Source organism: Mustela lutreola, chromosome 9 (assembly GCF_030435805.1).
Source record: "Mustela lutreola isolate mMusLut2 chromosome 9, mMusLut2.pri, whole genome shotgun sequence".
Classification (NCBI taxonomy): domain Eukaryota; kingdom Metazoa; phylum Chordata; class Mammalia; order Carnivora; family Mustelidae; genus Mustela; species Mustela lutreola.
This window is the reverse complement of record NC_081298.1, coordinates 88116676-88260854: the sequence shown is the minus strand read 5'-3', so window position 1 is coordinate 88260854 and position 144179 is coordinate 88116676. Positions and strand designations below refer to the sequence as shown.

The window sequence follows — 144179 nt, the reverse complement described above, 5'->3', positions numbered from 1 at the left end:
TATAAAGAACTTGCATAGCTCAACACATGAAAAACAAATAATCCAATTAAAAAATGGACAGAAGACATGAATAAACATTTCTCCAGAGAAGACATCCAGATGGCTAACAGAAACGTGAAAAGACGCTCAACATCACTCAACATCAAGGAAATGCAAAGCAAGACCACAGTGAGATATCACCTCATATCTGTCAGAATGACTGAAATCAACACACGTAACAGCAAGTTTTGATGAGGATGTGAAGAAAAGAACACTTGTGCACTACTGGTGGGAATAAAACTGGTGCAGTCATTATGGAAAACAGTATGGCAATTCCTCAAAAAATTAAAAATAGAATTATTATATAATCCAGTAATTCCACTACTGGGTATTTACCCAAAGAATATGAAAACACTAATTAGAAAAGATATATGCACTCCTATGTCTATTGCAGCATTACTTATAAAAGCCAGATTATCAAAGGAACACAAGTGTCCATCAGTAGTTGAATGGGTAAAAGAGGTGTGGTATATATATAGAATGGATTACTCAGCCATAAAAAAGAAAGAAATCTTGCCATTTACAATAACATGGGTGGATCTAGAAAATCTAATATTAAGTGAAATAAGTCAAAGAAAGTGAAATACCATATAATTTCACTCACATGTGGAATTTAAGAAACAAAACAAATGAACAAAGATAAAAAGAGGGGTGCTTGGCTGGCTTAGTCAGTAGAGCATGTGACTGTTGACCTTGGGGTCATGAGTTCAAGCCACACATTGCGAACGGAGCCACGAACGGAGCCTATTTAAAAATAAATAAAATCAGATAAAATTAGACTTACTAAAAAGAAAAAAAAAAGAAGAGACACACCCAAAAAACAGACTCTTAACTTCAGAGAACAAACTGATGGCTACCAGAGGGGAGGTGGGTAGGAGGATGGGGGAAATAGGTAAAGGGAATTAAGAGTACCCTTATTGTGATGAGCACTGAGTAATGCACAGGATTGCTGAATCACTATATTGTACACCCATGCAAATTACACTGGAATTAAAATTTAAAAAAATAATTAAAAAGAAAATCTGATATAGTATAATCTTATTACAAACCATTTATAAGCATGTTATAAACTGACAGCTAGGGATAAGGATAGAATTACTTGAACCACACTATTATTAAACCCACAAAATAAAAAGATATTTCATATGAAAAAATAGAACTGTAGAATTTAAAAATGTCTCACAAATACCAAAAAAGTAAGAACTGTCGTATAGTTAAGGTTGATATATTAGTTGACAGAGTTGAGTTTCTCAGCATCCGTCCCCCACACCTTATAATGCTATTGACACATGTCCGGTCTTTTGATATTTCATCTGTTCAAGATATCGCAAATCACAGTTAGCAGTGCTGTGATCATCTGCAAAGTCTTTTATTCCATTTCAGTGCAATTTCCCTTGACATTTGAGTTCTGCTATCATAGGCTTCAATTTCAACTTTAACATAGTCATTCAACCAAGATCCATCCACCCCTTGCAAATAATGAATGTACCAGCTGTAAGACTCAAAGGGATTATGAATGGATTGCCACCCCCAGCTCACAGAGAGGGCTCTGAGGGGTTTAATTCAATCAGGTTAATTCTACCTCCCTTGTAGCAGTTATTGGTTTAGGTAATCTAAAGAGAAGCCAGTTACATGAGATTAGCTGAACACTGGAATTGGATCTGGTTTGGCCCAATGAGGGAAAAATTTTTGATTGTAGATATAAAAATTCCATTGCTTTTTAATTTTTAAAAAGATTTTATTTATTTATTTGACAGAGATCACAAGTAGGCAGAGAGGCAGGCAGAGAGAGAGGGGGAAGCAGGCTCTCTGCTGAGCAGAGAACCTGATATGGGGCTCGATCCCGGGACCCTGGGATCATGACCTGAACAGAAGGCAGAGGTTTTAACCCACTGTGCCACCCAGGTTCCCCCTCTATTGCTTTTTTAATCTGCATTGTGTTAGGTCTTAACTTTCATTGAATTTACGGTATAGTTTAGAGATGAGATATAAATATGAAAATGTAAGTAATTTCCCCTAATATCCCCCTCTGAAGGCTTCTTGCTCTCCTCTGATCAAGCTGCCTGCCGTATTTCCATGTAAATTTAAATGGGGTCATGGAGGAAGCCTCCAATATCTATAGGACATTGTCATTTTTCCTCAGTTCCAATACTAATATATATGAGCAATACATTGATGTTTCCATCTTCAGAAGTTTATACAGCACTGTGTATGTGTGTATCCATAGAGACACATCTTTGTTAGTCATTTTAGTATTGTGGATCTAAGAAAGTTCATAATTTATTTTCATTAACAAAGCTAGAGATTTTTACTCTGTAGATAGAACTTTTGGAAATAATGAAGAATATGTGCAAAGATTTAGCTGCTAAAGATGCTCTTTCAAGTGCTTTCAGAAACATTTTATAAAAGGGGTGTGTGGGTGGCTCAGTTGGTTACGGGTTTGACTCTTGGTTTCGGCTCAGGTCATGATCTCAGGGTCATGGGATCAAGCCTCTCGCAGGTTCCAGGAGTGTGGGCTCTGCTCCAGATTCTCTCTCTCTCCCTCCTCCCCTTCTGCCCCTTCTCTTGCTTGCTCTCTCTCTCTCTCTTTCTCTCTCACACACACACACACATAGACAAAAATAAATAAATATATAAAATCTTTAGAAACATTTTGTGAATGTCTTATAACAAGATGCCATAAGCATCTTTGGTATTTAATCTTTGTATTCATAATTATTTCATTAGGATGTAAATTGCCAGAATCAGAATTACTTCACAGATTCATCTTTCAGGTCTTTGCTCCGGACAACACACACCTTAGTTTTATAACTCATTTTCCTGCCTATGGTTTCTCTCTCCCTCCATTCTGTATTTTGTTGGTGAATTCATCTTCCTAAAACACAGTGCTCAGCATTTACTTTCCGGCTCAAAGCCCTTCCTTTCCCCTTGCTGGGGCCCAGTTCCTCACTCTTGATATCTGAGGACTTTTACAACCTGACTCTGCCCCCCGATTTCCAGTCTTTTCTGCCACAACTCCCCTGTATGAGTCCTTCATTTAACTAAATTCATCTACTCCCTGGGCGCCTAGGTGGCTCAGTCGGTTAAGTGTCTGCCTTTGGCTCAGGTCATGATCTCAGGGTCCTGGGATTGAGCCCTGCATTGGGCTCTCTGCTCAGTGGGGAGCCTGCTTCTCCCATTCCCCCTGTTTGTGCTCACCCGCTCTATCTCTCTTAAATAAATAAATAAAATAATTTTAAAAAATAAATTCATCTACTCTCCATCTCCCACTATTCTTTATAATTCCCTGTCTTTACGCTTTTGTTCATGCTGTTCTACTGCCATAACAAAGACGAACATTGAATAATAAAGGAAATGTTAGAATGAGGAATGAGTATTTCCGTTTGCCACAGCCTTCTGTAAACTTTTTCTCCACCTGTTTTTCTCCACATCACTCAAACTGCTGAATTGTCCTGCCTTCAGTGCTAAAAGTATCCACATGTACATGCTGCTCCTCTTTCCCTTCCCATTCACCACCCCCTCACCTTCTCCAAACCCCGGGGGCTATTCCACGTGCGGCATGGGTTCTAGTCCCTTTTCTCTCTCCCATCAGTGGCCAGGCTCAACCTCCTCCTCAGAGCTGCCCTCTCTTGTTGACTGCTGTGCCTACTAGATTCATTGCTCCTGTGTTCTCCATCTGTGGCCTCCTGGGTTCTACTCTTTGTTGGCCACTTCTGATCTTCTCTATGTCTGCTGTCTACCCTTTTATCCTTTTCTGCTCTCCTTTCCTCCTTTTATTATGATTCCTATCTCTTAGTTCCCAAAAGAAGAGACAAACCTTCATAGTGCTGAGAGCATGACTTTCTGTCATTTTCAATAACTGTCTTCTCTAATCCCATCAAGCAGAACATGCTTTTCCAACCTTCTAGACTCTTTCCAACATGCTTTCCTTCTTCTCCAACGCTCCCTTACCGATCTTCACAGCCATCGCCGATGCTCAGATGCTCTGGCCTCAAATAACAAGAGAAATAAACCTCAGGGGAAAAGTCCTCATCCAGGGGAATAGGGAAGACAAAATAGAAAAACTACAAAAGTTTTAAAGAGAGAAAAAAGTGTTATTTGCCTCATAAGTTTTCTTCAGCCTCAGTTTTGGTTTCTAGAGCACAATATAAAAGAAAGGCTGCATAAATTCTCAAGTGTTATTAGACCCAGAGGGAATGATCTAAATAAGCTTAAAATAAAAAGACTTCCACGAAGCACAGCCAAATTGTTAACAACTCTGGAATTGTGACAATTGCTAATGATAAAGGGTGAGTTTAGAAAGAAAAAGCCATAATTTGGTTAGAGAATTTAGATCTAATCTTTGGGGGCAAATACATAACTCTCAGACAGCACAAATAGGTTTTTAAAAATTTGGGGGCACCTGGCTGGCTCAGTCATTTAAGCATCCAACTCTTGATTCTGGCTGAGGTCGTGATCTCAATGTCGTGAGATCAAGCCCTATGGGCTCTGCACTCAACAAGGGGTCTGTGGGAGAGTCTCTCTTTCCATGTCTCTCCTCCCTCCCCTGCCTCTCAAAAATAAATAAATAAAAATAAATCTTAAAAAAAAATTCCTTAACTTCATTTGGATGGGGTTCTTATTCCCATTAAGAAACCAATCTAAAGATAAAACAAGTGAGAAAAATTAGACTTTTTTTCTACAAAAATAGATTTTAGAAGGTAGAGTCAAATGATAGAGACCTATTATATTCCTGTTACTTGGAATCATTTTTCATATTATATCAATGAGTAATAATTTAAACTTATAAATGTAGAATAAAATAATTCTTTTCAGAGGTTTCTGCGTCCTCTGTTCACAGAACACTTCATTTGAAGTGAAATAGACTTTGAAATCAATGTAGTATAAGACAAAGAAATAACAACGTGATTTGGTGAGTGAAAGATAAAGGGAAGAGAGAAGATGATCAAGTGGAAAAATATCATAGTCAATATTTTTTTCATAATCAATATTTTAAAAATCCTCATTGTTCAAACATCTTACAGGATCAAATAACAATTTTTCAAATCCTCTTATAGTCTTTTAAGTCAGGTTATCTGAAAGCATTATTTTCTTTATTATTTTGAATTATCATTTCATCAACATCTTTTTGGAAATTTGTAACTCATTTCCTTTTTAAAAATAGCTTTATTGCATAGTATACAATTCATCCATTTAAGGTGTACAATTCAGGGGTACCTGGGTGGCTCAGTTGGTTAAGCATCAGGCTCCTGATTTTGGCTCAGGTCATGATCTGAGTCATGGGATCGGGCCCTGCATCGGGCTCCACACTCAGCAGGGAGTCTACCTGAGACTCTCTCTTTCCCTCTCCTTCTGACCCTACCCCTGCTTATGCATTTTCCAAAATAATAAATAAGTCTTAAAAATAAAGTGTACAATTTAATGGCTTTTAGTATATTCACAGAGTTGTGTAACCATCATCACAGATTTAGAATATTTTATTACTCTCTAAAGAAACCCTGCACCCCTTAGCTGTCATCCCCAATTTCCCCATTTACCCCCAGACCCAGGAAACCTCTAATATACATTATATCTCAATGGATTTACCTCTCTGGGGCATTTTATATAAGTGGAATCATATATTATATGACCCTTTGTGACTGGCTTCCTTTTCTTAGCATAATATTCTCAAGGTTCATTCATGTTATAGTATGCATCAGTCCTTCATTTCTTTTATTGCTGAATAATATTCTATTGTAGGGATAAACCACATTTTATTTACCTATTCTTCAGTTGATGGACATTTGGGTCATCCTAACTTTTTTCCTATCAGGAACAATGTTTCTATGAACATTCATCTACAAGTTATGCAAACCTGTGTTTTTATTTATCATTTCTCTCAGGCAAATATTTAGGAGTAGAATTGCTAGATCACATAGTAACTCTACATCTAACCCACTGAGGAACTGCCAGACTGTTTTTCAAAGTAGTTGTATCCTTTTACATCTCCACCAGCAACTTATGAGGGCTCCAATTTCCCCACTTCCTTTTCAACAGTTATTATATCTGTCATTTTGATTACAGGCATCCTAGTGAGTGTGAGGTGGTCTCTCGCTGTGTTTTCCATTTGCATTTACCTGTTAACTAATGATGTTGAACATCTTTTCGTGTGTTGATTGGCCATTTGTGTATTTTCTTTGGAGAACTGTCTATTCGGGTCTTTTGCTCATTCTTAATTGGGCTGTCTTTTGGTTATTAAGTTGTAATCATTCTTAATGTGTACTATTGGGTCTGAGTTCAAAGTTAACAAATCAACAATATATATTAAATCAGGTGTCTTTAAATAGAAACACATATAAAAACAAGGGTATGCATTGATCAGTTGGTGAAATGTAACCAGAAATTTGTAGGAACCTAACCTTGTACCCTCCCTAGGAGAAATGGTTCAGTATATGTTAATTCAGTGTTCATGGTGACTTTGTAGAATATAGTAAGAATTGACTATATTTTATTTTTTGATGCTATTGCAGATGGAATTGTTTCTTAATTTCATTTTTGGTTTGCTCATTGTTAAAGTACAGAAATATAACTGATTTTGTATATTCATTTTGTATCATGCAACCTTGCTGAACTTGTTTATTGCTTCTAAAAGTTTTTTAGTGGATTCACTAGGATTTTCTTTTCTTTTTTTTTTTTTAAGATTTATTTGTTTATTTTTGACAGAGAGATTGAGAGAGAGAGAGAGCAAGTGCACATGGTAGGGAGAGGAGAAAAACCCAAGAAGACTCTGGGGGCCCACTGTGGGACTAAATCTCATGACTCTAAGATGAGACCTGAGCTGAAACCAAGAGTTGGATCCTTGGGGTGCCTGGGTGGCTCAGTGGGTTAAACCTCTGCCTTCGGCTCAGGTCATGATCTCAGGGTCCTGGGATCAAGTCCCCATTGAGCTCTCTGCTCGGCAGAGAGCCTGCTTCACCACCACCCCACCCCTGCCTCTCTCTGCCTGCCTCTCTGCCTACTTGTGATCACTGTCAAATAAATAAATAATAAGATATTTTTTTTAAAAAGAGTTGGATCCTTAGCCAACTGCATCACCCCTAAATATTCCTAAATATTTTCTAGTTTCCTTTGTGATTTCTTCTTTGACCAATTGGTTATTTAGAAATGTGCTGCTTAATTTTTGCATATTTGTGTGTTTCCCAAATGTTTTTCTATTGTTGATTTCTAATTTCATTCCCCCATGGTCAGAAAATGTACTTCATATTATTTTTGTTAAAGATGTATTTATTTTAGGGATAAAGAGAGAGAGCACAGTGGGAGAGTCAGAGGGAGAGAGAGAGAGAATCTCAAGCAGACTCCACACTGAGTATGGAGTCCAATGCAGGGCTTGAACCCAGGACCCTGAACCAAAACCAAGGCACTTAACCGACTGCAAGACCCAGGTGACCTTGTGTTATTTTTATCCTTTTAAATGCATTGAGATTTGTTTTATGGCCTAGCATATTGTCTATACTAGAGACTTTTCTATGTGAACTTGAGAAGAATTATATTCTGCTGTTTTGGGATGGAGTGTTCATAGACAACTCTTAGATCTACTTGGCTTATTAAAAACAAAATCTCTATTTCCTTGTTGATCTTCTGCCTCATTGCTCTTTCCATTATTGAAAATGAGGTTTTGAAGTGTCTAACCATTATTGTTGAATTAACTATTTCTTCTTTCACTTTTGTCAGTTTTGCTTCATGCTTTCTGAGTTCTATTAGGTGTAAATGTTTATAATTATATTTTTCCTGATGGATTGATGCTTTCATTATTATAAATGTTCCTACTTACCTCACTTTTTATAACTTTTTTGTTTTAAAGTCTATTCTGGTATTAGTATAACCACTTCAGCTTCTTATTCTTATCTTTGAATCTAAAAGTTGGATAGCATTAGATCCAATTGGAGAGTTATTGATACATTTAAAATTTAAATTTTTTTTAAAAGATTTTATTTATTTATTTGACAGAGATCACAAGTAGGCAGGGAGGCAGGTAGAGAGAGAGAGAGGAGGAAGCAGGTTTTCCACAGAGCAGAGAGCCCAATGCGGGGCTCGATCCCAGGACCCTGGGATGATGACTTGAGCCAAAGGTGGAGGCTTTAGTCCACTGAGGCACCCAGGCGCCTCTAAAATTTAAACTATTGAAACAGTTAAATATACACCTACTATCTTGCTTTTTGTTTCTATATGTCTCGTGTCTTTTCATTCCCCTACTATTTCTGTATTGCTTTCTTTTGCATTAAGTGGATATTTTCTAGTGTAATATTTAAATTCCTTTAATTATTTATTTAATATATTTTTGAGTTATCTTCTAAATGATAGCCCTAGGACTTACTATATATATCTTATAAAAATTGACTTCAGACTTAAATCAACTCAATTTCAGTGAGATATAGAAACATTACTCTAGTATATATCTCTATCTTCTCTTCCTCCTTTCTGTACTATTATTGTCATATGTATTATGTCTATGATGATACAAACTCAAAATTCATTATTATAGCTATTTATATAATTTTATGTCTACTAAGAAAGCTAAAAGAAGGAAGAAAGCAAGTATATACTTATGGAGATTGTTATATTAACCTTCTTGTTAACCATTTCCAATCTCTTTATTTATTCCTGTGGATCAGAATTACCATGTGGTGTACTTTCCTTACTCCATAAAGTTTTCCTCCCAACATCTTTATGCTACTAATTGCCAAATATAATACATTTCACATATTACAGGATGAACCATACAATTATATACATTGCTTTATACAATTGCTTTAAAATAATTTGAGAAGGGGATAATATGTATTTATTGTTTTTTATATTATGTAATTGGATAATTACCTTCACCAGTGTAATTTTTTATGTTGATTTTGATTACTGGCTGAAGTCACTTGCTTTTAGACTAATGAACTTCTTTTAATATTTTTTTGCAAGGCAGGTCTGCTGACAATGAATTTGCTCAGTTTTTGTTTAACTGGGAATGTTTTTATTTTGCCTTCATTTTCAAGATGTGGTTTTTCCAGATATAAAATGCTTGGTTGACACATACAACACTTTGAATATGTCATTCCAATAACTTGTGGCCTCCATTGTTTCAAATAAGAAGCCAGCTATTTATCTAATTTGGCTTTCTTTGTTCATGACTAATTGATTTTCTTTTGCTTTCAAATTTTCTCTTTGTCCTTGCACTTCAGCATTTTTATTTTGATATACCTATACATGGATCTCTTTGTGTTTATCCTCCTTGGAGTTTATTAAGTTTCCTGGATGTATAGATTAATTTATGTATTATTTTTCATCAAACTTGGGTTGTTTTCAGCCACTATTTCTTTGAATATATTTTCTGGTTCTTTCTCTCCTCTTTTTTGGCTACTCTCATTACACATATGTCGGTGTGTTTACTGGTATCACATTTTTTACAGCTTTGTTAATTTTTCTTCATCATTTCTTTTCTTTATTCTTCAGATTATATAATCTCAATTGATATACCTTCAAATTTTTTGGCTCTTTCTTATGCCAGTTGAGAAAAAGTCAGTTCTTTTGGAAAGAGCTTTGAACTCTCTCCTCTAATAGGCACTGTCTCTGAGCCACTCCTCTGGAACTGACAGTAGAAGTGACCTGTAAGTGTTTTACAAACCAGATGCTAGATAGTGATGGTAGCCTCTGGCATTCTTGTCTTGCCTCTCCTTGTGTGGAACCTCTACCCTCCTAGTGAGCTGTGACAAGGCGGTCGGGACCCCAGTATTCTCCTTTGCAGTGCCTGGGGAGAGCCTCCATCATATGAATAAAAGCTGCATAGAGGAGAGGAGTCTGAATTTCTTGGCTATGCTCATCGGGAATATAGCTTCTGCAAGTCAGAGATGGAGAACACAAGACATGTTAGTGGCATCATCTCATGAGATGCCTTATCCCTTGACTGGAAACTCAAGAAAAAGAAAACCCTGCTTTCTTGGTCAGATCTGCCTGAAGTGGCACTCTGCCAAAGCTGAGTTGGAGAAGGGGGCGAGAAGGAGCTGTGGCTCAAGCATTACAGACTTTTCTGTTTGTACTGAAATTTAGTAGAGTTCCTTGAATAAATATTTCTTCATTTTCTGTATGACCTTAGGACAATTTTCAGAGACTTCAAATGGGTATTTTTTATAATTTTCTTCATTTCTTTATTTTGCTGGGGGACAGATTCATGTAGTACTTCAAGCTGCTATTCTGGAAGTAGAATCCCTTGAATTTTAGTTTTCATAAGGAATCTTAGAATATTTAAAGTAACATGTTATTTGGGGAAAGCCTTATTTTTAAATGAACAACTCTGTTCCATATTCATTTCTTCTGCAATTTCTTTTAATATTTCTTATAAGGCAGGTCTGCTAACAATGAATTTGCTCTTATTGGTGAGATTAACAAGTATTATCACGAAAACAGTATGTTCCTTTTAAAGCCATAGTTCTGGGGCCTCTGAGTGGCTCAGTCATTTAAGCGTTGGCTTTCCGCTTCGGGTCATGATCCTGGGGTCCTGGGATGGAGTCCCACATCGGGCTCCCTACTCAGGGGGGAGCCTACTTCTCCCTCTCTCACTCCCCTTGCTTGTGCTCTGTCTCTGTCCCTGTGTCAAATTAAAAAAATAAATAAAAGCCATAGCTCTCTGTGTTTATATTTATAAATTCCATAGGCAAACACATATTTCTCCTTTAGTAGGTGATTTCAACAGATACCTAAACATTAGGGTAGGGCTGCCACAGCTTGGGCAGCAGGTGGAGTGGAGACGTGGAAATGGCCAGCAGCCCAGCTTTGCAAAGGCTCCTGGTGGCCACAGACATACATCGCACACCTGCCTCACCACCATGGTAGCCAAGAGGAAGGTTAGCTCCGCCCAACGGGCAGCAAAGGAGGAACACAAGGCAAGGTCAGAGAAGTTGTCAGCCAAATATGCTCCTGTAAAGGTGGAAACGAAACCAAACAAGGCAACAGGAAAGGATAAATCTTCAGACAAAAAAGTGCTAACCAGAGGGGAGTGAAGGGAAACCAGGCTGAAGTAGCTAACCAGAAAACAAAATAAGACTCACCTGCAGAAATCAGAGAAAATGAAAATGAGGAGAGTCTAGCTTCTGATGAAGCAGGAGAGAAAGAAACCAAGTCTGATTAATACCATATACCAGTTCTTATCAGAGTCACTGTCCACTTGTTTGTACAATCCAGAGAAATATTTTTATCAACTATTTTGTAAATGCAAATATTTAGTAGCTCTAGAAAATTTTTGAAGAGAGAATCCCACCTCATTCCATTTTTCAAGTGTAATTTTTTTTAAGAGGTAAAATCATTTGTTGGTTATTTATTTTTTGGTATAATCAGAAAACAGTGGGATATTGAATATGGGATCTTGATATCCTCAATTGTGTGATCTTGTGTGTCAGTTTAACGTTCCTGGGGTGGTGTAGTTCTTTTTATATCCTGTAATACCAACAGTTTGGAGTCGGTCATGCATTTAATATGTCTTGAATATTTTAAGTTCTATTCCCCATGTTGTTTTGGTAGAATTATTTCCTAAAGAAAACCACTCCTTGATCTTGGTTCCTCCTATCAGAATTTTGTATACTCTATAACATCTTGGTCATGGTAGTCCAGTTTTCCTAATATCTTTTTTAATGTTCTATGCAAGACTGAAAATCTGAGTATGCAGTGTATATGATATTAAATTTTGAATTAATGGGATTTAACAGTGTAATAGTATATCAGCATTTGAAGATACATGTACTTGATATACTGTTAAGAAATATTTGCCTTGAAATTTAAAAAAAAGATTTTATTTATTCATTTGAGAGAGAGAGAGACAGTAATAGCAACAGAGCACAAGCGGGGAGGAGAAGGAGAAGTAGGTTCCTCACTGAGCAGGGAGCTGGATGCAGGGCTCGATCCCAGGACCCTGGGATCATGACCTGAGCTGAAGGCAGATGCTTAACTGCCTGAGCCACCCATGCACCCCTTGCCTCCAAATTTTAAGCTGGAAGATCACTGGACTAACTTTTAGAGAAGAATCACAACTCCATGATTTTTTTTATTTTTATTTTTATTTTTTTTTAGATTTTTAGTATGTACATTAAGAATTGTATACAAATTGGGGCGCCTGGGTGGCTCAGTCAGTTAGATGTCCAACTCCTCATCTTGACCTCAGGGTTGTGAGTTCAAGCCCTGCATGGAGCGTATTTTTAAAGAAAAGGAATTGTGTACAAACTGAACACCTCAGAACAAGCAATAAAAACTCAATCATGAAAGAAAAAAATAAACATAAAGGCAGCAATGATTCTAAAACACAATGAAACTCTAAGTTAAGGCTTTGTATTTTTATTTTTATTTTTATTTTTTATTTTTTATTTTTTTTAAAGATTTTATTTATTTTATTTGACAGAGAGAGAGATCACAAGTAGGCAGAGAGGCAGGCAGAGACAGAGGGGGAAGCAGGCTCCCTGCTGAGCAGAGGGCCCGATGCGGGGCTCGATCCCAGGACACTGAGATCATGACCTGAGCCGAAGGCAGCGGCTTTAATCCACTGAGCCACCCAGGCGCCCCGGCTTTGTATTTTTAAAACCCATATTCATATGTAATTATGCCCAAATCAAATTTCCATCTTCTAGGTTGAGTTCATCTCCACAGGATCTATGTCATTTATCCTGAGCCAACAATTCCTTTGTATTAGATTGTATGAGATAGGAATTAGTAGCAATGATGATCATTTCACTTTAATGAATTATTAGTTCCTTTCTTAGGTTTTGGTCTCTGTTTAGATGATTTAGCCTTTAGTAGCTTAAGCATATGCAAAAGAAGAGATAGAGCATTTTTTTTTTGCAAAACATGGCAAACCTACATACAAACTGTATTAATTCTTATCTTCTTGAAAGCTGGCCAACAATTGATAATTCAGGACATCCTAAATACAGAAAACACAACATAGTTGACCACTCCTCAGCCTCCTTTTAAAATGTAGAACATGTCAAGGTAGGGATGGCAGGATCTGTTGATGGACAGATGACATACAGACTGTGAGAAGACACAAGGATGAATTGATGGCTTTGGGCTGAAGCAACAGGAGGGAGGGAATTGCCATTAAATGAAGCAGGCAGTTCTGCAAGGAGAGCAAGCTTTGTGGTATAGGGGTTTATCATGGATATTTTAGTAAATAAAATGTTTAGGCTAGTGTCCGAATCACAGCTTCACACTTTTACCTAATTTGAACCTTCTCTCAGCTCTGGCTTGCTTTAGGCTGGAAAGGCAACAGTGGGTTCTCCTGCTCTCTCCTGGCCTTCAGCCAGCTCTTCCTTCAGGTTAGGAAGGGACAGAAAGATCTCACTGACAGGCACCTCACAAACATGACCACTGGGGAAGGCAGATCCCGGCCTCTCATGGGGCCCTTCCTTGAGTCCATCAGAGATTCTTGTGCTGGGCTCTTTGATGACAACTCCCTGGACACTGGTAATGCCCCTTCTCTGACTGCCTTTCTAGACTCCTCCTTTTCGTCTTTCAGGCCACCTCTTTGTTGGAAACTGCTGCCCTCTATCCAGGAGGGATCTTAGACCTGCATTTGGTCCATAAGAACCACCTAGGCCTTGCCTGCCCTCAGAGGGAGCGTCCTCCACATTTTATGCAGCTGTCTCTACTCTGCTACCACTTGCTGCTTTAGCCTGGAGAATTTTTTCCAGAACTAGGTTTGGCACTTGCCTCTGTGTCACAGAAACTCCAAGAGAAACAAGTCAAACTCTCCAAGGGGGTTCTCTTGAAATCCCCTCTAACAGTTGGCTAACACGAGAGTATGTACCTACTAGAATACAAAACAAAACCCCAAACAATACCAAGTGTTAGCAAAAAAATGTGGAACAACTGGCATTATTGTATACTGGCGGCAGGAATGCTTCTTTGGAAAACCTTTGACAGCATCTATCTAAAGTGACCTGGCAATTCTAAAACTAGTTAGATATCTACTGTATGCATACATACATACATACATACATATGTATGATCAACAGAAGACATCGTAAGAGTAATAATGGTCATAAACTGGAAACAACCCAAATGCGCATCAGCAAGAGAATTAATAAGTAATGGTGGTATATTTTCTAAATGGATTTTTCAAAAAAAGGGAATGAGCTACTGCTATCTGTAATATGGGTAAATTTCACAGATATTTATTAAGTCAAAGAAACAAAGTATAAGAACACATACTGTTTGATTCCATTTACATGATGTCAAAGAACAGACAAAACTAATCTAGTTGTTCAAAGTCAGGATAGTATAATAAGTAGTGACTGGGGTGGGCAAGAGAGAAATTTCTGGGTTACCTGAATATTCTGTATTTAATATGAGTGATGGTTAGATTTGTAATGCGATGGGTTTACACATTTCTAAAATTTAATCTAGCTATTTACAATTTGTGTATTTTATAAAATTTATGTTACGCTTCACTAAGAAAGAAAGTAAAAACAAAATTTATGGAGAAATTCATGTTCTTCCAACTACTCATGCATCGCATTTTATTATTTGATAACATGAGCCTGGAATTATCTAGAAGGGGTTTTTTAGCTGTGAGGACATTCTGAGCCCTAGAAGAGACATTTTGAAAAGTGAAAATGTTATGTCCAAGTGAGAATAGCCCTCTTGCTTTGCTGCCTGTGGCTGCTGGTTTCAATAAACTTCTCGGAGTTCCACTCAGCCCACATTTACGAGCATTTACCAGCAGGGGTCAGACCTGAGCAAAACCCACACAAGAGCCCTCTGTGAGCTAGAACTTTCTTCCCAGTTCAGGTAACATATCCTGGCTTTTTAGTTTTCTGAATTCGTATCTCTAGCTACACTTGACTCTCACCACCACTCGCTCTCATGATCACAACATGGACCAGAAACTTTACCACTGTCTTCTTCACTCATTCAAGGACCCTGTTCTCTCCTTCCACTAATGCCATCAAACCCCTCAGCACCAGCGACCTGACACTCCCTCTCCATCCTGCAGTCCCCTTCTCTCTTCACTGACCCCTTACCCAACTTTGACATCGTGGCTCATCAGTGCAATTACTGTGGCAAACACCTTCAACTCTTTGACCATGCCAGACCCCCACTCTTAACCCATTAATGATTTCTCATTGCACTTAGGTCAAAATACAAAACCACTACAGCACCCACAAGGCTCCTGCCTTGCCCTGTGCTGATGGGGGCCTCTTGCACCATGACTCAGACACCACAGGTCTCACCCCATGAGTTCAGTTTTTCCCTGCCCCAGTGTAAAAGTCATTTCTCCCAAGTCCTTTCTTTTGGTCTCTTTCCTAATGGTGAGGTGTTCATTTCCTTCAAGACACAATTTAAAATTATACCCATATTTGTGTACTTGAGTGCTTAACATTTGTCCTTCATTTGAGACTGTGCACTCAGCAAAGGCTGTAGCCATATCTGGTTTGCTCATCTTCTACACAAGTAGTGCCAAGCACTTGTTGGGTGCATAGTAGATCTTCAAAAAGGATTTGTTGAATGACAATATCAATCTGGATCTTGACCCCACAAATGTGGGACCCTCTATTGCTTTAAAAAACAGCACTTTGTATACTATATGTCCTTTCAGAGCACTTTCACATCCATTATCATAATAATTTCATAATTAGCTAGATAAGCATTGGAAGGCCCATTTGACAGATGAAGACAGTGAGCCACAAAGAGAGTTGACTAAAATGTCAGAGTAAGGACTAAAGCCAAAAATCTCTAACTTACCCATCTGTGAATCTTAAGTATATGTAAATGTTCTGTCTCTTGATCAAACTTGCAGTGGGGAGGAGATCTTAATAATTAAATGCTTAGGCTCTAGGGATAGACTGCTAGGGTTCCTAACCAGATCTAACACTAAACTTGCTGTGTGACTTTGGGCAAGTTACTTAACTTCTCTGAGCTCCAGTTTCTCCATCTCTAAAGTAGAAATAACAATATATATCTGGGGAGGTTATAGTGAAGCTTTGAAGATTTTATATATATATATAGTGATACACACATGACACACACACACACACAGTGCTGAGCATGGTCCATGAGAAGCACTCAAAGTTGGTCACTATTTGTGGAAGTCTTTTGAGAGAATGATTATATTTCCTCCTCTCTGGTAACTCTAACACAGAGCCTTTCACAGCGACATTCAACACAAATGCTTAACACAACTTTCTGGCAACATTGGGATTTTTGTTTTCTTGAACTAGTTCTTATCTGGGAATACTGTTGCCTTTGAAGAATGAAAAAAAAGTGTAATATGTACCCTGGGTGTGACCACTCCCATGCGTATATGCTTTAAGACCTGATAATTAGGAGCAGACTTCTAGACGCCTGTTTTCTCCTAGTTCACTCATTTTAGAGTCCATTTCGCTCTTTGGAAGAGTGTAATTAATATAACGTGTATTCTCAAACTCCCTTTATTCTGGGACAGCTATATATATTATAGCCATGGTAGTTCCTATGAATTGACCTAATAAGCTATTGAATTAATGCAGTAATCTCTACCCCCATAGGATAGGATAGAAAATTATAGAGTAGCATGCAAAGGAGGAAGGTTAGTTCTCTTTATGATGGAATTCTAAAGAAGTTTATTAGAATGGAAAAATCACATGCCCTTTGAAAAACTGCTTTATGCAGGATAAAGTGATAATTTAAAATAAGCCTACAAAAGAGAAGTAAAGGTCATGACATTTTATCTAATTTGGTTGGTCCTTTTAAAAATATGTCATGCTGTAATTTTTTTGTCTCCTGCAGCTATGAATATAAACATATAGGAATAATGGCCCCTCGTGAAACTTGTGAAACATAGGAGTACAAATTTAAATGAAGGTTTCCTTGGAAAGCTAGCACAAATGACTAATGGATTGCAGTCTATTAGAACAGACAAAAATGCTTTAACTATGTATGGTGATGCCTCTTCCCTTTTTGTGATCATTTATTAACATTTTTACAAAGCTACTGAATTTTGAATCTGTGAGTAAGAACTTATTAAACACACAGCAAAAGCCTTTTTACCTATTCCGTTTCTTTTACAGAATTCAGTAAGCCATTAAATGCATGGAACAGAGTAGTATCCATCTTAATGTTCAGTGATCCTTTCAGTTTTTGTAAAAATATTACAAATTAATCAGTTAAATAGATTCTCTTTTACCTCCTGTACATTTTTAGAAATGATGAATTGGTTCTCTAGCATTCTTTAAAAATGGCCAATGAGATTTTTTTAATGAATAATTCGAATTTACTATTTATCCATATTTAATGTGTTTTAATTCATTACAGCTATTATTCTTACTGATGCTCAAATTGTTCCATGCTGGGTCAGTAGGAATGTCTTCAAGTTTGCTTCTAAGTCATTTTGACAGGATCCTATTAATTTCTGATAACTTCTTTGCTTTCTGGTAGGATAACATGGTCCAAGTCTCAATGTATACATATTCTACTTCAGACGTGGAGTTAGCCCTTTCCGTAAGAAGTATGGTTCCTTTTCGTAGGAAACTGTATTTAGAAACTACAATCTAATTGCTCAAGGTGTTTATTAGTGAGTTAGTCATTATTTGTAGGCTTCTCCAGAAAGCTACTTTGAACAAAAATTCTGATTGATTCATTTGTTGTATGTAATATCTCATTCTATCACCTCACTTCATATATTTTTAAAGATCTTATTTACTTATTTTTATGTGAAAGAGAGAGAGCACAAGCAGTCAGAGTGGGAGAGGGAGAAGCAGGCTCCTCAGTGAGCAGAGAGCCCGATGCTGGACTCAATCTGGAGATGCTGGGGTTATAACCTGAGCCAAAATCAGATGCTTAACTGACTGAGCCATCCAGGCGCCTGTATCACCTCACTTTAAAATGTCTTTTTTTCCCCCGGGTTTCTTTGTGACTCTTCTTATGGTCTTAAACACTCATTTTTCTACCTTTTTTTTTTTTTTTAAGAAAGTATCCTTTGCCTGCTCTGAATAAATTTTTTTAAAAATATCTTATTTATTTGACTGATAGGAAGAGGGAGTACAAGCAGGTGAAGCAGGAGGGAGAGGGAGAAACAGGCTCCTGCTGAGCAGGGAGCCCAACATGGGGCTGGATCCCAGGACTCTGGGATCATGACTTGAGCCCAAGGCAGACGCTCAACTGACTGAGCCACTCAGGTGCCCCTAAAATGTTTTGATTGTGGGAAATCAATAGATTTTTGAGCATATGTGATTTCTTCAAGGAGTTTGTATGGTGTAATTCTAAAGGAGCAGGCATTGGTATCAGATTACCTGATTTAAATTCATAATGTGGGAAATTAATCTGATGCAATGGTGGTTTCCAAGCCTCCTATTAGGCAAGCTATCGTAGACTAAGTCATGGCACAGAAAAGCTTACAGATCAAAAAGAAGTTACAGTGTGTTGAATCATCTTAAAACACAAAGCTAGAAGCAAAGGGGCAAGGACAGACTGAGATATTTATGAATGGGACCAGGCCACATGGAGGACCACACTACCTGAATCCCATGTTTTACAATGTCCAGATGGATGATCTTTCTCTCTTTCTCTCTGCCACTTCCGTCTTCCCTGCTGATGATGTGATTACAAAGACCAAAGTCAAGATTGAACGAGGTGCTTAGCAAGAAGGTTACTGAAGCAGACTCACTCTTACTTTTTCGGGAGCAGCTTGGTCAAGTACTTCAGGCCAAAAGCTGTAGCTTGCCAATTAGCCTGCTTAGCGGCTATGAATTTTATCTGTATCTCTTGGATGGAGCACATGTGGAGACAGAGTGGGACCATAAGGAGTGTTACTAATGGATACTTGATTTTGAAGATAATATTAAGATATGAGAAAGATATTGTGGTTATGTTTAGAAAATTTTTTTTTAAAGATTTATTTATTTTAGAGAGAGAAAGAGAAAGTGAGGGGAAGGGCAGAGGGAGAGGGAGAGAATCTCAGGCAGACTCCCCACTGAGCATGGAGCCAAGGCAGGGCTCAATTTCATGACCCTGAAATCATGACCTGAGCCAAAATCAAGAGTCAGGCGCCCAACCTACTGAGCCACAAAGGCAGATAAAGAGATACAGGTTTGAAACAAAGCAGAAGAACTTGATAATATTATTTTAGCTCATTGGGTTGGTAGATCCATTGCCTTATATTTCTGTTTCTTGGTTCTAAACCCACACAGAACAATTCAGAAGGTGGTGTACAGAGGGTGCTCTTCAGAACTAGGCTCCTTGGGATTTTTCTAGTAGTCTATGGACTGAGGGATGCTGGGGGAAGATAGAGAGTGAGAAGTAGGTGTACAGGGTTGTGGGAGAAACAACACATTCACCACTACAGTGATTTGATGGTTTTATGGGAAAATATGCTTTAAAAAGTAGGAGTCGAGCCAACTTAAACTTGATTTCTAATTTCATGACAAGTTTATGGTACTCAGGATAAGCTTATTAAAGCTGTAACTATGATTATCAATAAGTTGTATCTACTTTACAATGCATTGTTTCTAATAAGCATTGATTCTTTTGAAAATTCAAATGTAGTTGGGGTACTTGGGTGACTCAATCGGTTAAGTGTCTACCTTTAGCTCAGGTCATGATCCCAGGGTCCTGGGCTCAAGCCCTACATGGGGCTCCCAGCTCAGTGGGAAGTCTGCTTCTCCCTCTCCCTCTGCTTCTGCCTGCACCCCCCAACTTGTATGTGCTCTCTCTCTCAAATAAATGAATAAACATCTTAAAAAAAAAAAAAGAAAGAAAGAAAGATGTAGGGGTACCTGGGTGGCTCAGTAGATTAAGCATCTGCCTTTGGCTCAGGTCATGATCTCAGAGTCCTGAGATCAAGCCCCACACCATGCCCCCTGTTCAGTGGGGAGTCTGCTTCTCCCTCTCTCCCTTGATCCTGCTCTCTCTCTATCTCTCTCTCGTTCTCTCTCAAATAAAATAAATAAAATCTTTTTTTTTAAAGGAACATCAAAATATATAAAGCAAATATTAATGAAACTAAAAAAGAGAAATCTACAATAATACAGTAATGGTAGGGGGATTAAACACACTATTTGTATCAATGAATAGATTAATAAAGAAAGATCAATCTTAAATAAAACCAAATGGATTTAATAGACATTTTTGGAACATTCCAACCAAAAGCAGCAGCTTATTTTTCTCAACTCAAAATGGATTATTATCCAGGATTGGTCATATATCTGGTGACAAAACAAGTCTCAATGAATTGAAGATGACTGAAATTATATCAAGCTTTTTCTCCAAACACAATGGTATGAAACTAGAAATCAAGTACAAGAAAACTGGAAAAACTGCAAAAATGTGGAGCTTAAACAACAGTGGCAACTGAACAGCCAATGGATCACTGAAGAAATCAAAGAACAAATAAAAAAATTTGAGAGAGACAAATAAAAACAGGAAAATGATCTACCAAGAATCTATGGGATACAGCTAAAGCAGTTCTTAGAGGAAAGTTCATAGCAACACAGACCTACCATAAGAAAAAAGGAAGATCTCAAACAATTTAACTTTACACCTACATGAACTAGAAAAAGAAAAATAAAGCCCAAGCTTAAGTAGAAGGAAGGAAATAAAGAGCAAAAAATAAATGAAATGGATACTAAAAAAAATGATCAATGAAATAGAAGCTGGTTCTTAGAAAAGATGAACAAAATTGACAAACCTTTAGCTAGACCAAGAAAAAAAGAGGAATCAAAGTCAGAAATAATAGAGGAAAAGTTACAACTAATACCACAGAAATACAAAGAATTTATTATAATTATATGCCAACAAACTGGACAACCAAGAAGAGATGGATAAATTCCTAGAAACACACAGAATTCCAAGACTAAATCATGACAAAATAGAAAATCTGAATAGGTTGATTACTAGTAAGGAGAGTGACTTAATAAAAACTTCCCCCAAACCAAAAGTCTAGGACTAGACAACTTCACTGGTGACTTCTACCAAACCTTTAAAGATTTAATACATGTTGTTATCAAAACCTTGCCAAGAAGGGACGCCTGGGTGCCTCAGTGGGTTAAAACCTCTGCCTTGGCTCAGGTCATGATCCCAGAGTCCTGGGATTGAGCCCTGCATCGGGCTCTCTGCTTAGCAGGGAGCTTGCTTCCTCCTCACCCTCTGCCTGCCTCTCTGCTTCCTTGTGATTTCTGTCTGTCAAAATAAATAAATAAATCTTTAAAAAAAAGAAAAAGAAAAAGAAAAACCTTGCCAAGTCTGCTGAAACCAACGCAGTCTGATCTGGAAATATGGCCTTGATATGTGTTGTCAGTGTTTCCGTCAGTACTCAAAAAAACCAGATTTCATTAAGTTGGATTAAATGAACTTCTTAACTGCAGATATCCAAAATACCTACCTTACTGCCAACTCCTTGTACATAAAATAAAAATACTCCAATTTTTATTGGAGTGAGTGCTTTAATGTGGGGGCAAAAAAAAAAAAAAAACCATAGGCAAATTGTAGACATTTGGGAAAAATGTACAAAGAATGTACATTCCATCACTTGCAGAAATTATTTCCTGCTATCATCTTTGTAGACCCAAAATACACACACAAACAGGGACCATACTGTACATATTTGCCTTCTGAAATAAACATTTCATTTTCTGAAACACATTAAGCACATTTTTTTCCATGTCATTAAATAACTTTCAAAAGAGTGAAAAAAAAAAAGCGGTCAGAGCTGAGATCTGATCTAACTTACAGATTATCCACATGTTGTCTTGTCTCTTTGAGTCACTTTTCTCGTCTTTATTTTCAGGGTTATCAGAAAAATCAGAGTGCTATCAAAAAGGGAAGGTCTTGGGCACCTGGGTGGCTCAGTGGGTTAAAGCTCTGCTTTCGGCTCAGGTCATGATCCCAGGGTCCTGGGATCAAGGCTCGCATGGGGCTCTCTGCTCAGCAGGGAACCTGCTTCCCCCTCTCTGCCTGCCTCTCTGCCTACTTGTGATCTCTGTCTGTCAAATAAATAAAATCTTAAAAAAAAAAAAAAGGAAGGTCTTTATTGCTACTTGCAGCAATGTGACCGTAATAAATGCATGTGTTCTAGATAGTCTAGTGACAACATTGAGCTCTGTCATCAGCCTCCGAAAGCTGACGCTTTTGAAAAATACAGTAAGATGAAGCGTTGCTGTGGCATATGGCTTTTACCCCACTTAGATAAATCATTAACTCAGGCACTCCGTGGTACAGGATATTTGACTAACCTTATAAACCACGCCAGGGAGCAAAATTAGAGTCTGTGGCAGCCTTCCCCTCTGAAGCAACAAGGGAAGCAAAATAATTTAGTGAAGAGTTCCAAGCACCACGTGCCCCAGTCCAGCTGTTGGTTCTCTCCCTAAACATGTCTTCCCTCTGATCTGTGAGGGGAAAAAAAACATCGTTAGGAAAGGATTTTAAATGAATAAAGAAAAGCCCAACTCGAAGATCCCTTTTCCCTCTTCAGTTAACTAGGGGGAAACTTTCAGGAGGAGCTTGAGCGGACTGTTGATTGATCTACTACACAATGTCAAAAAACGATCTAAGGAAAGTTGAAATGTTTTATCTTTCTCCAAAATGAGCTTTCCCTTTTCGTGGCCGGGCAGCGGTTTCTGGGTCAATGTGTGCCTTCTGGGGCAGCCGCAATGAGTAAGACGGATGGTTTGGTGATGTGAGCTTCCTCAGCCAGAAGGGGGCGAGCAGGACCAGATGCCGAGGATTTCCATGAAGTCAGGTGTCTGGTATTCACATCCACCGGAGGCGGCCAGATTCACCTACCTGAAATGAGCCCGGGTGAAACTGCCTCAAAAACTTAGAGCAGCTCTCCACAGCTCAACAAATTAAGTACAGACTCTGTGTTCTTCAAGGCTGGCTCCGGAGAAGTTCTTCAGTTTAAAGCAGCTGGTGTGTTTTGGTCCCTGTTGAGGAAGTGCAAAGGCAGACCCTGGAGATTGCAAAAGTCTGAGTAGTGAGGGCAGCGACAGTTTTGTTAAGCAACCACGCTTCCTCCGACCAGCTTTGCTGTGAAAAGTCTATGGCTCTTGAGGGAGGACCCCGTGAGAAGAAAGCAGAGAGAGCCAACACTGGTAAGGAAAGATAAAAGACCCAAAATGGCTTTCTCTGGATTCAAACTTGGGCAATCCTTTTCAGCTAGCCTCAACACTCATCCCTGGATCTTGTTATTACCTGGAAAGAAAACTAGAATACTTTCAGGACTTCCCCATTTCTCAGCTACCACCAGATGCAAGTCATGGATTAAAAATCCTCATCTGGTGCTCGCTTCGGCAGCACATATACTAAAGATCCTCATCTGATTTCACTTCACCAAATGGGGGAATATTTTTCTACTTCCTGTTAACAAAATATCAAATGCTAGGCTAGCTGCTGACTAACGATTCTTAGTGATATCTACATTTCTTTTTCATCAGCTATATAGGAAATGTTTGAAGACAAAAGTGGCTTCAATTTAACTTTCTGACCTGCGTAGGAAACTCCTAGCCCAATCCAGGGTATTTGCCCATGTCTCATGCAGTGTCTGGAATATAGTGCTTTCCAAATAAATCTAAATATGAAAAATAAAGTGGGGCACCTGGATGGTTCAGTGGGTTAAGCGTCTGCCTTTGGTTAAGGTCATTATCCCAGGATCCTGGGATCGAGTCTCAAACTGGGCTCCCTAGTCAGTGGGGTGTCTGCTTCTCCCTCTGCTATTACCCGCTGCTTATGATCTCCCTCCCTCTCTCTTCCCCCCTCTCAAATAAATAAATAACATCTTCAAAAAAAAGTCGTAAAACATTAGAAGAAAATATGAGAGAATATTTGTATGACCTTGAGGGCGTGGTCATCTTAAGGAAAATGAGAAACCCAGAAAATTTAAAGGACAAACATGGCCATGTTGGACTATATAAAAATTATTATTTTTTTTTTTGCAAGGCAAAAATGCCATAATCAGAGTAAAAAGAAAATATGAGGGAAAATGTTTGCAATAAAAATGATGGAAAATGGCAGATGTCTTACTAAACTAAGGCTTCGACAAATTAATAAATAAGAGATAATAAAAAATGGGCCAGGGTTATGAAAAGACAATTCATAAAAGAGGAAGTAAGAGAAGGTGCTCAGTCTTACTGGGAGTCAGGGAAATGTAGGAACAAAAATATATGAATGAAAAGGTGTAAAAATACCCAGTCTTTGAGGGGTTGCCTCAGGGTCCATGGACCTAGGGGAGGGTAATAAGCCTGGGATTGGAAGTCAAAAGGGCTTTCAACTTTAACTACAATGCTTTATTTCTTCTATTAAAATATATTAAGATTTAAGGGGAATGTAATAAAAAGGTAACTTATCAAAATTGAGTTTTATCTTTTGGTTAACATCCATGTGCATTTCTGTTGGATATGCGACTAGGAGTAGAATTACAAGGTCATAGATATCTGTAGGTCTAAAAACATTCTAAATCTGGGTATTGGTCATAGGGGTGTGCTCAGTTTGTGAAAATTCACTGAGATATATGATAGGTGCATTTCAGTAAAAAATTAAATAATAATAAAATTAAAAAGTATAGGGCAACACTACTTCACAGCCACCAGTATGACTAAACTAAAACAGCAGAAAATACCAAGTGTTGGTAAGGATATACAGCAAGTGAGTTACTCAGGTATTACTAGTGGAAATATACTTCTATACAGTCCCTTTGGAAAACTGAAATTATTTATGAAAAATGAAAATATATGTGCTCCATGATCTGATGATTCCACTCATAGGTAGACACACCCAGCAGAAATTTGTCTATATGGTTACCAAAAGACATGCATACGATTTATGAGAAGCCATTTTTTTCAATATGTTTTTTTGAACTTTATTTGAAAGATCTTGGCATATATATATTTAAGGTGTGCAACTTGGTGTTTTGATATATTATGATACCATTCTTAAACCATCAGACTGAGAGGAAAAGAAATTATGGCACATCTGAGATAGGAACTTTATGCAAATTTATATATATGGAGTCGGTGGGATATCCCTAAGAAGTTAAATGAAGAAAATAAAAAAATATCCCTAAGAAGTTAAATATAAAGTGTCCTCATTTTTTCAAGGATAAAAATCGAAGACAAACCCCTTTTATGTGCATGTAGGTATATAAGATCAAGAAGGAAAGACTCCAAGTAAGTTAATCAAACTTTTAATATCGGAGGGTAAGGTTAAATGGGGAATGAGGAGAGAGGCAATTAGCTTTTTCTTTAGTTAGCTCTGTATTGTTTGACTTGCTAAAACTAGAATTATTGATGAGATAATTATTTTTTAGGTAATGCATATACAATAAAATTCACCACTTTAAAGTATGTAATTCAGTAATTTTAAGTATGTTCACCAAGTTGCACAAGAATTGCCACTAAGAACATTTTCACAACTCTCCTCTCTACCCGCCCCCAAAACACATACTCATCAGTAACCACTTCCTGTTCTTCCTGCCTCCTAGCCTCTGGCAACCACTAGTCTACTTTATGCCTCTCTAGATTGTGTATCATGCACATTTCATATAAATAGAATCATGTAATATGTATGTGACTTTTTTTGTCTGGCTTCTTTCCCTTGGCATGTTTCTGAGCTTTAAACATGTTATAGAAAGTGTCAATGGTTCATTCCTTTTTGTGGCTTAATAATATTTCATTGAATGGATATAGGACGTTTTATTTATCCATTCAACACCTGCTGAATTCAACACCTGATACGACTTGGATACTCCAGAGTGACCTTATTTTAAGGTCATCTGAATAGCAACTTAATTCCCCTTTGCTTTCTAAAGCTAATATAGTCACAGGTTCTGGGGATTAGGATATGGACAAATTTTCTCTGGGTGGAGAGCATTATGCCGTATACCAAGTTCCATAACACAAACTTTGGATCTGGAGAACCCTCTTATACAGTTGGTGGGGATGCAAACTGGTACAACCACTCTGGAAAAGAGCATGGAGTTTCCTCAAAAAGTAAAAAACAGGGGCGCCTGGGTGGCTCAGTGGGTTAAAGCCTCTGCCTTCGGCTCAGGTCATGATCCCAGGGTCCTGGGATTGAGCCCCACATCGGACTCTCTGCTCTGCAGAGAGCCTGCTTCCTCCTCTCTCTCTCTCTCTCTCTCTCTGCCTGCCTCTCTGCCTACTTGTGATCTCTGTCTGTCAAATAAATAAATAAAATCTTTAAAAAAAAAAAAAGTAAAAAATAGAGCTACCCTATGACCTACCAATTGCATTACTGGGTATTCATCCAAAGGGTACAACCATAGTGATTTGAACAGGCACCTGCACCCCAGTGTTCATAGCAGCAATGTCCCTAATAGCCAAACTGTGGAAGGAGCCAAGATGTCCTTCAGCAGATGAATGGATAAAGAAGTAGTGTGTGTGTGTGTACACATACACAATAGAATATTACTCAGCCATCAAAAGAATGAAATCTCACCATTTGCAATGACATGGATGGAACTAGAAGGTATTGACTAAGCAAAATAAGTCAGTCAGAGAAAGACAATTATCATATGATTTTACTCATATGTGGAATTTAAGAAACAGAACAGATGAACTTAGGGGAAGGGAGGGAAAAATAAAATAAGATGAAATCAGAAAGGGAGACAAGCCATAGAGACTCTTAACTATAGAAAACAAACAGGGTTGCTGGAGGGGAGGCAGGTGGGGGCATGAGGTAACTGGGTGATGGACATTAAGGAGGGCACTTGTTGTGATGAGCACTGAGTGTTCAATGGAATTGATGAGTCACTAAATTCTACTCCTGAAACCAATACTGCACTATGCGTTACCTGACTTGAATTTAAATAAAAACTCAGAAGGAAAAAAAAAAAAAGAATTAAAAAACCCCAAAACCTTGGATCTGAATGCAAATATTTTTAAATAGTTTGCATTGATGTTGGTTAAATGAGATTTAAGATCATATAGCAAGTAAGTGACAGGACTAGGCAGAGGACACAGGTGTTTAAATTCCCTGTGTGGTGATCCACTTACCTCATTTTGCATTCAGGAAGTACCTACTGAAGGGCACCCAGGTGGCTCAGTCGGTTAAGTATCTGACTTGATTTTGGCTCAGGTCAACCTCAGTGTCCTGGGATCTAACTCAGGGTTGGGCTCCACACTCAGCAGGGAGTCTGCTTGAGGATTTCTCTCCTTCTTCCTCTGCCCTTCCCCCTGCTTGCTCTCTCTCTCTCAAATAAATAAATCTTAAAATAAAGAAGCATTTGGACATTGAGCATTTGGATGATGTGGCTTATAACATTATGTATGCTCTTTTAATAATGGCATTTCAGAATTAACCAGCTTATTGGGCTTGGCGTTCAAGATCTCCAAAATTTCAAACTTTTAAATAATTTTCAAAGAAAATGTGAAGACAGCTGATGACTTATAAGGAACTGACAGTGCAAAGCTTACTAATCACGTGAAGTCAAAAGTCAGTCAATGACCCAGACTGTGAGGCCAAGGCAGGAAGTGCTGGTTGGAGTATGGGCTGGTAGGAAAGGAGCAAGGGAGGTGGAGCACAGTCAGTGTCAGATCGCCACTCCTCCCTGCAGGCACTCACACCAAATGGGGGGGGGGGGGGCTTGTATCATTTCTTAATGGATGTTTCTAGATTCTAGATTAAATGTCAAAACAGAAGGAAATGTACCCATGCAATAGCAACCAGAGAAGCTCAGTCCGTTGCTGAAACAAGGGAAAAACCAACAACAGGCAGAAGAGCGTGTATTTCAGAGTTAGTGCTTTCGTGTATTCAGCCCTTGAACCAGCATAGACTCCAGACATTGTGCTAGGGGTCAGGAACGTGGCTCTGAAGGAGGTGTGGCATCCCTTACTGCAAGCTACCTCCCAGCCAGGTCCTGCCCTGCTTGAGTGCTACCACGCAGGGAAAGGGTGGGGCTGAGAAGTCCGTCCTGCTCCCTCCCCCTCCAGCCACAGCCCCACTCACTGTCTGCCACTGCCCTGCCCCCCGGGGCCCTACCGTACCCTGTCCTCTTCAGTTCTCAGTGTCTCCCCTTCCCCCACCTTCCTCCCACAGAGCTTGGCTTCTCCCCTCCTGACGTCTCCCCTCCCCCAGCTACCAAGATAATCCTCAAACTGTAATAAGCCCAAACAGCCCACTTCCTGGGTTGGATTTTTCTTTTTTTTTTTTTTTTTTTTTTTTTTTTTTTTAAAGATTTTATTTATTTATTTGACAGAGAGAGATCACAAGTAGGCAGAGAGGCAGGCAGAGAGAGGAGGAAGCAGGCTCCCTGCTGAGCAGAGAGCCCGATGCGGGACTCGATCCCAGGACCCTGAGATCATGACCTGAGCCGAAGGCAGCGGCCCAACCCACTGAGCCACCCAGGCGCCCTGGATTTTTCAAGGAATGCTATCAGGGAGAGGCAGGAGTGGTATGCAGGCCTGGAAGAAGGCCGGAGAAGGGGTGTACAGGGCACAGTGGAAAGGAGGAGCAAGAACTCTCCAGTCTCTGTCATCTTCATAGGACAGGGTAGTGAAGTGCTTAGAATCCTGTCGTCTGAAGGTCGGGGTTGCCTGGGTTCAAGCGCAGTTTTTCCTCTTGCCACCAGAACTGCCTTAGACACTGTCCCTTAACCTCTTTGACCCCATTTCCCCCACCTGTAACACTGGAAGAATAGTGATTTGAAAGGTTTTATTTCATAAGGTTGTATTCGTCACATGGCTAGAGCACACAGAGCAGCATCTCCAACATGACAGATGGTCTCTGTGTTAGCTAAAAGCATGATGTGGGGAACCCTGTGTCACCACACCAGAGCGGGCCTGCCCGGTTCTCTCAGTTCTCCTCTGCAGCTCTAGTCCTGGTGGCCTGCGGGTAGCCCTTAGGCAAAACTCAACATTTAAAATGTCACGAGATGAACCGCGAGTCCTAGGGACAGCAGCCTAAATTCATTTTCAGTGGAAAGAGGTTTGTGTCAAAGGGATAAATCTGCAAAGGTTTCCACAGCCCACTTGTAAATGACCTCCAAGGTCCTTGTGCAGAGTGATTTCTTTCCTCTTCCCTCAATAGCCTGCTTCTAGACGTCCCCCCCGGGGGCCTCCCTCTGCCTAACAAAGCCCATTTCAGTGCCTTTCCAACAAGAAACATCCCTTGGCAACTCTCCTAGAATGTGCAAACAGCTCATTTTAAAATAGAATCCTTTTTTCTTCGGTCCTTCCACATTTAGTATACAGCGTACTAAGTGGAAAACTGTCATCACAGTCCTTCCCATTTTCTGCGGTTCTCTCTGTTCACTCTACTCTTTTGGGTCTCTTTCCTTCCCCTTTTATTGTCTTGGTTCTCTGTTTCCTCGAATTCCTCTTTAGGGCTCTGGACTGAGCTGCTGATGGTATTGTTCTGAACCAGATAGCCGACAAGTCTAGGAAATAGTTTCTTTTGTGAACTTGGTGCTGGACTGGGAAGGGAGAGTGGAGAATTTCTTAGGTGAAGACCCAAAGGTGGAGAAAGAAGCAACCAGGTCCAAGGCAGGGACATCCCCAAGCAGACCCGTTTGTTTCCGGAGCTGTCTCTCTCCAGCTTCCCTGGAGTGGCCAGACTTTCTCTCTGACTCAATAAAATGCATGATGTTGAACCCAGGTATACCCTGTTCTCCAGCCAGTGTCTTTTATCTCTGGGTTCCAGACTGTAGATGACATCAACTATTTTTATTTATTATAAAGTGTCTTTTTAATCTTGAATCCACATCTGATTAATTTTGTGGCTTGTTATTTCCTGAGACATGAAGGGAGAGGTTCCAGTGTTCAGGAAACATAAGAATAGACAAGATTAGTTTGATGGCTTAGCAACCTCTCTCTAAAAATGAAAGTTTTCAGAGTTCTGCCCAAAGACCAGGTACAGGGAGGGAGTTTGCTCTTAGCCTACAGATACCCTATTTATCTCAGCTGCTGTTCGAGTCTGTACAATATTTCAAGAGAAAGAAAATATTGTAGTATTTGGCCACAGTTTATTTTGTGTAGCTGGATGTGAATAGCATTTTTTAAAAGGGGGGGGGGCACCAGGGTGGTTCAGTGGGTTAAAGCCTCTGACTTTGGCTCAGGTCATCATCCCGGGGTCCTGGGATCGAGCCCCACATTGGGCTCTCTGCTCAGCAGGGAGCCTGCTTCCTCCTCTCTCTCTGCCTGCCTCTCTGCCTACTTGTGATCTCTGTCTGTCAAATAAATAAATAAAATATTTTTTAAAAAATTTTAAAAAGGGTTTAACTGTGGATTAGAACAAAAAAATCAAATTGTTATTCAACTTTTTTTTTCTAAATTAGTTTCTGAATTCGATTGATTGGTTTGTTTTAGTTTTGAAAATGGATTGATTTATTATTATTATCATCATCATCATCATCATCATTATTTACCAATTCAGATAGCAATGCTGAGAACTGTCTTCTCCATCACATAGAGAAGAAAAAATAGTTTTTCTTTTCCTATTCTGAATTCGTGGGTAAGACTTCTATAATAAAAGACAGATTAATGTAATGAGAGAAAAACAAACAGAACTTGATTAACATCTATACCTCATTTATACCTGGGAGACACCCAGGGATGTGGCTTAGAGGTGGCTTAGAATTCAGGATTACCCATCATCTTAATAAGGAAAGGGGAGAAAGAATGTAGGTCTCTTAAGAGAGAGTAAACAATTTTTAGGAAAGATGAGTGGGTCCTCAAAAGAACAGATGGGAGGGATGAGAGCATGTGACGTTTGTCTAGGGGTGCTGTGGACTTCTAGTTTCTTCACCTGTGATAAAATTAAATCCTCCCAGGTTGATGAAAATCCCAGGGAGAGGATTTTTGACAACTGAGTTCCTTTTGGAGGATCTGTGTTTGGGCAGTTGAGGTGAGTTTGGAGAAAGCCTCTCCCTGCATTATTATTATTGTTTTTTAATCAGTTTTTCAAGCACCTTCAGCTCAAAATAATCAAGATATTAAAGTAGCATCTTCTAGAGTGGCATATTCTTCTACCTTTCCATCCTTTGTGGAGTCAATGACCCAGGGTTTATTAGGTTACTTAAAAACAATCTGATTCCATGGGGCGCCTGGGTGGCTCAGTGGGTTAAAGCCTCTACTTTCGGCTCAGGTCATGATCCCAGGGTCCTAGGATCGAGCCCTGCATCGGGCTCTCTGCTCAATGGGGAGCCTGCTTCCTCCTATCTCTCTGCCTGCCTCTCTGCCTACTTGTGATCTCAGTCTGTCAAATAAATAAAACCTTTAAAAAAAAAAAAAAACAATCTGATTCCATACAAATTTCTGGATTATTTGCTCCAGCTCTTTGAAGAATACTGGTGGAATTTTTATCGGAATGGCATTAAAAGCATAGATTGCTCTAGGCAGTATAGACATTTTAACAATGTTTATTCTTCTGATCCAAGAGCATGGAATGGTCTTCCATCTTTTTGTGTCTTCTTCAATTTCCTTCATGAGTGTTCTGTAGTTCCTCAAGTACAGATCCTTTACCTCTTTGGTTAGGTTTATTCCCAGGTATCTTATGGTTCTTGGTGCTATAGTAAATGGAATCAATTCTCTAATTTCCCTTTCTGTATTTTCATTGTTAATGTATAAGAAAGCCACTGATTTCTGCACATTGACTTTGTATCCTGCCACGTTACTGAATTGCTGTATGAGTTCTAGTAGTTTGGGGGTGGAGTCTTTTGGGTTTTCCATATAAAGAATCATGTCTTCTGCGAAGAGAGAGAGTTTGACTTCTTCATTGCCAATTTGGATACCTTTTATTTCTCTTCGTTGTCTGATTGCTGTTGCTAGGACTTCTAATACTATGTTGAACAAGAGTGGTGAAAGTGGGCATCCTTGTCTTGTTCCTGATCTCAACGGGAAGGCTGCAAGCTTTTTCCCATTGAGGATGATATTTGCTGTGGGTCTTTCATAGGTAGATTTGATGAAGTTCAGGAATGTTCCCTCTATCCCTATACTTTGAAGCTTTTAATCAGGAACGGATGCTGGATTTTGTCAAATGCTTTTTCTGCATCAATTGAGAGGACCATGTGGTTCTTCTCTCTTCTCATATTAATTTGTTCTATCACATTGGTTGATTTGCGAATGTTGAACCATCCTTATAACCCAGGTATGAATCCCACCTGGTTATGGTGGATAATCTTTTTAATGTGCTGTTGGATCCTGTTTGCTAGGATCTTGTTGAGAATCTTAGCATCCATATTCATCAGTGATATTGGTCTGAAATTCTCCTTTTTGGTAGGGTCTTTGCCTGGTTTGGGGATCAGGGTAATGCTGGCTTCATAGAAAGAGTCTGGAAGTTTTCCTTCTGCTTCAATTTTTTGAAACAGCTTCAGGAGAATAGGCATTATTTCTTCTTTGAAAGTTTGGTAGAATTCCCCAGGGAATCCATCAGGTCCTGGGCTCTTGTTTTTTGGGAGGTTTTGGATCACTGCTTCAATCTCGTTACTAGATATCAGTCTATTCAGGTTGTCAATTTCTTCCTGGTTCGATTTTGGGAGTTTATAGTTTTCCAGGAATGCATCAAAGAGCTGGAGCAAATAATCCAGAAATTTGTATGGAATCAGAAGAGACCCCGAATTGCTAAGGAAATATTGAAAAACAAAAATAAAACTGGGGGCATCACGTTACCTGATTTCAAGCTTTATTACAAAGCTGTAGTCACCAAGACAGCATGGTACTGGCATAAAAACAGACACATAGACCAGTGGAACAGAGTAGAGAGCCCAGATATGGACCCTCAACTCTATGGTCAATTAATCTTCGACAAAACAGGAAAAAATATACAGTGGAAAAAAGACAGTCTCTTCAATAAATGGTGCTGGGAAAACTGGACAGCTATATGTAGAAGAATGAAATTTGACCATTCTCTTACACTGTACACAAAGATAAACTCAAAATAGATAAAAGACCTCAACGTGAGACAGGAATCCATCAGAATCCTAGAGGAGAACATAGGCAGTAATCTCTTCGATATCAGCCACAGCAACTTCTTTCAAGATATGTCTCCAAAGGCAAAGGAAACAAAAGCAAAAATAAACTTTTGGGACTTCACCAAAATCTAAAGCTTCTGCACAGCAAAGGAAACAGTCAACAAAACAAAGAGGCAACCCATGGAATGGGAGAAGATATTTGCAAATGACAGTACAGACAAAAGGTTGATATCCAGGATCTATAATGAACTCCTCAAACTCAACACACACAAAACAGGCAATCATATAACAAAATGGGCAGAAGATATGAACAGACACTTCTCCAATGAAGACATACAAATGGCTATCAGACACATGAAAAAATGTTCATCATCACTAGCCCTCAGGGAGATTCAAATTAAAACCACATTGAGATATCACCTTACACCAGTTAGAATGGCCAAAATTAACAAGACAGGAAACAACATGTGTTGGAGGGGATGTGGAGAAAGGGGAACCCTCTTACACTGTTGGTGGGAATGCAGGTTGGTGCAGCCTCTTTGGAGAACAGTGTGGAAATTCCTCAAGAAATTAAAAATAGAACTTCCCTATGACCCTGCAATCGCACCCCTGGGTATTTACCCCAAAGATACAGATGTAGTGAAAAGAAGGGCCATCTGTACCCCAATGTTTATAGCAGCAATGGCCATGGTCGCCAAACTGTGGAAAGAACCAAGATGCCCTTCAACGGATGAATGGATAAGGAAAATGTGGTCCATATACACTATGGAGTATTATGCCTCCATCAGAAAGGATGAATGCCCAACTTTTGTAGCAACATGGACAGGACTGGAAGAGATTATGCTGAGTGAAATAAGTCAAGCAGAGAGAGTCAATTATCATATGGTTTCACTTATTTGTGGAGCATAACAAATAGCATGGAGGACATGGGGAGTTAGAGAGGAGAAGGGAGTTGGGGGAAATTGGAAGGGGAGGTGAATCGTGAGAGACTATGGACTCTGAAAAACAATCTGAGGGGTTTGAAGTGGCGGGGGGGTGGGACGTTGGGGTACCAGGTGGTGGGTATTATAGAGGGCATGGATTGCATGGAGCACTGGGTGTGGTGAAAAAATAATGAATACTGTTATGCTGAAAATAAATAAATTTAATTTAAAAAAAAACAATCTGGAAGAGTTATTGGATTCCTTTCACAATTACTTCCAACTTAAGTAGAACAAGGAAAAAATAAATTGTCAGTTCCGTAAGTGTGAAGGAGAAACTCCAAAGTTAGAAGGACAAATCCCTTGAACGGCTTTTGTATCTGCCTCTTTACATTCTGGTAAAGGTAAGCAATCGGAAGAGAATGTCCATTCTGTCTCCTTCAGTGGTTGCTCCTTCAAGGTTCTTCCTCTTCTCCCAGAACCCTTACCCTTGGTATGCCCCAGGGCCCCTTCCTTGGCTCCATCACTATCTCCATTCATTCCCCTGTTATCTCATTCAGTCTCACGACTCTATATTCCTGTCAGGAATGCGGGAGTATTCTGGGGTGAAGCAACAAGATGCCTCCAACTTTCAAATGGCTTGTTTAAGCAAACAAAAAAAGAACTTTTTAGAGAAATAGAGAGTTAACATGGCAAAATGCTGATAATGATTGAAGGGAGGTAAAGGTATACATACTAAATGTATGTATATTCTAAATATATGTATATTTCTACACATGTACATGTACATGTAAAAGAATAGAAATACGTAAATTATCCTCTATGTCCTAACTCCCAAATTATGTCTCCTGCCCAGACTGCTCTACTGAACTCCAGACTCACATACCCAATTGCCCCCTGGTTTCCCCATTTGTTTGTCAAAGTAATATACCCAAACTGAACTCCCGATCTGCCCTCCTTCCCAAAAGCCTGCTCCATCTGCAGCTTCCACACCTCAGTTGATGACAACTCCATTTTTCGTAGTTGTTCAAGGTAAAAAACTTAGGAGATACATTGATTTTTGTCTTTCTCTCTCAGCCCCCATCCCATCCTTCAGGAAATCCTGTTAGCTCTGCCTGCAGAGCTGCCCAGATCGTGATCACTTTCCCCACTAGCACTCTCCCCCCTGGTCTAAACCACTCCCAGCCCTTCCTTGGACCATTGCAGTAGTCTCCCAATTGATCTCCGCTTCTGCCTTATCCTCCTCAGTCTCTTCTCAACAAAGAAGCCATAGAGACTCTTTTGAAAGGAATTCACATTGTGTTCCTTCTCTCCTCCAGAGCAGCATCTCACCCAGAGTAGATAAGGAGAGAGTGGAAGCTGAAATCCTTCTACAACCTTGGGCCCTAGTGGTCTCCTTCCACTTCCCTCCTAGCCCACCATTTTCTGTTCCCTCTGTCCTCCTTGCTGTTTCTGGAACAAGTCAAGATGCTCCTGTCCTAGCTGTTACCTCTTCCTGGAAGTCTCCTCCCCCCAATTTTTGCACCTTTTCCAAGTCTTTGCTTATTGTTTACTTCTTAACAAAGCCTACTTTTACAAATACAACCTGCTCCTCCACTCAGGCTAGATCCATCTAACCTTGCTCTTATTTCCCTGTAGCTCTCCCCACTGTCTACTACATGACCTAATTTACTTACAAATATATTTCTCATCTGTCCCTCCCACCTGAACATCGGCTCAGTGAGGATAGGGGCATTTTGCTTGTTGTCAAATGCCCTGTGCCTGGAACACTGTCTGGTCCAATTTAGGGCCTGGCATGCACTGAAAATTTGCAGAATGAAAGAATTGAATGAATAGTCACACTTTGATTTTATTGCTTGAGCAAAGAACCTGGGATGTGAGCTTTATTGGGCCATAAATTAAACTTAAATCAAAACTCTTGTACATCAGAATCCTGAGCTACACTCTCACTCTAGCTTGGTCTTTATTTTCGTACTATGGTGGCACAAAGCCATCTGTGAATGGGCTCTTGTATGAATGATTTAATTGATCTTTTTATTCCGTATGTTGCAATTCTTGGAACGCCTGTCAATTCGGCTGTTTCATTGATTTCACTCAGTACTTCCTTAAAGTGAAAGGATACTACTTAATATGTGAAACTCAGTGTGAATTAAAGTCTGAGTGAGAACAATCCCCTGTTGAACTAGCAGAATTCCAACAAGGGTTCCATGGGATCTGAAGATGCCCCTTTGATATCCATTCTCCCTAAAACTCACCCACACACACTCTACATTCAGTAACAAGCTGTGTTCCTCCTAAACATTACTAGTCCCTTGGGCCAGCATAAAAAATTTCTTTTTGGTAACATAATGGATTTCTCCCAACCTTTCTTGGCTGATTCTTAGATAGCAGAAGCACAGTTATCATTACAGTCGCAGGAAGAGCTATTTATAGAATGCAACACCCTTCTTTTCTACAGTAATTCTGCTACTATAAATACTATATTCTAGAAGGTTGCCCCAATTTTTTCCTAGCTTGACCATATTCATAGACATGTTAAATGTCTTTCTTGGTTTCTCAAACTAAATCTTTTAGTTTTAAATAAAGGAAAACTCAGTGGTTAGGGAGTAGAATAAGTTTATCCTATCCTTTGTACTCTATCTCTTCCCTTTCTGTTAGAATATAAAATTTAGTGAATCAGAGGAAAATAGAACTAAAATAAACCACTGGAGGTGTCTGGATTACTCAGTTTTGAAGGGAGGTAGAAGGTATATGTACTAAATATATGCACATTTCTATACATGTAAAATGTATGTATAGTCTGCCTGGGGCTCTTAGTCATGACCTTGGGGTCCTGGGATGGAGTACCACATTCAGCTCCTTGCTCAGTGGGAGGTCTGCTTCTCCCTCTCCCTCTGCTCCTCCCACTACTTGTGCACTCGCTCTCTCTCTTTCAAATAAATAAATTAAATCTTTTTAAAAAACAAAGTAAAGCACTAAATGAAAACTAATTGTATAGAAGTAAGTTGAACAGGACTTTGGAAAAAGGTCTGGTCCCTGAAAGAGGAAGGTAAAGCTAATGTGTCAACTGTGTTTTGGACACCTCTCTCATCTTCTGCCTGGGCACTTGCTAATAATGTACTGCTAGGGACAAGGCATACAGCAGGCAATTCATAACTACTCTTTTGGGCAGCCAAATATTATGTCTTCTGATGTAATACAAGGAAGTACCAATATCACCTATGACAGTCTGGCCAAAAACGTTTAGTTGGAACATGTTAAGCTTTTGGATTCAATTTACAGTTCTTAGGAAGTATGAGGGATAGAGGATCAAGCTAATATACATAAGCAAGCAATCAGATGAGCCAGAAAGCGGAACAACTGGACGAGACTCTTCACCAAATTGGTGTCATGCCTCAGCAGCTTGGGCTAGATTAAAAGAGATTTGAAGGACAGAATAACCAGATGCAATGGAAATGGACTGAATTTTCTTTTCTATTTTTAATATTTTATTTATTTATTTGAGAGAGAGAAAGAGCAAGAGCATACAGGGGGTGAGGGGCAGAGGGAAAAGTGTGAGCCAGACGTAGGGCTCAATCCTGGGACTCTGGGATGTGACCTGAGCCAAAGGCAGACACCCAACTGACTGAGCCACCCAGGCACCCCAGAAATGGGCTGAATTTTCTTGAAGAAACCAACTGATAAAGACAGTGTGGGATCTGGGAGTTAACGGAGATAAAATTTACTAAAATGGACAGATAGAGAATGCTGACCAGGAAAAAAAAAAAAAAACAGGTTACAAAACAGTATGTACAATATAATCTAATTATAGTTAATAATTACAGAGCTCAGGATTCAGAATACGCACTAATGTGATGAGCTCTGGTTTTTCTTTTTGCTTATCTGCATTTCAGTTTTTTTTTTTTTTTTTACTGCATATATATTATATCTATAACAATAAGGGGTCATTTTAAAAATGTTGGAAAGTACTTTTTACTCCAATAGGCTAGACTTGGCTCTATTTCATCTTGCTATGATTTCTTATAGTTTATTCACTATATGAAAAAAATACTACCATTCAAAAAGACAGTGGTCAAGTGGTTTAATTGAGAGAGGAATTCAAGGCCATATAATACATTCCTAAGCTAGTTATTCATGGATACTAATGAATGTTGCACAAAATGATGTTAGTAGTGTGCCAATGCTTATACACAACAATTCTGTTTGTACTTCATTCTATATTCCTACGGCTTTACACATTGTTATAGATTTTGTATTCAATAAGCACTTGTTGTTGAGTATATGTAGGAAAAGTTAAATGAGAAGATTTGATCTTTTGTTTCCATAAGCACTACAGTTTGGAGACAAAGTTATATGTTTCTGTCTTCATTTTCTTTTTTTTAAAGATTTTATTTATTTGTTTGTCAGAGAGAGAGTACAGGCAGAGGGAAAGGCAGGCTCCCTGCTGAGCAAGGAGCTCAATGTGGGACTCCATCCCAGGACGCTGGGATCATGACCAAGCTGAAGGCAGCCACTTAACCGACTGAGCCACCCAGGCGTCCCTGCTCTCATTTTCATTTTATTCTGGGTACAAGAGAATGACCTAGTTACTGTTTACCGATATTAAAGTAATTATATGCTGGCATGGTGCTCCTGTTTTCTACTTCTAATAGTTCTACAGAGCAGAAATGACAGTGGCCTTGGAGCTAGCAAACTTGAATTCCAGTCCCAGGTCAGCAACTAAGTAGGTTTGTTTTTCACATATTTAAGGTGAAAAAGCAAGGGTAGAAGAAATCAAGGGTTCCTTGGAGCTCTAAAATTCCATAATCTTAAAACATTGCTTTCTTATATTTTTTCCAGAATGAGATTCTTCATGTCAAAACAAAGAGGCAAAAACAAACCCTCATATATTTTGTGAGGCTTTAGCCAGTAGCCATTTGTATGAATGGCATCCCATAATTTGCATATGATGATTTCATAAAGGTATTAAAACAAGAAATTATTGTTATTTTTTATATTTTCAGAACAAGTAAAACTAATAGGTTGCCTCTAGTTCTAATGATGATCCAGTATATTCCAATATATATTCCAATATATCCAAAGGATAACAGATGCTCTATTATCCATCACAAGGAAATATAATATAAGTTTGTAATTCAGGTTAGGTAATGTTTGCAAATCTAAGATACCTTTTATTTCCATGGGCTGTGGGGTCAGACTAACTTGGGTTAAATGATAGTTTTGACATTTACTGTTTACTTTTTTTTTTAAGATTTATTTATTTATTTGAGAAAGAGAGTGTTTGTGCATATGTGTGCAGGGGAGGGGGAAAGAGAATCCTTAAGCAGACTCCTCTCTGAGCACAGAGTCCAATGTGGGGCTCGATCCCAGGACCCTGAGATCACAACCTGAGTCAAAATTAAGAGTCAGAAGCTTAGCCAACTGAGACACCCAGGTGTGCCCCTCCAAACCTTCTACTGAGTTCCTCATTTTCACTTTTTTATTTTTAATTTATAGGACCATTCTCTGAATATTTTTCCCCCAGTATCATCCTGTTCTTGTTTCATGGTTATTGATTGCCTTCTTCCAGCATTATTCATATTTCCTAAAAGTTGGGGTTTTTTTCTTCTGTTTGTGTGTCCTGCTCCACATTTTGACATTAGAAGCTTCTTTCTGATCTCTGTTAATCCTCAGGTGTCTGCTTTTCTTCTATTGGGTTGTCTTTGTTGTTGAGTGGTCATTGTATTTTAAAACATTCTAGACACTGTACCCTTATCAGATAAATGATTTCCAAATATTTTCTCCCATTCTGTAGATTGCCTTTCCACTTTCTTGGTAGTGTTCTTCAATCCACAAAAGTTTTAAATTTCGACACAGTCCAATTTGCCTTTTTTTTTTTTTTTTTTTTTTGTAGCTTTGGGTTTTGGTGTTATAGCTAAGAAATCATTGCTCAATCCAAGATCATGTGGGTTTTCCTGTTTTCTATTTTCTCCTAAGAGTTTTATACTTTCATCAGTTATATTTAGGTATTGATCAATTTTGAGTTAATTTTTTTATATGGTGTGAGGTGAGGTCTAATTGATTTTTTTTACATGTGCATATCCAGTTGTCTCAGCACCATTTTTGAAGGGATTATCCTTTCTCCCATTAAATAGTTTGAAAATCAACTGACCATCACAGTATAGATTTATTTCTGGACTCAGGTCTCTTCCATTGATCTATATGTCTATCTGTATAAAAATACTCACTGCCTTGAATACTGTAGATTTGTAGAAAGTTTTAGAATCAGTATGTGTGAGTCTTCCAACTTTTTTCCAAGATTGTTTTGACTTATTTGAGGTCTCTTATAATTCCATATGAATTTTTGCAGAAAAGGTATTGAGGTTTTTTTTTTTAAGACTTTATTTATTTATTTGACACGAGAGCACAAGTAGGCAGAGAGGCAGGCAGAGAGAGAGAGGTGGATGCAGGCTCTCCACTGAGCAGAGAGCCCGATGCAGGGCTTGATCCCAGGACCCTGATATCATGACCTGAGCCAAAGGCAGAGGATTAACCCACTGAGCCATCAGTTGCCCTGGTATTGAGATTTTTTTTTTTAATTTTTCATTTTTTATAAACATATATTTTTATCCCCAGAGGTACAGGTCTGTGAATCGCCAGGTTTACACACTTCACAGCACTCACCAAAGCACAGACCCTCCCCAATGTCCATAACCCCACCCCCCTTCTCCCAACCCCCCTCCCCCCAGCAACCCTCAGTTTGTTTTGTGAGATTAAGAGTCACTTATGGTTTGTCTCCCTCCCAATCCCATCTTGTTTCATTTACTCTTCTCCTACCCACTTAAGCACCCATGTTTCATCACCACTTCCTCATATCAGGGAGATCATATGATAGTTGTCTTTCTCCGCTTGACTTATTTCGCTAAGCATGATACGCTCTAGTTCCATCCATGTTGTCGCAAATGGCAAGAGTTCATTTCTTTTGATGGCTGCATAGTATTCCATTGTGTATATATACCACATCTTCTTGATCCATTCATCTGTTGATGGACATCTAGGTTCTTTCCATAGTTTGGCTATTGTGGACATTGCTGCTATAAACATTTAGGTGCACGTGTCCCTTTGGATCACCACGTTTGTATCTTTAGGGTAAATACCCAGTAGTGCAATTGCTGGGTCATAGGTCAGTTCTATTTTCAACATTTTGAGGAACCTCCATGCTGTTTTCCAGAGTGGTTGCACCAGCTTGCATTCCCACCAACAGTGTAGGAGGGTTTCCCTTTCTCCACATCCTTGCCAGCATCTGTCATTTCCTGACTTGTTGATTTTAGCCATTCTGACTGGTGTGAGGTGATATCTCATTGTGGTTTTGATTTGTATTTCCCTGATGCCGAGTGATATGGAGCACTTTTTCATGTGTCTGTTGGCCATCTGGATGTCTTCTTTGCAGAAATGTCTGTTCATGTCCTCTGCCCATTTCTTGATTGGATTATTTGTTCTTTGGATGTTGAGTTTGCTAAGTTCTTTATAGATTTTGGACACTAGTCCTTTATCTGATATTTCGTTTGCAAATATCTTCTCCCATTCTGTCAGTTGTCTTTTGACTTTGTTAACTGTTTCCTTTGCTGTGCAAAAGCTTTTGATCTTGATGAAATCCCAAGAGTTCATTTTTGCCCTTGCTTCCCTTGCCTTTGGCGATGTTCCTAGGAAGATGCTGCTGTGGCTGAGGTCGAAGAGGTTGCTGCCTGTGTTCTCCTCAAGGCTTTTGATGGATTTCTTTCTCACATTGAGGTCCTTTATCCATTTTGAGTCTATTTTTGTGTGTGGTGCAAGGAAATGGTCCAATTTCATTTTTCTGCATGTGGCTGTCCAATTTTCCCAACACCATTTATTGAAGAGGCTGTCTTTTTTCCATTGGACATTCTTTCCTGCTTTGTCGAAGATTAGTTGACCATAGAGTTGAGAGTCTATTTCTGGGCTCTCTATTCTGTTCCATTGATCTATGTGTCTGTTTTTGTGCCAGTACCATGCTGTCTTGATGATGACAGCTTTGTAATAGAGCTTGAAGTCCGGAATTGTGATGCCACCAACTTTGGCTTTCTTTTTCAATATCCCTTTGGCTATTCGAGGTCTTTTCTGGTTCCATATAAATTTTGGAATTATTTGTTCCATTTCTTTGAAAAAGATGGATGATACTTTGATAGGAATTGCATTAAATGTGTAGATTGCTTTAGGTAGCATAGACATTTTCACAATATTTATTCTTCCAATCCAGGAGCATGGAACATTTTTCCATTTCTTTGTGTCTTCCTCAATTTCTTTCATGAGTACTTTATAGTTTTCTGAGTATAGATTCTTAGCCTCTTTGGTTAGGTTTATTCCTAGGTATCTTATGGTTTGGGGTGCAATTGTAAATGGGATTGACTCCTTAATTTCTCTTTCTTCTGTCTTATTGTTGGTGTAGAGAAATGCAACTGATTTCTGTGCATTGATTTTATATCCTGACACTTTACTGAATTCCTGTACAAGTTCTAGCAGTTTTGGTGTGGAGTCTTTTGGGTTTTCCACATATACTATCATATCATCTGCGAAGAGTGATAATTTAACTTCTTCTTTGCCGATTTGGATGCCTTTAATTTCCTTTTGTTGTCTGATTGCTGAGGCTAGGACTTCTAGTACTCTGTTGAATAGCAGTGGTGATAATGGACATCCCTGCCATATTCCTGACCTTAGCGGAAAAGCTTTCAGTTTTTCTCCATTGAGAATGATATTTGCGGTGGGTTTTTCATAGATGGCTTTGATGATATTGAGGTATGTGCCCTCTATCCCTACACTTTGAAGAGTTTTGATCAGGAAGGGATGCTGTACTTTGTCAAATGCTTTTTCAGCATCTATTGATGGTATCATATGGTTCTTGTTGGTATTGAGATTTTTTTTTTTTTTTTTTTTTGGTATTGAGATTTTTAAAAAGATTTTATTTATTCAAGAGAGAGACAGCTTAAGTCCGGGGGGAGGAGCAGAACCTCAAGCAGACTGCACTAAGTGTGGAGCCCAATGCAGGACTCAATCTCACGACCCTGAGATCCTGACATGAGCTGAAATCAAGAGCCAAGTGCTTAATCCATTGAGCAACCTAGGCACCCCAAGGCAGTTGAGATTTTGGTGGAGACTGTGGTGAATCTGTAGATCACTTTGGGTAGTATTGCTATGTTAACAATATATTTTTTTAAGAATTTATTTATTTATTTGACAGACAGAGATCACAAGTAGGGAGAGAGGCAGGCAGAAAAGGGGAAGCAGGCTCCAAGCTGAGCAGAGAACCTGATGTGGGGCTTGGTCCCAGTACCCTGGGATCATAACCTGAGCTGAAGGCAGAGGCTTAACCTACTGAGCCACCCAGGCACCCTCCATGTTAACAATATTAATTCCCTAGTCCATAAACATTCGAAGTCTTTCTGTTTACTTAGATCTTCTTTAATTTTTTTCAGCAATGGTTTTTAGTTTCAGAGTCTGCATTTGCCCAGTTGCCTTCATTCCTAAGTATTTTATTCTTTCTATTGAAAGTGGAGTTGTTTTCTTAGTTTCATTTTTGGATTGTTCATTGCCAGTGTATGGAAAGACAACTTATTTTTGTGGGTTGATCTTGTGTCTTGTAACTTTTCTACATTCATTTATTAGCTTTAATAGTTTTTTTATGGATTCCTTAGGATTTTCTACATATAGGGTCATATCATTTGAGAAAAAGAGATAATTTTACTTCTTCCTTTCCAATTTATTTTCATATATATATTACTTATTTTATATATGATATGATATGATATATTTTTACCTAATTACTGTGGCTAAAATTTCCAGTACAATGTTGAATAGAATTGGTGAAAGTGAATGCTCCTGTCTTGTTCCCAACCTTAACAATGCTCTTATTTGAAAGAGAGCAGGGGGAGACTGAAAATCTAATTTGAAGCTTTGGTGCATCCTGGACCTTACTGACTGAAATTCTCCATGGTTGATCTGACTGGGCCAGTTGATTGGGAAACCTTTGATGTTATTACCTTTAGGCTTCTCTCTTCTGCTAAATTCCTTGTCTCCTGCTTTCCAGTTTCCAAAATGGTGTTGTTGTTGTCTCTTCTTTCTCTTTCTTCCTGTCCATTAAAAAAAATCCCTTTGCATTATATTACTGTTGTTTTCCTAGGTGAAAAGTATTTACCATCTTTCCTCAAAACTTCTTTTTTTTTTTTTTTTTAAGATTTTATTTATTTATTTGACAGAGAGAGATCACAAGTAGGCAGAGAGGCAGACAGAGAGAGAGGGGGGAAGCAGGCTCCCTGCTGAGCAGAGAGCCCGATGCAGGGCCCAATCCCAGGACCCTGAGATCATGACCTGAACCGAAGGCAGAGGCTTAACCCACTGAGCCACCCAGGCGCCCCTTTCCTCAAAACTTCTGAACTGAAATTAATCGGTATTGTGCCAGTTCTCATGTGCTCTTCCTCACTGAAGCACTTGGGCTTAATTCAGTCCCATAAATAAAACATACTTTTCACTTTTCAGTAGATTTTTAGAATTTTGAATGGATTGAACTTTCTCTTTAGACATTGGTTTATTTGAGAGAGAGAGAGAGAGAGATTGAGAGAATGAATGGAAGGAGGGGCAGAGGGAGCAGACTCCCCACTGAGCAGGGAGCCTGATGCGGGGCTCCCTCCCATGACTCTGGATCATGACCTGAGCTGAAGGCAGATGTTTAACCGACTGAGCCACCCAGGCACCCATCTTTGGAACTTTTAATAACCCAGAGATACCACTGACATGACCTACTGGCCCTGACTAGTGTTGTGGGAGACTCTTCCTTTGGAGCACCAGTCATTCAGCAATGTGGAAGGAGTGAGTCACCAGATCATAAGAGCCATCCTGCTCGCTATTTTTGTGGCCTTTTTGCTTATTTGTGCCAACAAATAAACCCTGATTATGAGGGTGCCTGGGTGGCTCAGTCGGTTAAACTTCCAACTCTTGATTTCGGCTCAGGTCTGAATCTCAGGGTCTTAAAATCAAGCTCCATGTTGGGCTTTGCTCTCAGTGAAGAGTCAAACTTCTCCCTCTCCCTTTGCCCCTCCCTGTGCTCCCATGTGCATTCTTTCTCTCTCTGCCCCTTCCTTGCTCTCAAATAAATAAATAAATCTTAAAGAAAAAAAAAACAACCAACCTTTAATTACAGAAACTTCCTGTGAATTGGCCTTGTATCAGGAAAATGTCTTTCTCGTAACCTAGTTAAGCTGTGGCACCGAGAAGTAGCAAGAGGCCCCCAGTAGAGCCATATTTAGATACTTGTCCCCTGCTTGGGTCTGGGAATCATTGGCTTCACTGGTTTTAGGGCACAGGCTCTGAACCCCAAGTACACCTGAGAATTACTTACAGAACTTGAAAAAGAAGAAAAAGAAGGAGGAGGAAGGGAAAGAGGAGGAAGAAAAGCTTGTCTTCAGTCCTCATTCCAGACTAATTCAGAATATCTCGGGATGGAGTATAGAAAGTGGTATTTTTTAAAGTTCCCTACTTTAAAATAGGTAGTAAACCTGCCCTTTGGTAGGTTCCCTAAAGGGCCTACTAAAACTTCTGGGGCCTCTCCAGCTTGTGAGCGTATGCCCTAGGTAAGGCCAAGCCAAAGGAACCCAGGCCACCTCCCTTCTGGAAATGAAGCAACAAAATCTTTTGAGTTTTACTTTTGAAGAAATTGTTTAAAATATGGAAGTTTCATAAGAACTTAATCCTTGAGTGTGGCAAGGAGAATTATAATACAGCCACCCTGACTTCATGCTTGTGTTCTTTTTTTTTTTTCTTCTCAATAGGCTCCACACCCAGTGTGGAGCCCAAAGCAGGACCCGAACTTATGACCTCGAAATCAAGACCTAAGTGAGAACAAGAGCCCAGTACTCAACCAACTGAGCGACCTATGTGCCCCGTGAGTTTATGCTCCTTAATAGTTCGTGTAACATCTTCTATCCTCAGTTTCCTTATGTACAAAGAAGAGAATGAACATCTCATAGAGCTCAATAAATAGCAATTCTTCTATTGTTTGGGAAATAAAAATAAAAATAAAATAAGAGGCAAAATAAGAGCTTAAAAATGGCCCTACTGAGGTAAAAGATGCTACAGAAAGGCTGTGCTGGGTATAACGTATATGTTTAGCACTGTGTCCGGCAGGAATTCGTAAGAATGTCTTACCTAACAGTGCTTTGCAAACATTAATGTTTCTACAAATCTCTTTGGGATCACATTAGGCTGCAGATTCTGATTCAGTAGATTAAGTGTAGTCCTGAGAAGTTGCATTTCTAACAAGCTCTAGGTGATGCTAATGCTGCCATTCTAGGGACTACATTCTATTTTTAAAATTCTTTTTTCAAGTTTTATTTATTTGAGAAATAGAGTGAGAGCAAGGGGAGGTATAGAGGGAGAAGGAGAGAAGCAGACTCCACTAAACGTAAAGCCTGACATGGGGCCTGATCCCATGACCCTGAGATCATAACCTGAGCCGAAATTAAGCGTTGGACACTCAACCAGCTGAGCCACCATGACTGCCCCCCCGACCCGCCAACCAGGTACCACACTTTAAAGAGCAAAGTAGAGTGCATATCAGACATGGTGTCTGCTGAAACTGACCTTCCCCTCCCATAGTCCTCTTGACTGCATCCTTGGTGGGCCTCTGATGCAAGGAGTCATCCACAGGCTGGGCTTCAAAATTGAGATGATGGAGTGTAGGGGGACCATGGTCATTCCTGGACCACTCAGGCTAGAAATTTTTACCAAAGCCCAGGCCAGGCCCCAAAGGCAGTGCCTGTAGCTCCCAAAGGACCAGAGAATGTCTAGAGCTCCATTCTGTTTGTATCTAAAATACCCCATCTCTTTTTCTTCCCATAATCTGGATGCATTCATTTGTCATTCATTTATTTTTTTTTTAAGATTTTATTTATTTATTTGATAGAGAGTGAGAGAGCATGACAGGGGAGAAGATCAGAGGGAGAAGCAGACTCCTCATGGAGCTGGGAGCCCAATGCGGGACTTGATCCCCCGATTCCGGGATTGTGACCCGAGCCGAAGGCAGTCGCTTAACCAACTGAGCCACCCAGGCGCCCCTGTCATTCATTTAGTCAGTATGTATCTAGCACCTATTTGACTCTAGGCATGATTCTGGGCTGCAGAGGGACAGCAGAGCGCAAAGTAAGGCCCCTGTTCTCAGACGGTTAACATTCTAGGAGACTTCTTCCAACCAAATAGGTGAGCTCAATGAAAGAGGGATCCTACCAAAGAGGTTCCAGGGTCAGTCTGCTGTGTTCTGCTAAATATTTGCAATGTGTTTAAGATAAAGGAACTTGTTACAGAAGAGACTGTAAGCCAAAAAACTGCAAACACATTTCAGAAGGATCAAACAAAATAATATGTGATGTAGTCCTAAGTGTCGGTGTATAACGTATATATGCATTCAGGTTACAAAGAAAATAGAGGCATATGGAGGCATTCTTTAAATTTTCAGAATTGTACTTTAGAGGGCATCTGTCTTTCCTTTTTATTGTTTTGGGTTTTGTTTTTTTTTTTTTTTTGAAGGGTAGTTGACACACAACATTGCATTAGTTTCAGTTGTCCGACATAGTGACTCAACAAGTCTGTATGTCATGCCGTGCTCACCACAAGTGTAGCTGCCATCTGTCACTACCCAGGGTATAATAATACCACTGACTATATTCCCTATGCTGTACCTTTCATCCCCAGGTAAAGGGCATTTGTCTTTGAACAACCTTATCTTAAACGGATTTGGGATAGGCTACTAGCTCCCACTTTTATGTGCAGCATTTTTCAAGTATTACAGAAGGATATGAAAAACAATCACTGAGAATCTGTGAACTCCTAAGAAACACTTCATCTTTTTCAGTTTAGTAGCAAGTGACAGAACTGCAGTAGGAGCACCTTAGTCGGTTGATTGTCCAACTCTTGGTTTCGGCTTAGGTCCTGATCTCAGGATTGTGAGAATGAGCCCTGCCGTGGACTCCGTGCTCAGGGGGGAGTCTGCTTGAGGTATCTCTCTCTGTACCTCGGCCCCTCCCCTCTCTCTAAAATAAATAAATAAATAAATAAATAAATATATTTTTTTAAACCGTGAGCATTCTTAATAGTGTTTTATAAAGTAATATTTAGTGCGTAAAGTAGGGCAACTGGCAACATTTGGAATTCTGATGTTCCTAACCTGTCCTTGTTTTCTATGGTAGGAAGCAGTGAAGCACAGTGGTTAAGGACATAGGATTTAGAGTCAAACATACTTGGGTTCTGATCCCAGCTGCGCCTCTTGAGAATCATGTGGCTTCAGGAAAGATTACCTCTCTGACTCTCAGTGTCCTCATCTGTAAAATGGGCATAATTATAATACCAGCCTCACAGGATTTATTACAGGGGCTAAATAAAAACAATTTATATATTGGGGAAGGTATGTGATATTATAAGTGCTGTGAACTGTGTAAGACTGATGATTCACAGACTTGTACCCCTGAAACAAATAATACATTATATGTTAATTTAAAAAAACAATTAAAAAAAACAATTTATATGTAATTCAGTATCTACTGACTTTTATGAATCACTGTATTCCTAAAAAGATACTCCCATCTCCTTTCCTCCACAGTGACCCAGCATTACTAGTGAGAACAAATTAAATGGTACTTCAGTAATGCTCGTCATAGGTATTCCTGGGTGGCTCAGTCAGTTAAGCATCTGTCATGATCCCAGGTCATGAGAGCTCAGGTCATGATGCCAGGGTCCTGCAATAGAGCTCCACATTGGACTCCTTGTTCAACATGGAACCTGCTTTTCCCTCTGCCTGCTGCTACCCCTGCTTGTGTTCTCTCTCTTTCTGACAAATAAATAAATAAAATCTTTAAAAAATTAGTGTCTGTCATGACCTCTTCTCTCATCTTCTTCTCATCTTGTCCACTGCTGCTCTGTAGCCTCATGGTGGAACCCCCTGATTGACACCCCCGAGCTGTTGTCTCTGGATACTTCCAAACTTTGCAGTTCTTAGAGCCCAAAACAGTGCTGGGGTAGCTAGAAATGAGAGGAAAGGGCATCTCCTCTTCCATCCCTGGTTTTGACAGGTCTCTCAAAGCCTCTTTTGAAGAGTTCCATCAACTTCTGCCTCCAACTCTCTCCCAGTAGTGAACTCCAAACCAGTCCGAGGATCTAGGTAGATGCCAGAATCCCTTCTATCTCCTTCCATTTCCCAGCTCCTTCACTTCAGCTTCTCCCCCTCCCCACACTTCCTCTCCACATTCTCTGTTACAAAGTAAAATGCCTCCTGTATGCACACAAACATGCTAGCTCGTACTGTAGGATCAGTGGTGGAGGTAGAGTGTCTACCCTGGCAGTAACCAGACAATAAATGCCCTTTTTTATACATAAGTGTTTGGATATTGATTGTACTTCACCACACATGTATAACTCTCTTTTATAACTTTTAATTTAATCGAGTAGTATAGAATATAATGGTGTACATTATGTACCCTCCTAGAGACAGACATTTGGTATTTTCTGTTACTGACAAAACAAATCAATTCCATGGACACAGTGTCAAGTATTTATTAATAGGATTTTGTGGAATGAAACGAAATAGGGGTGCTGCTTCTACCTTGCTTTTCCAGTAGATGGGAGAAATAATGTTAACTCTCAACTCCTGATCATCTGCATGGCTTTGAGGCTAATGAACAGAGTTCAAGGTTGGGACTCTGAAAACAAAAACAAAAACAAAAACCAACAAAGTGAGTTCTTTCTTTTGAATTGTCCAAACTAGTTCAGTGAGTCCTATGGGATTGACTTGCTTCAGCAATTAGATTTTAGGGATGACTGAAATGGTTGGCTTAGCCACAAATGCAGCCCAGCTGGACATCTGGAAGTGCATTTAACCAGATTCCAAGGAACAGTGGGTGTGCCCATGGATATTACACTGATGTCACGCCTTTTACCCCAGAGAACAGGATTTTTTGTGAATGAGGTATTATGTTTGCATATTTTTATGTATGTAGAGTATATTCTGATTTGATTTTTTTAAATTATGGCAAAATATACATATAAAATGTACCATTTTATTAATTTTTTAAAAGATTTTATTTATTTATTTATTTGAGAGAGAGAGAGAGAAAGAGAATGAATGGGGTGAAGGAGCAGAAGGAGAGGAAGAAGCAGACTCCCCACTGAGCAGTGAGCCCAATACAGGGCTCAATCTCAGGACCCTGGGATCATGACCTGAGCTGAAAGCTGATCCCTAATTGACAGAGGCACCCAGAAGCCCCACCATTTTTATCACTTTAAATGTATAGTTTAATGGTATTAAGTACATTGCTGTGCAAGCCATCACCACTATCCCTCTCCAGAACTTTTTTGCCATCCCAAACAGAAACTCTATACCTATTAAAGAAAAACCCCCAATTCCCCACTCCTTCCAGCCCCCTGAAATCACCATCCTACTTTATGTCTCTATGACTTTGACTCTTCCAGGTGTGTCATATAGTGGAACTGTACAATATTTGTCTTTGCGACTGGCTTATTTCACTCAGCATAGTGTCCTCAGGTTCATTCATCTTGTGGCATGTGTCAATATTTCTTTCCTTTTTAAGGTTGAATAATATTCCATTGTATGTCTACACCACATTTTGTTTATCCGTTTTGTCCATCTGCTGATGGGCATCTGGGTTAATCCCACCTTTTGGCCATTATGGATATAGCACAAAACATGCTGCCATGAATATGGGTGGAGGGGAAGCTGAAAGGTATGTTTCAGCTTATCTCAAAGTCCTTTGAAAATAACTTTTGCATTAGAAAATTAAAAAGAATTTAAGTAAATTCCTCAGATAACATAGAGTTATGTGCTCAAGAAAAAAATGAGAGGAAATAGGCTATAAATCTAAGACAAATATAAGAAGTTATTGGAAATGTTAGAAAAATATCAAATGCCACTCTGTGTTTCATGAAGGGTAGAAGAATGAAACCTGTCATTACGTCTGTGAACCATACAGTTCAAAGATACATGGCTGCTCTTGGTTGCCTAATTGAATAATTCCATTTGCATTCAAAATTCAATCAGAGGAGGGCATGAGGGACATTTTTGATCAAATTACAGAGTTCCCTTAAAGAAAGAATCTTGTGTTTTCTTTTTTATATAAATTTCAGTTCTTGGTTGCAACTGTTGACCTTCAGGTCGAAAATAAATTGAGTTTGATAATATATTTAGAACAAACACATTAAACTGGTTTTCCACTGGAAGACTTGTCCGAGATGTTTGGCAATGTCTGACGCCAGTTTTGGTTGTCACAACTAAGAGAGTGCTAGCGGCTTCTAGCAGGTAGAGGCCAGGATGCTGCTGAACATCCTACAATGCACAGAATAGCCCCCACAGGAAAGTTCTGTGGCCCATAATACCAAGTGTCGTTAGTGCCACTGCTGAGAAAGCCAGCACCGAACAGGGTATCTTGAACAATTCCAGTCAACCGGGACAAAACTGATACTTGAAAGCACTTGATCACAATGAATCTCTATTTCCAATTCTCATAAAAAAATGTTATTTTCTTCCTTCCTGCCTCCCCTCCTTTCCTTCTTCCTTCCTTTTTTGTAGGGACATGAAAGAAGCTTATCTACCATCAACTCTACTCATTCTGGACTTTCATCATTATTTTAAAGTGGTTAGAAATATGAATGGGGGAGTTCAAGTTGGAAGTCAGACAGCTTAGAAGAAATCCTACTACCTCAAAATAGAAAATATTGACTTGTGACCCCAGGCGTGGTTTTTCCTAACCATCCATTTCCTCCTCTCATCAGCAGGCCGGGCCAATCTGCCTCGTGGGCTCTGCTCCCCCGGTACTGGGAGTTCCCTGCTGGTGTCACTTCTGATCGGTTCATGCCTCATTTGGACTAGTTGGTGCCCAAGCCAAATGTTTTATTATCGCCATACAAAGTGGATATAATAACTACACTGCCCACCCAAAAAGACTTGGAAGGATCTTGTACGGCAGCTAAAAATACTTACAAAGAATAACAACAATGTGCATGTAAAGTCTTAGGGAATCAAAGGACATAAGAATACCAAGGATGACAAACCAAAGATCAAAATGTGCACAGCCCCCATCTGGGGGTTCAGTGTGAGGTTATTCTTAATTTGTTTTGCTTTTTAAGCTAAGTCTTTGTTTCTGCTACCATTTAATTTGAGGGAAGCAAAGGCCATTATGGCCTTGAATTTTTATCTCAGCATAGTTCAAATCCTTTTTTGGTCACAGGAGAACAAATTATGACAGAAAAGAAAAAAAAATCTTCTAAATAATTGGGTCATCATGGCATGGATCCATGTGAGCTCTTCTGGGACAAGATTTAATCACTTTGTAAATTGTGTATGTTGGTTGTGTTATAAATAATAATCCTGTGTGCCTCATTAAGCCCTGAATGCATGTCCTTGCATGAAACTCATTCTTTTCTTGCCAGCCTGACTAGTTGCATTGTCTTTGGATTGTCTTGGAAAACAGGTGCACCTGGCTCAGTTAGGCAGGTGCAAGATGTCTCAAGAGCAGTGCAATTTTATGTTCAACAATTTTGACAACAGGTGCTCTAGATTAACTAGCAGGGCTTTCTCTCTCTCTCTCTCTCTCTCTCTTTTTCTCTTTCTCTGTAAATTAACTGGTAGATCAATTAATAAAAATTGCCAGATATGAAAAATAGCTTGACTCCTGAGACTCCAATCTGTCATATTCTATATTTAAGCCTTGAGTTTTACAAAATGGGAGCCTGTCCTAATTTCTTCCACAAAACCCGTTTCTGTTTAGAATATATTTACTTGGAATGAACCAACTTCCTGGAAAGATAAGCCATCGAAGCTGAACAGATTTTACTTTAATGTTAAAGAATGTAACAAGAAATTCCTACATTTCTATGGTTTTTTTTTTTTTTTAGTAAGAGACTGATTTCTTGTGAAATTGGGCAAATTGTAGTGCTACTCAAGGTGGGATCCATTGGCTAGGGCCATCAGCAAACTGTTACTCATCTGCCCATAACAACACAGGCACAGAAATCAAGAGTAAGCATCTGGAAGTTTTATAGCAATCTAAGCATAATTATTTTTCTAGTACTTTATTTTCATTTCATTTAGCAAAAATGTCAGTTCATATTAGATTGAAATGAAAAACTCTGGTCCTTCACGGTAGATAGTCTGAGAAGTGCTGTCGTAGGGAATTCTTCCAGCACTATACTCTCTTCTCCAAGGATGATTATCTTCATAAATTTTTCTTAGGCAACAGAATAATACTGTTCTATCCTTAGCTGTACTGCTTCGAGTGTGAAGACACGTAATAGCCAGTGTTTTTACCTGCAAATACTAGAGCGTTGATAGAAGATCAATTCCCATTCCTTCTGCCCTTCTAGTCTTCTGAATCCTTTCCCAACACATCCCATTTCCTTCTAGATCTTGTGCAATATCAAAAGTGTGCCCTTGTGAGGCGTTCGTGGTACTCTGGTTGGGCTCCTGCATTTAGAAGGGTGCTCTCTCTGGTGCCTGTACATTCCTCACTTCCATTCCAGGAGTCAGGTTATTATCATTCTTGCATCAGAGACAGGGTTAGGTTAGCTGAGTTGTGAGGCAACTTGTAATAGGATATGCAGTGACCTTCCTTCTTCATAGTCGGTCTTATATTGTGAAGGAAATGGACCTGACAGAGGCAAACCCCCAGGTTTTTATTCTCCAAGTGGCAAGGACCAACATATTAAGTCCTCTCCAGTCTCAGTCTTCTTCCCTCCCTTCCCTGATGCATTTACATTCATGAGGTTGGCAGGTACATTTCCTATCTCTGTTTTGATACTTTCACTATTTTATTTCTTTTAATAAACACTTACATAACACTATACAGTTACCTATTGCTGCATTACAAGTCACCTTAAAACTTACCGGCTCAAAGTAACATCAACAATTCTTTTATTTTCTCTCATGGTTCTAAGGGTTGACTGGGCTCAGCTAGGCAGATCTCTCATAAGGTTGGAGTTGAATGGCGGCTGGGGCTGGAATCATCTCGAAGGGTTCCTCATTCACTGACCTGGAGGCTGATGCTGGCTGCTGGCTGAGACCTGGGGCCATTGGCTGGGACTCATGCATGTGATTCTTCTCGCAGTTTGGGCTTTTTACAGCCTAGTGGTTGGATTCCAGGAGGGATTCTGCCAAGAAGACCAGGTGGAAATTGTAGTACACTTTATGATCTATCTTTAGAAGTCACATGGCATTATTTCCCTGATAGCCATAGGCCCACCCAGATCCAAAAAGAGGGAGTGTAAACCCCCCACCTTACTTCTTGATGGGGGAAATGTAAATGTCACATTGTAGGAAGATCATGTAAGATGAGAAATCTTGTTCTGGCCATCTTGGAAAACACAACCACCCACAGCACTTATTATGTGCCAGGTACTATTATTCTGTTTTTCAAATAGTGCATATCCATTAACAGGATGTGATACTATCATATATGTTTTTAATCTTTTTATAAATGGTAGCATTTATAAATGGAAGCATTTATAAATCTTTTTATAAGTTTTATAAATTGCAACATTTTCATTAAGCTTTTTAGTTTCGAGATCTACCTAGCTGATACATGAGGGCTAATTGTGTGTGTGTGTGTGTGTGTGTGTGTGTGTATAAAGCAATAGAAGTTTATGAAGTGAAGATACAGAAATAGCTCTCGAGAGAGAGGGGTCCCAACAGGGTTGCCCTCTTTTTCTCTTAATTGCTACTTTTTACTGTATTGTAGGAACATGTCACAAGTTGTCTATCCCCTGTGTCCATATATCTGCATTTTAAAATTTAAATCATATAGAACATATATGACATCCTTTTTTTTTTTAAAGATTTTTAAATTTATTTATTTATTTATTTATTTATCATTTATTTGAGAGAGAGAGGGAGATTGAGAGGGAGAGGGAGGAGCAGACTCCCCACTCAGAGAGCCCAATGTGGGACTCAATCCCAGTACCCTGAGAACATGACCTGAGTCGAAGGCAGACACTTAACCGACTGAGCCACCCAGATGTCCACTTTGTGACACCCTTTAAAAAACTACACTAAATGGCCAGTAGTTTTCCATCCCACCATATACTCTCCCAACACAAAAATTTTAGTGGCTTCGCTCTATCCATCTATCATGTCAATGGAACATAATCTTTAACTGAACCTTTAGAGTTGAATCTTTAGGTTGTTTGTAATTGTTTTTGCTATTAAAAAGAAATCACCACAACCATTCATATGTATATCTGTATAAATCTTCTATTATGGGGAGCCTGGGTGGCTCAGTGGGTGAAAGCCTCTGCCTTTGGCTCAGGTCGTGATTCCAAGGTCCTGGGGTTGAGCCCCACATCAGGCTGTCTGTCCAGTGGGGAGCCCGATTCCTCCTCTTTCTGCCTGCCTCTCTGCCTACTTGTGATCTCTGTCAAATAAATAAATAAAATATTAAAAAAAATAAATCTTCTATTATTTCATTAGGAAAATTCTTTAAAAGAGGAATGAGCAGGGGTGCCTGGGTGGCTCAGTGGGTTAAAGCCTCTGCCTTCGGCTCAGGTCATGATCCCAGGGTCCTGGGATCGAGCCCCGCATTGGGCTCTCTGCTCAGCAGGGAGCCTGCTTCTCCCTCTCTCTCTGCCTGCTTCTTTGCCTACTCCTGATCTCTGTCTGTCAAATTAATAAATAAAATCTTAAAAAAAAAAAAAAGAGGAATGAGCAGATGATAGGTATAAACAATTTTGAGGCTTTTAACACATATTGCTAATCTTGGATCCCTTTTGTTTATTTTTACATTAAGACCAATACCAGAAACATTAAGGTGTCCATGCAACTTAAGAAGTAAAACAGTGCCAACAGCTGAATTATCCTGGTCACTCTTCCCATTTCATCCCCCTCCTTCTTTTCAGAGGGCCCTGCTATGCCAAATAATCTCAGATATTTTTATGTTTATATTAATAAAATCAAACTACATATATAGAAATGCTTTCCATGTATTTATATATTTACATAAATGAAACCATACTATATTTATCATTCTGCAACTTTGATCAACATTGTATTTGTGAGATTTATCTGTATTGATACTTGTAACGCTAGTTCATTCATTCCTGCAGTGTAGTATTCCATTAAATGGCTACACCCTTTGATTTGTTTACCCGTGGTTTGCCCCAGACAGTACTATCAGATTTATCAGTTTGATGGGTGTGAATTGGCATCTCACTGGGGGTAGCACATTTTTTTTTTAAAGATTTTATTTATTTATTTGACAGAGAGAAATCACAAGTAGATGGAGAGGCAGGCAGAGAGAGAGAGAGAGGGAACAGGCTCCCTGCTGAGCAGAGAGCCCGATGCGGGACTCGATCCTAGGACCCTGAGATCATGACCCGAGCTGAAGGCAGCGGTTTAACCCACTGAGCCACCCAGGCGCCCTGGGGTAGCACATTTTAAAAAGCCTCTGAAAATTGGCCTTAAATCCAGTAAGGAGCGCCCAGGCTGATGACAGTTTGCAAACAGATCACATTAAGAAATAACAGAAGAAAATCAAGTTGCATGATCAGAGAAACAGGAAGACCAGTAAAAGTTATATTGACAATCCTCAAATACAGGAAAAACAGACATTTAGAAGGGGACTTGATTCATTATTTGTCACTCCAGAGAACAGATATCCCTAGTGACTCCATTTTTCAGACACAGTCAAACAGAAGCGAAAGGCCTGGTTTCAGGAACACGGTGGAGCACTGGCAACCTTGGTGGGGGAGATTCGAGGATGGCCTTTAAGAGTCCAGTGATCCTCCTGGAGATGTTTGCAAGCTGCTGGTAAAAGTTCTGGCTGGTTCTTTGGGAACAGAGTTCTTAGCTTTTTGTCTCAGAGGGGTATGATCTAGATAGGACAGACTGGACTAGGATCCTCCCAGGGCCTATCTAACCAGCTTTGGGGTTTTGTTTTACTAGTAGGAGATGCTGAGTATTTATTGATGGGGATAATAGAAGTGATGGAGAGTAGGGTAGGGGACAGATTGCGGGAAAAGATTATGAACTGGTCAGCTGAAGTAGGAGTAGTTTGAGAGAAAGAACAAGGATGTCTAAAGGGAACTTCTGGTTGTTTGGCTTAGTCTGCCCATGAAAATGTCAGTAAATGGCACTTTGGGAGTAAGGTCTACCCAATGGGCCTTTTCAGGTTGAACATACATACCCACAATCATAATGTTTCCACTTTGAGGGCTTCTGGGTGGTTAAGTTGGTTGGACATCTGACTCCTGATTTGGCTCAGGTTGTGATCTCAAGGTCGTGAGATCGAGCCCCACATCAGACTCCATGCTGAGCATGGAGCCTGCTTATCACTCTCACTCTCTCTCTCAGAAACAAAACAAAACAAAACAAAAATTGTTGCACTTTGTATGGGAGGTTGCAGTATTTGGCCTCCAAGCATCCTTAACTACCCATCACAATAAGATGGTACTGGTTATCCCAGAAATGATTGCATTTTAAAAGATCTGCAGAAAGTAAGCAATGCAAAACCCTAAGGAATGCCTCATTAATCTTAGAATTTCAATCATGGGCTAGGACAGGTAGATGATTAATGTTAGGGAACATTCTGATTCCTCTCAAATTGTACCACTATAGAAAACAGCCTAGAATCATAGAATTTGGGGGGCTAAACTTCATTGCAAAGGTTCAAAACAGAAACATAGAATCCCCTTCCTCATGAATATGGGTTAGAATTAGTACATGACTTCTAATAAATAGAGTATGGGAAAAAAGTAATGATTTCATATTGGAGAAATCTGGCAGATACCACCTTAACCAAATGATCAACTTAACATCACCAGTAATAAGTCATGTTACTATCATGTCCCCCCGATATGAAGAGAAGGGCACATCGTTTCTATACTCCTTTTCCACAAAAATCCATAATTGCAGCCTAATCATGAGAAAATATCAGACACCCCAAAATAAAGGGAAATTGTACAAAATATTTCACTCTTCAAAAGTGTCAAGTTCATAAAAAACAGGAAGAGACCAAGAGCTGTCAAGACTGGAGGAAACATGATGAGTAAATGCAACGTGGTGTCCTGAATTAGATCTTAGAACAGGAAATGGATGTAAGTGGCAGAACTGGTAAAATCCAAATAAAATCTGTAGTTTAGTATTGTACCAATGTTAATTTCTGAGTTTTGATAGATGTGCCATGATTATGTACATTGTTAATATTAAGAAAGTCTGGAATCTTTGGATTTTTGATGAATTTAAAATTATTTCAAATAGTTAAAAAATACAGTTTCAATTTAAAAGTACTGAAGCTCAGATATTCAAGATTACACAACAGGTAAGTTGTTTACCTGAAATTAGAGTGCAGGTATCTAGACCCAGACCCAGAATTATTTATCCTTAAAGCCATCTCCAATAGGCCACCCTAACCCTGTGGCCCATCATTCCTGATCATCTTAGAGCATATATTTATGAATTCAACTTCTCTGGACTTTCTGGGTGGGAACTAAATAAGATTCTTCCAACTACAGTCTTTCCTGCAACACTGCAACCCCATCTTCCCGTTGTCAGAAGCAACCATTTCAAACTTTTTCCCACTCCTCATTCTTGCAACCCAATCACCTTTTTCCTTAATCCCTCAGATGGCCAGATCTACTTCACAGCAAGCACAGAAGCCATCAGAGAACTTCCTCAAGTTCTGATGACCCAACCTACAAACCTACCTACTTCCATTCCCACCTGCCTTTCTCCACCCCCTACCATTTCACCAAAAGAGATATTTGTCATACTGTCTCCAACTGTACCCCTCACCTGTGTCCTGGATTTTCCTCCTATTCCTGCCTCAGGGACCTCTACCTACCAATGAACCTCCCTCCTATCTCTTTAACTTCTCCCTCTCTACTGACATCTTGAGATCTCTTTTCTTATCTTCAATCTAAATACCATATTTCCTCAATACTGTAGGCACTCAATACCTTGCCCTTCATAGCCAAATATCCTGAGAAAGTCATCTAACTCATTTCTTTCTTCACCTCCCACTGTGCTATTTTTTTCCCCCATTTGATTTCTCTGGGCATTTAGCACTATGAACCACACCACATTCTTTTTTTTTTTTTTTTTTTAAGATTTTATTTATTTACTTGACAGAGAGAGAGAGAGAGAGAGATTCCAAGCAGGCAGAGAGGCAGGCAGAGAGAGAGAGGGAGAGAGAGAGGCAGAAGCAGGCTCCCCCTGAGCAGAAAGCCCGATGCGGGGCTCGATTCCAGGACCCTGAGATCATGACCTGGGCTGAAGGCAGAGGCTTAACCCACTCAGCCACCCAGGTGCCCTCTTCTTCCTTTTTTAAGTTCACCCATTTAATGTGTACAGTTCAATGGTGTTTAGTATGTGCACAATTTTAAAACATTTTCATCACCTCACAAAGAAACCGTGTACCCCTTAGCTGTCACTCCCTTTTCACCCCATCGTCCACTACCATCTCTAAGCAACCATTAATCTACCTTCTGTCTCTATGGATTTGCCTGTTCTGAACTTTCATATGAATAAAATCACATAATATGTTGACTTCTGTGATTGGCTCCCTTCACTTAACATAATGTCTTCAAGGTTCATCCAAGTTACACATGTATTGGTACTTCATTCCTTTTCATGGATGAATAACCTCCCATTATATGGATATACCACAGTTTGTTTATCCATTCATTGGTTGATAGCATTTGGCTTATGTCCACCCTTTTTTTACCATGATTTTTTTTAAAAAAAGATTTGATTATTTATTTTAGAGAGAGAGGGAAGGAGAAAGCAAGAGTGAGTGTGGGGGAAGGGCAAAAGGAGAGTGAGAGAGAGAGAGAATATCTCAAGTAGACTCCCCACTGAGCACAAAGCTGGACATGGGGCTGGATCTCACAACCCTGAAATCATGACCTGAGCCAAAATCAAGAGTTGGATGATTAACCTACTGGGCCACCCAGGTGCCCTTGAACAAATTTTCTTAATACTAATTGTCCTCCTACCTCTCTAGCTCCTCCTTTTCAATCTTCTTTGTAGACTTCTTTTCCTTTACCTTCCCTTGAATAATGGTCTTCTCCAAGGTTTTATCTTCAGGGATTGTTCCAGTCTCTCTTCCTTTTCACTCCTCCCTGTATTTCTCCTTTACTGTCTGATTAACTACATTCATCCCTCAACCCGCCTCTCAGATAAGCCTCCCAGACTCCCCAAGTAATATCAGCTTTCCCTCTTTCAGAATACTTACCATCATTCTAATAAACAATCCATTGTGTAATTAGTTGTTTAATGTCTACCTCTTCCACTAAACCATAAGCTCGATGACAGCAGGGAACCTGACTGTCTTTTTCATTTCTATACTTCTGAGGCCAAAATAATTATTTGTTGAATAAATGAATGAGTGAGTGCATGAACGGAAAAATAAATGTATGGTTACATGGTATCATCATCCATTTCCATGGTCTTGGTTTTCAGTGGATTGGTGAGAGAAAAATCATGTATTGCCAAGTCTCTTTCTCTTTTGAAACTCAATAAGAAAATGATATTCAGGGAAAGTCTCTTGTTATAAACAAGTGCCAGAACATCAGAATTCCATGTAGATGTTTGGAAATGTCAAATGTCAACAAATTGGGCACACTATTCAGCTAATGCTTGATCTCGGATGAAGCGTTTACTGCCCACGAAGTGTTGAGAGACAAGTCTCCATGTGTCTCTCTTCTTTTTTCAGGTCTTGTGAGTAGAGGCACCAACAGTCTTTTGTTCTGCACTATCTTTTCTGGGACCGTATAGCCTACAAAGAAGGAGATAGTGTTTTTCTCCAGAGCAGAAGGTAGGTTCGTTTGCTATGCAGTGCAATAAAGATAATGTCTCCCTCTGGAGCAAAGGTTGAGCAGTGGGTTTGCATCCTGTCCATTATACAAAACTGAGGTTTCCTAATCTTGGGGTTCTTCTCCTGGAATGTGATTAGCTGGTACCACCTGGCCCTCCTTCTGTCACCTGTAGAAACTGGAGTTGGGGAATTAAGGCCAGAAAAATAATCGTTCTCTATTTCTATTGCTATGAGTAATAAACTGTTCTTTCCATCACTATCCCAGATTTGCCTCTGGTTAGCATTCACAAAACTGTGGCAGACTAACTTGTTAGCTTGCAATTGGGAAAAAGATCTCAAATCCTTCATGGTTCTTGACACAAAGCAGTGATTTATAGACATTCATATTAATTATTTGGTATCAGGTGGCAAATGTTTTAAGCCTTTTACAACCCAGTATAGCTGATTATCACTTACATATGGGTGCTTTACAGTATTTTAGTTAGGACTTAGAAAATTGATTGAGAGGGCGCCTGGGTGGCTCAGTGGGTTAAGTCTCTGCCTTTGGCTCAGATCATGATCTCAAGGTGCTGGGATTGAGTCCCTTCCTCTCTCTCTGCCTGCCTCTCTGCCTACTTGTGATCTCTTTCTATCAAATAAATAAATTTTTAAAAAATCTTTAAAAAAAGAGAAAATTGATTAATGTATAACCGGTTATACTTTTCTCCCTTTAAATTACACAAAATAGGCTCCCCGTTTGGGTTTGCAGACAGAGTTTCTACTTTTCAGAAGAGCTTTTTTTTTTGCTATTGCATGGGGGATGCCTGTGCATTTGTCCATACTTATTGGTATGTAGTTTTGAAAGTGCCTTCACATACTCTCTTCCGTGTGAGTTTAGCATTGCTAAGCACTACCTCAAAGACAAGAGTCATGCTTGTTACTCTTTTGTATCCTTCTCCTCCTTGTAAGGTTTGGTACACGCTTCTGGTCCAAATATTCTCATCATTCCAACATGGTAGATTATTCTTTCCAGACATTGCTGCCACATCTCCCACCTCTCCCGCATTGCTCTTGTGCCAAGCTAACTTGTCACTCCTTCATCAAGATGTGGCATCAATTTCGGCATCCCCTTGAATCTGAGAAGGCCCTGTGACTGCTCTAATAGAATATGGCAGAAGTAACACAGAAGTCCCAGCTTAGTCCCCGACTGACCCAGCAGCTTCTGCTCCTGCTTCTTGGGATCCTTGTTCTTTGACTGCTTCCTGTCATGACTCAGCCTTCATGTTGAGAGAAGCGGGGGGCACGTGGAGAAAACATATGCAGGTGTTCTGGGTGACAGCCTCAGCTGTGCTCCTGACCAACATTTAGCGTTCGTTGCCAGCCAGGTAAGTGAGCTATCTCGACTGTCTCCCCTAGTTGACCCTTCAGACTGCAACTGCATGAGAGACATCACACAAAAACTGCTGAGTTGAACCCAGTCAACCCATGGCAGATAATAACAAATTGTTGTACACAGCCATAGAGAACCGGAGCAAAGAGGCCTCTGAATAAAGAATTTCGTTTGACCATGTGGTTCTAAACCCATCTCCAACTGCTTAGAATCCTTAAAAACAGAAAGCAACTTTCACTCAAGATTTAGTGTGGCAGCTTGTACCCCATAGACATTACTGAAGTATTCTTATGAATTAATGAATGATTGTATTTAAAATAAAAATCACTACAAAGCAGAGGTCTTAATCCCAGGGCTTTTTAAAAAAGATGTTGATTTGCCCACTTATAAATTAAACACTTGGGGGAAAAAAAAACAAAAACAAAACTCTTCTTCCTTAATTTAAATTTATTTGGCCTCCTGGGCATGGCCAAATCTCCAGACAAGAATCAAGTTAACCTGTTTGATCACAAGTCTAAGCACAAGTAGGAGGATTCTAGAACTGGTTTTGCTGTTGTTGGGCAACAATTTGAATCTTATGTTGTTATGGTAGACTATCATGGAGGCTCATTCATCACTCTTTTTAAAACTTTGATAATGTTAGATTTTTGACTCTCGGGATACTGTCTTCAGATCTCAGGGCATTAAGTGTGTTTTTGTTTTGGGGTTTTTTGGGGGGGTGGTTTGTCTCAAAAATAAAAAGTCACTCAGAAGCGTAACAGAGGACAGCAATCTCTTGCCCACTCCCAGCCAACTGGCCTAAACTGTGTGCCTCTTTCCTCTCATTCCTGTGCTCCAGCCTTGCTAATCTTTTATACTACATATTCCTCCCTGCCACAGGAACTTTGCACATGCTATCTTAGCTCCTACACCCCTTCCTCTCCATTTCTTCATCTTGCTGAATTCATCATTTTTGCTTCAATTCAACCATGAGTTCCTCAAAGATGCTTTTTCTGACCTCTGCAGAGTAGTTGAGGTGCCCCAGTTACATGCTTCCATTGTACCCTATATTTATCCATCAAAACATATTTTGCAATTATAATTACATATTTTTAGTTGTGTAATTACTTTATTTCTTTGAAGTGGTGTATTTTCACATGTTGATGGCACCATCTAAGTAGCACAATGTCTACATCAACATGACTTCACCATTCCAGGCAACTCTTTATCAGGAAGGTAGACGTTACAAATGACTACTGTTGATTCCAGGACCTGCCTGAAAGACACATCTGCTCTTCAAATAAAGCATCAAATAACAATTTTTATTTCAAGACTCTCTGAGCTCCTTGCCTCAATTGCTGTGTCTATCAACCCTAAACTATTATATCGTGATCCTTATCCAATGCTAACCAAGACTTCCCTCTCCCCTCAGTGAAAGACCCACTTTAAACCAGACTTTTGAAGTTCAAAAATAGCCCAATTTTGTCCTTAACTTCCTTTGAGATGCTACAGAGGCTATCTAGATAATGCTTTCCCTTCCATAGGTAAACAATGAACTGAGTTTTGTCTTATCAACACATTGCTTTAGTGATATTTTTGGAAGGAATGTGTGATAGCGACATCAAATCAATATGTGTATTTAGTATGGTAGCACATTTTTGCCTCCTGAAAAGCTGTTATTAAGTCCATGATGGAAAACAATGATGTCTTAGATTTGAAGAAGTGTAGTAGTTAACAGCTATATCACTTAAGAGAATTTACATTTTTCATAAGGGCATAGACCCACTCAATTTTTCTCATTGGTTTATCTCCATGTCAGAACAAAACAGGTGCTTAATTACATAATTGTTGAATGAATGAGTGGATCAATGAGTAGATGACAGACCAAGATAGATGGATTGCCCAGCCAAGTTATGTAATACTGCCATTAGGTGAAATAGAAATTGTCCACAAGGTTGCCATTGTTTTAGAAGTGAATTAAAATGAGTTCCTAGCAGCATATAATAGTGTTGGTATGGCTTGACTAATTGAAGAGTGAAGGGTAGCAGAATATGCCCCGCTAAAATATGCCACTTTGACATAAGGATGATTTATTATTTTGTGGACTCCTTATAGTCACAGGTGTTACACTCCTCTGTGATGGTTCTGAGACCTACTTAGGGAATCTTTTTTTTTTTTTTTTCTTTTAAAGAGACAGCTGGGGAATTTTTTATCTGATTTTATTTGATGCATCTATGGCCTTGCCCTGCCATTTACTGAACACTGTGATGACCTTGGCAGTACTCTGCCTTCAAGAATATTCCAAACTGGGGACAACTCCATGGGAAGTAGAAGTCGGGGAACCAGGTGTTCAGACAGAGGTTCTTTTCAGCATATTGAGGATCTGGAGTTTGATATCTATGGTAGGCATAGCATACTTCAGCCAATCCTTTCCTTTGCCATTTTTTCCCACTGACCATGCCTAGATGGACAGGAGTTTCTTATGTATTACACTTTAACACATTGTTCTTCTTTCTGGGAAGATGGGTTGAAATTTATTTTTGGCTGAGAATATAGGGAAAAGGTTTAAGTAATCCTAGATCTTACTAATATGGCAATTCTTTCCTGAGGATCCAATTAATGAATATGTTGGATGTTTATTAGGTATAAGGCACTGTGCTAAGTACTTGAGGGACATAGAATTGATAAGGTGTGGTCCCTGCCCTCAAGGAGCTCATAGTCTAGCTAGAAAACTAAAACATATACACAAAAAAATTTTAACAAATAGTATGTAGTGCTGATAGAACTTTCTGCAGTGAAGGAAATCTTCTTTAATGTCCATTGTTGAGCCCTTGAAATACAGGTAGTGCAACTGAGGAACTAAACTGAATTTTTAACTTAATTTTAACTTATTTAAATAGCCACATGTGGACCAAGGCTTCTGAACTGGACAGCTTCATGTGAGGCATTACATAAGCACTAACAAAACGGCTGAGGTAGATAAGAGAGGACAAAGAGCATCCACTTCAGGTTGATGTAGATGGGGAAGGCTTCCAGAAAGGGGCGTGATTATAATGTTCTGAGAGGAGAATATGTGGAGGATAGCACTAGCTTCTGGGAACTTTCAGAGAACACTGTTGAGGGTACCAGAGAGTATCTATTGAACAGAGTAGAGTCTTATCTTGGGTTTCATTAATCTGTTGTGCTAAAAAGATGGCTGGATTTGATGAGGCAATTATCTCTCTTTAGTGCTCTGACGCTTCCTCTCCAGGGGTCTGAGCAAATACTCTTACTGGCAATGGGAAGAGCACTAGACTGGGAGTCAGGAGACATAAGTTCTATTCTTACTGTGTCATTAACTCACACACAGGCTTAGTTAGGGTTTTGTTGTTGTTGCTGTTGTTTTGTTTTGTTTTGTCTAAAAAGGATCAAGGGTTCTTTAGCAAATATTCTTGAAGGTTGTTGCTGAGTGAAGTTTATTCTTCTTACCGCTTTAACAAATGTCTAGTTTTGTCTTTCTTTCTTTCTTTTTATTTTTTAAAAGATTTTATTTATTTATTTGACAGAGAGAGAGAGTGAGAGAGGGAACACAAGCAGGGGGAGTGGGAGAGGGAGAAGCATGCTTCCTGTAGAGCAAGGAACCCAACGCCTGGCTCAATCCCAGGACCCTGGGATCATGACCTGAGCCAAAGGCAGATGCTTAATGACTGAGCCACCCAGTGCCCCATCTTTCTTTCTTTTCTTTTTTTTTTTTTTAAGTGTATATGCTACTCAGTGCTCGTGATGATAAGTGTAGTCTTTAATCCCCATCACCTATTTTACCCACACCCCCACCCACCTCCCCTCTGGTAGCTGTTTGTTTGTTCTCTAGAGTTAAGAGTCTGTTTGTTTCGATCTCTCTATCGTCCCCTTGCTCATTTGTTTTGTTTTTTTTGAATTTTCATATATGAGTGAAATCATATGGTATTTGTCTTTCTCTGACCGACTTATTTTGCTTAGCATTATACTCTCTAGTTCCATTCATGTTGTTGCAAATGGCAAGATTTCATTCTTTTTTATGGCTGAATAATATTCCATTGTATATTTATTCCACCTCTTCTTTATCCATTCATCTGTCAGTGAACACTTGGGTTGTTTCCATAGTTTGACTATTGTAAATAATGCTGCAATAAATATAGGGGTGCATGTATCCCTTTGAATTAGTGTTTCTGTATTTTTAGGGTAAGTACCCAGTAGTGGAATTACCAAATAATATGGTAGTTCTATTTTTACTTGAGGGCCCTCCATACTGTTTCCCACAGTGACTGCACCAGTTTTCTATCTCACAAACAGTGTAAGAGGGTTCCATTTTCTCCACATTCTTGCCAATATTTACTGTTTCTTGTCTTTTTTATTTTAGCCATTCTGACAGGTGTGAGGTGGTATCTCACTGTGGTTTTGATTTGCATTTCCCTGATGATGAGTGATGATGAGCATCTTATCACATGTCTGTGGTCATCTGGAGAAATATCTATTCTTGTCTTCTATCTGTTCTTAAATTGGATTATTTGTTTTCTGGGTGTTGAGCTGTATTAGTTCTTTATATATTTTGGATACTAACACTTTATCGGATATATCATTTGCAAATATCTTCTCCCATTCAGTACATTGTTTACTAGTTTTGTTGATTGCTTCCCTTACTGTGGAGAAGCTTTTCATGTTGATGTAGTCCCAAAAGTTTATTTTTGCTTTTGCTTCCCTTGCCTCAGGAGACATAACCAGAAAAATGTTGCTTATAGCTAATGTTAGAGAAATGACTGCCTGTACCCTCTTCTTGGGTTTTTATAGTTTCAGTTCCCACATTTAGGTCCTTAATCCATTTGAGATTATTTTTGTGTATGGTGAAAGAGAATGGTCCAGTTCCATTTTTTTTTTTTTTTTGCAAGTGGCTGTCCAGTTTTCCCAACACCATTTTTAAAGAGACTGTTTTCTTCCCATTGTATATTCATTGTTGAAGATTAATTGACTGTGTAATTGTGGGTTTATTTCTGGGTTTTCTATTCTGTTCCATTGATCTATATGTTATTTTTTGTGCCAGTACCATACTGTTTTAATTACTATTGCTTTGTGGGACATCTTGCTGGCTCAGTCAGAACAGTATGCAACTGTTGATCTCGTAGTTGTGTGTTTGAGCCCTATGCTGAGTATAGAGATTACTTAAAAATAAAGTCTTTAAGAAATTTACTACTGCTTTGGAATATAACTTGAAGTTTGAAATTTGCCTTTGCCTTTCTTTTTCAAGATTGCCTTGGCTATTTGGGGTCTTTTGTGGTTTCATACAAATTTAAGACTGCTTTGGTTATGTGAAAAATGCTGCTGGTATTTTGATAGGGATTGCATTAAATCTGAAGATAGCTTTGGGTAGGATAGACATTTTAACAATATTTGTTCTTTCAACCCATGAACATGGAATGTCTTTACATTTCTTTGTGTCATCTTGAATTTCATTCATCAGTGTTTTATGGTTTTCAGAGTATAAATCTTTCACTTCTTTGTTAGGTTTATTCGTAGATATTTTACTGTTTTTCCTGCAATTGTAAATGGGATTATTTTCTTAATTTCACCTTCTGCTGCTTCATTATTGGTGTATATGAATGGAGCAGATTTCTGTAGATTGATTTTGGATCCTGCAACTTTACTGAATTCATTTCTTAGTTCTAGTAATTTTTTGGTGGAGTCTTTAGGGTTTTCTGAATTTGTCTTCGACAGTTTTCTCTGTGTGTGTTTGTGTGTGTGTGTGTGCGCGCTGTTTCAGAAAGAGGACAATTTCTGGTCTTTCTAGTACTTCTACACCAGGGCAGCTTTAACTCTGCCCTCAAACTGCACAGTCTTCCACCTGTACCTCTCTCCAAGGCCTTTCTCTTCTGTTCTCTGACTTTAACTGGGGCCTTGGTTTCCATGCTGATGGGTAAACTGGATGTTTCTGGGTCACTTTTAGCACCCCCCTTCTACCCTCCACACCTTCAGGTTCTACACTTTGCTCTCTGGAATCTTCCTTCCTTTCCATTCTGGATGCAACTACTCTATGTCAGGACATCGGCCTCTTGCCTTAGTGAATCTAATTACCTTTTAACTAATCTTCCTATCTCCAGTCACCAGAGAACTCCAAAGTGCTTCTTTTAAAACACTGACATACATACATAAATACATACATACATACACACATACAAACAAACAAACATAAAACACTGGGCTGATCACTTTCCTTCTCAGAACTTTTCTTGGCTCTCCCCATGACCTACTGAACAAAGCTGAAACTCCTTAGAAGGCATTTGGGGTCCCCCTTACCTTACCTTAACCTAAATATCTCCTACCTTATCTACCATGGAACCTTTGATCTCTGTTCCTTAAATACATGTGTATCCACACTTCTAGGGTTATGCTTACATTGTTTTATCATTCTGGGATGTAAGGCTCCCTTTTCCCCGTTTCTGCCAATGACCAATATTTTACTTTTTTCAAGGCCTAATTCAAATATCACCTCCTTCATGAAAGCATGCCTAATAGGTTTTTTTTTTTTAATTTCTTTTCAGTATTAGAGCATTCAGTGTTTATGCACCACACCCAGTGTCTGCCTTCCATAGTACCCACCACCAGGTTCACACAACCCCCCACCCAACTCCCCTCCAAAACCCTCAGTTTGTTTCTTAGAGTCCACAGTCTCTCATGGTTTGTCTCCCACTCCAGTTTCCACCAACTCACTTCTCTTCTCCATCTCCGCATGTCCTCCATGTTATTCCTTATGCTCCACAAGTAAGCGAAACCATGTGATAATTGACTTGCTCTTCTTGACTTATTTCATTGAGCATAAGCTCTTCCAGTCCCAACCATGTTGATACAAAAGTTGGGTATTCATCCTTTCTGATGGAGGCATAATACTCCATAGTATATACGGACCATATCTTCTTTATCCATTTGTCCATTGAAGGGCATCTTGGTTCTTTCCACAGTTTGGCAACTGTGGCCATTGCTGCTATGAATATTGGGGTACAGATGGTCCTTCTTTTCACTACATCTGTATCTTTGGGGTAAATATCCAATAGTAAAATTGCAGGGTCATAGAGAAGCTCTATTTTTAATTTCTTAAGGAATCTCCACAGTTTTCCAAAGTGGCTGCACCAACTTGTATTCCCACCAATAGTGTAAGAGGGTCCCCCTTTCTCCACAGCCTCTCCAACATTCCTAATAGTTTGAATTAGAATTGTTTCCTTCCTCTATATCAGCTCATATCTTTTTTTTTGAAAGTCAGGTTTATAATTGAGGTATAATAAATATACAGCAAAATTCACCCCTTTCAGGTATATAGTTCTGTGAGTTTTGATAAGCAAAATATGTAGTTGAGTAACTAGCCATCACCACAATGAAGCTATACAATATTTTAGAGAAACCAAAAAGTTCCATTGTGTCACTTTGTAGACAATTCCCTCTTCACATTCCTAGTTCCTGGCAAACACTGACCTGATTTCTGTCCCTATACACTTCATATCATTTAAATGTATTTTTTGCATTTTCCCCTACAGGCCTTGCAGACAGAGAGATGTAATCACTCACCTTTGTATTGTTCATGGTTCTAAGTACAAGTTCCAGACACACTTATTACATACCCAGTCATAAATATTTGATAAATGAAAAAAGGAAGAATGGCAGACCAGAAGAAAGGAAAGAAGAAAAAAGAAATGAAGAAAAGAATGAGCCAAAGAATAAGTGGACAAATAGTCCTAGGAAAATTCTGATTCAGCGATGGGGCAGCCAAGAGAAAAATGCTAGTTTAATAAATTATTCTGAGTTATTAATCTGAACTACAAAAGCAGTCATTCTTAAACACCTAAACATAAAATATATTGAAGTTTGAATCAGCAAAACTGACAAACTCGGTTTGGGGAGGAAATCTTTTTTTTTTTTTAAGATTTTATTTATTTATTTGACAGAGACGACAAGCAGGCAGCGAGGCAGGCAGAGAGAGAGGGGGGAAGCAGGCTCCCTGCTGAGCAGAGAGCCTGATGCGGGGCTGGCTGAGCCACCCAGGCGCCCCTTGGGGAGGAAATCTTAATGTGAATGACATAAGTTGTACTAGCAGATAGGAAAGGACCATCCACCATTCCCAGGCTAAGCTGCCTCTGATCTCCTCACATATCACACCACCATTACCAAGATCTGAAATGTTCTGTTCTTGGTACATAGCACATGCATTTAAACTCCAGGGGAGTTAGGGGAAGGAGAAAGGTAATGTTAAGTGCCCCAAAGTTATGGTGTTTTATGCTTTGTACTGTTTTATTTAATTCTTACAAATACTCTCTCAATGAAGTTAAAAGTAATTAGGAGGTAACTCTTTATTGGGAAAGGAAATAGATAATTAAAGGAGGTTTAGTGGGTACTTCCTAAGGGGAGAGACAAGTTAACAAACCATTTTTTATTTCAGGTTAAGTTCTTTGGAGATTCTGAGTTTTTCTTCTGTGAAATCACAGTAAGCAAGAAGGGATAAGAGTCCAGAGTAATAATTTTTTTGGGGGGGATGTCTGTCATTGATCCATTCAGGGTACTTCTGGTGTGGTGACCGTATTCATTTCAGAAGCCAGTATCATGTGAAAGAATGCTAGTGTGCTGTTTGATGAGGTTGTCAGCAAAGGCACATGGTGGCATTTGGGGTTTAAGGAGTATAGTTACTAAGTGGGTAATAATAACTGCTTTCTTTTTATATTATAGTGTCACGAGAATTTAAAGTGATTTTGCAATCACTCTTGGGAGATAATTTCTTGGTTCTTAGGATAAGTTGGAAGATAAACTTTGGACAATGTATTATACTATGCCCTTTGCAATTAAATAACCCAAGATAATATGTTAACGTTTAGTGGAGATTTAAATTCCTGAGCTGATTAAAGAGAGTTAACACTATTTGGTTTTATAAATGTTATTACTCCCGGAGTTTCTAGGCACTAGGTAGTGATGAATAGCTTCTTTCCCTCGCTTATTACTTTTCAATCTTGCAGAACAGCTCAGCATTAAGTAACTAAAATTACAGTTCAAATTGAGGCCTGGGACCAGGGCAAGATGATCTTAAATTTCTGGCTGACTTCGCGCTGCATCGCTTCCCCGAAAAGTGGAGCCATTGAAAACTGTGGGTTCATGATGGAAGTGCTTTTTCAGGAAGAGAAATCTGGCTATGTGTGCAAAGGGTCTGGGGCAGAGAAGAGAGGCAGCCTCCATTCGGAGGCTCCTGTAATATTGAGGCTGAGGTCATCAGAGCCGCGTGGGAAAGGGAATGGTAAAAAATGAAAACAGAAATTGGTAGTGTGGTCTGTGGCCAACACTGGACGGTGACCAGATCCAGTGAGGTTGGGTGAGTAAGGAAGAGAACTGAAAGAACAGCTTCATGTTCTCCAGAGACCTGAAGTTCTCTACAGAGGCCCCTCGACTCCTCTTACGTCCTTAGTCCTTATCGCCGACGTCCTGGGATCCGCAGGAAAGCTCAAGCTTCAGGCTGGCTCACAGGCGGAAGGACCCGCCGGGCGTACACTCCGGCCGGCCTTCTTTCCCCGCCTCTGCTATCAGGCTGTCCCTTGATTTCTACCCATCTCTTCTCACCCTTCGGAGTCCCCAGATCACCCCCCGCCCCATCCTCAGTTCGTGGCCGACACCGCCCTCTCTCCCCCACTCCCCCTCCTCCCCCTCTTGGGGCGCTGACTCGCCCGGCTGCCACGTCTCACTGATGACATCACCAGGGCCGCTCGGTCTTAGCCAATCCGCTAGGGGGAGTCCGAGCGAAGTCCTAGCCAGCGAGTCAGCGGGGCGGGGAGCAGGGAGGGGCAAGAGGGGGAGGTGAGAGAGTGGGGAATGGGGCGGGCGACAAGCTCTCAAATACGCATGCACCAGGAGCGCGGGGTTTCGCGGGAAGTTGAGTCCTGGCTGCCGCGCCGCACCGTAGGTCTTCAGCGCCCACTGGGTGTTCGAACTCTCTTTCCCGGCGTGCCGCGCGGTGAGGCCGCCCTCTGCGCTGTGTAAAGACCCCTTGGTTTAAGGCTTTCCTATTTCCTGGTTCGCCGGCGGCCATTTTGGGTGGAAGCGATAGCTGAGTGGCGGCGGCTGCTGATTGTGTTCTAAGGGGACGGAGTGGGGAAAGACGTTTGCTCTCCCGGAACAGCCTGTATCATTCCTCTCCCTCGATTACCCGTGGCGTGAAGAGTCAGGGCGGAGGCTGCAGCAGCAAGGGCGGCGGTGGCGGCGGCGGCAGCTGCAGTGACATGTCCAGCATGAATCCCGAATAGTGAGTGCAGGAGAGCACCGGTCGGCTGGGTCCGTGGGCCAGCTTGGAAAAGCTTAAGGGGGGAGAGGAGGGCTGAGGCAGGGGTGGGAGCCTCGGCTGCGGTAAGGTGAGGGTCGTAGGGCAGGAGATGCTGGCGGCCGGGAGCCGGGCCCCATTGTCTGACGGAGAAGGGGCGGCCGGGGGGAGGGGAGGGGTCGGGCCGGAGGGGTGAGCCGCCCGGGCCTGGACGGGTCAGGTTGAAAGCCTTGAGTGCCGGACCGGTGCGGAGGAGCAGTCTTTCGAGGGTGTTGGGGCGTTTGGGAGTCGGTGGTGGGGCGGTGGGAAGGGGTAGCTTCACGCGGAGGCAGTGACTTTTGAAGGAAGACTTGTTTTTAAGAGGAGAGGCTAGGGTGGGAGAGCTCTCCTAGAGGGCACTGTCAGACCCTGCGCCCGCACTCTGCGGAGCTGTCAGAATCGTCAGGGTGGAAACCAGCTTTACTTGTAAATCTTGAGCTTGTTGGCTCTATTCTTTTACCCTTCCGGCCAGGTTGCATGTAATATGGATGCGTTTCAGAACTGCGTGGGATTGGGGGGAATGAGTAGATGGTGAGAAGAGATTTTAAATTTTTAGTGTTTTTTAAGTTATTTCCTGGAGCTCTTCAAGAACTCAGGGGGCCCATTGCCTTCGTGAAAACCTGGACATTTGTGAGAATTTTTTTTTAGAGGACACTGAAGTCATTTTGTCTTCTGTAGGTCGAGAAATAACAACTAAGACTTAGGAACATTTTTCTGATATTATCAGATTAAAGGACGACTGCTGTTAAGTTGAAAGAGAAACGAATGGGCTCTATCATCTGTAGGTTTTGGGTTACCTGCTTGAATGCTCAAAGATAGGGAGTGAGGTTCCATGACGAGTCATGAAAAGTTAATGCATTTCTTTTTCTTGCTTACTCAAGAAGTCACCACAGCATATGTGACACACCTGACACCTTTCCTGGGAATTGGTGTTCACTTTCCTTGGGAAGACTTCGTGGGGGTCTCCTTAATGGCCCTTTAAAATCTCCTTCAGTTTAGTATATAAATTAATGAGTAATTGGAGATTTGATTAGTATGCTTCTTCAGTATCGGAAGGCTTTGGGGGAAAGAGGGATTACTTATTTTTTAAAGTAAAAATCGGTATTTTAAAAGCTGAGTATATTTGCTCCTTTGGTCAGTTACTGCTAAACATTTCCCCTAAAAGGTCCACCCATCAGTTTAGCTGACTGTCATGTGTGTGTCACATGGCTCTTGCAAAATGCATTCTAACTTCAAGTTTTGTAATACCGTGGTTTGATGCCGAAATGTCCCCCTTTGCACTGAACAGATGCCACTGTATTTCATTAAAATTTTATATACTTTAAGAAGTTGAGTGTTCTCGGGGCACATGGGTGGCTCAGTGGGTTGAGCCTCTGCCTTCGGCTCAGGTCATGATCCCAGGGTCCTGGGATCGAGCCCCACATCGGGCTTTCTGCTCTGCAGGTAGCCTGCTTCCTCCTCTCTCTCTGCCTGCCTCTCTGCCTACTTGTGATCTCTGTCAGATAAATAAAGAAAAAATCTTAAAAAAAAAAAAAAAAGAAGAAGAAGTTGAGTGTTCTCATAGTGCCATATTTGCTATGCTGGCCGTTTTTAATTTATCAAGGACTCCGAGGACAGAGTTGGTTTTGCACGGTTAGGGAGATCAGGGAGGTCCCTAATTTGGTGGTTTTCCTGGCAGCAATAAAGTACATGGATTTGCAGACTTGTAAACCTCCTCTTTTCAGGGAGTTTCTTATATTTGCTACATATACTACTATGAATAGATCTTTAGGATTAGTTGAATAGAACCATGACAAATTAGCCTCTGAATTTGTTTCTCCTTTTGTAAAATAGGATAGTAGGAGTTGTTACTCCTATCAGGGTAGTTGTGAAATTCTAGTATAGGTAAAAGAAAACATAAGAGCACTCTAAGTGGTATACATCGTTATCACGTATGACATTCCTATAGTGCTAGGATTTAGGAATATGATCCTTACCCTCAAGGAGTTTAAAATGGGCTATAGAAAATAGATAGTTATATATGTCAGATACCAGTAGATCTAGTTTTTTCCACATGTGCAGGATAGATAGGAGCAACAAGATTTCAGAGGAGGATGGAGGATTGTGGTTGGCCAGTTGGGTTCAGGAAAAATGTATAGAAAAGAGACTTCTGAGGGAATTATTAGCAATAGGTTTAGAGAAGTAGTAGGGAAATGAGGATTTTTCAAGAGGGAGGAAGGAAGACTTGTTAATAAATGGCAGTGATAGCAGTTTTTAAGTAAAACCGTGCCAAACCATCGGTCAGATTAATGACCTTAACAGAACCAAACCCAGAAATCATTTTTATACTTGTTCTGCCATTGACTTAGCCAGTACCAGGCCTACTATATTTCTATTCTAGACTGTATTTATAAAATAGGAGTTTGGAAAAACCTTTGGAAGAGCATTACTGAAAATTATTTGGAGGAAAGGTGCTGGATATTTTATTGGAGAAGGTCACAAGGGCAACCAGCAGGCAGATTTTTAACAAGGTGACCTCAGCAGTTTTTTCATTCTGTCTTTAATGAAGTTTGTTAACCATCATAAAAGTAATTAGTGAAAAATTGGAAAATAGAGAAAAGAAGGAAAGAAATTCTTAGAGTTTTATCACCGAATACAGGTCTATTTACTTTAATACCTTGTTCTGAACTTTAAAATCTTAAATTTTTCTTAAATTGAAACTTTTAATGGGTGAGTGCCTTTCATGATTCTATGATGTGTCTTAATACCTACCATTTATAGCTATGTGTATGTTGGGTATATTATATATTATAATACATGTGTGTTACAGCACACGCTTATATGCTAATGTGAAGGGGGGATAGTATACTAGATAATGTTTAAAAGTCCAATCTGAATATTCCTTGGTTTTGGTTATCATCTACTAATTTATTCCTTTTAGAAACATTTAAAACTGCTTCATGGGTGCCACTGAATTTAGTAATGAAAATGGGTTCTTGACAAAAGAGGTTTGATTCTCTCAAAAAAAAACAGGATTTTAGATTATTCGTTGACATAGGATTACTTGGAGGTAGCTTTTTTTATTGAATTTACTTTATGATCTTTAAATTATAAGCTTGTTTTGGGAGTGAGGATGATAAATACATCAGTCAAAGGTTAAATTTTAAGCTGTCCCTTTGACTACTCTCTGTGTTATTTGGCTAATAGGGAGAAAAGACAACCCTGGCTTATCTTTATAGTAGAAATTAAGGGTAATGACTGATTTGTTTGAATTTCAGGTACAAACAAAAAGAAAAAGCAACTGAAAGTGAGATCTGAATAGTGGAAAGATGGAAAAGATCAGAGCTTTCATTTTTCTGGAGATATGAAGAAAGATTTTGATTTTCTGAGCTAGGTGGTGAAGCAGGCAGTGATTATTTCAGCATACTGGTTGAGAAATGCTTAACATTATTCTCATTCCAAAAACATTTTTTCTAATCCATTAGCTTTTAGTGGATTTTTTTTAGTGTCAAGGGAATCATTTTGGCTACTTCATCTATAAGGAATGTGTTAATAAAGTATGTTTACCTATCATGGATATTCCAGTTAACTGTAATAGGAAGGACTGTAGTAGTCTACTTGGATCAACTGTAGTTCTTTAATGCAGAAAAATTTTATAGTAAATGCATTGTTTTGTTTTATTTTGTTTTTTAATATGGCTCTGGAGTGATGTTTAAGATTATGGCTCAAGATTTAGTCAGTCTTTTAAACTTTGCCCTTCTATCATAGTAGACTTCAGGAACATTTGACTTTTTTCCCCCCAGCAGTGTGCTTTGAATTAATTTGTTTTTAAGGTAAGGATTTGTAAAAGCAGCTTAATCAGTTTTGTTGTCTGTGTGTCAGTATAATTTCATTAATAAGTATGTCATAATTGGCTGTCATAGAATTTTTATTTAGAACTTTTTTAATTAGAAAAGCATAAATCAACTAAAAGTAAGTTGCCTTTTTGTTGGTTGTCTTGATGACGTTTTGGTGGTGTTGGTAGTGGTTTGAAAAAATCCAGAAAATTTTAAAGAAGAATAACCAGTATTCTCACCATAGGGTATATGATTTCTTAATGTCTGTAGAGAATCAGCAAGTATGATTCTTTAGGTAGTGTAAGTTTCTAGGCGCTCTACAGAATCTGCAAAATGAATCTTAAAGAGTTTTGTGTGAATAGACGATCTTACAAGATCATTTGAAGATGACGGAAATTTTGCATTTAAAAATTTCTTTTTCATAATTAAGTTATAATGAGAGTTGACTTTTTTTACATATTCCAAATAAAATTTTTAATGTTTAAAAAATAATAAAGATGGAAGAGCTTCAGAATCAGATGTTCTCTTGACAACTCTTTAATTGACTTTTGAAGAGAATTTTGCTTTTTAAGTAATTTTATGTCTTAGTTCAGTCTTTTTAATTCTGGAAGCAATCAGTAATTTGTGGTCTAACATTTTGTTATATTCACATCCTTTTAGCAGTCCCTTGTGTACATGTGTTTTCTTGGCCACTTTTGACTACAAATTTAGGATAGTTCTATTTGTAGTTGTAATAATTTCATTTTTAATTAAGAATAGATTCTTTTTGCTAATGTTATCTACTTTTGTCTCTAATATATGAAAATATTTAAAGTCTAATAAAATCCTTTTTAAAGTTTTTGAGTTTTGTTTTTGTGTTTTTTAAAGATTTTTATTTATTTATTTGACAGAGATCACAAGTAGGCCGAGAGACAGGCAGAGAGGAGGAAGCAGGCTTCCTGCTGAGCAGAGAGCCCGATGTGGGACTCCCATCACGACCTGATCGGAAAGCAGAGGCTTTAACCCACTCAGCCACCCAGGTGGCCCGAGTTTTTTGTTTGTTTGTTTTTTAAAGATTTTATTTATTTATTTATTTGACAGACAGAAATCACAATCACAGAGGCAGGCAGAGAGAGAGAGAGAAGCAGGCTCCCCGCTGAGCAGAGAGCCCAATGCAGGGCTAGATCCCAGGATGCTGGGATCATGACCTGAGCGGAAGGCAGAGGCTTTAACCCACTGAGCCACCCAGGGGTCCTGAGATTTTTTTTTTTAAGATTTGCGATAAAATACTTTGTATCAAGGTGTAAATAAACAAAAAAATGGGTATAGGATGCCAGCACATGAGATATTTTAGATGTGTCACTTACAGTTTTTTGTTTTGTTTTGTTTTTTAAACCACTCTGTCTGAACTCAATTTTGGAGTTTTAGTAATAGAGTTAGGCAAAAAGCCTTTTTTTTTTTTTAATCTTGCAGGGAGAAGGGAGTGGTCAGACTGTTCCACTGTTTTCCTGTAGAAGGTGGAGCTGATACTGCTTCTTTGATGTCTACAATAGAATTTAGGGAAGAACCCCTAGGTCTTGCTTTTCTTTGGAACTGCTCTGTGTTTCAGATTATAAAATGGTAATCGTGGGGTGATATTTGAAAAAAAAAAATAGCCTTGAGGAGCAAGAGAACAAGTGTTGGTGTGTTGACTGACTTTAATAATTAAAGAAATGAAAGAAATGGGGTACAAAGGAAAAGTAGGAAATGAAGCTTTCCTTGGTAATTTTGTGACTGGTTGGCTCAGGTGGCCAGAACACTCAGCTTTATTAAATCCAAGGTTGTGATAGGTTCTGATTAAGTTTACTCTGTTCCCTGTTTGTGGATTCCTAATTATGACAAGAAGTGTTGTATGTAAGTGCCTTTGTGCACATGTGGAAACATCATTTTTTAATAGTAGCTAGTATTGAACAAGTGCTTACTCTGTGTGCTAGCTGCTTGGCATAAGGTCTTTACACAGGGTATTTAATGCAGTCTGCCCTTCAAACTAGGGAGCTTTACAAATGAAGTTGAATGATGTAATTGAAGTTGTCCAAGAAGAGTGATGGATTCTGCTTGTCTGAATGTATTTCCTTTGAATAACAATAGTACTTAAACGGAATTATTATTTCCACTCTGCCTATAGATATTTTCCAACAACTTGATTGAGGGTGATTATTCTTTTTTAAAGCTTTTATTTTAATGCTAGTTTCTTAACAGTGTTATATTAGTTTCAGGTGTACAATATGGTAATTCAACACTTCCATACATCACCTGGTGCTCATCACAACAAATTCACTCCTTAATCCCTATCACGTATCTCACCCATTTCCCACTCCCCTCCCTTCTGGTAACCATCAGATTGTTTTCTATATTTAAGAACCCTTTCTTGATTTGTCTCTTCTTATTTTTTTTCCTTTGCTTGTTTGTTTTGTTTTTACATTCTACATATGAATGCAATCATACGGTATTTGTCTTTCTCTGATTGACTTACTTTGCTTAGCATTATACTTTAGCTCCATCCATGTTGTTTGAAATGGCAAGGTTTCATTCTTTTTTTATGGCTGAATAAAATTCCATTACATATAAATTCATATTTTATATATCTTTTGCCCATTCATCAATCGATGATCACTTGGGCTGCTTCCTTATCTTGGCTATTACAAATACTGCTATAAACATAGGGGTGCATGTATCCCTTTGAATTAGTGTTCTTGTATTCTTTGGATATATAGGGCAGTTAATCTTTTTTTTTTTTTTAAGATTTTATTTATTTATTTGACAGACAGAGATCACAAGTAGGCAGAGAGGCAGGCAGAGAGAGAGAGAGAGAGAGGAGGAAGCAGGCTGCCTGCAGAGCAGAGAGCCCAATGTGGGGCTCAATCCTAGGACCCTGGGATCATGACCTGAGCCGAAGGCTGAGGCTTTAACCCACTGAGCCACCCAGGCGCCCCTAGGGCAGTTATTCTTAACCCATTTATGGTTATGTATTCCTAGGAGCATTTGATTAACTCTGTGAACCTGTTTCTTTATGCATACATGCTCATGCATTTTGCATAAAAGTGCAAACCTGAAAATGATTTAAAATCTGGTATTCTAAACTAATTAGTTTTAAAATGTGAGATGTGTTTGGGCACGCTTTATTTTGATGACCTGTTCTGTTCTTTTTCTTTTTTTAAAATGCTGCCTTTCTGTTTCTCATTAAGTTTTTAATACATGAGTCTTGTTTTCCAAGTTTTCCAAGAGCCTTGAAACAGAGGCATACTAACTTCACAGACCATTAGTGTTCTCATGAAGAGCAATAGGTCATCTCTTTAGTATCTTTACTACCTCAGAATGCATATGGATATAGTTAGAATAAATGCCTAACCAAGTTTAATATAGTCTTAAGCTTTTGATGGAACTTATAAAAATAGTTGAATAGCTAGGTTTACAAAAGGACATTTGGAGCAGCTTTGTGAAATACATGCTGTGGGTAGTTATTTAGTGCTCTATTTGTAGATTGGTAGCACCTGTCTTCATGAGGCGCAGTTGGTTCATCACTTATTAAAAGCTAATGAATTCTGAACTCTAAAATTTACCATGCTTTTTGAGCTGAGCTAACTTATTCTCTACTAATGCAAATGTTCTAAGTTAATTTAAACAGTAAATCACACTTTTCTTTATATTTGGTCAGGTCCTGTGTGCCAGTTCATAGATGGTTTGATTTCATTCTGATAGGTTTTTATATTTATGATTTAACTTACATTTTTATCATCTAAGTATATAAAATAAATCATTGAAGGAAAGTGGTATGATAAAAAACTCATTTGGAGTTATAAACCCTAGGTTTAAGTTCAGCCTGCCACTTACCTCTGCAAGTTATTTGTGATTTTTGAGCCTGTTTCTTTATCCAAAACATGTGATTAGTACCACTTCAGTTCTGAGTCTCCAAAGTAAACTGTACAGTACTATGCAGATGTTATTTGACATGTATAATCTAATAAAGGATGTTAGAATAAATGTAAATGGCAAGTGGTTTCAGTTTTATAGCTTTTCTCACACATGATTAATCATCACACAATTGTGTCTGTTTTTGTCTAACAGTTTTTCAGTACAGATTTTTTAAAAATCTTCAGTAAATGTGTACATATATGTGTGTATATGTGTGCACACACAGGCACACACACTCAGAGTTAATTTAATCTTAGAAGAAAGCTTGATAAAGAAAACAGCCAGCTTTTTCTCTGTCACCAGTAAAGATTATGCTAAGGGTTGGGGGGTTTTTGTTGTGTTTTTTTTATTATGAAACATGGACTCTGCTCCCAGGTCCTTACCAATTAGTTAAGAACATGACTCATGCTCAGACAAGTATAATCAGTATCATAGCATTAGCACAGACTAAATCTTTTTTTTTTTTTTTAAGATTTTTTATGTATTTATTTGACAGAGAGAAATCACAAGTAGATGGAGAGGCAGGCAGAGAGAGAGAGAGAGGGAGGGAAGCAGGCTCCCCGCCAAGCAGAAAGCCCGATGCGGGACTCGATCCCAGGACCCTGAGATCACGACCTGAGCCGAAGGCAGTGGCCCAACCCACTGAGCCACCCAGGCGCCCCAGCACAGACTAAATCTTGTGATACTTTCAAAGAATATAGTGGCAAAATAGTGCAAAAGATTTAGAGAAAAGGCCTGTGATTTCTATTATTAACAGAAGGTTTGATTTAGCTGGAGGGTAACAGAGCACTGTTGAGCAGCGGGATTTTCCAGAACCCTTGGTGCTAGTAGTGGGATGTGGTCAACAATTAAGAATTTGAGTTGTTACCACCAGCTATAAATTTTATGTATGTAAATTCTTTCTCTCAGTCCCATGAAGAAATAGTGTCCTAGTTTTAGAGATGGGGAAACAGAGGCAGAGAAGAGTTAAATGGCTTGCCTAAGGGCTTTCAGAGTAAATAGCAGAATTGGAATTTTAACTCAAGGGCCTGTGATTTCACAGTCATAGTATGTTTTTTCTGATTTAGTGTGTGTGCTTAACTCCAGGAATTTAAAATTTGAGCCAGTTAATTAAGTGACTAACATTTCTGTGGTCCGTTTGTTTTAAAATTCATGATTAGAGAGGTCTTTTTAGAAATGTTAAGGGTTTGTGAAGTACATGTTATAAGGTACATGTTATGGTCTTTGATTTTCTTCACATCTTGTGCTGGGTTGATATTTAAAGCTTCTTTAGGCTTGAAGTTAATTATTGCTTCCATTCTCAGTTTTTCTACCCTCCTGCTTGTTCTTGAATATTGACACTTGGGGCCTAAGAAGTCATGGACATTTTTCTGTGAGTAAAAGCAGGTGAAGCAGAGAACTGTCTTTCTTTTGCTGGAGAGGGCACAATTGCTGCAGACCCTGTTACTCTTTTATGTGTTACTAGGCTTTGGGAGTTGTGACTGGTGTGATCATAGTACTTAAACACTGTTAGTTGCGTAATTTTTAAACTTTCGCTTTAGATTTCAGTAGTGAACTCATGATATTTTGTCAGCTATTTGAACAGAAGCTTGAATAAATAGCTTCAAAGTTTTTGTCAAAACACTTGACGGTTTTCATCAAGTTACCTTGCAGTTTGGAGAAAGGAATAATAATAATAGTAATAGCCACTTACTGTGCTCCTGTATTGTGACAAGATACTGTGCTACAGGTTTTAGAGGCATTATTCCTAAATATTTCTAATGCCTAATTCTTATTACTTCTATTCCTGACAAGAAGCTTAACTGGATGATAGAGGGTACTAATGGAATTTCTTACAGATGAGGAAATTGAGGCTCATGGTAGGGAATGAGTACCTTGCCTCAAGATCTGACAGCTAGTATGTGATGGAGTCTGGATTCAAATACAGGTCTTTCCAGCTCTAAAACCCACGCAAGCTTTGAGAGGTAGAAGAGGTGGAGGATAACACACCTCCTCCCTGGCATAGTTTTCAGCAAATATTTGTTATATAGGTTGTGAGACCATCTATCTACTTTCTTGTCCACTTGAATGACTTGGGACTTCTTTAGCACTACCAAACTTTTCTTCACTTTCTGAATTCCTGCTTCAAATTTTTAGAACACTGTTCTAAACAGAGCTAAAGTGGAACCTGGAAAAAGTGATTGTCTCTAAATATCAAAAATGTGTAACCTTTAGGAGTAGGTTATGGGGACAGTTTTTAAAGAATTGCTTGGCTATTTCCTTAAATTTGGAGGAATGGCTCTTGTACTCTCAGATTCTTGATAATTGATTATTTTGACTGTTTATTTTGACTAATAGACTGCTTTTGTCCATAGCTGGAGGTTTATTTTACTTAGTGTAACCCTCAAAGTAATTAATATGTGCTTTATAAAATTCAAACAATGTAGAAACATGTGAAGGAATGAAAAGTTCTTACCTCTTTTCTCCAGCCTGATGGTCAGTTTTGAATTCTTTTCTGTGGAGCATACTTAAAATGAGTGAGGAAGAAAAGTGGATGTTAGTCACAATTAACTGCAGCCCAAAATTTTAATTAATCATTCTATACCCCAAAGTCTAATAGTGTATAGTTTAATAGTGAATTAAAATTTGGCCACTGTGTCATGATATCATAGTCATAATTTTGTTTTAGTTTTTATTTATTTGTTGACAGAATGTCAGCGAGAAGGGGAACACAAGCAGGGGGAGTGGAAGAGGGAGAACTGCGGGAAGCTTAATGTGGGGCTGGATCCCAGGACTCTGGGACCATGACCTGAGCTGAAGTCTGACGCTTAACCATTGAGCCACACAGGCGCCCTGTTTTAAATTTTATATGTGAGCTTAGTTTTAGGCTATTCTCAAGTATGATATTTATAAAAAGGTAAAAATAACATTCCCATCATGCAAGTGAATTTGCAGATAAAAAACAAATTTACTTTCCACTGAACTTTTGAAAATAGTAGGCCTTTTCTAAGGTATATTTATAATGTAGGTGATGTTATGAATTTTGTATTTTGGGGGTACTGCGTGGATAAAAACAACTTTGTTATAGTCCTCCACTGTTTTACTTTTGTCTTTTCTTCCTTCCAAAGGTTGGGGTGATGAAAGTTTGTTAGTGTCAGTCAACTTTCCTTTATAAAATATTCACTGACATGTGAACTGTATCTGATAAATTTTATTTCATAAAAGAAGAAAAAAATGTTTTTCATTTAACCCAAAAAGTTGATTTCTTATACTTGTGACTGTATTGGGTATGTGCCAGTCCTATCGGCTTATAACCTCAATCCTACTCTCTACCTACTTAGAAATCATTTCTGTTACGACAGTTATACACTGAACAAATTTGCAAAGGTGTGAAGTCTTTGAAAAACCCTCTAATTTACACTTTTTCCTCCTCAACATTTTTTTTGTTAGAAGAGTAATAAGAGCTTACTGCAGACTTTGAAAAAAGTATAAAGAAAATATCAATTGTAATCCTAACATTTGGAAGTATCCATTCCCCCCATATTTTTATGTATGTGAAAATTTAAAAAAATAAACATGTGAAATGAGTTATACTAAATAAAATGTAATTTTTTCACATCAGAGTGTTTCACATAAACAGTCTTTTTAGAGATTTTAGAATTTCCAGTAGCATTTTATTTTACGTTATTTTTTTTAAGATTTTATTTATTTATTTGCCAGAGAGAGAGAGAGAGCACAAGTAAGCAGAGCAGCAGGCAGAGGGAGAAAGAGATGCAGGCTCTCCACTGAGCAGGGAGCCCGATGCAGGCATCAGTCCCAGGACCCTGGTATGGTGACCTGAGCTGAAGGCAGCCGCTTAACCAACTGAACCACCCAGGTGCCCCACCAGTAGCATTTTAGATTCAGACATAAGCAGATTAATGCCTTACTACATATTTTATGTATGCAGTTTGGTAACTTCATGAGAAGGAAACCATTTTACCTAAGTACAGTTTTGAACCAAAGTTTATTTTAGTTACTTTTTAAAAGTACAATGCTTAATACTCTCACAGTAGCATTAGTATAATGCATCATACTCTCTCAGTAGCGTCTTTTTTAAAGGTACAGAAAATTTTCTGTTAGTGCTTGCATGCAAAAATGATAGTATCAAGATTATGTCCAAATCTTAAATAATGGAAATAAAGAATCTCCAATATTACTAAAATAGACCATGGATTGAATTACAGGAGAAACTGATAGCAAAAAATTTTTCACTTGGTTTATTTTTGCCCCACAATCCAGTTGTTAAAGGCTGTTAATTTCCCCAAATCTACCCCTTTCTGTCTAGCCTTAATCTATGTTAGTCTTACTGTAACTTTCTTAGTTTTCTCACTAATCGTTTCCTCTTTAAATTAAAAGTATTATCTGCTTGTGTTGTTCCAGGTTCAAGCAGCTTATAAGAGTTTTCCCTGAAAAAAATTCTTGTTCCTCAAAAGCAGCTGTTAAGATTTTATTTTATCGATTATAGCAGATACATGATTTGTTGATTTAACTCGAGAAAACACAAAATATATGTCTCTTTAAAAAATATCAGGAGCTAACTTTTCAAAGAGCTTTTTGTTTTGTACCCATTTAACTAATGTCCTCATACATTGTTTTTTTTTAAAACCTTTTTATTTTGAAATAAATTTAGATTTATAGAAGAGTTGTAAAAATAGTACAGAGAATTCCTGTATACCCTTCACCTAGCTTCCTCTAATATTAACATCTTTCATACCAAGGTACATTTATCAAAATTAAGAAATTAACATTGGTACATTATTAACTAAACTATAGACTTTTATTACAGTTTCTTCAGTTTTTTTTTTAATGTCCATTTTCTTTTGCAGAATCTAGTCCAGGATGCCATATTGTATTTAGTTGTCCTATGTATTAGCGTCCATCAGTCTGTGAGTTTCTCAGTCTGTTTTTCATGGTCTTGACACTTCTGAAGAGTACTTTTAGGTATTTTGTAGAATGTCCTTCAATTTGGATTTGTCTGATGTTTTCTCATAATTGAACTGGGGTTATGGACTTTGGGAAAGATATTGTAGAGGTGAAGCACTCTACTCACTACATCATATCAGAGCATACATGATATCAGGATGACTTATTCTTGGTGATACTCACCTTAATCACTTAGTTAAGTGGTGTCTGTCAGGTTTCTCCATTGTAAAGTTACTGTATTTCCCTTTCCGTATGCTTAGAAAGCAGTCATTAAGTGCCCACACTCAACAAAATGGAATTAAGTCCAGTTCAAAGAATTGGTGGACATACATTAAAGCCACCACTGCAGTAAGTATTTGGGGGGACATACTTTGAGGCCATGTAAATATCCTGTTTTTCCTTAAAGTTTCATTCACAACTTTTAGCATTCACCAGTGGATTTTGCCTTCAGTGGTTACGTTTCTACTTCTCTGATTCCTTCTATACATGTTATGTCTCTTCTCCCATTTATTTATTTAATAATTGATAGCAGTATGAATTCATGGATGTTTATTTTGTTCTTTGGCTTATAACCCAGTACATGGTTGTTTATTTTGTGGCTCTAGTTATTCTGCCTTGACCAGTGATAGAACTTTCATGTTGGCTTCTGTGTCCTTTTGACATGCCATGTCCCCATCTATTTTTTTCACCTAGTTTTATCCGAAATGTTAATCAGTGATAGCTGTAGATCTTCCTTAGTTGTATTTCACAATGAAAGAGAAAGATTAAAAATGCAAAATTAAAATGCTCTCTGATCTGTTAGCATGTGCTTTGTAAAAGGCACAATGCTTGATTTTGGATACACAGAATAAGTCAGTTTATCTTCACACTCATAGACAGATATGTCAGACATGAGAGTGGGGAAAAGTGGATTCCAGAATACTGAGGGGGAGAAAATACTCACTGTCATAGTAAATTAGACATGAAAAAGACTAGAGGAGGTGGCGCCTGGGTGGCTCAGTGGGTTAAGCCTCTGCCTTTGACTCAGGTCATGCATGATCTCAGGGTCCCAGGATCGAGCCCCGTATTGGGCTCTCTGCTCAGCGGGGAGCCTGCTTCCTCCTCTCTCTCTCTGCCTGCCTCGCTGCCTACTTGCGATTTCTCTGTCAAATAAATAAATAAAATCTTAAAAAAAAAAAAAAAAAGATTCAAAGTTCTCATTTGAGAACAGTGAGTAGGATTTACTAGAAAATCTAGAAGAGTGTTACTAAAATTGTGACTATAGATTTCTAAACTGGAATAATCAGTTTTTTCATTTAGGTCAAATTATATTGTAGACTAATCCAAGATCTTGGGGAATAGAGGAAGAATACATTCAGAGTCTCACCATTTGCTAAATTATTCTTGACTCTATACCAGAATTCTCACCTTATGCTCTCTGTTTTTAGATTGGCGTATTTTTTTCAATATTTTTACTGTGTTATTTTATAAATTATTGTTAGAGAATATTAGTAAGCAGTCTCAAATTTCTGAATTGTCTTGAACATTCAGAATATTAATAATTTAGAAATAAGGTACTACAGTAGTTAGGTAATTGTATTTTATTACCATTTTTTTGGTGGTGGGTAATTTTAAATGTCAGAGTACAAGTTACATGCTGTTGATCACAGTCTCCAGGTATGTTTATTCAACAAGAGGAAGAAGTCTGTGAGATTGATTTTGTTTCCCATTCTCCTTCATGTCTCTTATGTTAGTAAAGCTGATTGTTTGGGAGAGAACAAAGTAGTCTTAGCAATAATTATTTCATTGCAAAGAAGAGGGAGCAACTGTTCATATTATTTATAATAGCCGTGAACCTTAAATTATCAGAAATTTACAAATTAAATATTTCATAATAACATTACTAAAGTTAAAAAGAAGTGATAATTGAAAAAGTTGATTTTTAGAAAATTGACTATTAATTTCATTTAACCATAATGTAATTTGTAACACACTTACTGGGAAGCATTCCTGTTTTTGTTTCTCAGCCGTATGGTTACTCTGAAAAAAGAAGTTGATCTTTAAGGTAATGAATGACACCTCAGACACATTTGTGGCCCAGTGCTGTCCTTTATTGTAATGGGTTACAGTACGGCCAGTTCAGGGAGTGTTTTCTGGATGTCTGGCACAGTGCTCTGGGAGATTGGTTAATTCAGGGCATTAGTTGTTTCTAAATTTCTGTTTAAAATGAAGTAACTCTAGTAGTATTAATGGTGAGATTAGTCTTGCTAATGTGAAATGTTATTTGTTAACATGTACCGTGTACTCATTGCCAGTGTTCAGTGTTCATCATTCTTAAGAATTTATTTAGTCTAAGGAGCGTGTGAATAGTACTAAAGTCAGCAGCTTTATTGGCTAATAAAAGTTGTTTGGTATTAGGTATTTATTAAGGGTAAATTTTATAATTATTATCCGCTTCCCCTCCTTTTTTCTTTAGGATCTCAAACTGGAAAGGATGTTAGTTATTTAGTTCATCCTGTGCTTCACTCCCCTTCCTAATGACTTGTTTAAAAGCGTCTTACTTCCTTCTGTGACTTACTTTGTTGCTGACAAGGGCACTTTGGATTTTTTTTTAATTTTTTTTTTCAGATATAATTAGGAACAATAAGTGTATTAAAATAACTTGGTAACCCTAAAAATTTAAGTAATATGTATCTCTGTGTAAACTTAGGTAGCAGTTGATGAATATCCACAGAGATAGTCACTGCTGAAAGTTTTATATCTTGCTTACATTTAAATAATGATAATTGTCATCTAAATTTAAATTGTGAGTGATATTTAGGTTTTATCGGAAGTTAAAGTACCTTTTCTTTCTTTTAATGATAAAGGACAAAACTGAAAATCATGAATAGGTTTCCTTTAAAAATGTGTAAATTCTGGGGCTTTGGGTCCTTTTGAAATTACTTTAAAGAATACATAGCAGTGGTCCAAGTTGAAAAGGATCTCTGAGGGACTCCTTGTGAGGCTGTGGGCAGTAAGTTGTCTTCAGGTCCAGGAAGCAGTCCTTCTCCTGGAAGGAATCCCTGGGGCTGGTTTTTGAGTTAGGCCTGGCAAGTTAATGTACATAAATAGAGCCTAGTTTTCAGAAGAAAGCTTTAATACAAACTTAGAAAGTTGGTAAAGTTGTATGTTGATGTAAACAGCATTTGATTTTACCACATCTCAAGTCTAAAATATTTTTAATACAGGTTTTCAGAAGTTAAATGATCATTTTTTTCTTCTTTTTTTTTTTTTAATGGGGAAAATTCCAGGTACATGTTAGGAAAGGATCATTAAAAGCCCCTACATTGGAGGATTACCATGAAATAATGATCTGGCCTTGGAATTTGAGAGATTTATGTTTCATTGACAAGAACAATGGAAAGTTAACTCCCTATATATACTGCAGAGGAGTGGAATTTATCTAGCATAAGTCTCTTGGGCTCTCCAGGCATATGCATTACTTATATTTTCTCTCATTCTTTCCTTGGAAGTAGAAGTTCATTGATCTCAAGAGATCATAGGTGGCATTGCTTATCTTACTTTTGCAAAAAATTCTGTCATGGGCCTTTTAGAGGTCCTCAAGTGATCTGTTACTGGCCATATTTTGTAGAACTTACAATGCAGTATGCTTTTTATTAATGTGATCTTCTTTTTCTTTTTGCAGTGATTATTTATTCAAGTTACTTCTGATTGGCGACTCTGGGGTTGGAAAGTCTTGCCTCCTTCTTAGGTTTGCAGTAAGTTGAAATTGAAATGCCTTTAAAGAAATTAATGCTGTGTGTGTTTTCTAGGTAGAGGATCAAACCATTTTATTCAGAATTAAATAGTTCTTCCAGAATTTATGTATTTAAAAGCCTCCAAGTGTACATTCCCAATAATATCTTGGACTCTGAAGTAGAAGAAATGCTGTTGCTTTTAAAAAGTTAAAAGCATGATTATAAAGTTACAGTGTCTGATACTCTTGGTAGAGTTCAGTTAGTTGCCCTGTATTTAAGTGACTGGATGAAGAATGAACCGTCAAGTAAAATTTTAGTAGAATAGAAGAAAAAGCAGGGCGTGGTACAGACTTTTTTTTTTCTCCTGAGAGTGGCGTAGTGTTTTATATGCTACACTTTACAAACAGGTGTATAACTTTAAACCTACTGAATAGACTCCACAGCTGCCTTCAAAGCTGCCTTCAAATTTAGCCTGTTTTCCTTCTCACTGTCTAGGTCTTTGGTTCTCAGAGTATGGACCCTGGGGGATAATCAAGACTTTCTCAGAAGGTCTGAGAGATTAAAGCTTTTATCTTAATAATACTAAACCATTAGCGTTTACTGAGTACTTACTTAGTACTAAGACAAAGACGTTTGCCTCTGTCACTGTTGATATCTGCTCTGATGCTGCAGATGCAGTGGTGGGTAAAACTGCTAGTGTCTCAGCACCATGGTAAGGCAGTGCTAAGTGCTGAACTGTAACGCGTAGGCACTGTACTTCCCTGTATTTATTCATGGGGCGGGCGGGTGTTTTCACCTCAAGAGTTACTGATGAGAACAGTAAGAACGATTAATTTTTAAACATCTTGATCCTTGAGTGTTCTTTTTAACATGTTCTGTGTGAAAAAAATGAGGAGTGCATATAAAGCACTTGTACTGCACACTGAAGTATGTTGATTGCCTTGAGGAAAGTAAAAGCACTTACATAGTTGAGTGAGCCGAACTAGCTGCTTTTTCCATTTTTTAAATTTGTTCCTTTTTTGTTTTATTTGAAAGAACAACTGACAAACTGTAGTTATGTAGAATTTGGTGGCATTGGGCAGATATTTTCTCAAATGAACTGAGACTCATTTCAAGAAAAAAATCTGATAGCATTTGCTGCCTGTAATAAAATTGAAGCTTTCAAGGGAAGATTACAAGTTTTCTAAACTTAAAATTCACCCCTGTGAGCTTGATAGCATGTCAGATACTTACTGTGACTTTCCTGATGAGTGACCATATTAATGAATATCATTAAAAATATACATAATTCTGGGGTGCCTGGGTGGCTCAGTGGGTTAAACCTCTGCCTTTGGCTCAGGTCATGATCTCACGGTCCTGGAATCAAGCCCCCCATTGGGGTGTCTGCTCAGCAGGGGGCCTCCCCACCACCACCCACTTGTGATCTATCAAATAAATAAAATCTTTAAAAAAAATAAAATTAAAAATACCTAATTTTTTTTGAGATTTTACTTATTTATTTGACAGAGAGCACAAGCAGGGAGAGCAGCAGAGGGAGAGGGAGAAGCAGGCTGATGCAGCTTTGATCCCATGACCCGGGGATTATGACCTGAGTCGAAGGCAGTTACTTAACCGGCTGAGCCACCCAGGCCCCCCTAAAAATATATATAATTGTATTATATGTAACAGCTAGTGAAACCAAGGAACTACTAGAATAAAACATAGGCGGCTCATAATCTTGTGCGAAAATACTTTCTAACATGGAAACATATCAGGAAAGGATTGTTAAATTTGCATTTAAATAAACGTCAAGCACATGCAAAGGTAGAAAACATGATACTAACAAAAAATATATATATGAGGAAGGGATGACATTCTCAATATATAAAGCACACTTACATACTAAATAAGAAAAGGATGTTTGTCCTGATGGAAATACGGGCAAATACATGAACGGGCAACTCACCAAAGAAAAAATACACGTTGACAGTAAATACGAAAAGCATAGTTTTATTTATAATTAAAGGACTTTAAAACTAGGCAGTACTTAATTTTTATTAAGTTAGCAAATATTAAAATCAGGAATCATCCCTGTATTAGATCATACCCAATGCTGGGTATGTGGGAAGAATCTGGAGTCTCTTGATGAAAATGGTTATAGCCTGAGGTATCTGTATGTTAAAGAAAATCCTCTTTGGGATGCTTATTGATCTAAGTCCCACATTTTCAGTATTGCCTACCTACACACAGAATTGCCTGGGAAGCATTTAAAAAGTACTGATTCCCCGGTCCCTAGAATAGAGATGAGCTGCACGAAGTATAATAAAGAAATATATAAGCTATGAGAGCACAGAAATATATAAGCTACAAGAGCTATGAGAGCACTGTTGGCCAGGGAGTTAAAGAATGTTTGGACAGTCGGTATTTCCTGAGCTCAAAATCCAAGAATAAATAAAAATTATGACCCAGGGGCTGGGGATTAGGAGGTATGCATAAAGAAATGTTGAAAATTTGGACAGAAGGAAGAGAATGTGCAGTGGCTCAGAGGCAGGCAAGTAAGGCAGATTTTAGGCACGTAAATAAGAATTCTAACAAAGCATTAATAGTATTTACAGCAAAATACATGTCATGTGGGAGTGCTAAGTGAATATTTATTGTACTCACTTGGTTCTTCACTTTCTGTTGTACCTGATACTTATTAGGCACTCATTTAGAAAGAAGTAAGTTTTAAAAAATGAATACCTAGTATTTGTGATCAGCATTTTGTCAGATTTCATCAATGCTTTAAAAAGATCCTTTTACCCAGTGATTTTTGCATGTGTATAAATGTGAATATATGAGGAAGTCAGCATGGCTACCTCTAGCCACTTGGAACTCTCTGACACATTTTACAATTTTTCTTTTCTTTAATTCTTTCTTTCTTTCTTTCTTTCTTTTTTTTTTTTTTTAAGATTTTATTTATTTGACAGGGAGAGATCACAAGTAGGCAAAGAGAGAGGGGGAAGCAGGCTGCCTGCTGAGCAGACAGCCTGGTGGCGCTCCATTCCGGGACCCTGAGATCATGACCTGAGCTGAAGACAGAGGTTTAACCCACTGAGCCACCCAGGAGCCCCACATTTTACAGTTTCTCTTAAGAGATCTGTTTTGTTTTAATTCCATGGACACATTACATTCAACATTATGGAGACTTGCCCACACTGTTTTCATTTCTTCCCTTACTCTTTTTTGGAGTGTTGTAATGCGAATTCCAAATATGTCATTTCACTCCTTTATACTTCTCACAATGCATTTCTAAAAATTGGACATTTTGAGGGTGCCTGGCTGGCTCACTTAGGGAGTATGTAACCTTTGATCTTGGGGCTGTGAGTTCAAGGCCCACGCTGCTTTGATTACTTAAAATCTTTTTAAAAATGAATAAAAACTGGATATTTTCTTATAACAATGTCATTGTCAGCTTACAAAATAAACTTTGCTGATTGTCTCAAAAGTGTGGTATCACAGATGCTTTGAATCAGGATTCAAACATGGTATATACATCCCATTTGGTTGTTTGCTGCTCAGTTTCTTAGAGTTTTTCCAACCCCCTTTTTTACTTATGTATTTTTCATGTCTTTTACTTTTGGCAGAACCTGTGCAGTTCCTTATATAGATTATCCAGCATTTTAAATTTGTCACTTTGCTTCTTTGTGGTGACTTTAAACTTGTTCCATTATCTCTCCTGTTAGTGTAGTTGGAAGCCCCAGAACTGTGCCATTCTTATGGTAGCTACTAGCCCTGTGGCTTTTTACATTTAAATTAATTAATTAATAAATTAAATTTGAATAGAATTTAAAATTCGGTTCCTTATTCTCACTAGCTAGTGGTTACTATATTGACTAGTACAGTTTATAAAACCTTTTCATCATCAGAGTTCTGTTTGATAGGGCTGCTCTTAATAGATTTAGGCCCATTTTTGTTGGCAGAGTACCTGCTAAATGTTGCTTTGTGCTGGCTAAGATTATTCAGTGGGTTTAGGTGGTGATAGCCTGATCTCTCCATTCACGTATCTTTTCACAAACATTTTCACTTTTTTTTTTTAAGATTTTATTTATTTGTCAGAGAGAGAGGGCACAAGCAGGGAGAGTGGCAGGCAGAGGAAAGAGGAAGAGGCAGGCTCCCCACCAAGCAAGGAGCCTGATATGGTACTTGAACCCAGGACTCTGGGATCATGACCTGAGCCAAAGGCAAATGCTTAACTGACTAAGCCACCCAGGCACCCAGGCATCCCACATTTTCACTTTAAAGAAAAAAGTTTTGTTTCCATTCTGAATGTCATAACAGATGACTTGAGGAAAACAGGTATAATTTTAAAAGTTTATTTATTATTGGGTTAAACATTGTTCACACAAAAACTTGTGCACAAATGTTCATAGCAGTATTTCTCATAGTAGCCAAAAAGTGGAAACAACCCAAATGTCCATCAGCTGATGGATAACAAAATGTTATTCAGCCATAAAAAGGAAGAAGGTACTGGTACATGCTGTAACATGAATGAGCCTTGAAAACTTCAGCTGAGTGAAAGAAGCCACACACAAGAGGCCACATCCATTCACAGGAAATGCCCAGAATAGGCAAAGCCACAGGGACAAAAATTACATCAGTAGTGGTTTCTGGGGTCAAAGGAGAGATGAGGAACAGGGTTTGCTTTCAGGGTGATAATAACATTCTGCAGTTAAATTTATGGTGATGATTATACAACTTTGGGAATATACTAAAACCTACTGAGTTGTACAGTTTAAATTGAATTTTATGGTATGTGTATTATATCTCAATTTTTATTGATCAATTTTATTATATGTCATAGCTAGGAAGTAAAATTGACTTCTTAAAAAAACCGGAAGAGAATGACGTGAGCATTTCTTTGTGGTGAATATATTGGATGGAGGGTCAGGGGAGCAAGAATTTTGCTGATTAGCAACTAGAAAAGTTATTTGTAATCATTGAAAATATAAAACCTTTTTTGATATGATGTATGTAAAGAATTTGCCTAGAGATGTTTGGTAAAATTAAAGAATAGCTATTGAGAAAATCTTAAGAAATTGCTATTATATAGTGTATTGTAATCAGAACATGAACTGAGTACTGGAGTGGGATGAAGTAGCTGTTCTCAACATGTTATGGCTTATAAACTTTATCATACTTTGTAGATATAAGTTGACATATTTTCTTATTTCCTCTATTGAACCTTAATTTTATTTGTTGACTTTTTTTCTTTTCAGGATGATACATATACAGAAAGCTACATCAGCACAATTGGTGTGGATTTCAAAATAAGAACTATAGAGTTAGATGGGAAAACAATCAAGCTTCAAATAGTAAGTCATTTTAACTAGAATTTGTTTCGGGAAATCATTTTGGTAAATTTAAAATGTATTACTTGTCACTTTTTAACATGCTAAAATTTAAAGGATCTTAATCACGCACTTGTGATAGAATGGTAGAATAAGAATTGTTTAGATTAAAAATGACTTCTCTAGTTGAATTTTATGTTCATAAAGTAAAGAAATACATGTTGTAAGTTATACTTGGTCCTAGTTTTTTCTTGTGCTTTTATCAGTGTGGGGAGGGGGGATCCTCAGTTGAAGTTTACCTTGTCTTAATAGTCAAAGTAAATTGAGCTTTTCCTGATGTCTTTTACTGGAACAGTAAAGAAACCTTAGGAAAGGGTTTTCATATGTGGCTAGTTGGAGAGTTTTATTTAGTTCTTTTGTATTTATTAGATTGTGTGTACCAACTCTGTAGAAACAAGAATTATTGGAAAGGAATTTAGCTTTTTAACATTTATGTTAGTGTTTGTTCAGAAATAGTTTTACAGCTTAGAAAACTAATGCCAGGAGATTTAATGACTTGCCCGTAGTTACTGGTAGAACCAAGTGACTTACAGCTTGCTTTCCTCAGTATTTTGTTTCTGTGCCATCCTAGCCCCCTTATTCCTTCAATCCCCAACCCTGAATTAAAAACAGGCAATGGTAGTTGTTCAGTTGTATCACCTTTATATAGGGCATTACAACTGTGGACATATCATTGGTCTTCAAAAACATTAATTTCTGGGTCTCTTTTGGTATTGACTCTTTGTACAAGGTGATAGGGAACCACTGACTGCCAAAAGGAGTTCTGGATTTGGAGTCAGAAAACTTGAATATGTTATCCTTACTCTGGTATATATTGTCAAAGAGTCATGTGTTTAACTTAGTTCAGCCTTTTTCTTGGAACTCCATTTCTTATCTCTAAAAGGACCATGATGATACTTGATTTACTAACTTACAAGGTAGTTGTGAGAACCAAATCCAGTAGCTCGTGTCTGTGGATACAGTAATGTGTGTGAAAGCCTGTTGTGAACTTCTGGGCATTACATAAATGTTACTGGTTATGTGACATACCCAAATAAATGGATGTTTGACAGTTTGTTTTTTTAGTCGCTCCCTTTTTTCATCTGCCTTTGGTAAGAAAAAAGAAGGTACATTACAAAAGAACTGGATTTTGATAAAAGGAGCATACTTAATACTACAAATTAGGACTTGCAAGGATATGGTTATCAGAGATAGCTTACTCTAAACCAGTGAACAGATAACCTTCCATATTGATTTTTCCCATTTTATGTAGAGTGCCAACTTTATACTTGGTACCACAAAGAATATTGCAAAAAAAGGTGTACCCAGCTGTCTAACTTACTGATGTGAAATGATTATACTATGTGTGTCATTGAGCTCATAAGGGGTTCGAGTGTATATTTGTGAAACATCCATTTATTGCTCCTTTCCTGTGGCTGGAAGGCATCTTACAGGTCAGTTGCTCAGTCTTCCTTTCATCTTCAGTAGGAATTTCCTTTTCCTATCTGGTGCCTTTTTTTTTTAATACTTCTGGTAAGTTCACCATTTTTCAAAGCAGCTGGTTTCGTTTATAAATAACTTCTGATTGTTAATTCTTTATATTGAGCTGAATCCAGTTTCCTTTAATTTCTCATTCCTCTGCCTTTTGGAGCCACCTAAAACATGATTAATTCATTTTCTATTGGCAGCCTGCCCTTTAGGTTGTCTTATCACAGACTTCTTTTTTTTTTTTTTTTTTTAAGATTTTATTTATTTATTTGACAGAGAGAGATTACAAGTAGGCAGAGAGGCAGGCAGAGAGAGAGAGGAGGAAGCAGACTCCCTGCTGAGCAGAGAGCCCGATGCGGGACTCGATCCCAGGACCCTGAGATCATGACCCGAGCCGAAGGCAGCGGCTTAACCCACTGAGCCACCCAGGCGCCCTTATCACAGACTTCTACCTCTAAAGTCAGTCATTGCTTCCAGAACTTTTTACAATTTGGGTCACTCTTACACATTATAGGAGTGCCTTTTATTAAAATGTAATTCCTAAAATCAAATATGAGATAGAGTCCAGCCAGTGTGAATACATGGGATAAATTTTCTCTTGATTTGGACTTTGAATTTTTTTCTCCCCTGCATTTCAGGATTCATGCCCTTTTCTCGTAATTAATCCATTCAAAGGTAGATGCAAAATTACAGACATGAAGGAAAACAGAGCCCCATAGGAAGAGATGCCATTTCAGTGGGAGAGACGTGGAAAAATCAGTTACCCTGTGATTACAAGGGTTAATGAGAATTAGATACCAAGTGACCAGTTGGAGAGGAAAGTACTGTTAGGATAAGAAGTCACAGGAATTTTCAGAGTGGCAAGGAGACAATTATTTACGTTAGTGTTTGTTCAGGAATAGTGTCTTCCTTTCTTGTCTAACTTTGCTATCTTTGTGAAAGGGGTCAGGGGGTGGAGAAGGGAACTAATATTTTTTTATGGAGCAGCTTCTGTAATCAGGCTAGGCATTTTACAAACATTAGTTCATTTAAACCCCTTTAGCAGTTCTGTAAGGTGAGTGATACCTAGGATCTGTAGTTAAGTCAGGTTGCCTTGACTCCAAAGCTTATGCTTCTCCATGGATATCCTGAAAGAATTTGATACTCCTCACTTAAACTGTATGTGTAAATAGTCTTCTGTGCTCTCAAGCTTAGCACTTTGGACAGTAAAGGTAATGAAGCTGTGGTGACTTGTTTGCTTTAGATTAACAGTTAACATTTTACCTTATCTGCTTCATCCTTTTTTTTCCTGGAGCATGCTGAATTACAGACATTAAATTTACTCCAAAAATACTTGACTGTGCATCTCTATTTTACTGTGTAACGCCATTTTCACATCTAAAAAAATTGACACTAATGCCATAATATCCAGTCTGTATTCAGATTTTCCCCAAATTGCAACTTGTTTTTAATACCCCTATGTGGGCTAGGTCTTAAAAAAAAAAAAGGAAGTGGTTTCACTGAGTGTTCTGAACCTTTAGTTTTGCCATTTAAGATGTTAGGGGGGGATCAGTTGTCAAGTTGATGGATATATTCCAAAACTTTACAATTCCTCCCTTTAAAGGCTTTGGGGTTCCTTGCTGGCTGGGTTAATGGACTGTTGATCTCATGGTTGTGAGTTTGAGCCACATGTTAGATGTGGAGATCACTTAAAAATAAAATATTTAATTTTTTTAAAAGGGGGCTGTTGCTTTTTAATCTCCATTTGTCTTAGGCATCAAGTCCATTTTTTAAAATGGTAACCATTAAGTAACCATTGTGCTATTACCCCATCGGTATTATCTTCAACCAATTTCTTTTAGTGGGGTAGTTAGCTATTCTAATTGCACAAATAGTCATTGACTAGGGGCACCTGGATGGCTCAGGGGTTAAAGCCTCTGCCTTCTGCTCAGGTCATGAACCTGGGGTCCTGGGATTGATCCCCACTTCCAGGCTCTCTGCTCAGTGGGGGGCCTGCTCTCCCCTCCCTCCCCACTGCCTGTCTGACTACTTGTGATCTCTATCAAATAAATAAATAAAATCTTAAAAAAAAAGAAGTCATTGACTAGGAGTAATTCAAACAAAATTCTCATTGCTGTCCTTAAAACCAAGGCTTTTAAAATTTAACAGTTGAGTTTACCTCTTGATGTTTTAAACAATTAGTTTTTTAAACCCAGAATTTTAACATAACATAAGCATTTGTTTTCATTGCTTGAGCCTATATGGTTGAAGTGTGGTAAATGGATCTTAAAACGAGTTTTATTAAGATATGGAATCATCTTACATTGTTTTTCCTAGCACTGAGATAGTATCTTACTGAGATAAAGTGCTATCTTGACTAGTAGTTATCTGGAAGTAGGTCCTTTCAGTGCATGTTCTAACAAGTGATTCTCTTATTTGTGAAAGGATACAGTGTTAATGGGGTGTGAGGCCAGCAGCTTTCCTAATTGAGTCAACCTGTCTCTGCATTCACTGAATGCCTTGCACAGTGCTAAGGGTTATAGGGAATATGAAAAGTATGATACAGTTTTTGAATAAGTTTACTGGGAGCAAGCTAAATTAAATGCATTACCTTCTTTTCCGAATCTTCAGGTATTTGGCATGCAGTTTAGGTGTGTATTGAGGGTTAATGTTTCCATGTTAAATCTTGATAATCTCTAAAACTATGTAAATTTTAAACTCTCCTCCCTCTTCCTGCCCTTTCCCCCAACTCTTATTTAATGTAATTGTTTGGATTTCTTGATTATTTTGTTAACAGTGGGACACAGCAGGCCAAGAAAGATTTCGAACAATCACATCCAGCTATTACAGAGGAGCCCATGGCATCATAGTTGTGTATGATGTGACAGATCAGGTAAGTTCCGGGAGGAAACTGTACTGCTGTGACAAAGTAGGAAGTTCCTACTTAATAAATTTCAGATTCTTTCACTTTGTACATATGGCATCAGTGTTATTTACATGGCACAATACTTTGTCTACTCCCAAATATAAAGGAGTCACATTGGAAAACATTTAAAGCAGTACTCTTTTTAAAACAGGTACATTGGTATTTTTCTTCCCTCCATTATTTGAATATCTAATAAATTGGCCAACCAAAATTTTATTTTTTCCCTTATTTTTTCATTTGGTAAATATGAAATTTAGTGATTGGTTTTATGTTTGCTTTCAAGGGACTCTCCTTATATTTATTACCAACTGACTTTTTGATCATTTTGGCAAGAGTTTGTAGGGAGCTGTGGATTGTTCAGTGTATACTGTGTCCTTGGTGCAGAGTATTAGCAGGAATTTGTTAGTAATTAAACCTCTTAGTTCCCAAAAGTGAGATTAGAGGTCTTTGCCTATGGAGGATATGATTCAGAAATGGGATGAGCTGGAGGAAGATTTTTTTTTTTTTTTTTAAAGATTTTATTTGACAGAGACACAACGAGAGAGGGAACACAAGCAGGGGGAGCGGGAGAGGGAGAAGCATTCTTCCTGCTGAGCAGAGTCTGATGTGGGGCTCGAACCCAGGACCCTGGGATCATGACCCGAGCTGGAGGCAGACGCTTAATGACTGAGCCACCCAGGCACCCTGGAGGAAGATTTTTAAGAGGACAATGAGGGGGCACCTGGGTGGCTGTCTATTGAGCAGCCGACTCTTGATTTCAGGTCATGATCTTGGGGTTCTGGGATCAAGCCCTAAATGGAGCTCCATGTTCAGCAGGGAGTCTGTCCTCCCATCCCTCCTCCTGTGCCGCCTCCTGCATGAGCCCTCCTCCCACGTGAGCATGCTCTAAAATAATCTTTAAAAGAAAAAAAAACGAGTATTTAAGTTTAGCTGTTGAAATAATGTAGGGGGTATAGAGATAGTGTAAAGATGGGGGTCCAGGGGCCACGAGTGTTCTTTTGATCAGAAAGAAAATTTCAGGGTCCTTTTTTTCTATCAAAGAATGAAGATAAACTTTGAATATTAGAATTTATTTTTCTTGCGGCAAATGTTAAATTTTACCTCAACTGTGAAGTAGCTAATTAGGAGATAACTAGAATCATAGACTTTGGTCAGTGCCACTAGAAGTATTGGACAAGGGACACCTGGGTGGCTCAGTGGGTTAAGCCTCTGCCTTCGGCTCAGGTCATGATCTCAGGGTCCTGGGATCGAGTCCCACATTGGGAATCTCTGCTCAGCAGGAAGCCTGCTTCCCTCTCTCTGCCTGCCTCTGCCTATTTGTGATCTCTGTCTACTTGTGATCTCTGTCAAATAAGTAAATAAAATCTTAAAAAAAAAAAAAAAGATTTCAAAAACCAGCTGTTTATAGGTGTGCTAAAATTGCATATTCCAGGGTACCTGAGTGGCTAGTCAGTTAAGCATTTGCCTTTGGCTCAGGTCATAGTCCTCCCTCTCCTTATGCCTGCTGCTCTTGTGCTCTCTGATGCTTGCTCTTTCAAATAGCTAAAATCTTTAATTTGGGGGCACCTGGGTGGCTCAGTGGGTTAAAGCCTCTGCCTTCAGCTTGGGTCATGATCCCAGGGTCCTGGCATTGAGCCCCGCATCAGGCTCTCTGTTCAGCAGGGAGCCTGCTTCCTCCTCTATCTCTCCCTGCCTCTCTGCCTACTTGTGATCTCTGTCTGTCAAAAAATAAATAAAATCTTTTAAAAATAAATAAATAAATAAATAAAATCTTTAATTTTAGCTGTAGCTTATTGATGTACTGTTTGTCTCTTTAAGCCTTCAAATTCTAATCTCTTTTCGTATAGGTACTGATAGTCATTTTAATATATCACTTCACTTCCTTCCCAGCACTGTAGTTGTTATTTTGTAGCTAGAGTTGTCTCACTAGTTCTTCATAGGCCAGGAAAAGACCTTTGGTTTTTACTTGCTTATTTAGAGTGATTGAGTTCAGAATTGTATGATCATTCTTAAAAACGTCTGTCTTTTTAGGAGTCCTTCAATAATGTTAAACAGTGGCTGCAGGAAATAGACCGTTATGCCAGTGAAAACGTCAACAAGTTGTTGGTAGGGAACAAATGCGATCTGACCACAAAGAAAGTAGTAGACTACACAACAGCAAAGGTATGTTTCAAGTTTGATTTTCAAACTGAATGTTAACTGAGTGTTCAGTTTGGATGATGTGTGGGTATGGAGTCACCCAACAGCCACTACCAGCTGACAGCCTTTACAGTCCGGGCAGTGTCCGTCTTCAGTCCCCATTTCAGATGATAGAAATGTACTAAGTGGGAAAAAATTTTCAGTGTTAATTAAGCCTTACTATTCTCTTAGGAATTTGCTGATTCCCTTGGAATTCCATTTTTGGAAACCAGTGCTAAGAATGCAACGAATGTAGAACAGTCTTTCATGACGATGGCAGCTGAGATTAAAAAGCGAATGGGTCCTGGAGCAACAGCTGGTGGTGCAGAGAAGTCCAATGTGAAAATTCAGAGCACTCCAGTCAAGCAGTCAGGTGGAGGTTGCTGCTAAAATTTGCCTCCGTCCTTCTCTCACAGCAATGAATTTGCAATCTGAACCCAAGTGAAAAAAAATTGCCTGAATTGTACTGTATGTAGCTGCACTACAACAGATTCTTACCGTCTCCACAAAGGTCAGAGATTGTAAATGGTCAATACTGACTTTTTTTTTATTCCCTTGACTCAAGACAGCTAACTTCATTTTCAGAACTGTTTTAAACCTTTGTGTGCTGGTTTATAAAATAATGTGTGTAATCCTTGTTGCTTTCCTGATACCAGACTGTTTCCCGTGGTTGGTTAGAATATATTTTGTTTTGATGTTTATATTGGCATGTTTAGATGTCAGGTTTAGTCTTCTGAAGATGAAGTTCAGCCATTTTGTATCAAACAGCACAACCAGTGTCTGTCACTTTCCATGCATAAAGTTTAGTGAGATGTTATATGTAAGATCTGATTTGCTAGTTCTTCCTTGTAGAGTTATAAACGGAAAGATTACACTATCTGATTAATAGTTTCTTCATACTCTGCATATAATTTGTGGCTGCAGAATATTGTAATTTGTTGCACACTATGTAACAAAACAACTGAAGATATGTTTAATAAATATTGTACTTATTGGAAGTAATATCAAACTGTATGGTGATAAGTATTGTTTTAATTCTTATGGTTAAAGGGAAATAGAGCCTTGCATTATACTCAAAACAGCCATTTGTGTGTGCAACCAGGGCACTATAGACCTATCTTAGAGCAGCATCCAATATGCTTTCCAGATAATATACCCAGTATATGACCTAGGGTGGCTTCTGTGTTATGTAGGGATTTAACCAAGCTTAGTGGTTCCGGGAGACTAAGTTGTATGGAAAACAAGTTTAGAATGTATGCTACCCATTCTATTATCCTCTGCTCCTTCTCTAAAACCATTTGAAATGGCTTTATCAATCAACATTTTGTTCTGTGGTAGAGGTGGAAAGCAGCACACCTTTCTTAATTGGCAAGTGATCAGACTAAATTCTGTATGTGCTGATACTGTTTCTTCCATGCTGAGTCACATGTCAAACTATTTTATCCTCCACAATTACATAATTTAGGTTGGAGGAGAGTTAAAGCATTAAAGTAGAAACAGGAAATTTACTATTGCTTGCCCTAATTTTAGGAATTATATCCCTAAAAATTAACTAAAAACACAAATGCTAGGTGGGAATGATAAATGAGAAAAATGTATTTATTTCAGTGGAATTTTGCACATGTGAAATTTTGTTAAATAGGACCTTAAAGGTCCTAAGATTTGTTTTTATTGTGGGAAACAAAGACCTTTTGCTAACAATGACATTTTGAGGTGACAGAAGTCAAAGATGGGGGTTGAAATAGCAGCCAAAACATTCTCTACTTAGACACTTGGGATGTGGCTGTTGGCAACACGTTTTATGGTGGGATCTTTAATCCAGTGATAAAATTTAAACTAAAAACAAGCCAAAAATGATAGGTTTCTTTATTTTCACTAAACAGGCAACTGAAATACATGGTACAAAAATAAGTGGTAAGATTATTGTAAAATGAAATGGACAGAATAAATATTCAATTTAATTTTTCCATCTATGAGAATTTCACAATAAAATCATAGTTTACTTTGTATTATAGATGTGCTTGTTGGATCTATTCATCCTCATATAAGGCAACTGAAAATCCCTCAAGTTTTACCAATAATTTTTTGGTAAAGTTTTGTTTTTTGTTTTTTTAGTGCTTCAAAGGTTTGGTTTTTGCCTTAATGATACAGTATAAAGGGGGAAAGAATAAAGAAACTTTATTCTAAAGTAGATGAATGCTACAAATGTTAGTGTGATGCTCTTCAAACTGGCAGCTTATTGGTGAGTTAATAAGAACGAACATTACATGAATTTAAGATGTAAGCATATTTACATACTTATTTAGCTTTGAAAATCTAGTGTTCTTTCCCCCATGGCAGTCAAGACTGGGGCTTACCGCAAAATGTTTCAGCATGCTTCCCTATTTGCTTTTTCGCGTAGGACAATAAATGCAGTTCTGAAAAAAATATACAAACACTTCAAGCTACTATGGGCTTTAATAACTTGTTCCTTAATAAGGGGAATTCCCACTTGTCATATTTTAATGTCCCTGGCTGCCATGAATTAGCATATGTAAGTGAAGTGTCCTAAGCCTGAGGGGGTCGCAATCTCTGGGAAATCCTAGTAGAATGATAGGCACTCTGGTCTGAGCAGGAACTTCCTGTTCTTTGAAATTTCCTTTAGTATTAGTATATGTGTTGCCATTGCAGCGTACTTGACCTCATCCCTTATGTCCCACTGAAGCTTCAAAATAGCCCTGTATTGATATTGTCTCCTATTTGCAGATGAACCTAGCCGTGGAACTGCAACCCGAACCCAGATCTTAGTACTACGTACGCTTCCCTGTGGACTTCGATTCTATTTATGTATAGGGACTACTAGCAGCCTTTACTACCGGTAAACTTGGGATCTCATAACTACTGTTAGGTCTGTATAAGCCACTGCTGTCCTTAAGGCGAATGTGCACCAACCACAGTGCAGTTGGCCGGCCTGGCTGTCTGCTTCTAACCCCGTCACGTCTGCTCTTGGACTTGCTGCTTGGCAGCATCTTCCTAGGCTAAAACCATTTCAGCCAACGTTTTAAGGGTGATCTTAAACTCCTTCCAGCACTGCTAAAGATAGAATTACAGCTGTGTTAAAAAAAAAAAAAAAAAAAAATTACAGCTGTGTTGAGACCTCTTCCATGGCATTCATAGCTAGGTCCAGAGTACCCTCAGTCACACCTTATTTCAAAGGAGATAAAAATATCTTAGATAATCTCTGAGTAAAGTAATTCGTTTCTTGGGAAACAGGGTATTCTGAAATAAAATACTCCCAAAATTCCTGTCTGTTGAAACTGGTAATTATTAGGCTGGATGAGAACAGAATGGTATATTCAGCATTCACTTGCTATAACATTGGCCAAGTTTGTTTCCCTAGGGTTGTCATCTTTGTGGGTTCCTTTTTTTTTTTTTTTTTTTTTTTAATACAAACAGGTCTATCAAATACTAGCAAATATAAATGGGTTTAACACCTTAGGGCTATCCTGTAATAGTAGAAAGGCATGTACCAATTTATAGCCACATCAAAGAGAAGGTGAAATAGATCAATTTAAGAACAGAGGCCATTATACATTTTTAAAGCATTTGTAGGTTTTTAAGAATATTTTATGCATGTAATTATTTGCTCTGGAGGTGTTTTGTTTTGTCCTTTTTAAATCTCACAATGGAACCAAGATTAATATGGAGGTGGCAGAATCAAAACACATAGTTGAATTCTGATCATGTCCTTGCTCCATGCCCTTGCTCATTGGTAAATCATACCATAGCAGTAGGCACTTGAAATAGTGCATTTTATGTAGTTTACTTTTGTAGTTAATTTTTAAATATTAGAATTTAACAGCAACTTTTCCCAGTGACGATAAAGTCAGATTTTAAAGCAGAAGTCACATTTAATAATAGGACTTGAAATTCATATGGAAGTAGATGAGATGGTGGTAGGATTACATACATGGCCTCAAAACTAAAGTCCTAAACTTTTAAAGAAGGTAATTTTGTATTAAACGTTTTGTTCTAAGGGGACGTCTGCTCATGAGAATAACGGTTCCAAAGTCACCTTCTTTAGGTTCAAGATGACTTGTTCATTTTTCTTTATAAACAGGAGATCTTCCTTAAGAATGAACCCTCCTCAAATGAGAATCTGGAAGGAGTCTGACAAAAGATAAAGTGTGAAGAATCCTTTTCTGAAGTCTTAACATTTTGCTTTAGAAAGCTACAGAACTGATGGTTATATATTTTTTCTTATCAAGGTACATGTCACTCCCAAGCCATGAAGAATTTCCCTTTTTTCCTTCACTACCTACAGCCTTAGTTTCTGTAGTTAACCAGGCTGCATGACCCTATCTATGCCCTTCTCCCTGATCTTGTACTACTCTTCTAAGGGAGAGTAGGAATACACGGTGGTGTCGCTCTAGAGGTAATTTTGTATTAAATGTTTTAAGGTGTGGATAATCAGGCCACAGTCCTGCAGAAGCTTAGTGACAGTTCCCTAAGTCCCTGACATTAGTTAGGCAGGCAGATGGAGCCCTACTGAACCCCAAAGATAACCCCCAAGATGTCCTAACAGCCAAAAATAATTCGTTTAGAACTATTAATTTGGAGATTTAAAGTCTCTTCTAAAACTTTGAAGAGGGATTTATAAACCTAAGTTAATTTTATAAAAAGACCCCAAGTTCTTGGCCAATGATTCTTCCCCATCCCCTACCCCCCAAGTTTCTTCGGTCTTCTGGTATACCGGAGAATACCAAGTATTTGGTACCTTCTCTCTCCTGTGAACCTTCTTCAAAGGCTCTCAGCAGGGACTATTTTAAGAGCTCTGGTCTTTTTAAATGGATTGGGGCGGGGTGGAGCAGTGAAAGACCTGTAAATAAGCTTTATCAGCCTTGTCTGATCAAAAACTGCAAAACTACAAGCTTTTATAGAGAAGCACCAAAAGGAAAACCTCAGTTTGGAAGGATTCATTTTAAATAAAGAAAAGTAACTCAACAGCCTTTACACTTCAGGGACTAGAAAGGTATTTTAAAGCTAGTACATTACAGTTAAGTTTACCCCTTGATTTCAGTGTTAAATGGCTCTTACAAGGGCTTCCTGAAAGTTTCCCACCGCCAGATTTTAGTCGACAGGTTACATATCTGCTTGAGATGCCTGAAAGAGAAAGAGAAACTTTTTTAACAAGCAGAATGCTGCAGAGGAAGAAATGACAATCACTGTATTTATTTTAGAATTAAAATGACTCTTGCTCAAATTTCTGAGGCAAGTACAGGGACTCCCTTGTCTTGACATACTTTGATTTTATCCTTTATGTTCTCTTGGCTACAGTGAACCTAGAAAGTCTGTGAATTAAGTACCACTTTTTTTTGGCTGTGGGAGAGAAGTTTCAGAAAAAGTGTGGTCCAGTTGTGGAATCATATAGAATGTTAGGCAGTGGCGATCCCACACTGGGCACCAACCCCTCTTCCCTATCATTCCCTGTTCAACTTTCCCAAAGATCTAAAGAAAGATGTTAAGTCTCTAAGGCAGGTTACATCCCGCCTATCCCCCTAGCCCTTTTTGGGCGTTGGCAGGGATCACTGTTGGGAAGGGAGGGAGGGGGACCTATCAGTAACAGTCTCTGTGGGCACTTGGTGCTGTCCAGTTGCTTGAAGATTGAGCACCAAAGGAGCTGGGCAGGAAGAGCCTACAGAACAGGCAGCCTGACAGTGGCCCTATACTGGAGAAGCTTACATAATCCAGTTTAGGGATAGAGGAGTTTTGCAACTGTTGTCTTGAAGGGGTAGGGACTGCCACAAAAGTGCAAGCATGGGGCACCCTAGTCCTCAAGCAGGCAGCAAGGGTGAAAGGAAGTCATGGAAGGCACCAGTGAGCCCCCTCACCACAGGAAGACACCCAACCTTCTTCCTGGCAATGATAGCATCTTCCTTTTTCAGTGTCAGGGTCCCCTCCTAGCATCTCATTTACTTAAATAACTTGGTTCAGCAAGCTTCTAAGAAATAGCCAACTGTTTGATGAGCTCTGTATCCTAATTGGGCACTGGGGTCTGAGGACAGATTTTCTTCTCTTGAGCTGCCTACTTACCAGGCTCATCCCCTTTACACCCGTGCTCTTGGGTGCCACTGGCGTGTTGTCAGGAATAAGGGTGCAGCCAGCTAGCATGTCCAGAGAAGCTAAGATAGCATCATACAGGCGATCTGCGTGGCTCTCCAGCTCACTGGGCTGCTTCGAGATCCTCCCGAGGACATCCTTTAACACTAACAAATGAGGTTCAAAGCAATTAGGCCAAAAAACCCTCCCAAAACAAAAACACAACATGTAATTACATTTTCTAAAGAATCACAGAAGGCTACAGCATTTTACTCAGAATAGGAACAGGGCCATAGTTTCAGGATGTCTACGCTTTATAACAGTGACTCCAGGGACTGCTGCTGACTGGAGGATCTATGTTGACTTCTGACTGGAGCGGAGAAGTTTCACTGGCTCCACTCTGGATTTACATAATTCACAAACAGGCACATAAGCATGGTTCTCTGGTGACTGGTATTATCTGGCTTTTAGAGTTAAGCACAAGGCACACCCAGATCGTATGAGGCAGACTTACATAAAACAAGATGCCAAGATCAGGACACTAGGCCCTGCTATCAGGTCCTAACAGCTTCTGTTGGCTGGGGAACTGGTACTTAACATGTATACAGCTAGCCTAGTAATGTATTCGGGAACGCTTGTGAACCCTTTTTCGTGGGTCCTCAAGGAAGACACTTCAAAAGAAAATGATCTGAAAGCAGGCTGACAAGAGGTTAGTGAAGCCAAGATTTCCTCCAACAGGCCAAGTGTTCATCTGCGGAAGGGATGGACTAAGTTCAGAGTGCATCACACACAGCAGGCTGGCTTTTCTCTAAAAAACCTTATTTCCTTTGTTAAACACAGAGGCTGCCTTAGCTTCCTGAGCCTTTATCAGCTATGTTAACACTCCCTCCAGTTTCCTGCTACAGCTGCAGCATCTGCCAGCAGCGGAAGGGAAAGGGGAAGCTGCCTATCTACAGAGGATGCAGCACGAGGAGGAACCAGCGCATGCTGCGGTGAAATCAGCCTCTACGGAGGCCAGAGCAGTGCCGTGTCGTGCAGGTGGCCTGCGGGCAGCAGCTGTTCACCACTCCACAGTCACCAGATCGTTTTCCTTAGTGTGGAATTCAGAGACCCTTTATTTTTGTTCTGAACTTTTATTTTAGGATGTTAGAATATTTAGTTGGGGCCAAGTAAAAGGAAAGCTGGGAGTGAGAATGCAATCTTTCCCAGCCAGGCTTTTGTGTTTTAATTGAATACAGACATACAGGAGATAGTCAAAGACGCCTACATCTAGCTGGAGCAACTCTGAAGGTCAAGGGGAATGTGTGGTCTTCACACAACCAGTTTCTGGTTAGTCGTAGCAGAGGATGGGAGGGGCAATGTGTCCATCTCAAAGAGCCTGAGTACATATCTGAAAATCACAGGAACCCTAAATGCCTCTTATTTTGAGACAAGGGAAAGGGGGATGTTCTTTTTCCAGATTAAGCACTGAGAAGTATTATTGGGTTGGTTTTTGAATGAAGGTCAAAGAACCTGTAGCTTTTAAAAGGCCTATTGTTATAAGCAGCCTCTGGGCAGAGTTTCCTACTATGGAGCTCTCTCCCTTCCTGCTCAGGCCCCCACACCTCCAGACAGGGCACAGCACCAGGGCAGTCAGCATCAAGGGGGCTTGAGGCAGGCTGTCCCTGCTTGTGTGTTCCAAGGCAGATTCACAACTGAGATGAGTAATAACACCATCCATCTCAGGCTGACTAATATGTCAACTGCTGCAGCACAGTGTCCGGGCACGGCTTTCAGGAGGACAAGTAGCACAGGAGTCCTTCAGGCTCCAATAAAACCCAAAAACCCTAGCGAAGGAACCAAAACAAAGAACTCCCATAATTCACACTGGGTAACTGCCCTGCTGAAAAGTCCTTCAGTGGCTCAAACCCCTCTGCCTGTTCACAGTTCTCAACCCTGGTCATCCATCTTCCCAGGGGATATCCCAGGGGATACAACATCTGGAGGGAGGTAGAGCTGTCCCTACTGGAAAGGAGGTGGAGGTACCACTGACATCTAATGGGTGGAGGCCAGGGATGTTGCTAAACTTCTGCACTGTGTAGGGCCACCCTCCTCACACAGCTTGATTCGGCCCCAAATGCGGATACCACCCAGGCTGAGAAACTGCTCTAGGTCACCTCACTCGCAGGCACCCATCTGGTCGGGTAAGCGCCACCTCACCGCCTCCCAAGCCCACAGGTCTGGCCCAGCTTTGCTTCTGTGGTTTGTTTCCAGCAGAAGCCCCACCTCACTCCAAACTGAGGCATAATATAAAGGGGATCTTTAGCTCTTGCTTTTTAGTCTTACGGGAAATCAGGGGTTGCTTTTGGCAATCTATCAGTTCTTTGCTTTAGCCTAGCATTTTCCGAGTTCATCCTCCATGTCCCATCTGTCCACAGCAAGGGCAACACCAATCATAAATCCTTGAACCCTGCACACTTAGGTGTACTCTCAAAGTCTGATTTTACATTTTCCTAAATTGGCAAGCCACCCCACAAAATGAACTCGAGACTGTCCCCTCTCATCAGCGCACTTCTTCCTTCAGCCCATTCCCTTAGAATGGACTGCTCTCAAATGCAGAAACGGATACTTCCTCAGAGCAGAATGCCAGAGAGCAGATAACCAGAGAGGGGTTCAGCCTGTGCTGGGAAAGGAGGGGAACCCCTGAGGGCCCCCTACTGTGAACATCCTATTAAAGAACCAAGGGTGACTGGATGAAAACCAGCATTCCCATGCAGGTCAGTATTAGGAGAAGGTGAAAGAGTGTCCTCCTCGCAGGCTCGACTCTGCTTACCTTTAGGTGACCGGCTTTCTGGGCTGCAGGGACAGTGATGAGGTGAGGGCTGGCAGGCAGCCATCAGTATCTAAGGTAGTGGGTGCCAGGGGGGTGGGGGGAGGGTGGTGCTCTTGCACTGCTGGATCCTTACCAGTGACCCTTAGGCCCCTGGACCTGCTGCTGAGAGGGAGTGAGAGCCGGCTCGATTCAAAACTTCAAGCATCTCACCTGGGGTGTTATCCAACAGGCACTGAAGAAGAATCTCCCCCTTCTGTAAGACACTCTCTGTCAGGGACTGGTGTTCATCTATATCTTTCTTGAATTGCTTAAAGCATATCAGAAAAGAAAGAAGTTTTGTTACTATCGTTTGATAAAACTTACTCAAAATGATCCTTTGTGGAGTAGTAGCTCAGTTCCCCTCTAACCTGAAGACAAACCCACCCAATCATCACAATTCCCCAAGTAAGCAGTGCATTAGTTTAACTTCACCTACTATGAGCCCAAAGGAAATACTCCATCCTTCTTTCCGTTTACAGTCGGACAAAATAAGAGTTTTCTTCTCCCCAACAGAGCCTAGTTCATGAACAGCTTGGGAGTTCAGGTTTCTTTCTGTCATATCTCATGGAGTTTTCTTTAAACTCACGAGGCTACAGGATTCTCAAAACACTTCTATTCTAACGAACCTAGTAAGACCCACAAGAGAGGGACCCCCACCCACTTCTTCCCTCAGTGACCTACTCTGTGCGGACCTTGGGCCTCAGGAAAGCTGTGAGTCTCCTAAACAGCTGATTTGTTTTCCCCTTGTGGGTACCAAGCCTTGTAGTTGTTTTTGACGTTCCTCTAGCTGCTAAGATGTGTAAAGTCAAACCCATGACGACCTTTAGTACAGGGTACAGAACTTGGTGGTTCACATTCTGGAATTAGAACCTTAATCTTAGGGGCGCCTGGGTGGCTCAGTGGGTTAAAGCCTCTGCCTTCGGCTCAGGTCATGATCCCAGGGTCTTGGGATCGAGCGCCACATCAGGCTCGCGGCTCAACAGGGAGCCTGATTCCTCCTCTCTCTCTCCGCCTGCCTCTCTGCCTACTTGAGATCTGCCAAATAAATAAATAGAATCTTTAAAAAAAATCTTAATCTTAGATTTAACTATATTCCTATCTTTAGTTTTCTGCTGCCCTAATACCTGTACTTATTATTTTATTCTTTAGTATTTTCTGTAGTTTATATGCTGCCATAAACCCACTGTGTTTATGGGACACAAAGTTCATGAGATGAAGTCAGAGTTGACAATATGTGAGCACACACAGAGACATGCTTATATGAGCTATCATCTCAGCAGGGGTCGAGTTAGCTCTCCCACACACATGCGGCATGCACCAATCTGTGTGGGGAAGGGGCCGACAGCAGTCCCACTTTGTGACACAGCTGTGTGGGTGACACACAAGGGGGCTAGTCTTAATGACCTGTGAGGATAACGCCCAGCTCAGATCTCAGTTCTACCCACAAAGCAAGAAAGCTGCTCTGGCTAGCCTGCACGATGATGGGGAGAAGGACAGAGTGAGGGATGAAATGGAGGGACTGGACTTGTTCTACTTGGCACCTGCTTTGATAGGGATGAAGCTCAGACACTGGGCCCACACTTCTGAGCAACTTTCAGGCAGCTTCCTCTCTCCCCACAGCAGTACTGTCCCCAAGCCCCGAAGGAGTGGGCCCTGCTCAGCTCTGCACACACATTCGGAAGCTACACATGGAGGACCCTGTCCCACCCAACCTTCTCTTTCCTCAAGCATACTCTGGGCAAGGAACTCCGGGCAATCTCTCCACAAAGCAGTAAACAGCACTCCCACTAAAGTACAAAAGCTGGCCCATTCAGGGAAGTCCCTGCCCTCACATTTTAGTTGGTGCCACGTTGGAAGACAAAGGCTCGCTCTGTTGCCAGGGTGTGAGGGGGATGTTGAGGTGTGCTGCTCTGCTAAGGTGCCTCTAAAGGCAATTGATAAGGTGACAGAAATCCAAAGAACTGTCTCAAAAAACCCTTTCTAGACTAGTCTCACAGGCTCAGACCCCACACACTACCTGTGCTCCTTCAAAAGAGGTTAGAAATGCTTGGCCAACCAAACATGCTAGAGGTCTGTGGGTAGTTCAGTCAAGATTAATGTTATACTTAGGGTAATTGTACAATTTATCATACATCTCAGAACACTTCTGAAAATGAAGGGGGACCTACTGACAACTATTCCAGAACAGCAGGCACACACTATCACACCAAACACCTACTCTAAAGTCAAATTAACCAGAACTCATAATTAAAGAGATTTTAAAAATAACAAAACCTTAATGAAAAAGAGGCAAAAACAAAAACAAAAAAAACCCAAACACCCCCCAACCCAAAGCCAAATACACCGAGAAGCAGGTTCCAATTAGGGCTGTCCAACAGAACTTTCCATGATGATGGAAATGTACCATCTACACCGTTCAGTACAGTAGCCACTAGACAAATATGATGCCTGGACACTTAGAATGTAGCTAGTATAACTGGAAAATAGGAATCTTTAATTTTACTTAATTTAAATAGCCATATGTGACTAGTGACTCGTAGTAGTGCAGTTCTACATTTAACCCCGAGACATCTGCAAAATTACATGGCAAATTCCCTTAAGTAGATCTGATTGAGGATCAATATATTTTCTCCAAACTCTGCTTGGCCTGGGAAATCGCTCCTACATTTTGGTTTTTCAGCAGTAAAAATCTGAAAAGGGCCTCTAATTAAATTTCAGGTAAAACAGTCAATTGTGCCATCACATACCGGGTATCAGTTATTTGAGCTTTTACTTTGTAATCAAGTACTTAGCCACCACTCTGGTGAGTGAACAGCCAGAAGCCAGGACCACATATTACCCGGTAAAGCTGCAGAGAAGACTTGAGACCTGTAAGATTGGGCTTAGATGAAATCAAGTGGTCGGTAACATCCGCTACGTTATACAGCCAGCGGATCAGCTCTTCCAGCTGACAGCAGAATGTCTGTGTAGACAAAAGAACACAAGTTTGGTGTTACTGACCAAACTGCAGTTTATGTGTTCAAGCCAGGGGATTCTGGGAGACAGACTGTGTACCCTTCCTGAACATTCCCTCCCTCCCCTCCTTGAGGAGCTCTCTTCCCTCCTTCCCTGCCTGTCCCCACCCCATAACTCCAGACCTCCGTGAAGGCAATATGGTTTCGGTCTCCCCTCAGCCTTTGTGACACCAAACATGACAGGCTGAGAGAAGCCTGCCCTGCACGAGGGGAGAACAGGATCCAGCCCAGAGCAGGCACCCCTGACATGCGAACCGATTCTTGGGTGAGCACCACTGCTAACTTTCTGTCCCTGAGGAAAACAAAATAAAGGACTATAATCATGACAAACTGGAACCCATGGCAGGAAACAAGTGAATCAAAACTGTGTGTCCCTGTTTTGCATTTGCCTCAAAGACTGCCTTCAGTATTTTACCACAGAAGAGGCACATGCTAACATTTGTCCTTCCTGCTTCCCAGGACAAACAGAATCATACATGGACATCACGGGGCTGATTCAAGCCCTCAAATGCTAGGAAATGTCTATTGTGCTGGCCCTGGGTCTCGCCACCCAGCCTACTACTGCGTGTGTGCAGTGTCCGTGTGCTCACCCAGGGCCTGAGGCCACGCATGGACTGTGTGTGTGCGGAGAGACACGTTCCCGAATATCCTTGTGTCAGGGACTATGCAAAGCCCTTGGCATGAATTATTTCATGTGATCCACACATCATCCCGAAGAGGCAAGGCTCCACACTTCACAAATGAGCAAACTCAAAAGACTGAGCCAAAATTCCAAATAATGGCAGTGCCATGATTCAAATTCAGATCTGCCTCATGCTGGTGACCCCGTTCCACAGACTGTGAATTCCCCCTCCAGACAGCCCCCAGTCGACGAGAGGTCTGGTGACCAAGATGGCCAGGACACAGTGTCTCCAGAACTTCAACTCAGCGGTTCCACCACTTTATCAAACTAAAGCTCTCAGAAGACCTACAGAAAGAAAACCATTTACCTTGGTTCAGTTCAGTATTTCCTAAGGGCACGTGAGCACGGATGTTTCTTGTGCAGAGTACCTCTCAATCCTCAAGGTCGAGAGCCCCAGGAAGCAGCCTGGAGTGGTGGTTAAGTCAGGCTCCCACCTCGGGTGGGCAGCTTACCTAACCCCTCACTGCCTTTTCTCCACATGTGAAACGACCACCACAGTCCTTACTGGGCCCAGTTGTGAGAATCCACTAAGAGAAGGCACAGCACGGTGCCCAGCCCGTAAGAAGTGCTCCAGGTTACTATGTTTGATTCCACGCACTGGCAGAACACACACCTCTAGGCAAAGCCCCTTGAGCGTTCTTTACCTTCACACACTGCATGAGCGATTCTTTTCCCTGCTCTCCCTTCCCGAGAGGCTGCCCTGTAGCATCTGGGTCCAAGCACGCGCACTGGTCCCACACAGCTGGCAAGGAAGAGTGTGCTCTCAGCAGTCCGGAGACCCCCAGCGCCTGGCTGCTCCCCAGACTGCCGTCCCCTCCAGGGCCCCTTGCCTGGACGAAGGAGTGCAGCAAACAGTTGTTCTGGCCCTCGGGGCCCCTGGGCCCTCTGAAGACAGTCCCCGAAGGAAGCTGGCTTTGGCTCGAGTCTGATGGGAGAGAAGCTGGCCTATCACTGTCTGACGGATCCAGGGAGGTCTGCCCTTTGGCAGCCCCGGTGGGCAGGGTCACCAAGGTAGGAATGGAACCTAGATGTGAAATCAAACTAGAAACCTGCGTCAGCCGAGTGGGCAGGGCAAGATACTCGTCATCACTTTCTAACTCCTCTTCTGATTTCCATCTGGACTCTGTGCAGGCAGGGTGCCAGGCACCACGGCTGGCCCCCTTCTCTCTCTCCGTCCTAGGCAAGGACCACCCTCTGTCCCATGTCTTCAGCTGGGGAGATCCCACCTCAAGGTGCCTGCCCACGGGGAGCCAGTCCTTCACACCCCTCAGGGCTGGCTCTCTGCTCTCCCAAGGAGTGTCCCTACGGCCTGGAGCTCTGGGCGTAGATGCGAGTTGGTTACAAGATGCCAGTCCCAGGCTGCCCTGCTTCTGGGGTACTCCAGAGGGCGACCGCATAAGGCTTGGCTCTCTGGGCCTAGAGAATGGCAGGAAAGCCTCTGCTGATGGGCAATTCTGGGAGCCATTAGTGGGGGACTTCAGGGTACTTGCTGGGGAAACAGAAAAGCTATCCAGGTCTACACCTGAGTCCTGCAGGACAGGGTCAGCCAGCGTGTGGCTGTCAAGGTGCTTTGGGTGCTGAGGCTTGGGCCTAAGCGGGTATGTATAGTCCAGCAGATCTTCATACTCTTTATTCGGGTTCCAGAGCGGGGAGTGGCGGTCGGGGGAAGGAGGCAGGGAGTCTGGCAGCACACAGGCCCAGTACTCGGCCTGGAAGGAGAGGCGCCTCCTGCCCAGCCCCGGAGCATCAACCCCAGAAGATGGGGGCTGTGGTGACCACTGGAGCCCCGGCCCCACCACAGAGGGGGTCAGCGGGGGGACGACCAGCTGCAGAGAGGAGGAGACCTTGGCAATGGAGCAACCTAGAGGCTCTGCCTTCTCTCGGTGACCCTGGAGACTACCGAGGGAGGAGGCAGAGACGCTGCAGCTGGAGAACTGAGGAGCAGGGGCAGCTTGGCTTGCCAGCGGCCTCCACCTTGGTGGGAAAGGGAAACCTGAGTAGTGGGGCTGCTGGCTGAGGTCTAGCGCTCGCGGCGACTCAACCGGGGATGAGTCATCTTCGCTATCGGCATCGTGTCCTGAGCAAAGGCCTGTAGCTCTGGGAACACTGAGAGCCTGAGGTAGATCCTCTGAGGCAGAAAGCCTGGTCTCCTCCATCTGCAATGAGAAGAGGGAAGAAAAAGCACTCAGGTGAAAATAAGCAAATCAAGCGTCTTTCTCAGAGGAGAGCTGTGGAATTTTCCTTGGGGACCCAGATGATATTCAGGAGAACTCTCGCAAGCAGTCTGCCATCTGATGCGAGAACTGGACAGCATGTGGCAAGTGGCCAGCCTGGAAGCTCTGCGTGCTCTGGGAAGCCAACTGTGGTCCCCAAACCACTCCTACCCTCCAGTCTTCATGCAAGCAGACAGCAGGCACAGCTCACGCGGCTGTCATGCTGGGGCACACCACCTAACCGTGGAGAAGCGTGTCCTGGGCAGCAGAAACCCCTGCCCTGAGATACATCCACACCCAACAGGCAGGAGACCCACCAGCCCCACCTGCTCAGCTCATGCCTCTTATAAACGAACACAGTGAGTCCCTCATCTCAGCCTCTTCAACTCTGAGTTTCCAGTCTGTTTGATGAAGAACTGCCCCTGAGGAAGGTAGGACAACCCAATGGCTAGGGGCGTGGGCTTTGGAACCAGAAAGACTTATGCAAACCTAACTGCCACGTTCCGGACGGAGGACTCTGGGCTTCCCTTCCCTGGTCTGTCAAATGGCGATAGTAATAGTACACCTTCCTACTGGAAGAGATTATGCTGAGTGAAATAAGTCAAGCAGAGAGAGTCAAGTATTATATGGCTTCACTTATTTGTAGAGCATAACAAATAACATGGAGGACATAGGGAGATGGAGAGGAGAAGGGAGTTGAGGGAAATTGGAAGGGGAGGTAAACCATGCGAGACTATAGACTCTGAAAAACAACCTGAGGGTTCTGAAGGGGCGGGGGGTGGGAGGTTGGGGGAGCCAAGTGATGGGTATTGTGGAGGGCACATATTGCATGGAGCACTGGGTGTGGTGCAAAAACAATGAATTCTATTATGCTGAAAAGAAATTTTTTTTAAAAGGGGGAAAAAAAGTACCCCTTCCTCAGGACACGAGGATTAAAGGAACTCAGGTGTGAGAAGCACAGGGTAAGAGCTCAATGAACAACAGGTACCACAATAATAAGTCCATTTGTAGTAAGCTCATGAAACAGCTACTTCCAGGTTTGCTTATTTGCTTCCTGCCTCACCAAATCTCTGACTCACAGGTGCCCTGGGCTTCCCACCACCCCTGGCTCCCAGGCAGATGGGCCCAGCTGCTGTTTCCTCCCAGAGAGTCATGATCAGCCCATCCTCACAGGACAGAACCATATGGGGGCAGCCTGCAGCAGCCAAGGCCACAGGGATACTGAAGAGACCAAAGCCATTCCTGTGGGAGGCCTTGGCAAGCAAAAAGTAACAGGATGTCAGAGCTGGGAAGGATATTCATGATCTGGGAAGTATCATTCAGGTCACCTTCCCAATTATACTGAGGGCCTGAAAGATTTGATGATATGCCTGAAGTCACAGAGCCGAGCAGGACTGCTTGCTCCCTGTGACTTGACTAGGCAAGGCTTCCCTGCAATCAGCAAGGCCCAAGAAATTCTTCTTACCCAGGGACAGTGCCGCCCACTACGGGGGCTCCAGGGCTCTGCTAGGTTCCTGGGTCCCAAAGGGATACAGTCTCAGAGCCTCAAGGAGCCCACAGCCCTGGACCCTCCCTCCTCAAGTCTCTTCAGGGTCTTCCCCCTGCCAAAGAATTCAGATCACCAAGGCAGAAATAGGACTCGGCTCCCTCTGGCCCAGCCCTCTGGGCATTAGGTCCCGGCCAGAGAATCCCCAGTGTTCAGAAGGTCACCAGTCACACTCTTCAGGAACAGGACATGTGTAGACAGAGTCCTCCTCCACTGGCTCCAAGGCCCAACTCTCCAAGTGAGCCTATTAAACAGAAATCATCATACCCAGACACTCCACCTTCGCCCGCCAATTCCCCACCTTGTACAGGGGCTGGGAAAGCAGGTAAGATGGTAAGAGAACGCTAGAACATAATCCCAAAGGACCACATTAAACTTACAGTCCCATTTGCCTTATTACCTACCTGGCTTCCCACAGAGTGCAAAAGGTCTCTAGTCCCCGCGCCAGCAGGAGGAGGCAGGCAACCAAGAGCAAGCTGAGCTCTACCAGCCACTGGCTCCCTGCTGCTGGCGTTGGCCTGTGGCTGGCAGGATGCAGAGGGACTAGGGTCAGCCCCATCACAGCAGGGAGGGGCAGACAGCCCCTCTGTTCCCCATACAGGGGAGGCAGTCCTTGCCTCAGCTTCCAGGCACAGTGGTGGCTCCTGCTCCCTGCTCACGAGCCCCACGATGTCCACCTCCTGCTCCCTGCAGCTCCACTGCCCATAAGATGGGGTCTTTGTGTCCACGGATGCTTCCACCTCTGCCTTTTCTTCTCCCAAGGCCATCGAGATGTCCCTAGGTCAGAGTTCCCCTGAAGCCTTCAGCTCTCTACAGAATGGGAAAGGAAAAGAAAAAGATAAATTCTCTGCATCTGTGTCCAGGAAACCTTGCTTTTTAATGATTAAAACAGACATCTGCAATAAAGGAAACCCACCAACAGAAAGAAAAGGTAACCTACTGAATGGGAGAAGATACCTGCATATCATGTATCCACTAAGGTTTTACTATCCAAATATATAAAGAACTCATATAACACAACACCAAAAAACCAATCTGATTTTTAAAAATGGATAGAGGGCCTGAACAGACGTTTTTCCAAAAAAGACACACAGATGGGCCAAGAGACACATGAAAAGATGTTCCACATCACTCATCATCAGGGAAATGCAAATCAAAACCACAATGAGAGCTCACCTCACATCTGTCGGAATGGCCAAAATCAAAAAAGACAAGACACAGGAAGTGTTGGTGGCAAGGTGAAGAAAAGGGAGCCCCACAGAGTGCCGGTAAATTCCCAAAACCGGAGCAGCCGCCATGGCACACGATAGGGAGGCTCCTCAAACAGGCGAACTGGCAGTGCCATGTGTTCCGGCTCGCCCGCTCGTGGACTGTCCCCGGGGGAAAAGGGAAACAGTAATCTGAACAGGTCTATGCCACCCTGCTCACCACACCATTACTGACCAAAGCCCAGATACGGAAACAGCTGAAGAATATGGAAACAAAGAATGCAATCTGGCCATTTCTGACAATACGGATGGATCTAGAGGGTATTAGGCTAAGTGAAATAAGTCAGAGAAAGACAAACACCATATGTTTTCATTTACAATTGGAGTCTAAAAATCAAAACAGAGAGCAACAAAAAGAAACAGACTCAGAGAGAACAAACTTAGTGGTTGCCGGAGGGGAAGGGGTGAAGAATGGGTGAAGTGGGTGACAGGGATTACGAGGTACAAACTTCCATTAGAAAGTCAGTCAGTCACAGGGATGTATAAAGTAAACAAGCACAGTATGGGGAATATGTTTTATAATATTGGAATAACACTGTACGCTGGCAGGTAGCAACTATACTTACCCACTTACAGTAGTTAGCATTTTGTGACATGTATAACTGTGGAACCACTATGTCGTACTTATGAAACCAGTATGTCAAAAAAAAGGACTTTTGTTGTTGTTGTTGTTGTTGTTAGGAAAATAAAGAATAAACAGTGTTTACTTCCTCAGAGGAGAACACAGGTCTGGCTTTTCCCTGGCCCTGGAGTTTTCTGAAGGGGACAGACGAGCAGACCATTATGTCCTCTGCTTTTACAAGGCCAGCACCAGACCCAGCAGCAGGTGCCCAGGCGGGTGAAGGCAGGTCCCAATCAGAGCCAAGGCTTACACCCAGTTCTTTGCCGCAATGCTCCTGTCGGCAGGCCGCTCTGGCCTGGTTCTGGCTGCTCTGCTCCAGGGAACAGCAGGTCAGGGCTCCGGCCGTGGCTGTGCCTGGGGTGTTCCCGCAGTGCCCACTGTGCCCAGCGGAGGGGGAAGGATCCTCTCAAAACACAGAAACCCCACCTTGGGCTGTGAAGCAGGTGGCCAGCTCTCATTCCGAGGATGGCCAGCGACCAGAGAGAGGGCAAGCATCAACTCTTCTCCCACTAGCTTGGGGTATGATGAACTGGCACCCGAGGGAAGGTGGGGAAATGCAGGTGCGTAACAAGGACAATGGCCACATAGCATGTATGCATGTGGCAGTGACAGGGAGAGAGAGCCCGTGCCAACGAGCACGCATGCACATGCACGCGTGGGCAGGCGAGCAAGGGAGACCAGGGTGAGCACTTGGTGGGGGAAGGAACAATGTGGGAACTGGACCTGAAAATAACAACCATTCCTTTAAGAGTTGCAAAGATAACAGAGACCCCCTTCCCTGGGCCCAAGGGTACAGGCAACAAGTCCAGGCTGGGAGCACTGGTGGACGGGGCTGGGGCTGGTGAGAGCGGAACAACTCCCGGAGGATTTGCAAGGGCCACAACAGAAACATAAGTGCCTGGGATTTCAGAGGCCACCCGGAATGCACTGGGCCAACCTCAAAGCTAGAACCTGGACAAAAATAGTCCTGCTTCCGTGGAGACCAGAGGCTAGAGGAATAGCAAGAGGAGGTGCTGGGAGCAATGGGGAAGCTGAGAAAGTGGGGTTGGCCATGGAAAGGGCTCAGCTCGCACACTGAGAAACTGGGTGGGCACAGCTGCCCCTTGAGAGCGCTCTGTCTGCCTGGGCACATGAGGCTCCAGGTCCAATCGGAGGCGACCCCAGAAGAGCACACACACTTCACACGGACTCTCTTACTTTTCACAGCCACCGGGTGGGGCAGAGGAACAATGTTTTTGGACAGGTAACAGGTAGCTGTAATATAAAATGCGCTACAGCAGTCTCCCTCTGCCCTGTCTCCATCCCTCACTAAAACCAGCTACCGCACATAGGGCGAGCCGACAGTGGCCCACACCCGGTGAATACTGAGTGGCAGCAGGGGTCATCAGCGTCGTGGGGGAGGGTGGGGTACCGAATCAGTGCCAACAAGTCACCTTGCAAGCCACAAAGGAATCCAACTGAGGGAGAAAAAACAGCCAATGTTTCACAGAACAAAGGCAGAATATTTATTATTAGATATGCCCATAAAAACAGGTGAAGAGTCTCAGTAATTTGTGTGTATGTCTCTCACCTCTTGATGCATTTGCAAACAAACACAAAAATCTTTCATCCTTCTCCCTCTTTACATGAAAGCAGCGCACTGTTTTCAGAATGTTTTCTTTCCTTTTTTAAAAAAAACAATGATCTCGGAGACCTTTCCTCAGCAATACACAGAGAGAGCTTCCTTTCTTTCATATCACTGCCCAGCACTGTATTCCGCTGGAAGGGTGCCTTTTGGTTTATTTCACAGATCCCTTATGGGGGGATGCTGTGGTTACTCCCCATCTTTCCTCACTGCAAGCAAGGCAGCCAGGAACCACCACTGACTAGGCAAAAGCGGGCAGAGCACACAGCACTAGTGTCCAGAAGCTCAGTGGCGGAGGGGAATGCACCTGCATGTCCTTCGCCTGTGTCACCAAGTGGTACCCCTAAGGGTGGCAGTGATTTACAACCCACCCACCAGCAGTCTTCAAGCTGGTTTTCCCAAGGGAGGCAGGTCCCTTATCTACCTTCAGAGGGGGAAACCAAGGCTGAGAGAGATTCAAATCCTGGACGCTATGACTCCAGAACCCAAGCTCTTTATGAAGCATCAAGGGAACAAGTTACAGAGCAGATCAGCACACGGAGAAGAGGGAAGAGACAGGACAGACAGATGAGTGACCAAGGCCAGCTGAAACAGGTTTCCATGGAGCCACAGCCTCACCTTGTGGCTGTTTAAAAAGCTACACACAGGGGCACCTGGGTGGCTCAGTGGGTTAGGCCTTTGCCTTCGGCTCAGGTCATGATCCCAGGGTCCTGGGATTGAGCCCTGCATCGGGCTCTCTGCTCAGCGGGGAGCCTGCTTCCCCACCCCCCCTCTGCCTCTCTGCCTACTTGTGATCTGTCAAATAAATAAAAATTTAAAAAAAAAAAAGCTACACATAAAAAATGTGTGTAAGCTGAGCCCGAGGCCATGATGGGTGGCTAATTCCCCTTCTACCCGCTTTCCCCATCCACTAACAGGTGTGGTCTTGTGACCTAGCAGGAAGATGATGATGCTGGGACAAGAAAAGGGTGCAAACAAATGATCACTTTGCTCTGATGATGTAATTTTTATGTCTTGTCTGGACTCATTCAAAAAAAGAAGGTACCCATTTATCCTGGGGGGTGGGGAGTGGTGAGCTAGAATTATAAGCTTATTCAGGACACATCTCTAGGTAATTTTCAAGTGTACATACAAACTGGAACTAGGTTAACACTGTCCCCAGAGACCCTTCAGCAACAGGTTAAGATGGTCTGAAATGATGATTTTCATGGAAACCGTGCTTTGGAAAAGGCAGGTTTATTTTCTCAGTGTGGATAAACAGTCTCTTCATAATCTTACTTGTTAATCTGCCTGACGAATCATGCCCCTCCAACTACACAAGTTATGGGAAGACAGACACATGTGAAGGAAGTGAATGAAAAGAAGTCCACGAGGGTAGTTCCAAGTTGTATATAAGATGCTACAGAGCACGAAGGATAGAAGAAAGCAGGGAAAACTCCTTGAAGTAGTGACTGCTGAAGGCAAAAAAGAATTTTTTAAAACTTCACTCTCGGGACGCCTGGGTGGCTCAGTTGGTTAAGCAGCTGCCTTCGGCTCAGGTCATGATCCCAGCGTCCTGGGATCGAGTCCCACATCGGGCTCCTTGCTCGGCAGGGAGCCTGCTTCTCCCTCTGCCTCTGCCTACCATTCTGTCTGCCTGTGCGCTCTCTCTCTCTCTCTTTCTCTGACAAATAAATAAAATCTTTAAAAAAAAAAAAAAACCTTCACTCTTGATGAAGTGGCCTAGCAAATGCACAAGTTTTAGATTTCTGAGGTTCAGTCCTGTCAGCCCTTGCCAGGCGGGCATTGGCATGAAGGTCCACCCCTCATTTCCATAGGTTCTAGATCTTACATGATCATCATCCCTTCTAACCTTCTGAGGTGAGGATGGAGCTGCGGATTCTGCTTAGACACTTTCAATGAGAAGCAACTTACCCCTCTTCCAATGGACGGCTCCTGATGATAAAAAGGACTTGTGGTGTTGGACCAACACTGCCTCCCAGGCCAATAGCTTTACAGAACCTATAACTCTGTGTGGGGCCTTCCTGCTCAGAGATCACAGATCTCACAGTGTTCCTACAGGCTAGCCGCTCTGGGATGAGCAGAGGCCTCCTCTGTAACAGGGAAGTACCGCAAGGTTGAAGTGAGGGCCTTAAGGTCTCAGAGCGCAGAAAACGAACAGTAAATTCCACCCTCCATCTGCAAAAATTCTATACACACCAGAACTGCCCTGTCCTTGGCCAAACCAAGACACAAGCCACATAAGCTTCAAAATATTCTAGTAACCACCTGGACTTTGCTATTAAAATTCTCTATCAGTCTCCCGCAGAGGCCATATGACCTACCAGATACATATAATTAGGAGTGAGGTAGGGTTGGCATCCGCTTGCCCTACAGTAAAAATATGCTCCCACGTCACCTATGTGGCAATGCTGACTCTGCAGGCCTGGACACCTGACCCTTCGTGGTATTAGATGCCCCCGCCTGGTGCAGCCCTGTCACAGCTGGCGGCTCGTCCTCCCACTCACTCCTATCCAGGAGGGGTAAAGGAGGGCTGCGTTAGGAGAGAAAGGATATTCCTCTAACTCAACCATTCGGATGGGGGCACCTGGGTGGTTCAGTGGCTTAAGCCTCTGCCTTCGGCTCAGGTCATGATCTCAAGGTCCTGGGATGGAGCCCCACATTGGCTCTCTGCACAGCAGGGAGCCTGCTTCCCCCTTCTCTGGCCTGCCTCTCTGCCTGCTTGTAATCTCTCTATCTGCCAAATAAATAAGTAAATACATCTTTAAAAAATAAATAAATAATAAACTGTTCGGATAGAGGAATGAATGACCAACCAGCCAGCAAGCCTCCTCTAATCAAACTGAGCACTATCTCCAGGATCTGTTAAATCACCACCTCCGTACAAAATAATCTAATTTATACCAACTTTGTCAGGGAAGCTGTGCTGGGGCAAGGCCCATCTCTGTCCCCAAGCACACAGTCAGCCACCTATACCAACTACACAGGGCAGGTGTCACTTCACAGCGCAAGCCCTACCACTGCAGAGCCAAATGCCTCAGACTCCCTGGGTTCTCACAGGAGGCCACAGGTATGGGTGGTGAATGCCATTCACACATAGTGGCAGAATCCGACCAGAGAACCAGACAAAGAGGCTTTAGTACTGCTCTTTCTCTAAAAACATGAAACTGCCTACAAGGAAAAGGGGAGGGGGCGGGGTAGGACCCCACATTGTCAGGTTGCTGGAAAGCTTCGGTGGGGAACAATATTTGTGGGAAAGAACTTAAGGCAGAAGCCAATCCAGGCGTGGGAGGCAGCATGATAGGGGGTAAATACATATGCAGGGGAGCTAACAAAAGGGACAGTGACAAGAGGTGAGGGCCTGCCTCAGAGCTGGGTGGGTGCCAGGAACACTGCAGCTGGAAGTTTGAGACTGGGAGGTCAACAGCCAAGAGCAACCGCCATTCTACCTGCTCCCTCCCTGGCTATTGAAGCCCCAAGTCCCTTGGTCTTCCACATTGACCCTGTCTTTTCCTGTGGGGCAGATCACCCTGGGTGCTGTGTCCACCTTTTTATTTGAAGGTCAAAGCCAAGTAAAAGGAATAAGCCAAGTAAAAAGGAAGGTCAAAGCCAAGTGAAAAGGAAAAAGAGGTTCAAAGCTGCAGAGGGTAGACATGTTTCCCATGGCTTGGTAACGGCCCGAAGCCATCCTCAGAAAAAAGCTCCGGCTCCAGTAGCCCCTTTTCTTCCCCTCAGGCTACTCCCCTCTGTTTTGCTTAGTCAGAACAAATCCTCCAGCACCTGGGAAGGAGCCACTGGCTCCCTCTAAATCAATGTGGTGGGAAGGCTGTGGCCAGTTCCTTCTCTTGCTTTCTCACTCACTCACACACAGGCTGGCTGGCAACTGACTGGGACCACCAGACAGCCTCGCAGGAAGGCTAGTCTTCTAACTCATCACGCAGGTCTATGAAAGGCCTTTAAAGAGATGCCACTGCCATATCTACAAGGAGCTTGGCTGAGCTTCCGGCCCCCTGTCCACTCAACCACAAGCTCTCTGGTCTCCGTAGCAGATTGCCCCCATCCAACAAAACTCAAACCATGAGGATACTCAGGACTCAACGTGTTAATAACCATACCGTCTGTTCCCACCAAAGAGCAAGGCAGAAAAACAGCTTTCCTGTAACAAAAATCTCTCCTATTGTCTGAGCAAGCCGGTCCTAGAACCATGGTTGCTGTTCCACAAGCCACTGCTTGTACCACAGTACTGAGTGTTTTCTATGAGGCAGTCAGGTTACATGTATGAAGACCGATAAGAATCTTAACTGATAAAAACGCTGCTCACTGTACCAAAGGATCCTCTTTTGGAGAAGGCACCAGAGAATTCTCTGGTCTCCACAACAAAAACAAGTGTTTCACTGAACAGCCAGTTTGTGTTTACTTGAAAGGTACTGGCGAAACTGGTAAAATTTTCCTCTTTGCTTTGAATACTAGGAAACTCAGCAACAAATCTGCAATCCTATCCAAGCAAAAAGCTTACCACAGAAGGGCACACACCTTTTATACTAATCTTACCCTTGACTTCATCTTACTTTTCTTTCAATCTATATGCCTCAACTACTATTAAAAATCTTGTTATATGGAAAGTATCTTGGAATGATTTCACGAACAGTTTTTTTTTTTTAAAGATTTTATTTATTTATTTGAGAGAGATCACAAGCAGGCAGAGAGGCAGGCAGAGAGAGAGGAGAAAGCAGGCTCCCTGCTGAGCAGAGAGCCCTACGTGGGGCTCGATCCCAGGACTCCCAGCTCATGACCCAAGCCAAAGGCAGCGGCCCAACCCGCTGAGCCACCCAGGCGCCCCTCACGAACAGTTTTTTGGAACAAAATATAAGATTGTTAAAAATAGAATAACATAATAAATAAAAAAAGATCATACATTCAAGACTTTATCTCAAAACCATAAGAAAACAAAACCTGTTTTTAGCAGTACTTCTAAAAACCAAATGCAGGGGCGCCTGGGTGGCTCAGTCACTAAGTAAGTGTTCTGCCTCTGGCTCAGCCATGATCCCAGGGTCTAGGATAAAGCTCCATGTCAGGCTCTCTGCTTGTCCCCCTTCCCTCTGCTCCTCCTGCTTGTGCTTTCTCTCTCTCAAATAAATAAATAAAATCTTAAAAAAAAAAAAAAAAAGTAAAAACCAAATGCAGATACTTATGTTAGCATGTTTCTATTTCTACTCAAAGTGTGGTCTGAAGACCAGAAGCATGGGCATCACCTCAGAGTCTGCTGGGAATGTAGATTCTCCGGCCCTACCAGAGTCTTGGAATCAGAATTTATATTTGAACAAGATTTCCAAGTGACTGGTAATGTTTCAGAAGCACCAGGTTAATCAGTACACCTGTTTTGGCATACTGGAAAGAACTACTACAGTGGCTTTACAACCATTCACTTTTTTTTTTTTTTTTTTTAGATTTTATCTTTAAAAAGTAATCCCTACAGCCAATGTGGGACTTAAACTTACAACCCCAAGATCAAGAGTTGCATGCTCTACAGACTGAGCCAACGGCACACTCCACTGAGTGCCTATCCTATGCCAGGAGCATTTGAAAAGGAAATTTATGGTCTTTGCCCTTAAAGTCTTTGCAATAGGACACCAGATAAAGTTCACACCCTGTAGCAGGTTTTTAATAGCTAATTATAGTATGTCAGATCTGGAAAGGAGACCCCAAAAAGAACCATATTCCCTAGAAAGGATTCAGGATTCATTATGGCTACATTAAAAACAGAATCAAAGACCAGAATTCTTGTGACAGTTACAAATGAAAAGGAGAAAGTATTTGTTTTGGAGACTCCAAATGATTTAAGAGAAACTGATGTGCCAAGGGGACCTACAGCTGGAAGGAAATATACAACTTCACCTGCATCCTGCCCCCAGAAAGTGGTACAGGAAAACCTGGAAGTGAGGCAACATCCCCTACAGGTTCTATCTGCCACCTCTAGGTCAAGCCAACAGGTCTAAAGTCAATGAGAAGGCTTCTTCCACTTTACGCAGTGTCTGTGAATAACTCCAAAGACAGGAGACAGTTTCTTCATGAGAACAGTTAAGTTACAAGGAGAAAAGCCACTCCATTTCCACAACCTCCGCCTTTCTGGCTGAACCAATCATCCTGAAGATTTCTTATTAGCCACAACAGGCCCCATCTATTCCCCTGCTCTTACAGGATCATTCTGAGTATCAGACCACACTAATAGTGTATCAACTACTACTATAGTAGTACTTGGCCAAATTATTACCAGGCACTTAATTTTTAGTAGGTGGTGAGACTCTAAATGAATAACAGATAATCATTGGAATATGTTCACTGGGGAGGAGTCTGAAGAGGCTTAAGGACTTTGTAAAATCAAGCAACAGATAAGGACTAACAGGCAGAGAGACCCTGAAGGGTCAAGTATACACAGATACTTAACATGAGTAAATCTATTTAAGTATCTGTTTATTTTTATCCTAATGACTGCTAACAGCTCCTGAACATTTTCTTTGAGCCATGAACTATCTAAGCACTTTATATCAAAATCTTATTCAATCCTCTGAACCCATGGACTAGGTACTACTGTAACTCCCATTTTACAGATGAGGAAACTGAGGCACAGAGAAGCTAAATAACTTATCCAGAGTTAGTAACATGACAGATAAAGCCTAATTTAACTTAAGAGCCAGAAATAAACTGCATCCCTAATCTGTAAAAATAAGTGGCCCAACAAATTGAAGGAATGAGGGGTGCCTGGGTGGCTCAGTGGGTTAAGCCTCTACCTTCAGCTCAGGTCATGGTCTCGGGGTCCTGGGATAGCCTGGCATCTGCATCGGCATCTGGCTCTCTGCAGAGCAGAGAGCCTGCTTCCCCACCCCTGCCCCATCTCTCTGCCTGCCTCTCTGCCTACTTGTGATCTCTCTCTCTCTCTCAAATAAATAAATAAATAAATAAATAAATAAATCTTTTTTAAAAAATTAAAGGAATGAAAATTTTTGTTTTGTCAAGTTTTGGCTACACTGCTGGGTTTTTTTGTTTTGTTTTGGCTTTAGTCCAAGTGTCTTCTATGTTGCAAGCACTGTGCTAGGAGCTAGGGAAACTACAATGTGATGTTTAAAGCAGAGGCAGTAGAAACTAACCTAAACTAACCTAAAGGAAGACGTGATTAATTAGCTGTAGGGTGGGGGAGAGCTTTAAAAGTTTTTCAGGAGAGGTGAAACTGAGTTCTTTACTCTTTTCACTACTGAGTAACCTAGAATTGATCCAGGTGACGCACAAACGAGGATTAAGTGGTGACCTCTACTTCTTTTAACCAAACCCTAGGCAAAATGACCTATAGATTCTGTCATGCATCTTAGCAACATCCTTCCCACCCTAGATCTAGGAGCTGTTAGGGTATTTATGAATACTACCAATCTTCGCGCAGGCCCCACTCCTCACTGAATTCCCAGTGAGGGTCAAACTGCTGTGGCACTGGCAGGTTTCCGCTCATTTTTATTATAAACAATACACGGAGCCCAACCAAATAACTACAAAGGACCAGAGCTTGTGCCCCTAGGCTGCTGAGCACAGCTCCGGGGATGAGAGTGGGAAAGGGTGGCCCTTCCAGACAAAAAAGCAAGACATTGTACTTTTTCCCCCTCGGCAGCTGCTGCATTCACGGCACCAAGGAAGCATCATTCGTCTCCATCTTCCCCGTGGGAATGACCCTCAGCGGGCGAGGGAGGGTCTCCGCGTTAGCACCGACCGCAAGCAGCGCCAGCGCCTGGCTCCCGAGGCCACTTGGCCCCCGGCGAGAGCGCAGGGTAAACAGCACACGCCCGAGGACAGGCCGCGAGGGAAAGTGAGTTCGTCCGCGGCCGGGGCCGACCAGCAGCGCAGCTGCTCGGGCAGGAGGATACGTGAGGACGCGCGCCCCCCTCGGCCCGGCCTCCCCGCGCTCAGGCTCTTCCAACCCCGGCCTCTCGCTTCCAATCCCGGCCTCTCGCTTCCGCGCCCGGCACTCGCCGTTCCGCCTGCAAAATGGAGGCGAAGACACGAGGCCCCCCTGCCCCCAGGAGCCCTTTGTGCCCTTCCCGGCGGGGAACGCGGGGCCCGGCGACGCGCCCCGTTCGTAGACCCGGAGAGGCTGCAGGGCAGGGGAACGGGCCGTGCGGGCGGGGGTTGCAAAGCCTCGACTTCCGCGCCCGCGCGCCGGAGCTACCTACCTCGCCTCAAGCCCTCTGAAGGCCCCGACCAGGCCTGCGACCACAGCACACCGACGCGGCGGCCCCGACACGGGGGTCCCAGGTGAAGACCGCGGCCCTCACGCCCGAGCCCGCTACGCCGGGGGCGGGACCGAGCGCCAGGCACGCCCCTAGGGCACGCCCTCCTCCGCGCGGAGGCGGTCTTTGGAGCTGCGCGGCCAGTCCCAGCCCTAAGACTGGAGGCTCGACCAATATACGACCAGTGCCCCCAAAGAGCCCACCCCTCGTGCCGTTCTGGCCTATAGGAGGCCGGATCTTCTTCGGTCGTCAGTCCTCGCCTTCCGCGCTCGCGGCTCACGTTTGTCTGTTTCGGGAAAGCGGGGTCCTGCGAGGGCGCTCTCTCCTAGCGCGTAGGTCGCGCGCTGAGTCATGCATTCGTTCATTCATTTTGCGCAGGGCACGCGGTAGCGTTCGAGGAGCGCCGCCTCGCCGGAGGCGATCCCACGGTCTTTGCGTACTCGCGTCCGCGCTCGCATCTAAACACGCGGGCGTGTGACAGAGGCGCGACTTGGTGCCAGCCGGCACAAGCGCAGGAGTGGTTGGGGAAAACTTAAGGGGTGAGGTGGGACTTAAGCAGTCTCGTAAAGGGTGGGAGGCGTGTGGATACACGAGCCGGGAGCCGCTTAGAGGCTCTGTGAGCAGCCAGGTCTGATGGGGAATCCGTGGTGGAGTCCGAGGGTGGACGGCTCTGATGCTTGTCCCTTTCCACCATCACCCCCGCCAGCAGTGATAACCTACAGGCCCGTGATGACCCAGCTCTTTAGCGTTTACTGCCTGGAGCGTAGAGAATTACCATTGGGCTGGGTGTGGGGGAGGGGAGTCACAACGTAACCTGTGTTAGACCGGTTCATCCCTTCTGATCTTTTTGCTCAGCAGCACTTTGAGCAGTCTGGGTTACATTGAATGCCTCATTCGTTTATAAAATAGGTCTGTAAAAGTCTGAACCCCAGCTATAAAGAGCGTACACATACCTTCTCGTGGAGCTTGGGGCCTCAGGAAGTTAGGACATAGTAAAGACTTGGGTTTTCCTGAACCTGTCCGGATAGCTTTTGTCTAAACCAAGAGTCACAGCAAAAGCAGAAAGTAGCACACTGATGGGTTTGTTTGGGTTTGCACATTGATTTTATTTGCTTTTTTTTTTTTTAAGATTTTATCTATTTATTTATTTATTTGACAGAGATCACAAGTAGGCAGAGAGGCAGGCAGAGAGGGAAGCAGGCTCCCTGCTGAGCAAAGAGCCCGATATGGGGCTCGATCTCAGAACCCTGAGATCATGACCCAAGCTGAAGGCAGCGGCTTAACCCATTTGCTTTTGTTTTTTAATAAAAATTAAATCCCAGGAGCACTGCTTGTGAAATAGGGTAGGAGGCAGAAGACTTTTATAAAATGAAGAGTAAAGAACAACAAAAAGAAAAACAAAATATCCAATTGCTGGAGCCAAGGAGTCAGCCTCATTTGGGGTGAGGAGGCCCAGAGGATTGGCTTTTGGGGATTGGCTGATTAACAGGGATTAATTAACAGCCAGCCTCTTCACATTTGTTACCTGCCTGATATCAGAATGCATTTGCATATGTGACCCTTGGTTTTCACTGAATACACAGAAGACCTTTGGGGGAGTCACCTAACCCCAGGAGCTGAGATTTGGGTCTTTTCCAGCCCAGATACTCTGCTGGACAGAGAAATGGGCCAAGTCCAAATAGGCAACCAGGTCAAAAGGAGAAACAGGACACCAAATAAAAATAAAGGGAACTTCAAAAAACAAAAAATCACGGTCAAATAAAAAAGGTCTCAAAAAGCCAAGAATTTATGGGTGGTAGAATTTGAGATAAGCAGACTACGAGCAGAAAAGTAATTCTGAGCTTAGCAAAAGACCAGTATAGTCCACACACTGTGTATCAGGTCCCAGGATAAATCCCCCACCTCATCAAGCCCACCCTTATCTCAACCAGACATCCACTACTCCTTCCTTGGAACTCTGCAACATTGGGTGTGTACCTTTACCATGGTCTTTATCATTTTCTACCCTCCCACTGGCTGTTCTCCTTACATGCATTCCACCGAACTCCCTCCCCATGCCTGGCTGCCCACCATCTGCTTTACTGCCCCCCACCTTTTTGCTTCAGATAAGAGGGCCACTGGGGGATGGAGAGGGGAGGTGGAGGCTGGGCTGTGGTAGGATTGGGGTAAGAGAGGTTCGCTGGGCACCACTCTGCCTCCTAACCCTGAGTCTCTCCCCCCTCCCCATGTCTGAACCTTTCTCCTTGATGCTAACTGTCCAATTTGTTCACCTCTTTCTCTCTCTCCATCTCCTTAGTCCGCCTCTGTCTATCTCTGCCTCTGCCATCTGTCTTGTCATGTCTTGGTGTCTGTCTCTGTCTCTCATCCCTTCTGTCTCCCTCACCGTCTCTATCCCTGAACCTCTGCTTCACCTCTTTCTGTCTCTTGATTTTTCCTGTCTCTCGATCTCGGTCTCTGTGTTTCTCTTTCTCCATCTCCCGTCCCTCCTGGTCGTTTCTCCCCTGCTTCCCTGTCTCTCGGTATCGAGGGTGTTCTGGCGGGTCAGGGCTTTCACTCCAAGCAACTTAGAAGGTCTAGATTGGCCACTAGCTCGGATGCCCTTGGGTTTGGGCTCTTCCCAGTTCATTCGTTTGCCTTTGAGGTGGTAACAGGACAACGTTTGTAAAGAAGCCCCTAAACTGGGGCCTCTGGCAAGCATTTTGAGGCTTCTGGAAGGGGCCGGTGTAGAGAGGAATGCTGCTTGGCTTATATACACTGCCACTGCACTGACAGAAAGAAGATACGTGCAGGGGAAGCTGTCTCAGGAACAATAGTGAGGCAGGTTTGGGACAAGAAGTGAAAGGAGGTGTCTGGGTGGTGCTGTCGTTCAGTCCTTTGGAGACGTGGAGCTCAAGTTCAGAGGTCAAGGCTGGAGATGGAGCTCGGGTAGTTGGTCATATGGCCGAGACAATTAAAGCCACAGTCGAGAGGGACTTCCACAGGCATGGAAGACACTGTAAAGCCGGGAAAACCAAGTGCCATTGCTGTAAAAAAAAAACTTCTTTCAACCACCTTCACCTGGAATAAACAAGTGGGGTGAACGGTTGTACAAACTGTGTGATGTCCATACTACATCAGTCTCTCTGCGCAGCCCACAGACTTCATGTGTAGTATTCACAATTTTAAAAAAGATTTTATTTATTTGACTGAAAAAGAGAGATCACAAGTTGGCAGAGAGGCAGGCAGAGAGAGCAAGGGAAGCAGGCTCCCCGCCGAGCAGAGAGCCCGATGCAGGGCTTGATCTCCGGACCCTGAGATCATGATCTGAGCCGAAGACAAGAGGCTTAACCCACTGAGCCACCCAGACGCCCCTAGTATTCACATTTTGACCTTGATGGGATTTCCCCCTCCAGGTTTCTGCCTTCCTCCTCCAGCTGGTAACTGGGCATTGTGCTTACTTGCCCCAGGGAGGTCTGTGGCAGGCTGAAAGAAGTTGTCTACAAAACACTTCCCTTCCTGCCTTTGTTTTCAAAAGCCGAAACCCCCTGAGGTGATTTAGTGATGGCTGCGGGCAGAGGAGACAGGAAATGGCTCTGAGGGAAAGCTGAGCAGGGGCTGGGGAACCTTCCCCAGGCGAGAGATCCTCAGGCCGGGGGAGGAGTCCATGCTTGTCAAGGCAGCACTCCAGGGAGGTGGCCAGACCTCAGAGAGGAACAGCGAGGAACAGCCAGCCCCACAGTGTATCTGTGTGTCCCCAAGGGTGACATGCAGGCTGGTGAGCTCCTAGAACTGAGGGAACCAGGCAAATTGAGGGGGTGGGGGCCTTCCACAGTGACCAAGGAGGACCCATGCCGCAGGGTCTTCCAAGGACCTCCCCAGGATGGGCCACGTTTTCCTGTTGGTTTGGAGTTGAAATGAACTAATTTAAATAATATATCCCATAATGGAGTTTTTAAAAAGCGGTAGAGGATGACTGTTCCACATCAATAACACTGCCCTCCGCCATCTTTGTGCATTTAACTTTTTCTATATATGCAGGATTTTTTTGTTTGGAAGTAGATTCATAGAAAGAGAATTATTGATTGAAAGGGTATAGACATTGTGTTTTTTTTAATTTTAAAGATTTTATTTATTTATTTGACAGAGAGAGATCACAAGTAGGCAGAGAGGCAGGCAGAGAGAGAGGAAAAAGCAGACTCCCCACGGGGCAGTGAGCCCGATGTGGGGCTCGATCTCAGGATCCCGGGATCATATCCCAAGCTGAAGGCAGAGACTTTTTAACCCACTGAGCCACCCAGGTGCCCCAAAAGGGTATAGACATTGTTAAGGCTCTCGATACATGTTCTGGATGTGTTGTGCCTTTTTAGAGTTCGATTTTAAAATGAGGACGTCTCTTCAGTGGGGTCGCATGCAAGAGGGACTGATGGGAGCCGTGATCAAAGGAGCGAGACTGATACAAAGCAAAGGTCAAGCAAAGCTTTATTTTGCGTCGGCATGGAGAATCAAACCAACCAGCCAGGGCCGTCTCTTACGAAGAGAGCAACCACCCCCAGCTTCACAGACTAGCTTTTATAGAGCAAAGGCCATGTGGTTGAGCCTGGCCAATGAGATTGTCTCCACCTGGCCTGACTTGTCCTTGCATTCTGGGCTCTGTTATCTCTACCTGACCTGACCTGTCCTTGTATTTGGGCTCTATTGTCAGGGACTAGTTGACCATATTTTACTGTTTTCCCAGACTTGCTTTTAAGTAAGTTCCTCCAGGGAAGGGGGGGTCAGTTTAAGTTTTACTGCACAAACAACAAAATGGCTGTTTAACCAAGATGGAGTCGCTCTGGCTAAGTAGGTCCCTACAGGATGGGAACTGTTAAGAGACTGTGCAGGATTTCATACAAGGAACAAAGGGAAGGGCCAAAGGAAGATGATGACAGTGGGAAAGAGGAAAGGACATGTTCAGTGTCCTTTAGGAGGTGGGGCCAGTAAACCATCTCCACACGGGGCAAAGGAGACAGAGTAATCAAGAACACTTTACTGGTTTCCAGCTTCCAAACCTGAGTAGATGAAAATCCTATCAACCAAGAGGGAGCATGGCTCAGTGGAAAGAGCCTGAGTTGTCAATCTAATATGCCTAGTTCAAATCCCACTCTCCTACTCATTAGTTGTATGGCCTTGGGTGAGTTATTGAAACTCAGGGCCCATTCGCCTAGATATCTTCATTTGTGAAATGGCCACTGTAAAGTTTTTCCGGCGAGATAAACACAACACCAGGCAAAGTGGGTGCAAGGCAAGATTTATTAAAAACACTCTCCGGCGAAGTTTCAGGGCTCAGGAGAGCGGGAGCCAAGAAAGTTGCGCCAGGAGTAGGTGGACACCCTCAGGTGAGGTTCCGCGACTCTGGAAAGCAGAATGGTGGAAGTCGCTCCCAAGGCAGGGAGAAAGGGGGCTTTTAAGGGGCCTTGAGGGAGTTCAGGGGTCTTTTGGCAAGTTTCCCTTATTTGGATATTTCGCCTGCTCGTCGGGGTCTCATTGGTCCACAGGAGCCCAGGGTGGGGGGTCTCAGATTCCCGCTTGTCAGGGTCGCATTGGTCCACGGGAGCCCGGGAGCCCGGGTCGGGAGGGTTTTCAGATTCCTGCTTGGGTCTTTGTTCTCCTGTCCAAACTCAGGTTTTGTGGCGGGGACTTTCGCCATCTTAAGTAGCCCTTTCTTTCTGCCAGCCCAACAGCCACAGTAACAATTGTCAGTCTGGCAGGTTATTGTCAGATTAAATGTGAAAGTATTTTTAAAGCACCTGGCCTGTTGTGACTTTGAAGAAACCAAAGAAAATGGATAATAGTGGTAGAAGAGAATGTAGAGACTTGGAGAATAAAGAATATAGATGGTTCTGATGAGCGACAGAAGCAGAAAAATGTTCACCGTTAGCCCAGAAGCCTGACCTAGGGCCCGCATAGTTCCGACAAGGATCAAATACATACTGGTTGCTACATTCTTAAAGGGTCTTATGACTGCCTGTATGTCTTACCAATAGTTAATATCAAGCTGGATGATAAGCACCAGAGAAATCTTGCAAAAGTATTTTTAAAAGTAGAATTTCGAAGAAAACATCTATGATCTAGTACTCCCTGCATGTCCCTTCCCCCTAGAGCTACTAAGCATATAACGACTAGTTTTATACAGTGAATCTGCAGCTTTCTGCCCACAGGTCCTGTCCCCGCCCTACTGAAATGAACTTACTAAGTTGCCGGGTACATCTCAAGAATTCTCTTGCATGTTCAACGGTCCCACAACAGTTTGAGGCAAATTGTGCTTAAAATGCCTGCATGAGAGTCCCCACAGTAACTTTTATTTTGGTATGCTTTTCTTTTTTTTAAGAGACCTTGAGGTATGAAAAGGAGTAGGGAAGAAGGGACTGCGATCTTGTTGCCCTTAGGGGAAACCAGAGGGCAGTGGTGCAGTTCTCAAGTATGACCGCAAGATGGAGTCTGTTTTGTCTCAGAGAGTGTCACAGACCGTGGACTGACTGGGTGCAGTGTTGGTTAGCAAAACAGCCATAGATGGTCTTCTCTGTGCGGGAGTCGGCCTTCCAGAAACTCCCTGACATGTATGGTGAGGTCTACCCCTTGGCGGGAAGCAGTCAGTTCCTATTTGCAGGCTTTACCCGATCAGGAAGGCTTTCCCTCCAGGATGGCCCCTGCTGTGTCTGACAGTTTCAGACTCAACAGCAAAACTTAGTTCCATAAGAGCTAGGACTTTTCTATTTCTGAAAATGCACTTAGGAAAAAGAGAATATTGAACAGAACTCAAGAGATTTCCTGGGGCTTTTTACTAAAGCTCATCCCCACTCTCTTTTCACACACACACACACACACACACACACACACAAAATGAGGACATAGACACATTTGAACAGGGCAAATATGACTGAAGACACAGATCTTTCCTGCAGAGAATGCTGGGGGACAAAGAACCCCTGCTAGCTAGATAAAATAAGATGCTATACTAATAGGAATTACCTTATTGTCAGCATTATTATTTTTGTTAATATTTTATTTATTTATTTTTGAGAGAGCGAGAGAAAGAGAACATGAGCAAGGGGAGAGGCAGAGGGAGAAGCAGACTCCCCCACTGAGCAGGGACCCCAATGTGGGACTCCATCCCAGGACCCTGGGGGCATGACCTGAGCAGAAGGCAGACGCTTAACCGACTGAGCCACCCAGGTGTTGCTACAACTTTAGTTTTAAATCCCATCCCCTTTGTGGGGATTGGGGTGGGGGTGTTAGTAAGTCTTCCCCCTCACCTGCACCAAACCCTGCAAGCCTCATTACTTTTAAGTAAACAGAGGTCATAGCTTTAAATCATAAACGGTCTCAGTTTAGCCATTAAGATGTCAGTCCTAAGTATTCAGAACTCCAAATCTGATTTTATATCTTCTCCCCCTCCCTACAAGGGCATGCTATGAGGGATGTGTGTGTGTGTGTGTGTGTGTGTGTTAGGGGGAGAAATAATAAGGCTCCACCTGCTCGCAGCTCCAAGAACCCACCCCCACCCAGTGTTCTAACTCTGCTTTTGGACCCGTCCAGATTACAGGAGTCAGGGTTAGATGGGGCCAAGTATGTTCTGGCCTGGTACTATGGTAGGAGGGCTTCATGCTCTTCAGGCCAGGAGGGGTTTAAAACTGATTTTTCTGGGGGCACCTGGGTGGCTCAGTCATTAAGTGTCTGCCTTCGGCTCAGGCCATGATCCCAGGGTCCTGGGATCAAGCTCTGCATCGGCCTCCCTGCTCAGTGGGAAGCCTGCTTCTCCCTCGCCCCACCACCGGCCCTCCACTCACTTGTGTTCCTGCTCTTGCTGTCTCTCTCTCTGTCACATAAATAAATAAAATCTTTAAAAAGGAAGAAAATGACGTGCATAATTTTAAAAAACTCGTTTTCTCATGGGGTTCTCTTTCAAGAACCCTAATACTGCTGGCTTCACTTGAGTTCTCTCCACCTAGAAATGCAGCAGTTTCTTTGTTCCACACAGTCCCTAAAAATCTACTTTGACCTTCTCTTTTGCTCCTCCATTGTTCCTCTAGATGGGCCTTTTGCTGGCTAAGACAATCCCACTGGCTCCATCTCTCTTGTTCAGCCACCATTATGTCCATGAGACATACTCTTGTGTTCCATGTCCTGAGAAATGGGGCGTTGCAGGGGTCACCCATCCTTCTTCCAAAGCAGCTCATCAACCCGCCTCTTGCCTGTAGATTTCCTGATGGGCAGACACTCATCCACTTGCCTGCAAAGCTGCAGGGGACACAGCCAGCCCTCTAAGACCTCTAAGCCACCCCTCTCACTCAGCCTGGGTGAGGAGAGGCACGACCCTGCCCCGTGAGTCAGGGTCCAGTCCAGAGACAGAAACCACGGCCATTATTTTAACTGAGAAAAGTTAACGTAAGAGTTGTTAACTGGGCAAAACTGAACGGCAAAAGAACAGCCAGGTTCCATGGACACCGCATCTGCAGGAGGCCACTACCACACCACTGCTGGGAGCACAAAGACAAGCTGTCGGAATTCTTTTTTTTTTTTTTTTTAAAGATTTTATTTATTTGATAGAGAGAAATCACAAGTAGACTTGGAGAGGCAGACAGAGAGAGAGAGGGGAAGCAGGCTCCCTGCTGAGCAGAGAGCCCGATGCGGGACTCGACCCCAGGACCCTGAGATCATGACCTGAGCCGAAGGCAGCGGCTTAACCCACTGAGCCACCCAGGTGCCCCAGCTGTCGGAATTCTTTAATGCAGGAGTTTGTTGAGGGGCCCGTAGAGCTGCAACTCAGATGTCTGGGGACAGGGTGCCAGCCAGATGGCTCTCCATGCCGAAGTGGGTGTGAGCAGCTACGTCAGAGAGAGGTGGGAAACTAAACTGCAAACAGCTGATGCCACTGGCATGAACTGTTGCTGCGAAGGTGAAGAAGCGTTGCCAAAGTGATGGAGATGGGAGGAGTACACAGACAGGAAAAAAAAAAGCCCTCTTGCTCCCCCTTGTGGCCTCCTCTGCTGCCCCCTACTGGCAGAGCTTAAATGGAGCCGCAGACCAGGGAGAGATCCCCCTGCCAGAACCGTGAAACCTAAGTGCAGAGGGTGGGTTCATAGCCGAGGGACCGCAGCTCAATGACTGCCAAACCCCTCTTTATTACTCTAAAGAAATGCTGTGGAAATTCTCTCCTCAATTCCAACCACCAGTACCCTCTGACAGCCTCAGTCTGGGCAATTTGTCTAATAGATCTCAGCCCTCTGTTTTGAAAATACTACAAATTAGTCTCCCAACTTACATTAGTACCCTAATCTATTGTATATTGATATCTCCATTGACAGTTCTAAGGTAATATCTATTACAACAATAATAGCTAACATTTAATGGACATTTACTATGTACTAGGCAATGCTAAGAAATTCACATAATAATCAATTAAATTAAGTTAATTTAAATTTAATTTAATTATTTTAATAATTTAATGATAAGTCATTAAAATAATTAAATAATCTCATTTAATCTCACCAAGGGTTTTATTATCAAATACTATTATTGGCATTCATGTACTTTTAAAATCCCCATTGTACAGATGAGGAAACTGAGGTGCATTGAGATTAACTTCCTAAGGTTATAAAACTAGTCGGTGATGAAGCCAAAAGTTGAACCCAAATAGTCTGGTTCTGCAACTGGCATTCTTTTCCCCTATGCCTTCTTTTTGCTTCTTCATGTCTTTCTATTCTTCTACGTGCTGTTCAGTGACCTTGGAGGCTAACCTGGATTACACTGGTGCACTCCTTTGCCCTCTGCCTTCCACTTGGGGGTTTGGCCAGTGTGGAGCACCAGGAGAGCTCAGAAGATGGTTGGGAGTATTTATTAAACTTCTGTCTCTGTTGGGGCTTACAACACATGCTTTCAGCCCTCACCTGTGAGGTGACCCTCTCCATACAGACCTTGCTGTCTGCATTCTGGTCATCACTCTCCCCAGAGGTCAAGAGTGGGAACAGTCCCAAGATACTTCATTATTCTTGAGTTTTCCCTACACTTTGCCATGATTGTGGATTATGCGTTTATACATGTATATATATGTATATATATATATGTTTTTAAAGATTTTATTATTTTATTTATTTATTTGAGAGAGAGAGAGAGCATGAAGTGGGGGATGAGGGGGAGAGGCAGAGGGAAAGGAAGAAACAGACTCCCTGCTCAGCAGGGAGCCCAGTGCAGGACTCTGGGATCATGACCCAAGCTGAAGGCAGCCGCCTAACCGACTGAGCCACCCAGGCACCCCATATATATTTATATATATATATTCATTGCTCCTCAAATTGGCTGTAGCAGCTGTTTCCTGCTGGGACCTTGACAGGCTTTCACCTTGGACAGTAGCAAAATGTTTTGTAGAGGTCCCAAATCATACATTTTCAAACCACATTGCTCAAGGGAAGGGAGAAGTTCTTGTTTAGTGGTTTGAAAGTTTTAAAGAGCAAGGCAGTGGTGGTATAGGGGAACATATGGACTAAGACATACCAATCAATTGCAGTGTGGACCTGATACAGATCCTAATTCAGATAAACCTTTTAAAAGTTGTAACTTTCTTGGGGAGGCATGTCAATGATCAGAGACTGAGTAGGACTTTGCCAGCAATTTACAGTTGGCTCTTGAACAACGTGGGGGTTAGAGGCACCAAACCCCATGCAGTCGAAAATTCACATGTAAATTTGCCTTCCCCACAACTCAACACTAATAGCCTACTGTTGACTGGAAGTCTTCCTGATAACAGTTGATTAATATGTATTTGGTATGTCATATACATTACATACTATATTCTTACAATAAGCTAAAGAAACTATTAAGGAAAATATATTTACAGTACTGTATAGAAAAAAAATCTGTATAGAAGTGGACCCATGCAGTTCAAACCCATGTTGTTCAAGGGTCAGCAGTGTTTAACACAGGTTCAGTGTGGGAATGTCACAAGCCAATAGCAAACAGGATAATGTCTCATTGCCAGTAAACAACACACTCCAAACCAATGAGAGATTAATCACATAATTGTTCAGACAAGGAAAGACAAAAGGAGTAAAGTCTAAATTTAATTGTGGTATATGATTATGTTTAGCTGGTATTCAGGAGAGATGGTTTAACCAACTCAGGGCTGCCGTCCTGTTGCCCAGGCAAAAGTGAAAATCCCTGGTTGCTAGGGCACGTTGCTGGGGACGCGGGCCAGAGGATCTCCTTTATGGCTGCTATTCAGCTTTCACGACTGGAGGAAAGAGTCACCTTTACGGCAGCCTTGACCCAGGCAGGAGCTGATCGCCCCAAGGTCTTCCGAGAGCTATTTACATTAGCAAAGTACAGCTGAACTCGGACAAACCCTCTCTGATAGTCCTCACCGTCTCTCGCTCTCGCTATTTATAGACTAACTTGCCGCAGATGCTTCTTACGTCACTGATAAGCCCCAACAGGGCCCCCATCCCTGCAGTGAGTTGCCTGCCTCTTCTCAGTGAGAACAGATGATACCATCCTGACACAACTTATCTCATATCAAAACAACTTAACTTCTAAGAACTTTTTTGGGGGTCTTTGTCATAAGCAGGTGGATTAAAACAACTCAACTCGTAGACAAATGGAGTTGAAATCATATCAAACTAATACACATCGTAACTTTACAAAGCAAATGAAATTCAAGCCGACCAGAGTTTGATTTTATTACATAATTACTGTTAATTTTTTAAGGCATGATAACAGAGCTTGGGGGATTTCTTTAAAGAGTCCTTACCTGGGGGCGGTTGGGTGGCTCAGTCGGTTAACAGGGTCCTGGGATCAAGACCCCCTGTCAGGCTGGGCTGAGCTCCCCTATTCAGTAAGGAGTTGGCGTCCCTACCCCGCGCATGCGCACTCTCACTCAACTAAAATCTTAAAAAAAAAAAAAAAAAAGAGAAGAGTCCTTACTTGTTAAAGATATATACTGAAACATTCATGGATAAAATTATATGATGTCTGGGATTTGCTTCAAAATAATATAGGAGGGGGATGTGAGTGGATGTAGATGAAATGAGATTGAACAATGAGTGATGAATATACTATATGGACGTTCCTTATGCTATTCTATTACTTTAATGTGTATTTTAAAGATTTTTTTTTTAATTTGACAGATCACAAGTAGGCAGAGAGGCAGGCGGGGGTGGGGGGCAGGCTCCCCGCTGAGTAAAAAGCGTGATGTGGGGCTTCATCCAGGACCCTGACATCATGACCTGAGCTGAAGGCAGAGGCTTAACCCACTGAGCCTCCCAAGCGCCCCCTTTTCTGTGTATTTAAAAAACAAAAACAAAAAACAATAACAACAAAAAAACTTTTATTATGGGAAATTTGAAATAAAGGAAAGAACCCAAGGTAACAACAACTTAGCAATTGCTCCCCTGTCCCAGTACATCTAACCCATAGCCCATTAATATGAAAAGATCAAACTAGCAGTCTATTTGGCCAGTCAATATACAGTTTTCAAATTCTTCCTTAATAGAACATTTCAGGTATGTTTACAATACATTTACACTTAATTAACACCCTATTAATTCTAATGGAAAGGAGATAGTCCAAATTTAATTAATCATTTATGACAACCAGAGAAGACCCTTTAAGTTAAATGCTAATTATTTTGGTTAAACGTTTTCCAAAATGTCTGTATCATTTCCCAGTAAGAAATTAAATTACTAACTATCGTCTTTCTTTTTAATTTTACGACTCATTTACGTTGTTAGGAAAGCTCAGGCACTGAGCTTGCTGTAATTTAGCCTAGGGCACTCTTTAATTTTATCTGGTGTTATTAGTGCTGAATCAAAAGCTCTGAGACTTCTTTCCTAGGTGGTATTCTGCCCGCGTTCTCTCCTCCTTGTGCCAGCCAGTGGGTCTGCTCCCCTCCGCCTCCTCCCCCTCCAGGTGAACGTAATCTGCTCTCTGCTGTCCCTTGTACACTCCTTATGGCAGCCTGACAGGGTGCCCTGTGCACAGTAGGCACTCAATAACCACTTACTAAATTAGATTAAACCTGGGGAAAATGGAAGTTTGCCAGAGGAAATCAAATAATTAAGCTTATTAAACCATTAACCCTAATTTTAGATAAATCACTTAAGCTGCTGAGAATAGTTTGGGAATTCATACCGGAGTTCCAGATGGTTAAGGTTGCCAGGTATCTGGCTGCTAAATTAAGTGGGGGAGGGTATGGCTCTATTAGATATTAAAATGTATGTCTGCAGGTATGCATAATTGCTGCTAATTTGCACCGCAGGAAGAAAAGTAGCAAATTGGTAAAGGAGTTGTTTCTACTTCTAATGTGAAGAATAGCCGTTGATTACCTTAAGTACAACCTCTGTGTTCCTTGTGTACAACCTCTATGTTCATTGTAGATACAAGTGCATAAAAGTATTGTCTGTGACAATCCACTGAGTAGCTTATTGAAATTAAAACATTTTTATAAAAGAAGAGATATATTGACTAAAAGAACTGGGTAAATTATGTGGAAAGAAAAACAACCCATAATCTTCATTTAATTGGTCTTGCCTACTAAAACATTTGATCTTTATGCAATACATCTTAAGTATATCTTTAGTAGGCACTTAATTATTTCTCACTTAATATGTTTCGCTCAGGCACAATACCTTGGAGTCCACCTAGATTCCCTCATCTCACATCCAATCCATCCGTAAATCCTACTGGCTCTACCTTCAAAATGCATTCAGAACCAGCCATCTCAACACATCTAACTGCCATACCCCATCCAAGTCACCATTCCCCTCTCCTGAGTTTTGTTCTAGCTTCTTACCTGTTCTGCTTCCAATGACAATCTGTTCTCCATCTATAGCCAAAGTGATTATTTATAAGACAGTCTTCTCTCTTCCCTTAGTTCCCTCCAGCAGCTCCCATGACCCATCAATCCTCATTGTGGTCTACTTGTCTACACAACCTTGCCCATGCCTGCCTCTCAAACTCCTTTCCTCTACTCCCCCTCAGCTATTCTGCTCCAATCACATAGGCTTTCATGCTAGGCATTTGTTAGATGAATGAAATGCATCGGTTGCTGAATGAATGACACAATAATTACAATCAGCAAGTTAGTACAGCTGCTATGCTGGCCCAGCCCAGGGAGATGAGCTTTTACCTAGATGGTCTAAACTGGTGGTTCTCAGTCTACCTGGTATCAGAATCACCTAGGGGAGGGGAGTTATTAAAACTCAATGGCTGGCCCCACCCCTAGTTTCTGATTCAGTGGGTTTGGGTGGACCTAAAATCTGCATTTCTAGTAAGTTCCTAAGTGATGCTAATGATGCTGGTCTAGGTACAAACTTGGCCTAAATCTTTTATCTAGGAAAGCCAATAGAACATTCTGAACAGAAACTTAGCAAATATTGTCTTGGTGTTTCTGTCTGCTCTTTAGGATGAAAAGATTAATTGCAGAAATGTAGGTGGGGGGACCTTGGACCTCATTTTTTGACACTTAGCCACAGGGTGGCCCCCTAGCTCCAGTAATGACTCCATTGGTCCCAATTAAGATGGTTTTGTTTCTTTGGTGAAGTTCCAATCCATTTCTTTTTAAAAAAGAAAAGAAGGGGTGCCTGGGTGGCTCAGGGGGTTAAAGCCTCTGCCTTCAGCTCAGATCATGATCCCAGGGTCCTGGGATCAAGCCCCGCATTAGGCTCTGCTTCCTCCTCCTCCTCTCTCTCTCCCTGCCTGCTTGTGATCTCTGTCAAATAACAAATAAAATATTAAAAAAAAAAAAAAAGAAAAGAAAGAAAGAGAAGAAGAAAGCAAAGGAAAAGAAGAGAATTTGGTCGTAGGACCAGTACTAAGACCAGTCATTTACTGTTCACAAAAAGAAAGTCTCAGGAGCAGGCTAGTGGCTACCTCAGCAATGAGCAATTCTGGGCTCTGTTGGAAGATACCAGCATCCCTAAGGTGGGAATGATGCAGGGGGAAGTATGTTTGTAAGTGGGAGAAGATATTAGTCAGAAGGCGAAAGGAGATTTCACTGTAGCCAACAAGGAAGCAGCATACACAGGACAAGTGTTTAGCTCTGTGTAGCCCATGGAGCCCTGACCATGATAGACATGGCATAGACTGATCAACCCCTGACACCCCTTCGAACCCCTTGCTGCTGTGGTGAGGAAGGCACCTTTCCCTCAGTTGTCCTTCCCTCATGTCTTTACTTCACTCTCATCCAGATAAATGGCTCATCTAATGATACTTTGTCCATCAGACATATTTTTCAATGATAATAGTTTTAGTGGGGGCGCCTAGCTGCCCTGGTCAGTGGAGCATGTGAC

General features: G+C 41.2%; 2 protein-coding genes and 1 pseudogene across 5 annotated transcripts; 2 read left to right on the top strand and 1 right to left on the bottom strand.

Moving 5' to 3' along the window:
* Positions 1–10889: 10889 nt before the first annotated feature.
* Positions 10890–11191, top strand: LOC131808392 (non-histone chromosomal protein HMG-14-like; annotated as a pseudogene).
* Positions 11192–72090: 60899 nt separating this feature from the next.
* RAB1A (RAB1A, member RAS oncogene family) lies at positions 72091–102726 on the top strand. The gene is made up of 6 exons (XM_059187836.1): positions 72091–72334; positions 88742–88814; positions 94031–94126; positions 98406–98501; positions 100566–100697; positions 100905–102726. The coding sequence occupies exons 1-6, from the start codon at positions 72312–72314 to the stop codon at positions 101100–101102; spliced, it is 618 nt and encodes a 205-aa protein (XP_059043819.1). The 5' UTR covers positions 72091–72311; the 3' UTR covers positions 101103–102726.
* A 1447-nt stretch (positions 102727–104173) lies between these two features.
* On the bottom strand, positions 104174–128978 carry CEP68 (centrosomal protein 68). 4 transcript variants are annotated; one of them, XM_059187832.1, is made up of 7 exons: positions 128824–128978; positions 117501–117906; positions 113982–115493; positions 112481–112603; positions 109813–109909; positions 106785–106957; positions 104174–105854 (listed from the first exon to the last, which is right to left on the bottom strand). In XM_059187832.1, the coding sequence occupies exons 2-7, from the start codon at positions 117861–117863 to the stop codon at positions 105834–105836; spliced, it is 2289 nt and encodes a 762-aa protein (XP_059043815.1). In that variant the 5' UTR covers positions 117864–117906; positions 128824–128978; the 3' UTR covers positions 104174–105833. The 4 variants fall into 4 exon arrangements, with proteins under 4 accessions (XP_059043815.1, XP_059043817.1, XP_059043816.1 ...); XM_059187834.1 differs by having other exon boundaries at positions 117714–117906; XM_059187833.1 differs by lacking the exon at positions 112481–112603.
* Positions 128979–144179: the final 15201 nt, after the last annotated feature.

Bases quoted from the DNA above. Each gene is read 5' to 3' on its own strand.
- RAB1A (XM_059187836.1), top strand. From the start codon at position 72,312: ATGTCCAGCATGAATCCCGAATA. The intron at 88,815-94,030 runs GTAAGTTGAAAT...TTTTCTTTTCAG, and splicing joins GCCTCCTTCTTAGGTTTGCA to GATGATACATATACAGAAAG. The intron at 100,698-100,904 runs GTATGTTTCAAG...CTATTCTCTTAG, and splicing joins TAGACTACACAACAGCAAAG to GAATTTGCTGATTCCCTTGG.
- CEP68 (XM_059187832.1), bottom strand. From the start codon at position 117,863: ATGGCCTTGGGAGAAGAAAAGGCAGAGGTGGAAGCATCCGTGGACACA. The intron at 109,910-112,480 runs GTAATATGTGGT...ATATGCTTTAAG, and splicing joins CTTCTCTGCAGCTTTACCGG to CAATTCAAGAAAGATATAGA. The intron at 105,855-106,784 runs GTAAGTAGGCAG...TTTCTCTTTCAG, and splicing joins GTGTAAAGGGGATGAGCCTG to GCATCTCAAGCAGATATGTA.